This window comes from Pelobates fuscus, chromosome 3 (assembly GCF_036172605.1).
Source record: "Pelobates fuscus isolate aPelFus1 chromosome 3, aPelFus1.pri, whole genome shotgun sequence".
In the NCBI taxonomy this organism is placed as follows: Eukaryota; Metazoa; Chordata; class Amphibia; order Anura; family Pelobatidae; genus Pelobates; species Pelobates fuscus.
The window spans coordinates 400,806,623-400,950,801 of record NC_086319.1 but is presented as its reverse complement, the minus strand read 5'-3'; the positions used below and the strand labels follow the sequence as shown (position 1 = coordinate 400,950,801).

Genomic DNA, 144,179 nt, shown 5'->3' with positions numbered 1-144,179 from the left:
TGACACAGATTTCTTTTCTTTTACAAATAATTTTAAACATTCTCTCTTTTAGGCTATGTGGGTGGCCTACTCCCTTGCCCTCCCTGACTTTCCAGTTCACATATCCCTCAATATTTTTCTTGTAGGAGGCATTTAGATATCTGGACATATAGGTCAAAATATATCCCAGGGAGTACCAAACAGTGATATATACAAGAATATATCTGAGTCAGCTCCAGAAAGAAAATATTAAAACAGAGGGTAAATACCACCTGATGTATAAGCAGAAAACTGATCAGGTAGTTATACACATCTAAATAAAAACAAAAGAAAAAAAATACATATGGTGTTATAACATTAGCGCAAAATAGAAGGGGGAGGGGGGAAGTTACATAGTTACATAGCTGAAAAGAGACTTGCGCCCATCAAGTTCAGCTTTCCTCACATATGTTTTTGCTGTTGATCCAAAAGAATGCAAAAAAATCTAGTCTGAAGCGCTTCCAATTTTGCAACAAACTAAAAAATTCCTTCTTGACCCCAAAATGGCAGTCAGATATATCCTTGGATCAAGCAGCTATTACCCCACTAATTAGAAATTATATCCCTGTATGTTATGTTTTTGGAAGTATTTATCCAATTGCTGCTTAAACATCTGTATGGACTGTAAACCACCTCTTCAGGCAGAGAATTCCATATCCTTATTGCTCTTACTGTAAAAAAAAAAACCTTTCCTTTGGCTTAGATTAAATCTACTTTCTTCCAGACTAAATTTATAGCCCTGTTGATGAATAGATTTAACGAAAATGGTTTGTACTGGCCCTAAATATATTTGTATACTTTTATCATATCCCCTCTGAGGCGCCGTTTTTCCAAACTAAAGAGATTTAAACGTTTTAACCTTTCTTCGTAACTAAAGTGCTCCATTCCTTTTATCAATTTTGTAGCTTGTCTCTGCACTTTTTCTAGTGCCATGATATCCTTCTTTAGAACAGGTGCCCAAAATTGCACAGCATATTCAAGGTGTGACCAAAAAGAAAACGTAGATTCACCCCCTAGTGGATAGAACACACTCTTAGTGGGTAATAGTGGACAGTAAAAACAGTTACCCTTGAACTAAATGTACAGCAGATAAGGACTCCTCCGGGTCCTCAATATATATGGAAAAAACAATGGATCTACAATACAATAATAACAGGAACAAACATAGCGTAATACTGTAACTTATTTGAAAGAGTGGAAGTATATATGATAATTCACACTCACAAACCAAAATTGATTGTAGGCATATCTCATAGAATGATGAGTGTCTCAGGTTAAGTGGGTCATCATATGGTACATGGAAGGGAATAGAAAAACAAAATAGTGCAGAGTATCTTGGTAAAAAATTATACTTTAATGATAAGGCACACTTACAATGTTGCAGTGGCAAGTAGGCATATAAAATCAGCTGGTCTCAGGATCACAGGGTCTTGCAGGATCAACTTAAGCCAGTCGAAATGATAAAAACAAAAAAAATAAAACAGCCTAATATAGACAGTGAAAACTCTGACACTATAAGTTAGCCCTACGCGTTTCGTTCAAACGTCCTTGAACTTCCTCAGGGGCAAAAACGTCCTTCTGTGTGCAGATACAATCTTCCATATGATGCCGATTGCTCTTTTCAATCCGTCCGGTTTGGCGCGCTCGGGAAAACATCCAATCACTCGCTCGCTTCCGGGTTCGTCTGTCCATAGTACTTCCGGGTGCGAGCCGATGACGCAACCGGATATGCGTCTCACCTCTCTCTTCCGGATTTTCGTGCGTTCCACCTGATATGCGTTCCACCGCTCGGGCGGAAACATAGTCACAAATAGAGAGGTCATTTAATGTCTAAACCTGATAACAATAATTATTACTCATAGATATTCTCTAGGGGATAGAGCCCTTGCAATTATTACTAAACCTTTAGAGTATGTATATCTGACTAATGGCCATAATACATAGTAAAACACTCCACAGAATAAATCTCTCATAATTATTAATAGGAATACATAATGTAATCAACAGATATATATCCTTCAAGACTTATATAGCACATAATCAAGACTCATATTGATCATAAAATTAGAAAAGGTGCAAAAAAAGTACAAAAAAGTAGGTGTAAAAAATGTAAACAAGAAAAAAGAAGAATTATGGTGAGGTATCAATTTTCTTGTTTACATTTTTTACACCTACTTTTTTGTACTTTTTTTGCACCTTTTCTAATTTTATGATCAATATGAGTCTTGATTATGTGCTATATAAGTCTTGAAGGATATATATCTGTTGATTACATTATGTATTCCTATTAATAATTATGAGAGATTTATTCTGTGGAGTGTTTTACTATGTATTATGGCCATTAGTCAGATATACATACTCTAAAGGTTTAGTAATAATTGCAAGGGCTCTATCCCCTAGAGAATATCTATGAGTAATAATTATTGTTATCAGGTTTAGACATTAAATGACCTCTCTATTTGTGACTATGTTTCCGCCCGAGCGGTGGAACGCATATCAGGTGGAACGCACGAAAATCCGGAAGAGAGAGGTGAGACGCATATCCGGTTGCGTCATCGGCTCGCACCCGGAAGTACTATGGACAGACGAACCCGGAAGCGAGCGAGTGATTGGATGTTTTCCCGAGCGCGCCAAACCGGACGGATTGAAAAGAGCAATCGGCATCATATGGAAGATTGTATCTGCACACAGAAGGACGTTTTTGCCCCTGAGGAAGTTCAAGGACGTTTGAACGAAACGCGTAGGGCTAACTTATAGTGTACCATATGATGACCCACTTAACCTGAGACACTCATCATTCTATGAGATATGCCTACAATCAATTTTGGTTTGTGAGTGTGAATTATCATATATACTTCCACTCTTTCAAATAAGTTACAGTATTACGCTATGTTTGTTCCTGTTATTATTGTATTGTAGATCCATTGTTTTTTCCATATTCAAGGTGTGGTCTTACCGGTGATTTATAAAGAGGCAAAATTATATTTTCATCCCTAAAAATTATGTCCCTATTTATATATGACAAAACCTTACTGGCCTTAGCAACTGCAGATTGACATTGCATATTGCTGCCTAATTTGTTGTCTATAACAATTCCCAAATCCTTCTCGTGTGTGGTTATCCCTAGTTCACTACCATTTAGGGTGTAAGTTGCTTGTGCATTCTTGACCCCGAAGTGCATAACTTTGCATTTCTCTACATTAAATTTAATCTGCCATTTGATGCCCAGTCTCCCAATCTATCTAAATCCATCTGCAGCAAAGCAATATCCTGCTCCCATTTTATCACTTTACAAAGTTTTGTGTCATCTGCAAACACTGATACATAGCTTTCAATGCCTATTGCAAGATCATTTATAAATATGTTAAAAAGAAGCGGTCCCAAAACAGAACCCTGAGGGACACAATTTACCACTTTTGTCCAGCTTGAAAATGTACCATTAATGAAAACTCGTTGTACTCTATCCTTAAAGGACCACTCTAGGCACCCAGACCACTTCAGCTTAATGAAGTGGTCTGGGTGCCAGGTCCAGCTAGGGTTAACTAATTGTTTTATAAACATAGCAGTTTCAGAGAAACTGCTATGTTTATCAATTAGTTAAGCCTTCCCCTTTTTACTCTAGTGGCTGTCTCACTGACAGCCGCTAGAGGCGCTTGCGTGATTCTCACTGTGAAAATCACAGTGAGAGCACGCAAGCGTCCATAGGAAAGCATTATGAATGCTTTCCTATGTGACCGGCTGAATGCGCGCGCAGCTCTTGCCGCGCGTGCGCATTCAGCCGACGGGGAGGAGAAGAGGCGGATCGGAGGAGGAGAGCAGGAGGAGAGCTCTCCGCCCAGCGCTGGAAAAAGGTAAGATTTAACCCCTTTCCCCTTTCCCCTTTCCAGAGCCGGGCGGGAGGGGGTCCCTGAGGGTGGGGGCACCCTCAGGGCACTCTAGTGCCAGGAAAACGAGTATTCTTTCCTGGCACTAGAGTGGTCCTTTAAGCAAATGTTCTACCCAAAAACAAAAATATTCATCTAGACCAATTTTTTTTTTTAGTTTGAAGACTAACCTATTGTGAGGAACCGTAGTAAATGCCTTGGCAAAATCCAAGTAGATCACATTCACTGCAACACTGATCTATACTTCTACTTACTTCTTCATAAAATGCAATCAGGTTAGTTTGGCATGACCTATGTTTCATAAAACCATGCTGATTATTGCTAATAACAAAGTTCTTCCCAATAATTTCCTGCATATTATCCCTTAATAGCCCTTAACATATTTTCCCAGTCACAAATGTTAAGCTCACAGATCTATAATTTCCATGCAAGGATTTTGAGCCCTTTTTAAATATAGGAATGACATTTGCCTTCCTCCAATCCTCCGGTACAATACCTGAAACAAAAGAATCTTGAAAGATTAAATACAGAGGTTCGCTTTGTTACAAACTGCTATTTGTAACTGGCCCTTTAAATGGAAAATTGCCCTGCTTCCCTGGATTGTGGAGAAGCCTATTTGCCAGCCTCCTTCCTCATGACTATGGCCCCTGGAAGATTGTGCCCCTGAAAAAATTGTGCCCCTGATTAACTTTTATTGGGTGTGTATGGCCCTTTAAGAACCATCTGGGGGACATATTGTGACTTTGCTGAACAATGTCCCTTTAAGAAAATGTCCCCAGACCTGTAAAATAACTTGTCCCTGTCTTTCTCCCACTTGGTTCAGTAAATAGGGCTTACTGAACCAAGTACCACACAGGCGGACCACCCAGAAGTTAAAGTGTGCAGGCAATTTACCTCCCGGGCTGTGAGGTTACTGCCGGTCAATTGCACGTGGCGGCGGCCATCTTGGTTCATTCGAATGCGGTCAGCGGTGTATGCTAAAGATTCTGTGGAACTAAAATCGGCTACACATTCTGCCGAACACCGCTGACCCTTACCTTCTTCCATTCTGAACTTGCTGCTCCAGAGACTAAGTCCCGTTTGAAATGGGACTTGTCATTTTTCGGCATGAAATTGACCGACCGCACAGCCCAAATCTATGGAACTGTTTTGGGCAGGAAATTGTGCTTGCGGTCGGTCATAAAGGACTTTCAGCTAACTTTTGATCCACTGGAGGGATTTGCCTGATTTTTGGAAGTGTTTATGTTTGATGTATGTTGAGTCTGAATATGTAACTTTTATGGAAATTGAATGTATGGTTTTAAAGTTACAGTATGTGTGTGAAAACTGTATTTTTATTGTATGTAATAATTGGTTTAACTGTTTATCTGAGGGGAGGGGATGTGTGGGTTGCACCAGATGTGTGATTGGTGATTTTATGCCTCCCCCTGGGAGTGTCCTGTTTGCATGTAACCTCAATAAAAGCCAGGCTGGGTGTTCCAGCACCTCAGACCTCTTCTGACCCTCTAACTTGTAGCCTTGACTCATGTTTGTAGGGGACAGCTATAATCACTACAGGGATTGCTATGCTCTTCATACTCCCTTAGCTACTGAGCTCTTGTAAGAGCTCTTGTTCCTGATCCTGCTTCGCTCTACAGAAGGATGAGGTTCGCCTATTGGAACCTGGAGCCTGGTCGTAGGTCCAGGGCGCAGAGCAGACGGCGAGATACCAGCCCAGCAGCGGTGGTTCGTGGAGTCCGCAGTGCTTATGGTGGCTACGGTGCTGATGGTCCTTTGGTGAGCGCTAGGAGCATCCTTTTCTACGGTCCAACTTCCAGCCAGCCTGGAGGCAACCGTAACACACTTATTTCCCTACTTAGCTCCTTAAGTACTCATTGGTGAATGCCGTTAGGCCCGGAGCTTTATTTATATTAATTTTCTTTAACTGCTGTAGCACCTTGTCTCGAATCATCCAAACACAAGTTATCTGCAAGTTTTTGGCAGAAATCATTGGCCTATCTCTTGCCATGGGATCCTCATTAATATATATACTGAAGAAAAATAGTTATTTAAAATTTCTGCAGCTGTTCTTCCTCATTAATATTTACATTAGGTGGTTTACATATCCCAACCAGTAATTGATTTCCCTTTGTTTGCCCAAAGCAGATATCTACCCATAAAGCCTCCACATTTTCCTCGTCGCATTCCACATGCCTAGGATTTGACTTTAACTCATGGTTGACATGCAAACATACCCCGCCACCCTTCTTGTTTTTCCTATCCGTCCTAAATAACATGTACCCATTTAAGTAAACTGTCCTTTCATGTGTCTCATCCCACCATGTTTCTGTTGTGCCTATTGTATCATATTGTTTAGTGTATGCTATTGCCTCTACTTCCCCCATTTTCTTATATTGGCTCCTTGCATTAGTAAGCATACATTTAATATTATCATGAGTCATTTTTACTTTTTGAATTTTTTTTATCAATAAACCTCTGTTCTGACCTTGCCCCTCCCCCCATCTCCACCCCCTTATACTGAGCTAAAGCCCATATCCTTTCTATCCTATCTCAATTTTCTAGATTGCTTTGACCCTACTACTAGTTTAACATCTCCTCCAACCTTCTAGCCATCACAGCACAGCAGACCCTCTTTGGTGCAATCCATTACGCCAATTAGCACTCAGGGAGGAGAGGGGTTTCGCAGCCCAATCAGGAGAGAGGGCACAAACTCATGTGCACCAATCGGCACTTGAGGAAGAGAGGGATTTTGCCGCCCAATCAGAAGAAAGGGTGCGAAACCCGATTGCACCAAACTGCTGAGAGGTGCAATACCAATTTGCGCCAATCAGCGCTCAGGGAGGAGAAGGGGTTCGCCGCCCAATCAGGAGAATGGGTGCAAAACCCTGTTTGAATGGGCGCTTCTGCTCTGATTGTTTGCTGGCTCCTTGCAGTGACCAATCAGCGCTCCCTCGGGCCGACCAACCAGGAGAATGGTGCAAACCCAGTTTGAATGGGTGCTTCTTCTCCTATTGGTCGGCACAGACTTCCATGCGGCCACCCGGGCCCTGTGGCCGTGAGACCGACTCACAGCCCCAAGGATTCCCTGTTGGTGCGCGGCCCTCTCTCGGGTGGATATCCTTACGCTGGTATCCACCTGAGAGGGCGCTTTCCTGGGCAGCCATGGGTCTAGCCTTGTAGCTCCCAGGTAAGGGTGTAAGGAGTGATTAAAGCTCCGTTGGGAGTGGGTAGGATGACCCCCGAAAGACCACAAAAAATATTGAAATTATTAAAAATAACTGTGCAATACTGAGGTAGGTAAGTGTTCTGTTAAGTCTTGATTGTAAAAAATTAAAAAAATTGTAAGCCAGACCCGGATGGTTGTGGATTGTTTGAAGCTTCCCGAAAGGGATTGAAGACAGTAAGAGCAGGCCGGTTCTGGAGGCGAATGCCTGGTGGGCGTTCTGTGAGCCAAAGCGCCCCTCGCATGGTTGAAGCGTGCGGTTTGCAGTTTTTCACACCTCATTAGCGAGGTGAGAACATTCTAACTAAACATTCTAAATGGGTTATCAGGGTGGTTGTGCGCCGGAGGGCACCCATGTAGTTAAAAAGCAATTTGCAGGATTCAATGTGAAAATTACAGGGAGGGGGAAACTTAACAAGGGAAAACATACATTTCAGGATAGTACATCCACACATTGGAAGGGGCAAATTATAGTCAGGCAGCCTTCCTGCCACAGAGGTAACTATACGCAGAAGGAATATAGGATAAATAAGTTTATACAATACTCTTCTTCATATGTGATCTACATGCTACAATGAGATCACATATGAAGATTCAAAAGCCTTAAGAGCTGACCCATCACTAAATTGTTGTCTTTGCATGACTTTTATGACAGTTGGCATATCTTACATCTTAATGGGTTTTTCATGTTAGGATATGGCGTAGACCAAATTCTTGACTGCACAATAAGCAGTGTGTCATAGTCAGACCAGGCATCTGTGATTCTCACCCGTAAAGACAGTTGTGACTATCAAAACTGTGGCCCCTGGTGACTCAATAAGTCACTATTGCAAAATGATTTGTTCACACAACAATTAGAAATAGAGATAAAACACTACTTTGAAGCAAGCAACACTCCCACCATCTCCCCTTCTGCAAGTTTGGGTAGGGCATAAACCTGTTTAGAGAGAATTGTTGATAAAACAAGCATGTAGACTCAAATGCCAGTGTCATAAGCAGATTCTAAACTGGCAGAAACCACTATGTAGCCTAAATAAACAAAACCAAATATCATCCTTTTTGTCCTTGAGAGATCAAATTCTGAAAATGAATAAGAAAAAAAATTAACACAAAATTTAACCAAAGGTTGGTATCACGTAAAAAAACTCAAGGCTAACCAATAAACTCAAGGAAATAGAAAAAACAGAAGTGGCGTATACCGCGCCTAGTGATTTATATATATGCAGAAAAATACATACATGTATCCTTGAATATTCTGATAAATCATAACCTCAAAAGAGAATTAAGATAAAAAATCATAGTGCAATACAGTACATGTTATTTTAAAGACAGGTAGTTATATGGCTTTGTACAGTCCACTCACATTTAAATGAGCTATAACAGAGCTCTGCTGTGAAGCGCTTGGACGGTACAATCCCCGTCTCTGGATTTGTAGTGGTTGTCACAGATGTTTTCAAAGTGCAATTTGCTTGGTAGATATAAAAAAAAGAAAGATAGCAGCAATATGGTGAAGTAAGTACTAATATTGTATTAAGTGATGAATAGTATTGTACTTACACTTTCTAGAGCAAATTTGCTCTAGAAAGTGTAAGTACAATACTATTCATCACTTAATACAATATTAGTACTTACTTCACCATATTGCTGCTATCTTTCTTTTTTTTATATCTACCAAGCAAATTGCACTTTGAAAACATCTGTGACAACCACTACAAATCCAGAGACGGGGATTGTACCGTCCAAGCGCTTCACAGCAGAGCTCTGTTATAGCTCATTTAAATGTGAGTGGACTGTACAAAGCCATATAACTACCTGTCTTTAAAATAACATGTACTGTATTGCACTATGATTTTTTATCTTAATTCTCTTTTGAGGTTATGATTTATCAGAATATTCAAGGATACATGTATGTATTTTTCTGCATATATATAAATCACTAGGCGCGGTATACGCCACTTCTGTTTTTTCTATTACTCATTCACAAGGTTGGGGAATCCTTGTTTGGTATACTGCTGCCCGATTACTATAGTGAGCGCCTATTATTTCTTTCTACACTCAAGGAAATGAAGCAGGGAAATGGTTAGCGCACAGACTAAAGATCAACAAGCACAGTTTAAACTACCTTTCCTTTCCAACGTATTTCATCCCACTTAGGGACTTCCTCAGGAACAGTTCTGTGCTGTTAAACAAAATACAAAGTGCAATTGCAAGGGAAGTTATCTATTAAATTGTTAAATAAATTGCACTATTGTCACTCTGGCACTTTAAAACATAATGAAAGTCACTCTACATATATTTTCGTGTACAATTTGAAAAAAGACATCCAAACTCCACAACCGACCAACGAGAAAATTGCTAACTACCTAAACAAAGTAAATCTCCCTTAGTTAACCAGAGAACAAAAAACTCACAGTTAAAACTCCTGTAGCACTGAAAGAGGTGACACGTGTCACATCACATCACTTACCCAACACAAGGCACCTGGGCCAAACGTCTTTACTAACATATAATACAAAATATTTCACAATATTCTAGGCCCCCTGCTGAAACCAGGAAAGCCCCCTACACATTGCCAGGATTTTTGACACTCGTTATTAAATACTGACACCAACATTTTTGCTAAATTATATGCTAACCACCTTAATTCACTCTTACTTCATCTCATACATGGAGACCAGGTGAGATTTGTGCAAAGGAGACAAGTTTCAAACAATACAAAGAAAGTATTGAATTTTATACAAAGTTTAGAAAGGCAACATAAGGGAACCATTTTGATATCCTTAGATGCAGAGAAAGCGTTTGCCTCTATTGGGAATTATTGGAGGAGATCCTGTGCAAATACGATTTCCTGGACAAATTTCTGACTGTCACATGGGCTCTCTATAAAGAACCCTTGGCCCAAATTCGAAATCCAGGATTTGTCTCAATCCCTTCAAGATCACCAATGGCACGAGCCAGGGGGGCTCATTTCACCCTTTCTCAACATTCTGTCCTTGGTGCTATTGAACGTTTTAATACATTCAGACCAATCTGTGCATGGAAGCCAATAAGGAGATAAGGAATATAAAATGAATTTATTTGTGAATGATATTCTTCTCACACTTATGCAAATGCTTATGTCCCTCCCTAATCTGATAAATAAGGAGTCTAGTACACACTCATACTACAAATCCAATATGACCAAGCTCTAGGTGCTGGGGATAGGGGTAAAACATTGCAGCGTTACTACATCTCAAACAGGAATTAACTGTGATTGGAGGTCAGATTGAACAATTCGAAAGATTTGCTCCAGTGCAATTATGTAAAATTGATAAAATAATGTACAGCTTCTCTAAAACGGATGTGTCGCACTTCAGCAATCCAAATGATGTTACTCCATGAACTCCAATATCTTCTCCGTACATTGCAAATACACTTACTTAAATAATATCTCCACAATATACAACATGTATTCCTCAGACATATATGGCAAAATAAAAAGGCAGAGTCTCCACATATTTTTTACAACAACGATTGTAACGGGTAGGCTGGGATTTCTAAATCTACAAGCGTCTTTTATGGCTGCCAGTACAAGCTAGGTAGTGATGTTACAGTCATGTTCGGGACTTCCACAATGGATAGATATTGAGTCCTATTGGATACAGCCATGATGCATTGACCATATTATTGGTTTCCTCCACATCTAAGACCTCAAGTACCACAGTTTATTCCCTCTTCAAACCTAATGCTTAGAACATGGGACCAATCCATTATGGAAACACACCTCTGTCTCGCCAGCTACACCACTAGACTCCAACTCACTGCGAATAACGAATGTTGACCCCTTCTATCAATTGTACAATAAAAACAAACTACAAACATTTGCAGTTCTGCAGAGGCAGTTTACTTTACACCACACGCCATATTTTCTTACCTACAAATCAAATCACTTTTCTCCAAAACAACATTAAATGACATGTACAAAAATCTAGATGGGTTATTGTCTCGATTTGAAAAAATGTGTTTCTATAAAGGTGTATGTAAAAAGATACTTGCACTGTGTTATGAAGCATTGAATAGGAGTGCGTCCGTGCAAGGCCTAGGGTTCTTGGAGGTTTGGAACATATATTTAGAAAAAAATTATTGAACCAGAACAATGTACTAAAGCATTCACTGCTCACAAAGAACTATCCTCATGTGCATCTTATCTAGAACAGCAGTGCAAGATACTATATAGATGGTGTATACTGGAGGTGTACCGCAGAAATGGGAAAAATGTTCCATGTTTGGTGGACATGCTCTATTCTCCAACCATGATGGACTATTGTGACACAGATACTGACCTTATTATTGGGGATACCTTGCCACCATTATTAGGAAAACCTTATGGGCCTTTGCCTGAAATGCATCTCTTATTTTTGTAACCGCCTGACACCCCTAAGCAGCTTGCAGTTAAGTAGCAATGTTTTGGAAATCCACTAATACCTTGACCAGACACAAAATATTGCATCAGATTACTCTAAACTGGTCTTAACAATCTATGACAAATACCTAACTGAAGTTTAACAGAATCACCACAAAGCCACCACAAAGCCCAAATGTATTAGACTAATTATTTGAAAATAGGATGTTGAAGCAACCTGCCTTGATACCTTCAACCCTACAACCCCTTTGTTACCCACCTCTTTCTACCTGTTTCAAGCCCACAGTTTTTCTCACTTTTTCACATATGAATGACAAAGATATTTCTTTATTGGATAACAAATATGACAGAACATGAGATTGTTGAAATATTTTATTGAAATGCTACATGTTATATCATGGAATATAATTGATTGTACTACATTTATACCTGCCAAAAACATTAATAAAATGGTAAAAAAATAAATAAAAAAAATATATATATAAAAGCCATAGAGGTATAAGACAAATTTAAACACAGCTGCTTCCCAGAACATGTGTGAGATCTTTAAGAAGTTATCAAATGAGAAATGATGTTGGTGCACGTAAATAAAAAAAATCAATTTATGAATAAGATGTAAAAAACAATAATAAAAAATAAATAAGAATCAGTTACAAATAAAAACTACTAGGATAATAGACTTATAATACAGTAGTTATATAGGTTAGCAAACAGAGCACAATAAATGAAGGCAACTAAAATGTATACATAATTAGGATATTACCCTGGTAAATAACTGACTATGTAAATGTACTCACCACATTCTCGTCTCTGGATTACGCTGAATCTCTTCTAATCACCCACTTTATATACACTGACTGTACGTTTAATTATCTCTACCTCTGGGACAGTCAACTTGCATTAAGTGATTGATGGCTGCTTTGGGATTGTACATCTGGTTATTGTAATTCTCATGAATTGTTTCACAGGGTTATTCATTAAACCAAATGCCCGAAACCCAAATGTAATAGCAATTCTCATATTTACTAAAGTCAAATATGGTCGGAATTCGGTCAACTCAAGAGAAACTGCATTCCGTGCCTGGATTAAAGTGCTCTTATATCTGAATCCCATATAAAGTATAGAATTCGGACTATTTACAAAGTAATACAATTCAGAACCAATTCATCTGGCAGGATGCACTTCCACAACCTATCGTTAATTGGTTTCTTTTTAAGTGACTAATAACATAAAGTACTATTTGCCCTTTGGCAATGCGAGGGTTAATTATGTGTCGACTGGCTCGTCAATTGGCAAATGAAAAAAGTAAAATAAGAAAAGCCTTATGGGACTCCATAAGATTTTAAAAACTGCCCAATGTACCCACCTGCCATGCAGCAGATCGACTAAATGTTTAAAACTAGTGAGTGGGAAGCCACTGCTGCCTGTTAATAGAAATGTGATCGGGCCTGTTAAATAATGGGGAGGACGTAGTCACCCCCTGTGCATGAGGCTCTAAACATTTATAAATACATTATACTGTGGAGGGGGTGGCCTTCCAATAATGGCATTGTGACAAACTGCCATTTGCCACTGGGCATTGGAGAGGACTTATTGCTAGCCTCCTGCCCTGCGACTATGGCCCTGGAAGGTATTGCCCTTTGTATTTGGGCCCAATGGATGTTTGTATGCTGTTCCTGGCCCTTTAAATACTTGGGAGCAGTGTTCCAATTTTTAAAATGGCACTTCGAATGCAGTCGAAGTGCCGAAGCCGTCGAAGTGCCGAAACCGTCGAAGTGGCGAAGCCGTTGAAGTGGCCCCCATTACAGTCGAACACGTGGCGGCGGCCATTTTAATCCAGTCGAACGCGGTGAGCTGTACTTTCCCCTACTCTTCGACACTGCGGCTGGAGACTAAGTCCCGTTCGAAGATTCGAACACACGTTCAAACGGGACTTTGTCATTTCTGGGTGTAAAACAGACCTCTGGTGGACAATAGAACACCATGGAAACAACCCCGGTTTCACTTCGACACTTCGACAAAAGTCGAAGTGAGTTTGACGATTCGAACGGCGCCTTCAGACGGGACTTTGTAACTTTTCAGGGCAGAAATAGACCGACCGCACAGTTTGAATCTGTGGAACTGTTTTGGGCAGGGAAATGTGCTTGCGGTCGGTCATAAAGGACTTCCAGCTAACTCTTTAACCCCTGTATGGAATTAGCTGAATTTTGGATATGTTTGTAAGTAAAGTATGCTGATCATTAATATGTGTTTTTTATTAATACTGGATGTATAGTTTTAAGGTTATAAAAATGTATAAAAATGTATGTTTAAACTGTATGTTATAATTGGGTTACCTATCAGGCTAAGGGGAGGGAATTTGTGGGAGGTAACCATCGTGTGATTGGGTAATGTTTAATTGGATGTGGGCATCTCCCTTGCAGGGGAGAATTGCATAAAAGCAGAGTGTGTGTAATTAAACGAGAGTTCTTCTTGACCCTCAATACGTAGCCTTGTCTCGTTATTGGAGGGAACTGCTATATCACACTGGGGATTGCTATGCTCTGCATACTCCCTTGAGCTTTAATCACTTGTTCTTGTTCCTGTGACGCTATCCTTGGAGGAGAGGTCTTTCCCACACGGTCCTGAATGCTGGAGGTTCATTCAGGGTGGAAGGAAGACGGCGCGTCTCCAGTTAAGCTACGCCGGTTGTGGAGTCTGCGGTGGTTGTGGTGTCGTCTGCAGTGCGTGGAGTCCTCAGGAAGCGCTAGGAGCATCCATCAACGGAAGGTCATCCGTTACAGGCATGTTCACCCCCATTGTATAATTATTTAGTGCCCCCACCTGCCACCAATTAAAGGGGGCCAAACACTATGTCCTCCCTCTGAAATATTTTAAATATGGCCCCACCCGCTGGTGACATCCCTTCTTCTCCTGCTTCCACTTCCCAATGCTTCTGGGATCTAGGTACTCCCTCACTTGTCTCCCGTATAACAATTAAAATGGGGAGAACCCTGATGATTACTTAAGCACCTTGCGATAGGCAAAAAAAAAGGTGTGACAGGAAACTCTCTCAATCCTTTCAAACGTTAATGAATGTTTGAAGCATCTGCTTCTTCAGAGTTCCATTGAACTGTTCACACAGGCCGTTAGTCTGGGAGAGGCTTTATTCTGCAGAGCCTACAAAGTTGGTGTGTAACCTGAGCAGTGAACTGGGTACCCTGATCCGAGATAATCAAAGAAACTCTCCTTTAGAGCTACCAGCTACCATTTAAGCTTGTATATTGGTTAGCGCTACCGCCTCTGGGTACCAAGTGGTATAATCCACCATTGTGAGAATTTCCTTCTTGCCGAATGGACTGGGCTTGGCCAGAGGCATGTTCAGGGTCCTACAATATCAATTGTGACTCTGATAAAGGGTTCCTCTATGATGGGCATCGAATGTAGGTGGACTTTGGGGTGATCTCCTCTTTTCACTATTTTCTGGCAGTTAATGCAAGTCTAACTGTATTGTCTGATGTCCTTGGAGATACAGGCCAGAAGAAATCCAGTTTTGCAGATATCTAGGCCTAAGGGAATATTATGCCTAATCCTTAACATTTCTGCACTATAATTTTGGGGAACTGTCATCTGATCATCTGCGCTTCCCCTCTTAGTCCCTTTTTATTCTCCTAGTATGAGTACCTGACCCCATGTAAATGTCTCCCTGGGGGTTTAATCTTCCCTGATTGTTTTCTGCTTTGGCATGGTAGTTGGCCAGGGAACAGTCCTCCCTAACTTCCCTCTGGAATTCTGTCAGGGAGCCGGGTCATCCGTCAGGGTAGGGACAAGTTGGCCTTGGCAGAATGTGGGTTAGTTTTAGCATTGTGAGTTTGTAGCCTTGTCGTGACTGGATAGGATTCCTTAGTAGTTATAGTAGGGTGTGGAACTGCACTCTGTCCCTTTAAGTAGTATGTAGCTGGGTGCAACTCGGACAGTCTCAGTACCAGAGAACAAATGCTGAGTAAAAAAAATAGAAGAAAGGTCCAGGCACTCCAAGGTACAAACCAGGCAATTTTATTGAACCCATTCCATCACAACGTTTCAACCTACACGGTCTTTGACAAGCTTGTCAATGACCGATGACCCAGCTCCCCTGACAGAATTCCAGAGGGAAGTTAGGGAGGAATGTTCCCTGGCCAACAAATTGATAAATGGAATGGAGCACTTCAGTTATGAAGAAAGGTTAAAAAATTTAAATCTCTTTAGTTTGGAAAAACGGTGCCTCAGAGGGGATATGATAACATTATACAAATATATTCAGGGCCAGTACAAACCATTATCGAGAAATCTATTCATAAACAGAACTATACATAGGACACAAGGTCACACATTTAGGCTGGAAGAAAGGAGATTTCATCTAAGGCAAAGAAAAGGTTTTTTTTTACAGTGGAATTCTTTGCCTGAAGAGGTGGTTTTATCAGAGTCCATGCAGCTGTTTAAACTGCAATTGGATAAATACTTGCAAAAACACACAGGGATATAATTTCTAATTAGTGGGGTAATAGCTGCTTCATCCAAGGAGACATCTGACTGCTATTTTGGGGTCAAGAAGGATTTTTTTCCTAGTTTGTTGCAAAATTGGAAGCACTACAGACTGGGTTTTTTGCCTTCTTTTGGATCAACAGCAGAAACATATGTGAGGAAGGCTGAACTTGATAGCCGCAAGTCTCTTTTCAGCTATGTAACTATGTAACTATGTAACTAAATCTTATATTGTCATATACCGTACCTTGGTTGATTTTACATTACATGGCATGTAGAGTATGGAGCACAATTTTATATAATAGATCAAGATGGTCTCACATGTCTAAGTGCATAATATGATCTAAATAATCAATCACAGTAGATATTCTAGACACGGTGAATATTATGTGAGTATGGGTAATCATGCTAGGTAACTCGCTTTAGATGGCTATCAGCCAATATGGTTAAAACTTATGCTCGAAAAACAATGAATAAACAAAGAATAACCAGAGTATGCCACAGGGTTTAAACTGCAATGGAGTAAGAGAACTAAGATGAGTATGCGCCATGCCTGGAGACTCACAGCTTCACTCTTAAAAATAAACAGAGTTGCACTAAATCTGCAGACCGCTCACACTGCTGCTCAGCCGATGCCTGTAGATGGGTGATTACCAACACAGAGGTATGCCTGTCCATTGAGCAGTGGAGGAGCTCCCCACCTACTCCATAGAAGGGTGCGGTTCTGCGTTATTCCTCCATGTCTCCTGCTATCAGGAACAAGGCGTCTGGGCATGCTTGTTGCACGCTGTTGGCCCTGGCGAGTGAGAGCCCTCCGACGGCTGGTAGGTTGAGCATGACGCTGTGTTAGCTTCCTCTGCCATTTTCTCCGCTTCACTGTTCATGCTGCACTTGAAAGCAGTCGTAAAAACTCTGCCAGATCCCGGCCACCCTGCACCATGCTCTGGGCTGTCATGCTCGGACCCTCAGGTATAGTATTCACAGCAAGGTGGCTTATTCTATCCCAGAACCTGGTGCACAGGCATTCAAATGCCAGCAAAAGCAGATCCACTTGCGTGGGTACCATGAGGCATGCCTGTGTTGGGACACTCCACTCAATGTCAGCCATCTTATTGAGTAGTCAGTGTGAGCGGGCCAGGGAGCACACCAGTGGAGACCGGGATGACCCCTGCCGGTCCAAAGGGGAAGGAGGAGAGGGCCCAAATGAGACTGGAACCACATTTCGACTGAGGATCGGCCATGTCATCTGCTTTCAATCTGCCTCATAGGCCTCAAAACAGTCCAGCCTGATAAGCACATGCATCCACTTTCAAAACCTGAGCCAGGTACACAGCAGGTATTCTTTAAGTAGTTAGAGTTTTATCAGGTGAGATAGTGGGTAATGTTGCCAGTGAATCAGCTATATTGCAGGCTAAATCTGAGGAGTCTTAGCCATGTGCGACCTGCTCGGTTGGCTGTCATGCCCCGTCCCCCTGGAAATGCAACTTATAATTACTTTTCCAGTCTCAAAATGATTCAACCCCTGAACAGAATCACTCACAACAGCACAAATAAGCAAAACAGGTGTTGCCTTAAGCACACCTGAAGCAACTATTCAAGGACTTAATTAGTTAAATTAAATTAGACAAATAAAATAAGTAGGAATTTCAATCAATTGGAGTGACACCTCCCAAGAGAACAGAAATCGTGGTCTGTGTAATCTATCGAAAACACAGAATGAACGTAGTGTAATCAAATTTTACGTAAGGATTGACACGCAAAGTAATAAAGAAAACTCATAGGAGGATACATGATATCTGGCACACAGATGGAATATATGGGATGAGATAACTGCAAGAGGTGGTGGTCTTATTACACTTAAAAGAAGCAAAAAAGCCAAATAGTGCAGATGGAAATTACAACAGATGGAAATTAAAAACTCACAAAAGCATGTCTCCACTTCCAGTGGACCTGGATACAGTTGTGGTAGAAATCTAATAATTTTCTCAATTATTCTGTAGGCTTTAATTATTGTGGAAGTCCCTGTGGATGGGAACAAATTTGCCTTTTTGGATTTAAATTGTGAAGAACAGTGTGAAGGACTTACACTGAGCACTTTGATAAATACTTTTTTTGTCGAAGTGCTGTGCTGAGAGATCTTTTATTTTATTTGATTTTATATCAATTGTGTTAATAAATTCTTTATGGTTACATTTTCTACTACCTTCGTTTGTTCCCTCAAAGCAAGTGTGGGGAATTCAGCATCCAGAAGTGTGTGGGAATTCTACTGTCAGGATCGGGACAGGGATCCAACACGCAGGGTACAAAGAGTGGAAAGGTACGTATACCGGGCCTTAGAATGGCCGGACTAACGTACCGAGAGTGATAGAGAATAGTCAGAGACAAGCCGAGGTCGAGGGAACGAGAAGACAGATAAGCGAGAGACAAGCCGGGTCAAGGGATAACAGAGAAGCAGGGTAGTACAACAAGCCGAGTCAAAACCAAATAGAGCAAACTAGAATACCAGAGCACTGAGTGACTAGACAGGCTAGAACCACGACAGGGCAATGAGCTGAAGAGAGAAGCAAGCTTAAATACCCTGGCTCCGGATGGTAAGCACGCCTCTGACAAGTGCCGATTGGATATCGGACACTTGAGTGACAGATCGCTCGTGATAGCGTCATGACGTCACGTATTGAGCGTCCTGCTAGAAAAGGATGTGGATTCCTCGCGGCCGGTGTTTAAGTGGCTGGATGAACCGCGAGGAACGGAGGAAACAGCTCGCCTGGATGGATAAACCACCAAGTCTCTACCTCCCTTAGAGGTAGAGGCCTCAGGTACCCTGACAGTACCCCCCCTCTCAGATACGCCCACCGGGCGGAAGGAACCGGGGCGAGATGGGAAGCGGAGGTGAAATGCTCTGCGAAGGCGAGAAGCATGAACGTCCTCCTGAGGTACCCAACTCCTCTCCTCAGGACCATATCCCCTCCAGTTGACCAGATATTGCAATTTTCCCCTTGAAATTCTGGAATCAACGATGGAGCTTACCTCGTACTCCTCCCGACCCTCCACCTGAACAGGACGAGGCGAGGAGACCTTAGAGGAGAATTTGTTGCAAATAAGGGGTTTCAACAAGGAGACATGAAAAGAGTTAGGAATGCGTAAGGCAGGTGGCAGAGCAAGGCGATACGCAACCGGATTGATACGAGTGAGAACCCTGTAAGGGCCTATGTAGCGAGGAGCAAATTTCATAGATGGAACTTTTAGTCGAATATTCTTAGTACTTAACCATACCCTATCCCCAGGAACAAAAACAGGAGCCGCTCTTCTATGCTTGTCAGCGTGTTTCTTGAACAACGAGGAACTATGTAACAGAATTTGCCGAGTCTGATCCCATAATTTCTTCAGGTTGGCGACATGATCATCAACCGACGGTATCCCCTGAGAAGAGGAAACCGAAGGAAAAATCGAAGGATGAAAGCCATAGTTCATGAAGAAAGGGCTAGAGCGAGTTGAATCGCAAACAAGGTTATTGTGTGCGAACTCCGCCCAAGGAATCAGACCGACCCAATCGTCCTGGTGTTCGGAAACAAAGCAACGCAGATACTGTTCGATTTTTTGATTGGTACGTTCAGCAGCTCCGTTAGACTGAGGGTGATAGGCCGAGGAGAAGTTCAATTTGATGCCCATTTGAGAACAAAAGGATCTCCAGAAACGTGAGACAAATTGAGAGCCTCTATCAGAAACAATCTCTGAAGGAATCCCATGTAGGCGAAAAACCTCTTTTGCAAAAATCTCCGCCAATTCAGGAGAAGTCGGAAGTTTAGGTAATGGCACGAAATGGGCCATCTTAGTAAATCTATCCACCACCGTGAGAATAACAGTCTGTCTCTTGGAAGCAGGCAAATCAACGATAAAGTTTATGGATAAACAGTACCAAGGTTTCTCAGGAATGTCCAAGGGGTGTAACAGGCCACATGGAGATGCATGAGGTAGTTTAGTTTTGGCACAAGTTTCACAAGCTGCGACGAACTCCTCAATATCTTTTCGAAGTGAAGACCACCAGAAATCCTTGGATATCAAAGAGTATGTCTTGCGAATACCAGGATGACCAGCTACTTTACTTTCGTGAAAACATTGTAAGAGCTCCAGTTGAAGTTCAGGAGGAACAAAGTTTCTTCCCTCAGGAGTGTTTCCGGGAGCTAGATGTTGTGACTTCAAGATCTGGTCAAGTAGCGGAGAATGAATTTTGAGACTGGTATTAGCAATAATATTGCATTTGGGTACAATGGAGGACATAAGTGGTTCAACTGAAGCAGAGGGCTCATATTGGCGAGATAGCGCATCGGCTTTAGAATTCTTTGACCCAGGTCTGTAAGTCAGAACGTAATTGAAATGGGTAAGAAACAACGACCAACGAGCCTGCCTGGAGGACAACCGCTTAGCCTCTCCGATATAAGACAAATTTTTGTGGTCAGTTAGAATGGTAACAGGATGTAATGTACCTTCCAATAAATGTCTCCACTCTTTCAAAGCCTTGATAACCGCTAGTAATTCTCTGTCACCAATGTCATATCTGCTTTCAGTACCGGTCAATTTTTTAGAGAAAAATCCACATGGATGTAATGGTTTATCAACCCCCAACCTTTGAGATAGGACAGCACCTAAACCAGTCTCTGATGCGTCTACCTCAAGTAGAAAAGGCAGAGAAGTGTCGGGGTGAACTAAAATTGGAGCGGAAGCGAAAAGCTCCTTGAGAGTTTTGAACGCAAGGAGAGCTTCAGTAGTCCAATTCTTAGTATCAGCCCCCTGTTTGGTCATATTAGTGATAGGTGCGATAATGGAAGAATAGCCCTTAATAAAGCGCCTGTAATAATTAGAAAAACCAATAAATCTCTGTATGGCTTTAAGACCTGTGGGTAAAGGCCACTCTAGAATGGATTGGAGCTTATCCGGATCCATCTTAAATCCCTCCCCAGAGATCACATAGCCGAGAAAGGTTACCTGGGTTTGATCAAAGCTACATTTCTCCAACTTGCAGTACAAGCCATGCTGGAGAAGCTTGTGCAAAACCCTCCTGACTTGCTTGTGATGAGTCTCAATCTCACTAGAATGAATGAGTATATCATCTAGGTATACAATGACGCAATCTTGCTGAAATTCCCTAAGAACCTCATTTATCAGATCCTGGAATACAGCTGGCGCATTGCATAACCCAAAAGGCATAACAGTATATTCATAGTGACCATATCGAGTATTGAATGCCGTCATCCACTCATGTCCCTGCTGGATTCTCACCAAGTTATATGCCCCTCTGAGGTCTAACTTGGTGAAAATTGTAGAGCCCTTCAAACGATCGAAGAGTTCGGTGATCAAGGGAATCGGGTAGGCATTTTTAATGGTTATCTTATTCAAGCCTCGATAATCAATACAAGGTCTCAAAGAACCATCTTTCTTTTTAACAAAAAAAAATCCAGCCCCGGCAGGGGAGGAGGACCTCCTGATGAATCCCTTGTCTAAATTCTCGTGAATATACTCCTCTAGAACTGAGTTCTCTTTTATAGATAATGGGTATACATGACCTCTGGGAGGCATGGTACCAGGGAGTAGGTTAATTTTGCAATCAAAGGACCTGTGTGGGGGTAAGGTATCGGCTTTCTTTTTGTCAAATACTGCCTTTAAATCTAGATACTGAGGCGGAATTTGTGTCTCTGTAGGATTGTCAGAGGTATTCGATGTATTAGTTAATCCGAGAGGTAAGACCTTCCGCAAGCATTTTTCTTGACAATTCTCTCCCCACGAAACTATCTCCCCTGACTCCCAATTAATAATAGGGTTGTGTCTCCTCAACCAGGAGTACCCCAGGACTATGGGAATAGACGGAGAAGAAATGAGCATTAAGGATATATCCTCTTTATGCAGGATGCCAACAGTCAAGTTAATCGGTATGGTCTCATGGAAAATAACAGGCTCAAGTAACGGTCTACCATCGATGGCCTCGACAGCCAGTGGTGTCTCTTTTAACTGGGATGGGATAGCATGCTTGGCAACAAAACCCTGATCTATAAAGCTCTCAGCAGCTCCAGAATCGATTAGTGCCATAGTCTTTACTACTCCCTTCTCCCACCTCAAAGAAACGGGTAACAGAAGCCTGAACTCTTTGTAATTGTGAATAGAGGACAAAGTAGAAACACCCAAGGCCTGTCCTCTAGAGAAACTTAGGTGCGAGCGTTTCCCGAACGATTAGGACAATTTAGGCGTAAATGTCCTCTGACTCCACAATACATACATAAACCCTCCCTTCTTCTGTACTGTCTCTCTCTCTCTGTGAGATGAGTACTGCCTATCTGCATAGGTTCAAAAATACGTAAGTCCTCGAACTCAGAATTTTGAAAGGTAGGCGCTAGTTTAAAGGAGGGTCTACGGGTCCTATCTCGAGTGTTCTGCCTCTCTCTTATGCGTTCATCAATACGAGATATAAAAGAAATTAAATCCTCCAAATTCTCAGGGAGTTCTCTAGTAGCGACTTCGTCAAGAATTAAATCTGATAACCCATTCAGAAACACATCTATATAAGCCTGTTCGTTCCACTTAACTTCTGCCGCCAAGGACCTGAACTCTAGTGCATAGTCCACAAGTGTTTGATTGTCCTGTCTAAGGCGCAACAGTAATCTAGCTGCATTGACCTTTCTACCAGGAGGGTCAAAAGTTCTTCTAAACGCAGCTACAAAGGCATTATAATTATAGACTAGTGGATTATCATTCTCCCATAAAGGATTGGCCCATCTCAGAGCTTTCTCAATGAGTAAAGTAATAACAAATCCAATCTTCGCTCTATCTGTAGGATAAGAGCGGGGTTGTAATTCGAAATGGATGCTAATCTGGTTCAGAAAACCACGGCACTTCTCCGGTGACCCGCCATAACGTACTGGTGGGGTAATACGGGAAGAAGCACCTACAGTGGCTACCTCTAGACCTGAGACTGCAGGAGAAATAGAAGGAGTACGTGTCTCCTCAGGTGGGTTACTAGCACGAGACAAAAGTGCCTGTAGTGCTAGAGCCATCTGATCCATCCTATGCTCCATGGCGTCAAACCTGGGATCAGAAGAACCAAGCTGACTGTTTGTACCTGCAGGATCCATTGGCCCTGTCGTAATGTCAGGATCGGGACAGGGATCCAACACGCAGGGTACAAAGAGTGGAAAGGTACGTATACCGGGCCTTAGAATGGCCGGACTAACGTACCGAGAGTGATAGAGAATAGTCAGAGACAAGCCGAGGTCGAGGGAACGAGAAGACAGATAAGCGAGAGACAAGCCGGGTCAAGGGATAACAGAGAAGCAGGGTAGTACAACAAGCCGAGTCAAAACCAAATAGAGCAAACTAGAATACCAGAGCACTGAGTGACTAGACAGGCTAGAACCACGACAGGGCAATGAGCTGAAGAGAGAAGCAAGCTTAAATACCCTGGCTCCGGATGGTAAGCACGCCTCTGACAAGTGCCGATTGGATATCGGACACTTGAGTGACAGATCGCTCGTGATAGCGTCATGACGTCACGTATTGAGCGTCCTGCTAGAAAAGGATGTGGATTCCTCGCGGCCGGTGTTTAAGTGGCTGGATGAACCGCGAGGAACGGAGGAAACAGCTCGCCTGGATGGATAAACCACCAAGTCTCTACCTCCCTTAGAGGTAGAGGCCTCAGGTACCCTGACATCTACCTACTTAATTTCATCTGCACTTATCCAAAAGGTGCTGATAGTCTGAGCCTGCTGTAAAGTGGCACAGCAATATGTGAGTGGGACCAATTTGTATTAATTTGTTTTTATATCAATTAGACAGATTTCACTATGGTCTATCCTCTGTTTATATTTTAGGTTTTATACTGAATTGAAGGGAAAAATTGCCTGTGTGTGTATATTTTATATTTACACTGTTTTACCTTGTCACTGCAATTCCAAAGTTATCACCATATATAGATTGGTTATATATACTGTAAGGAAACCACGTCTAGCCAAACCTATTTCGGTAGTTTCCTCCCGAAGCGCCAGAGTCTATTGTAGATAGACCTCCGTTTGGTAGTCCCAAGGAACGAAATCCATACGAAATACAAATAGCTTCACAAGATAATTCCCTTAATAAAGCATACGAATTCCAAATAACAGTCAGAGTCCAGGATCAGGATACAAGTAGAACTAAGCTTTATTCACATACAGGGCTTTTTATGCAGGTCCCCATGCAAGGGGACATCCCACAGGGAGGAGTAACATTTATCCAATCCTGTACAGTAAAAATATAAAACACACCCAACATAAACATATAGTTCCCTCCCCTAGACCTGGAGATGATCAGGTCTGATACAGTAACAACCTAATTATCTCCAGGCTGAAAAATCACTGTTTTCCCCAATTTCTGGAACACCCCTTTATACATGGGGTATCCCCACAAATCCTATGTCCCCTGATAGCCCCGATCTGGGGGACCAACATATTCAAATTTCACCCAGATCGGTTCAGGGGTTCGCAAAAACCATGGAAGTCCTTTGTGACCGGTTCACCGTGGGTGGGCTGCCCAAAATAGTTCCATAGGTTCGTGGGGTTTTGCCGGTCACTTTAGAAAAAGGAGAAAAACGAATATAAATACTAACCCTATTCCCCTGGCTCTTAGCAGCGATTGTTCCCCTCATTCGTATACACAAATGTACCGAATAGCGCTCTTCTAGCTAGTCAGTACATATAGTTCCAGCGTTCGTACGTTTGGGACCGGTGTTCGGGAAGTCGAGTGGGCAGCCCTGTGTAGCCGAAAAGCCCATTCAGTATGGGAATCTCTCCCCATCTTCCGCAGATCTCTAATTTTTTTCCGGTATGCCTCCGGGGTTACAGCATATCTGGCCAACAAAATGTCTTTTATCTTTTCATAATCATGTATGTCCCCCTCAGGTACCGCTCGCAGCGCCTCAGCTGCTCTACCTGACAATTTACTGCTAATTACTGCAGCCCATTTTGTGGAGTCTAATCCCTCCAGTGCACATTGACGTTCAAAGTCTTGTAACTAACTGTCAATTTCCATCTCATTGTCATTAAAAGATTTAAATGCTGCATAATTTACCTTCTTTGGTAGGTCTACAGTACTTCCCGGGGAGTGTAGTAAATCTCCCTGTGGCAGTCTGTCCTGGTCCTCTCGCTCTTTTTGCGATTGCCTGGCTTGTGCCATGACCTGCAGAACCGCCTCTGTAGCTGGGTTGGGTCCCAATAGACTGATCATCCATGGGATGTCCTTTTGCATCACGGTTTCTTCCTCTTGATCCATCTCTGTATTACTGGTACTGTCGCTCTGTATTAATTCTGCAATTAACGTGGCCTTTGTCTTGTTACTTGCCACTCTGCCTCGAGCTTCCAGTAAATCCTTTAGTGTGGTTCTTTTAAGTAGCTGGTACTGCTGAGCCATTCATTCCCTTGCTAGGTTTGAAATGTCCGTTCGGGATTCGAATCCCTCCGCTTGCCACCAGTTGTAAGGAAACCACGTCTAGCCAAACCTCTTTCGGTAGTTTCCTCCCGAAGCGCCAGAGTCTATTGTAGATAGACTTCCGTTCGGTAGTCCCAAGGAACGAAATCCATACGAAATACAAATAGCTTCACAAGATAATTCCCTTAATAAAGCATACGAATTCCAAATAACAGTCAGAGTCCAGGATCAGGATACAAGTAGAACTAAGCTTTATTCATATACAGGGCTTTTTATGCAGGTCCCCATGCAAGAGGACATCCCACAGGGAGGAGTAACATTTATCCAATCCTGTACAGTAAAAATATAAAACACACCCAACATAAACATATAGTTCCCTCCCCTAGTCCTGGAGATAATCAGGTCTGATACAGTAACAACCTAATTATCTCCAGGCTGAAAAATCACTGTTTTCCCCAATTTCTGGAACACCCCTTTATACATGGGGTATCCCCACAAATCCTATGTCCCCTGATAGCCCCGATCTGGGGGACCAACATATTCAAATTTCACCCAGATCGGTTCAGGGGTTCGCAAAAACCATGGAAGTCCTTTGTGACCGGTTCACCGTGGGTGGGCTGCCCAAAATAGTTCCATAGGTTCGTGGGGTTTTGCCGGTCACTTTAGAAAAAGGAGAAAAACGAATACAAATACTAACCCTATTCCCCTGGCTCTTAGCAGCGATTGTTCCCCTCATTCGTATACACAAATGTATCGAATAGCGCTCTTCTTGCTAGTCGGTACATATAGTTCCAGCGTTCGTACGTTTGGGACCGGTGTTCGGGAAGTCGAGTGTCCGATTTTAGTTCCAGACATTCGACGACCAAGTCCCGCTGCCTTTGTTTGACTGAAACAAGATGGCCGCGGTTTTCTCTGCCACGTGGCGTTCGGCAGTACGAACGCTGGCCGCACACTTAGAGGGTGAAAGTGATGCCGGCTTTGAAGTTAAGTGAGCCAGGGGTGGTCTTTGTTCGGCAGTTCCATCTGCCGATTGAAAACATACAGAAATAGCAAGAAACAGGCAGAAATACCGAATAACAGAGTCATTTCTTCACATATACTTATTATACTTATAAGTGTGCTCTCACCAGGTTGTGAAAGACCATTGAGTGACTGCAAAAGACCTGCAGCAAGACTTGGTGGCAACAGACACCTCGGCTGATAGTTCTTGCATAATCCCAACCTCCAGCTGTTTGGACCCCGAACCCCAATCAACAAGGATATTGGCGGTGGGCAGTTTGTGGATAGCGCCCCCAGCCACCCTCACAGCGACTGTGCGTCCGGTGCGGGCTTGAGTCCTGATCGTGTGAGGTTGCACCACAGTCAAAGTAGCCCCTGAGTCTCTCAGCGCCCGGGCCCCCACGCCATCTACGGTAATCCATTGGCGGTGGTGGTCCCGGTTGTCACCCCCAGCTTGCACTGGGTTGACCTTGTGTAATACACTCCACTGTTCTTCTTGGTTAGGGACATAGGTTGTGCTTTCTTGTTGCACACAATGAGCGGCTGCCCTGGGTTGTTGTGGGGGTTGCCTTTCCCAGCTTCCCCGGTTTAAGCGAGGGCACTGATTCTTATAATGTCCAGGTTTCTTGCAATAATGGCACACTGCAGGGGGTCGGGATGTTATTGCTGGGCTCGTGAGGGGTTACTCATGGAGGGTCTAGGAGGGGTAGGGGTTGCTGGAGCCGTGTAGCTAGGCTTAAGAGGTGGCCTGCTCGCCCCTTGTTCCTTCCTCCTGTTATCCTGATATTCATCCGCTAACCTGGCGGCTTCCTCCACAGTTTTAGGTTTTCTATCTTTAACCCAGTCTTTTATGTCCTCTGCAGTGTGATTAAAAAATTGCTCCAATAACATTAGTTGCAAAGCATCCTCCAGGGTGGTTGCTTGGCAGCCCTTCATCCAATTACGGGCAGCCCTGTGTAGCCGAAAAGCCCATTCAGTATGGGAATCTCTCCCCATCTTCCGCAGATCTCTAAATTTTTTCCGGTATGCCTCCGGGGTTACAGCATATCTGGCCAACAAAATGTCTTTTATCTTTTCATAATCATGTATGTCCCCCTCAGGTACCGCTCGCAGCGCCTCAGCTGCTCTACCTGACAATTTACTGCTAATTACTGCAGCCCATTTTGTGGAGTCTAATCCCTCCAGTGCACATTGACGTTCAAAGTCTTGTAAGTAACTGTCAATTTCCATCTCATTGTCATTAAAAGATTTAAATGCTGCATAATTTACCTTATTTGGTAGGTCTACAGTACTTCCCGGGGAGTGTAGTAAATCTCCCTGTGGCAGTCTGTCCTGGTCCTCTCGCTCTTTTTGCGATTGCCTGGCTTGTGCCATGACCTGCAGAACCGCCTCTGTAGCTGGGTTGGGTCCCAATAGACTGATCATCCATGGGATGTCCTTTTGCATCACGGTTTCTTCCTCTTGATCCATCTCTCTGTTACTGGTACTGTCGCTCTGTATTAATTCTGCAATTAACGTGGCCTTTGTCTTGTTACTTGCCACTCTGCCTCGAGCTTCCAGTAAATCCTTTAGTGTGGTTCTTTTAAGTAGCTGGTACTGCTGAGCCATTCATTCCCTTGCTAGGTTTGAAATGTCCGTTCGGGATTCGAATCCCTCCGCTTGCCACCAGTTGTAAGGAAACCACGTCTAGCCAAACCTCTTTCGGTAGTTTCCTCCCGAAGCGCCAGAGTCTATTGTAGATAGACTTCCGTTCGGTAGTCCCAAGGAACGAAATCCATACGAAATACAAATAGCTTCACAAGATAATTCCCTTAATAAAGCATACGAATTCCAAATAACAGTCAGAGTCCAGGATCAGGATACAAGTAGAACTAAGCTTTATTCATATACAGGGCTTTTTATGCAGGTCCCCATGCAAGAGGACATCCCACAGGGAGGAGTAACATTTATCCAATCCTGTACAGTAAAAATATAAAACACACCCAACATAAACATATAGTTCCCTCCCCTAGTCCTGGAGATAATCAGGTCTGATACAGTAACAACCTAATTATCTCCAGGCTGAAAAATCACTGTTTTCCCCAATTTCTGGAACACCCCTTTATACATGGGGTATCCCCACAAATCCTATGTCCCCTGATAGCCCCGATCTGGGGGACCAACATATTCAAATTTCACCCAGATCGGTTCAGGGGTTCGCAAAAACCATGGAAGTCCTTTGTGACCGGTTCACCGTGGGTGGGCTGCCCAAAATAGTTCCATAGGTTCGTGGGGTTTTGCCGGTCACTTTAGAAAAAGGAGAAAAACGAATATAAATACTAACCCTATTCCCCTGGCTCTTAGCAGCGATTGTTCCCCTCATTTGTATACACAAATGTACCGAATAGCGCTCTTCTTGCTAGTCGGTACATATAGTTCCAGCGTTCGCACGTTTGGGACCGGTGTTCGGGAAGTCGAGTGTCCGATTTTAGTTCCAGACACTCGACAACCAAGTCCCGCTGCCTTTGTTTGACTGAAACAAGATGGCCGCGGTTTTCTCTGCCACGTGGCGTTTGGCAGTATGAATGCTGGCCGCACACTTAGAGGGTGAAAGTGATGCCAGCAAGAAACAGGCAGAAATACCGAATAACAGAGTAATTTCTTCATATATACTTATTATACTTATAAGTGTGCTCTCACCAGGTTGTGAAAGACCATTGAGTGACTGCAAAAGACCTGCAGCAAGACTTGGTGGCAACAGACACTGAGGTTTCCGTGAGCACAGTAAGGTGCTTACTAGACGCAGAAGATATCCATGCCAGAACTCCAAGATGTACACCACTACTGACCCAAAAGCACAAGAAAAGTAAGCTCCAAGTTGCTCAAAATTTTCTGCTCTGTGGAGAGATTAAACAAAACAGGAACATTTTGGCCCAATGGATCAGTGGTATGTCTGGAGGAAGAAGAACTAACCACATTCTGAAAAGAACACTCTGGCTACAGTTAAGCATGTTGGCTCAGTGATGCGCTGGGGCTGCTTTGCATCCTCTGGCACTGGAAATCTGCAGCATGTGGAAGGCCAGATGGATTCATTGAAGTGACAGGAAATCCTAGGAGAAAACTTCATGCCATCTGTGATGAAGCCAAAGCGTTGGCATCATTGGACCTTCCAACAAGACAATGATCTCAAGCATATCCTCAAATTCCACCAAGGCTTGGTTGCAGTAGAAGTCTTGGAAAATTGTACAGTGGCCATCACAGTCACCTGATTTGAGCCCCATAGAAAATCTCTGGTGGGATTTGAAGAAGGCAGTTGCAGAACGCAAACCCAAGAATATTACTGAACTGGAGGCCATTGCTCAAGAACAGTGGGCTTAGATTCCTCAGGAATGCTACCAAATGCTGGTGTCTGGCTATGCATCTCATTTGCAGAAGGTCATACAAGCCAAAGAGGTGCTAGCCTAAGGAAAAGTCATTATAAGTTGCATTTTCTGTTGAATTTGGCAAAATCACTTGAATTATTCATTGTGTTGAGCTATTTCAATAACTCTTGTTTGATTTGTTCATTGCAAACAGCTGAAAGTCTGTAAATATAACAATATTCAAATGGGGGTTGAATAATTTTGATTACAACTTTATAAACAACAGTAGAAGTACAATAATTAACCATATGTTAACATTGATAGTGTTTGACAGACTGTAAGTTCGCAGAACAATTACTTGAACCTGCGTTTATTATTAGTTAACGAATACAAGCTCAAATTATGCCTGTAACAGAGAAGATACAATACATGCTATAATATAAAAGGCCACCAGAGGGCCAAGAACTTCTGTTAATAGCCCAGCAAACAAAGTTTATTATATTCCCCTTATGATCAGCCAAATTTGAACAAATTAAAATGTAATGTGGTAATATACAGTTTTAAAGTGTTGTACTATGGACTTTACAGTGTGACTGAACAAATGTAATGGATAGTCCGAACAGGGCCGAACTTCTGCAATGCAGGTTTTTGAGACTTAACAATGAATACTTAAAAATGTATAGGTGGTAGAGTTCATACTTTGGCTGCACAGGGTCAAATGCATGCCCTTAATTTGCCAAACGATGGGCAACAGCATATTCATTGAGAGGCAATAGCATAACTAATGAGTTATAACCTATAAGGGGTTGAACGCTGAATTAGTCAAACAAGGCTAATTCAGCGTTCCCTGAAATGACTGAATAAGGCCGAAAGCTTATTCATAGTTTGTTGATAACTTTGTTCACGAAAAACATAGGAACTGCAAAATTGCACCGAATACGGCTTACAAAATTGTTTTAACTAAGTGCTCGCTTACTGGTGGCCCACCCGCGGGCTAGATCAGCCGACTCTTGAGAGTTCCGAAGGGAGTCAACTGGTCCTGGAAAACTTGGCTGAAGCTTCTGAAGGAATTAATTTTGTGAGAGAATCTCTTTCGGGCCGGAACTGGGAAGTAGTTCCCCTGCAACATCAATGCATTGAGGGCAGGTAACTACAGGCTTCTGTCTTTTTACATATAAGAATGCAAATATTTAGTGTATATTAGTATATTTTCTCAAAAATAAATATTTATTATTTTGCAATAATTATTATTATATTTTTTTTGTACTATTTACATGTTGGGAGACTTTCCTGAGAACCCAGTCATAGTTGAACAAAAATTGTAGTCCAGGCACTTAAGGATCAATTCAGCAGGTTTATTGGAACAAAGTGCAACATTTTGATCCCACAAGGTATCTTTCTCAAGTTGCACTTTATTCCAATAAGCCTGCTGAATTGATCCTTGAGTGCCTGGAGGGGTAGCCAACCCCAGGTCTGGTTTCACCAGGATTGTAATAAGAGGGCATTATTCCTTTTTTGTTTTTGTTTATACATTGATACTCCAGTCAAACAAACAAAAAACTTAGTCATACTTATATTAAACAAACAAGTACATTTATAACACGTTACACATACAGATACCTTGATATATTATGCATACAGATACATTGTATAGATACATATATTACTCACACACAGATACATCAATATGACATAACAGGCCTGTAACGGATCGCCTGGCACCCCGACTTGGTACCTCCGTTAATGGATGCTCCTAGTGCTTCCTGAGGACTCCAAGCACTCTGGCAGACACCATAATCACCGAATCCGAGAAACCTTTAAATTCTCCCAAGCATATGAATGCTGTAGACCATTGAATAGGAACCATATGAATAGGCTTGTACTCCTAGCAGTCAACTGGAACAGCATGCAATATATCCTTCCCCCCAATAATGAGACGACACATCACTTTGAGGGTAAAACAGGAACTCTGGACTGGCTCATCCAGCCTGGCTTTTATTACACTAATCCACATACAGGCCACACCCAGGGGGAGGCATAAAATAACCAATCACATACATGGTTCAGCCCACACATCCCCTCCCCTCAGATAACATTAAACCCAATTATCCGGTACACTTTTTCAGCCAAGTTCTGGATGTACCCCAAAACCCGGGGGTACACCTTTAAATCCAGCATCGCTGGATAGCCCTTATTCAGGGGGACAACATATCCAAAATTCAAGTAATTCGGATGAATGGTTCGTGAGATATGGGGTTCCAAAGATTTGACCGACCGCATGGGTAAAGTATCCGAAAACAGTTCCATGCATTTTGGCCCTGCGGTCGGTCACAAACAAGGGAATGAAAACAGGCGAATTGCCTGTGTTATAGAGCCTGGAGAGGGTTTGAATGAATTCCCTTGTTTATGGGGTTCTTTCTACCGAACGGCGGGTCATTCGGTAGTTTCCATACGAATTTCTGGAAGTATGGAGGTCTCAGCGGTGTTTGCCTAGTCAAGTGTCCGATTTTAGTTCCAGACACTCGACGGCAAAACACCGCTGTTCGGTAGTTTAAGATGGCCGCCGCCACGTGTTTGTTTCCCGAATGGCGGCCACCCAGAGGACAAAGAATACATTACACTGATTGCCAATTACCCGTTTGCAACATTGTTGCAAACTGTAATTGGAGGCACACTTATTCCTGGGTGGTCTGGTTGTTCGGTAGTTTCACTCAATATAATAAATGGAGTGATTCTACCGAACAATCAGATGAATGCTGCATACATATCCCAGGTTAAACTTAATACACATATAATATTACAGGCAGTACACTAGAATATGTATCACAGTCTTAAAGGGACAGTAGTCCCAAAAGTCCCAATATGTCCATAGATGCTGTTAAAAGGGCCAGTAGCAGCAATATACAGTACAATATGCCCCAAATAACCCAGGGGCCATAGTCAGCAGGTAGGAGGCTAGCAAACAGGCTTCTCCAGGGCCCAGTGGCGAGGTTGGTTTTGCCACATTTCTCCCCTTTTCCAAACAGACTAACAGGGTACCTGACCTCTTGCCGGTCAGGGCCCTTGTTAGTCCAGCAGCCCACCCACAAAACAGAAACAGCAGTACAGCCCACCCACAATAAATGGTTACTACACCTGAGTAAGAGAAAAACTTGTCCAGGTCCAGGTGCCTCACCATGGCTGTGTGGGGGACTGGTAGGCTGTTTTGGTGGGTTGCTGAGTGGGCAGAGCCCAGCGGTGCTCTGCCTTGGTGCCAGCACTACCCCGGGAGTAGTCTGGTTGGAGCCTTGCTGGAGACCGACTGCCTCCCCTTTAGCTGCGCAGCTCTGCTGCTGGAGACCGACTGTCTCCCCTTGAGTTACACAGCTCTGCTGCTGGAGACCGACTGTCTCCCCTTTAGTTACACAGCTCTGCTGCTGGAGACAGACTGTCTCCCCTTTGGCTAAACAGCCCTGTTGTGGGGGGGCAGGACCGACCGTCCCTACCCCCTGTGCTGGAAGTGCAGAGACCACGGTCCCATCTGCACAGGTGTGGGGCTTACAGTCTCCCCCTGGTACATTAAGCTGTCGCTGGGGAGAGGTGGTAACCAGCTCCTCTCCCATTAGAACACTCTGCCCATCGATGATCCGTCGCTGGGGAGAGGTGGTAACAATCTCCTCTCCCATGCCTACTTTCAGTCTTTGTGGAGGGAGACCGACTGTCTCTCCTCCCAATTCAGTGTCCTGCTGCTGGGGAATAGAGACTGGGCTCTCTATTCCCAAACAATCATGCTGCTGCTGGGGGGTAGGACCAACTACCTCTGCCCCCTGTAACTCCGCCTTCCGCTGGGGAGGGAGGACGCTGCTCTCCTCTCCCTGCACTTCACACTGCCTTCCCGGCATATCACTCTGCTGCTGGGGGGAAGGACCAACTACCTCTGCCCCCTGTAACTCAGCCTGCCGCTGGGGAATGGAGACTGGGCTCCCAATTCCCTGTGATTCACACTGCCGCTGGGGAATGGAGACTGGGCTCCCAATTCCCAACAAATCACACTGCCGCTGGGGAGGGAGGACGGCCCCTTCAGCTCCCTGTAACTTGGGCGCAGAGACCACGATCCCATCTGCGCTGGTGAGGGGTTTTCTGTCTCCCCTTGGTGGGTTAGGTTGTCGGTGGGGAGAGGGGGTATCAGGCGCCTCTCCCTGCACTGTAGACTGCCGCTGGGGATCAGGGCTGACCCTCTGTACTCCCTGTAGGCAGGGCGCAGAGACCACAGTCCCATCTGCGCTGGTGAGGGGCTTACTGTCTCCCCTTGGTGAGCTGTGCTGCCGCTGGGGAGAGGTAATAACAGGCTCCTCTCCCTGAACCGTAGACTGCCGCTGGGGATCTGGGCCAACTGCCCAGCATCCCTGTAGGGCCGGTAGAGAGATCTCGGTCCCATCTTCACCTGCCATCTGTGGGTCTCTCCAGGACCAGTCTATGAGGTCCCCAACTTCTGCAGCTGGTAGTGAAGCAGGGGGTACCTCAGCCACCTTTTCCCAGCTGTAGGCTAGCAGGTCTGGGTCTGCCACCCAGTTTTCCCGGTCTGCGTCCCTGCTCTGCGGCTGGCAGGAATTTAATAGTTCTACATAGTCCATCTCCAGCTCTCGTTCCATGGCAGCGAAACGGCGGAGGTCTTGTCCCAGTCCAATAGATCTCGGGCCCTGTATCATCTCACCTCGGTAATGAAAGATAGCCCAGTACCGTGACTCTGCTGGACTGCCGAAGTCGACATCCTCCACTAAGGCTTTCCACAACAGGCCAGGGCTCGTGTAGTTCTCCCCCTCTGGCTGGATGCCCTCTGCCCTCCACGTCTCTGGCTGGACAGTGCACCACCACAGTGCCCGGTATGAGGTGTCCAAGCTCAGTTCCCTTTCCACGAGGTACTCGAGTTGTCTTACCCGCTGCCCTCCAGGTTGGTCTCCCAGAAGCGGCATCCGCCAGGCCATTTGTTCCTCCAACCGGTATGCGACACCAGGAAGGCGCTGCTGCCGTTGATACTGGACTTCCTCCAGGGCATCGTACCATAATTCTATCCGGGCATTATCTCTCCATTCTAATTCACTCTCTTCCTCAGGTGTGTGTGTTGCCCAGGGGTCTATGAACCCCATTTTCCCAAATCTTTATGTAAACAGGGACGCTGTATGCACACCAGCGTCGCCCTCAATTGTAAATCCAAACGCACTGTGTCTCCGAGCTGCTTTACCTCGCACTAGGACGCCATCCCACCGCTTGCCACCAATGTAACGGATCGCCTGGCACCCCGACTTGGTACCTCCGTTAATGGATGCTCCTAGTGCTTCCTGAGGACTCCAAGCACTCTGGCAGACACCATAATCACCGAATCCGAGAAACCTTTAAATTCTCCCAAGCATATGAATGCTGTAGACCATTGAATAGGAACCATATGAATAGGCTTGTACTCCTAGCAGTCAACTGGAACAGCATGCAATATATCCTTCCCCCCAATAATGAGACGACACATCACTTTGAGGGTAAAACAGGAACTCTGGACTGGCTCATCCAGCCTGGCTTTTATTACACTAATCCACATACAGGCCACACCCAGGGGGAGGCATAAAATAACCAATCACATACATGGTTCAGCCCACACATCCCCTCCCCTCAGATAACATTAAACCCAATTATCCGGTACACTTTTTCAGCCAAGTTCTGGATGTACCCCAAAACCCGGGGGTACACCTTTAAATCCAGCATCGCTGGATAGCCCTTATTCAGGGGGACAACATATCCAAAATTCAAGTAATTCGGATGAATGGTTCGTGAGATATGGGGTTCCAAAGATTTGACCGACCGCATGGGTAAAGTATCCGAAAACAGTTCCATGCATTTTGGCCCTGCGGTCGGTCACAAACAAGGGAATGAAAACAGGCGAATTGCCTGTGTTATAGAGCCTGGAGAGGGTTTGAATGAATTCCCTTGTTTATGGGGTTCTTTCTACCGAACGGCGGGTCATTCGGTAGTTTCCATACGAATTTCTGGAAGTATGGAGGTCTCAGCGGTGTTTGCCTAGTCAAGTGTCCGATTTTAGTTCCAGACACTCGACGGCAAAACACCGCTGTTCGGTAGTTTAAGATGGCCGCCGCCACGTGTTTGTTTCCCGAATGGCGGCCACCCAGAGGACAAAGAATACATTACACTGATTGCCAATTACCCGTTTGCAACATTGTTGCAAACTGTAATTGGAGGCACACTTATTCCTGGGTGGTCTGGTTGTTCGGTAGTTTCACTCAATATAATAAATGGAGTGATTCTACCGAACAATCAGATGAATGCTGCATACATATCCCAGGTTAAACTTAATACACATATAATATTACAGGCAGTACACTAGAATATGTATCACAGTCTTAAAGGGACAGTAGTCCCAAAAGTCCCAATATGTCCATAGATGCTGTTAAAAGGGCCAGTAGCAGCAATATACAGTACAATATGCCCCAAATAACCCAGGGGCCATAGTCAGCAGGTAGGAGGCTAGCAAACAGGCTTCTCCAGGGCCCAGTGGCGAGGTTGGTTTTGCCACAAGGCCCATATACATTGATATATTACAATACACACAGATACATTATAATATATTACACACAAATATACATTGATATACTACACATACAGATATTACACATACACATAGGTGTATTAATAACATATTACACATAGAGATGAATTGGTATACTACACACATAGGTACATCGATATTACATAACACACAGATACATTGATATATTACACTAAAAGATACATTGGCATGGCATTACACACAAATACATAGATATATCACATAGACATATACATTGATAACAGACCCACACATCTTACTGTCTCTTAAAGGTTCTGGAAAACAAATCCTCTATGTGTTGTCTCCCTTCTCATCAAACTCTTAGCATTCGATGGGTGAATTTTAAATTAACCTTGGTGCTTGATTTCAATAGCTTTCAAAATTATTAGTTTTTTATGTGTATTGTTTACAGGAGCATTCTAAGCACAAAAACTACTACAGTTTTATGTAAGAGTCTTGGTGTCTAGATTCTGAACCTGCACTGTGACAGAGAAACATGTGACTGGCAATCGCACAGTCAATCGGTCAGTCAGACAGCCACTGAGGGCCCTATAGAACTGATGTGCATGCCCAGATACATTTAGATGGAAATCATCATATTCAAGAATTCGTAGAGCAGGCTCCAGTGACACTAGAACATCACTGGGTGAGAGCTGAGATTAACTTTATTATTTCACTTTGTAATTTGGACCCAGCAATCTAAAGACCAGAACACTCTAGTTTTAAAAATATATAGCATGTGTATTTATAATGTCAGAGTTCCTTTAAGAAATCTTAAATAAAACGGTCAACTTGGCATTGGAGTGTCCTTTTTAGAGTGCAAACTTGACGAGTTCTCACAGTTATGGTTTAGGAACTGGAACCTACAAACAAAGGGAGATGGTGTTAGGGTTAATGATTCAAACTGTGCAAGGCTGAATCGGAGGACACAGTGACCCCTTATGGCTATAAAGAGAAAGCATCTCATATTTCAAGTTCAGTGAATAATGATTTTCATATTTTTTTACCATTGAAAGAGACATCTTATGTCTTTCCCAGTAAAGTCTAATTAAGCATTTTATTTCAACATTGAAACTAACAGATATATCAGTATGCATTATGTGTAGTTTTTTATTTTTTATATCCGCTGCTTAGTATTAGACACATTAAACTTAGCATGTTCTCCTGGTACTGCAAGTAATTAGATAATTAGAGATCTTCCGAGGTTACTATGTCCCTAATTCTTCATGGCTGTAATCAGGCCATTATATGTAATGAAGCATTTTATTCCCATACGTCCTCTTAGCAATCACGTTAGGTATAAGATACAAAAGGTCATCGAGAGAGAGAGAGAGAAAACTAATCTGAGTGTGCTCTATATATTAGCAAGCATTTACAGGTGTTTTTATATGCATGTGTTCTGACAGACAGAGACGGTACAGAACCTTCTTGTATCACTATAAGGCTGATAGTGTCTACACCATTGAGATGTGACATTGGAAGATAGTGTGACAGTGACAGTCAGTGAAGACACTCTACATTGGGTCTTTAATAGACAGCCAGAGAAACAGACTCGGGATAATATCCCTGCATTCTGTGTTTGAGTCTCATAGTTACACATCATTCTTGTGGTCTCAGCTAAACAGGCAGGTTCCTTGTGAGGGTAAACGGTCAGTTTGTCATGGCCAAAGCTTAGAATATCAGGGTTAGCAGACAGATTCCCAAGATCCCATTATCTATAGAAATCTCTTTTATATCCTACTAGTCTATCATAGTTTTTGCTATTGCTTGAATACAGTTAAATCTGTCTCAGATCAGTTATAGATTACAAGCCTTTCATTGAGGACTAGTATTCAAACAACTTTGTTTCCAAATCTGGTGAGCAGCAGAAGGGAATCTTTGTTCTGAAAGGGTTTTTGTATCGAGTGAGTTTTAGAGTTTGCTAGTTTAGAAGTATCCAAGCATGCTCACAAAGGCTATCTTTACATCCTTTATGTATATCGATATGTGTTTATCCACCTTATATAAAAGGGTTTAAGGGCTATATACTGTGTGTTCTACTCTACCAAGCTGTGTTTAACACATCTGCGTGTAACACAATCAGAAATAATTAGTCCTGCAGTTGTGTTTATGACACATTGTTTGTAATAAAAAGCTGAAAAATCCTTACCATGACTAAGGACTCATCAGATATAACCATGCCTTTGCTCCTCTGCATGCTATTGGTGCTGCTATGTACCCTTGCTGCAAATGTTCCTACTGATGGTGAGTCAAACCCGGGCTGCCACCTCTCATCACCGCTTATCACTGGAAACCTGAGTCTTCCGGGGGATTTTGTTTTGGGAGGGATCTTTGTAATCAATATTGACAATATCGACAGTGGAATGGATTTCAGGAGCAGACCGGACCTCAAATGCACGTCGTAAGTTGAAGTATGATAATCACATTTGACATGTAGTGTGGCACAGAGTGGAAAAATCTGCTCGAAATATGTCATTCTCAATGCAAGGATCATCTGCACACTTATTTTACTGTTATTAAAAGGGAATTGTCAGGGTTTTTTGATATTGTAAAACCCAAAGAAAAAAGTAACTTGCACATTATCCCAAATCCCTATGAACATTTCAATGATTGAAGTTTTTTTGTATCACTGCAATAGCCATTTGAGTGTGAGCTCACCTGCCACGTCAAAGTAAACCTTGACTGCACTAACAGGGAAATATCTCTAATGAGACAGAGAGGGGGATTTTCCCAAACCCCAATACACCTTTTAACCCTGGATAGTCAATAGGTTTAACTACCAAAAATATTTAACATAGCAGAGTGTTCCCTGACTGTGACAGGATTGCACTTCATTGTAATGTCAATTGCTAAATATTTAATATACATGTAAAAGAAAATGAAAAATCACACGAGAAAAAGATGTTATAGGTTATTTTCAAAGCTTAAGCCCTGAAGGAAATTGTAAAAGTTCTGATTAAAACAAAACAAAAACTAGAGTCTGACTGTATATCTGTACAACCATAATTTACATCTTCCTGTATGCACAATAGGACTTTCAGTTCACATCAAATATGAACCATAATTTATTATGAATAAAATCTAAAAAAAAGTCTGAGGAATTCTGCATGGCATTTTAACTGTGAATGTCAAAATACTGTTAGCCTTTCCTGCAATAAAATACACATACACCCTGTTCCAAACTATTATGCAAATTCTATTTTAGTGTCACAAAGATTAAATATTTTGCTTTTCAGTTTAACTCATGGATGGCATTGTGTCTCAGGGCTCTTTTGATCACTGAAAACAATCTCAGACACCTGTGATAATTAGATTGCCAGGTGAGCCCAATTTAAGGAAAAACTACTAAAGGAAGGTGTTACACATTATTAAGCAGAGCTCCATTTTCATGCAATCTGGGGAAGAAAAAAGATCTCTCTGCTGCCGAAAAGAGTGAAATAGTTCAATGCCTTGGACGAGGTATGAAAACATTAGATATTTCACGAAAACGTAAGCGCGATCATCGCACTATTAAGAGATTTGTGACTGATTCAGAGCACAGACAGGTTCGTGCAGATAAAGGCACATTGAGGAAGATTTCTGCCAGATCCATGCATCGGAACAGGAGAGCAGCTGCTAAAATACCATTACATAGCAGCAAACAGATATTTGAAGCTGCTTGTGCCTCTCAAGATGTAGAGTTCTCCAGAGTCTTGCAACTGTGCATAAACCTTCTATTCGGCCACCACTAACCAATGCTCACAAGCAGAAACTGCTGCATTGGGCAGAAAAATACATGAAGACTAGTTTTCAAACAGTCCTGTTCACTGATGAGTGCCGTGCAACCCTGGATGGTCCAGATGGATGGAGTAGTGGATGGTTGGTGGATGGCCACCCTGTTCCAACAAGGCTGCGACGTCAGCAAGGCGGTGGTGGAGTCATGTCATGGGAAGAGAGCTGGTCGGCCCCTTTAGGGTCCCCAAAAGTGTAAAGATGACCTCTGCAAAGTATGTGGAGTTTCTGACTGACCACTTTCTTCTCTGCTACAGAAGGAAGAACTATGCTTTCCGTAATAAAATCATCTTCATGCATGACAATGCACCATCTCATACTGCAAAGAATAACTCTACATCAATGGCTTCTATGGGGATAAAAGGAGAGAAAGTCATGGTGTGGCCTCCATCCTCCCCTGACCTCAATCCTATTGAGAACTTTTGGAGCATCCTCAAGCAAAAGATCTATGAAGGTGGGAGGTCCTATGTTAAAATGTAACGTGACCTGTTAAAATGTTGTTATAAGTTTGATTGCAATAGCTTTTGATTTCAGTAAATATGCTACAAACACAACAAATGACAATTTTCAGTTCTTTAAAACCTATAAAGTGATTTGAAACTTACTGTGTGTAATAATTTGGAACAGTGCATTGTTTTTTATGTTTAAAAAAAAATACTGTTATCATTAGGAGGTTTGTTCAATAAAATTTGAATTGTACTCTTAATAGTTGATAACATGAGAATTATGCTGACTGTTATTTACATCAATTTATTAGGTAAATGAGAAAAATATCATTTATATAATAATTTGGAACAGGGTGTATGTGCGTTTAGTGATGTCTCGTGAGTACAACAGTACTCCCCATGTTCAGGTTTTATGGGGTTTTGGAAACTTACAGGGTCAAATATAGAGCTTTCCCCTTTTCTGTATTTATACAGATATTTGCCAGTTTGGTTATGCTGCCTTTAAAACCGTATGGCAGCCCAGGAATGAAAATTAACCCCATCATGGCTTACCATGTGCAAAAGTAGACAACCCAGCGTATACAAAATGGGGTATGTCCAGTATATATGTCTGTGTAATTTCATTCTATATGTAGAAAGGCCATTATGCCTGAATTTGTGGGAGGAGTAAGTCCCCTACTTAAACTCCCAGCACCTACTTACCTCTGCCGTTCAAGTTGATTGTCAGCTGTCTATCTCCATAGCAACCAGCACTTCCGGTCCGAGCTTCCCGCCAAACAGCTCCAGTCTCCAGAAATAGAGGTGTCCAGCTGAATCCTCCGTCCGTTCTGCAGCTCGGCCACCCGCCTTCTCCCCGGTCGCGGTATCTGGCTTCCGGTCACGAGACCGGCACGCTCACGTATGCTTGTGAGGGAAACACATTTGTCTTGTATTACTGCATAAAGTTGTCAAATTCAAGTTCTTGTATTTACAATCCAGGTATAGTATTTACTCACTTCAGTTTCAATCATGTCATGGCCTCAGGCAGCCTTCACTCTAAACTTGTCACAAACGGAATTTGTTAATTAATATATACTGTTATAACCACTTCTAATTTTAATAATTGTACGATGGCTTTAATCTATAGCTCCAACATTATTCTAGGCCTCCTCCGGTTTTCTCCGTAAAAAAACCCCACTAACGCTCATCCAAGTACCTGTACAACAAATCAAGGTATAGTATTCTACTCATTACGGGGCTTTTCAAACTAGACCTGACACGGTCTCTATTTATCACGATTATCACACGGTCCTACATCCTTGTTGTGTTAAATTCCCTACATCTTTTACTTAGGCCTACGTTCATAGGCAAGAACCTACTCAACCTACCTAACCTGGTACCCCGCTACATTACCAGGTATTTGCGTTCTTACTCGTTACTAGCACTTGCTACCCCTAAGGCCTCAATCAGCCTCCCTCTATAGCATAAACTTGTTGCAGTCTCAGACTAATCATTCAGATCCCTCACCTCAGGATCTCATGTTGCGCTCCTATGTCCACCCCTTACTACTAAGCATACGCCCCTACGTAACGCTCAAACACATCGACATCTGTCTTAACCCTTAGGCTTCTTCTACAATACCAACAGCGGCCAAGCAACTCTACTTAAAAACACTCGAAGGTTCATGTTACCGGTTATACCCACTATCAAGGTTAATATCCACTCATTACACCCATAATTGCCATTGAACCATAGAAGGTGAGTGAACTGCTTACAGGGTCTAGGCTCCGACCCTAGCTCACCCAAGTAAATTCCGGTCCCACAAGGCCATCTCCCACCTCAACATGGAGGTACGGCCCCACGCCCAAATCATAGTTAGATGCCTCGTTCGCCCTTCTACAGGGCTGCAGTCAGGGCCTCACTTTTCATGGCCACACGTTTGAATCTCTTAAACAGTAATTGAGAGGCCAACATCCCGTCACCACGTCTGTGGCAACAAACTTCCCTTGGCCAAATCATAGATAGAGCCTCTCACCGCCACTCGGCACTAGCAGGGCCTCACTTGTCACTAGTTCACAGTTAAGCTTTTTGCTTCGGCACTAGCCTTACAGTCCAGTTCACCTAAGGAACCCCCCCTCATACCTCCCTCTGTTCTCTCCTTCGCCCCTACTAAATCTAATTCACCAATTAGTTTCTAGAATGTCTCAAGAATCAGCCCCCATCGACGAGTTGCCTGCCGAAGAGATCCAGTTCACTCCCATCAGACCCCCTCTACTCCTACGTCCTTGAGAGCATCGACTATTCCTAAAATTATGGCTGAACTTAGGCTCAGGGGCATCCCCTTTCCAGCTACGGCTAGAAAGGCAGAACTTTATAGACTTTTGACCAATCAGGCCCCCGAGCCTAGGCCAGGCACTAGCTCTCAAGGACAGCCATCAGGCGCTTGCACGGCCACTGAGGACACCCTTGCAGCAATCCTGGCCAACCTGCAGACCTTGAACAACAGGTTATCTCAGGTGGAGAGTGCCATCGCCTCCCCAGGTAACCTCCCTGGCCTCTCAGCCCCCACCCCGGCAGTCTCTGCTACAACACCACACTCCCCTATACATCCCCCTCCTGCACCAGCCACAGTTACATCACCTTTTGTGTCACCAGCGCACTCTGTCCCAGACTCCATTAGGAAAGAAATCCTAGATGGGAATAATGTGTGTCTGGTGTCACTACTTACAGCCTCTCAAGATGTGCTGGAGAACCGGGCATATAAATACGGGGATATCTCAGTGGTGCTTAAAACCAGAGATCCCAGGCTTAATAAAAAATTATCAATACCGCAGTTTGTAATAGCCTTCGGGATATACCACAACGTCATTTGCTCGGTATATCCACACAGGATAGAGGAACTTCATAAAGTGGTGGATTTGGGCATCAAGTACGAGGGCTCATCTTTTTATGATTACCATAGCGAAAGGCGGCGACCCATCTGAAGCAGTTTAATATTAGAATTGACTGGTGTCAGATGGATACTGAACTATTCTGTCTCCACTTCGCTGGTCTGAGGCCCCCGTCTTGTACTGTATGTAATTCCACATCCCATACGGCTGATTTGTGCCCCTCTGAAGCTGATCCATCCACCTCCACTCCCACCCCTCAAACCACTTTCACCACTTACATTAAACAAGCGGGTGGTCACCCATAGACGGCCTCCCAGAAAAGAACAACAACTCTTTAATAAAATTACACTAGCGGCCAGAAGGGCTCTAGCCCAGGCGTGGCTGAAGCCCACATTACCCACAGATAATGACGTGATAGTAAAGGTCAAAGACACATATTTGATGGACAAACTCACAGCCCAAATTAGAAACACAGAGAAATCATTCCATAAAATATGGCAACCATGGGAAGACTATCTTGACGACTAAACCCACACAGGCAGGACAAAGAGAGAGGCTGCAGGAGGGGCCTTGATCCGCCGTACGCCCAACGAACAGCGTACCCCCTCCCTCCCCCCCGCCCCACAGCCTGGCCCCTCCCTCCCTCCCCCCGCTCCCCCCAGCTCCCTCCCTCCAACGAAAGGGAGACCGGAGGAAGACAGCAAACACTTCCCATAAAACCCCTAAGAACCACAAGCCAGACAATATGAAGAATCCACACAGACAGTAAACCAAAAAGTAACACTACACCACTAAACTGGCATCACGATTTGTAAGTAAAGCATTGTTACCACCTTAAGCACATGACCCGGCACTAGGGACTACCTACGATACTCCCCACGGCCACAAGAAGAACCTGACTGGGCACCGCAACCCGCGACCAAAAGAGAACCTGAGATAGGATGGCTCATGGGACGGGTCGACATTAGTCGCAACTGACAGACACAAAACTACACGACTGTAAAATCCACTACGACATGACTCCAACTAATACACAGCATTGACCATCACACATAGCCGACAGCACAAAAGTCCGAACTGCTTTACGCAGAAAAACGATTGTATGTAACCAATGTGACTCGGTTGGAAAGTGTCTCAAATTACGTATTGCACTCTCACAGTTTAATGTATTTTATTTTATTGTGTTGTATTGTTGTGTTCTTTTTACTTTATGAACGGGCAAGAAATGCCCTCCACAGTTAAAAACGACACAGAGCGGCAAAATACCAAGGTGATATAATCTGAAAAAACACCTATCAACTGTTACATACCACGCAAAACTTACTCGACCCCTGCGTGAGCCGCTGTATATCGCTATGCCGCATTCAGTGTCGATTCAAAAAGAGAAATTTAAAAAAAACAAGCGGGTGGTCAACAGGATAAACTAGGTAGACCCATTTCCTTCTTAGGCAAAGCGTAGGTGTGCAACAATTGTAATGCCGGGTCCTGCAGCTTCAGCGCCTGTAGGTTGTTGCACATCTGCATTATCTGCTTCAGGGCACACCCGAAGACCATGTGCCCAGCCAGGTTGTCCCCTAACAAATGACTAACCGTCATTAATGTCGACAACCTGTGTTTTTATTTGAAACCTCATCCGAGCAGGCATTTGGTGGAGTATTTGACCACGGGGTTTTCTCACGGGTCTCGTAGCCATCCCCTCAGTCACACTTGAATGTACCAACCTCTTGTCAGCCGGCAAAGACACAGTATCCACAGACACTCTCCTTTCCTCTGAAATCTCACACGGTTTCATGATCGGCCCCTTCACCTCCTCACCTTTTTCCTCCTAGCGCACTAATCCCATTGGTATAGCTTTGCACAAATATTCTAATAAAAAACGTCTAATTATCGATTTATCGGCACCGCATGCCTCTTTTGTTCTCAGCATTAACTCACTCATACCCACAGAAGAATTTTCATTACAGTACGTTAAAATTGTTGATGCAATACAATCCATCATTTCAACTGGTAGAAATGCTTGGCTAAGCAAAACGGACATAACAAACGCATTCAAATTACTACCCATGCACCCATCACTCTGGCATCTGCACGGTGTTAAATGGCGAGACAGATACTATTTTTCCACACGTCTCACTTTCAGGTCTAGAAGCAGCCCCAAATTGTTTGATATATTTGCAGAAACACTATGCTGACTGCTTCTAAACGTTTTCAGGTGTCACTCAGTCATTCACTATTTGGACGACTTCCTACTGATAGAACCAGGCGCACGTACACCTCAGCACTTTTTTCCCACACTCGGGGTACCCTTATCACCCTCCAAAAGCATTGGCCCCACTAATAAACTAACCTTCTTGGGGATCAAGCTGGACTCTGGTATCTTCCGAGCCAGCCTTCCCCCCGACAAATTGGTCAGCTTGAGATGGGAGATAGCCATGTTCCTGCGGAGTGATGCAGGCACCAGAAAGGAACTTCAGTCCCTATTGGGGTCCCTAAATTTTGCGATGCGCATCATTCCGCAGGGTAGGTCATTCGTATCCAGGCTTCTCTGTGTGCTTCACGGGGTACCAGACTCCTGCCCAATTTATTTGGACCAGCACACCAAGGCTGACCTACTCATGTGGGGGATGTTTTTGGCTGAGTGGAACGGTATCTCCATGTTTATCCCCCCTCTTTCCGACTCCTCACCCATCATTCACACAGACGCTGCAGCCAACACGGGTTTCGCAGCTGTCTTCGGTAATCACTGGTTCAGGGGTCACTGGCCTGCTGAGACGGATGCATTGCCAGGATCCAGGGAGACTTCAGCCCTATTTGAAATTTACCCCATAGTGGTGGCTGCACACACTTGGAGTCATCTCTGGTCAGGCAAGGCAGTAAAATGCTATTCCGACAACTCGGGAGCATGCAATATCATAAACAAGGGGCGCTCATCCTCCCTTACCATCATGCGGCTGATTCGCAAGCTGACCTGGCTGACAGCAACCGTCCAGTTCCACTTAGTCTGTTTTCACATCCCGGGTATCCACAACACGGCCACTGATGCTCTGTCTTGCTCTCAATTCCAGGTATTCTTCCAGGCACTCCCTATGGCCCACCGTCAGCCATCCAAGACACCGTGGTTTCACAAACTAATCCTGGATTGAACGCACTAATGCACCACGCTAGGTCTCTCACACACCAAGCACTATCACCTAACATAGCTGTCACCTACAGTAGGGCACTTACCATTTTAAATAAATTCACAGCATATTTCGGATTACGTGGTGATTTTTCTACTCAAACTATGGTGGCTTTTGCCTCCTTCTGCCACTTACATTTAAAACTTTCTCACAATACCATTAAACTATACCTCACGGGGGTTCAGCACCACAGTCTCACTAATTTCCCTAACAACACCCCCTTCTTGTCATCATACCCCATCTTAAAGGGTATCTCAAAGGTTTCTGTTCCACTTACCACCACCAGACTACCAATAGATGGGCCTATCTTTAGATTACTCAGCAATCTACTTGATGAATCCCCATTCGATCCCAACACAAACCTGGTGATCAAGTCTGCTATTTATCTAGCTTTTTACGGTTTCCTCAGACCCAGAGAATTCACCGTTGTTTGTCAAGGGGATATCACACACAGCCTTAAAACCTCACACCTCACTATGGTGGAAGATCACTATGTACTTACGCTCCCATCTACCAAAACTAATCACTCACTACACCCCACTATTATTTCCCTCTTTCCCACTGATAATGCTTGGTGTCCGGTTAAGGCACTAGACCACCTACGGTCAACTCATCACACGCACTTACCAGACTCTCCTCTCTTATTACTACAAGGGCACCCACTCACCACTGCTAAATTCACGACGCACGTCAGAACCTTACAGGCAAAACTGGGTTACAACCCGGCTTCATTCTCTGGTCACTCCTTTTGCATAGGAGCCGCTTCATCAGCCTCTAGTACAAACACCCCGGTCCACATCATCAAGAGACTGGGTCGATGAAAATCCTCCACGTAAATACCACGACCAGAAAGAGAGCTTCGCCAAGCCTTCAGGAATTTGGTTATGTACTAAATGCAATAAAGTGTGTTTCCCTTGAACTTCTCTTTTGCCCTCTTTTATTTACAGGCCCACTCATACGTTGGTTTTCATCACACCACAACCAACTTTCATCTCAGACACTATCCATTACATATTAAATTCTGAGCACAAGTAGAAAGGCCATTAGGACTGAATTTGTGGGATTAGTAAGGCCCCTAATTAAACTCCCAGCCCCTACTCCCCTCTGTCATTCAAGTTGATTGTCTCCACCCACCTTCACCCTTATAGCATTACAACTCTCCTTGGTGGGCCCTCTTTTATGTACAGGCCCACTCGTATGTTGGTTTTCGGCACACCACAACCAACTTTCACGAACGCTGGCTGGGGAGTGGCAGGGATCAGTTAAGTCCCCAGGATCCACTGAGAGAATGTTCTATGCCACCCACCGGCATTTAGGATGGTAGAGAGGGCCCGACATCCTTAAGGGATGTTAAAATATTACAGTTCAGAAAAATAGCAGTTCCTTTTTGATCTTGATAAAATGCTTTATAGATAAAAAAAAATTCAGATTAACTTTAGACTACAAAACAGGCAAACACAGACAGGGCAGTCACATCAAGCCCCATGAGCCACCAGATGGACACAGCAACAGGGCAATACAAAAGGCTCAATGAGAGTGAGAGTTGTAGATTGAAGTCTATGGAGTCCATGTGGTTGATGATCAAGGGCCAAGTTCTAAAGGAAAAAGTATGAGAACGTCTCAGGGTTTATTTGTTTTAAATCATGCTTTCAATTACTAGTCAGTATGAATAAATATAAAAACTCCTTCTAGCTGGTTCTTATAATCCTTCATATTTGTATCTTATCATATTTCTATTGCAATCTGCACTTTTTGTTATTTTTTTGTAAACAAATGTAAGTGGTGTGCAAGTCGGTTCTGGTATGCCGAAACCGACGTTTGAGTAGACCTGTAAAAGAGGGCAAAAGTTTAACAGTTTAACACTTAATATGTCTTGACAATACAAAATCAATACTTTAAGTGCCTGCCTCAATTTCCTTGCCAGTCAAGGGATATATCTGGTGTATGCACAGCAAGTAAAACAAGGGGACAAAACATTTTTTAGATATAAATGAATAAAAGGAAAGTAAAACAAGGATTATTTAGATTTAGTGATGTCGCGAACATAACATTTTCGGTTCGCGAACGCGAACTTCCGCAAATGTTCTCGAACGGGCGAACCGGGCAAACCGCCATAGACTTCAATGGGCAGGCGAATTTTAAAACCCACAGGGACTCTTTCTGGCCACAATAGTGATGGAAAAGTTGTTTCAAGGGGACTAACACCTGGACTGTGGCATGCCGGAGGGGGATCCATGGCAAAACTCCCATGGAAAATTACATAGTTGATGCAGAGTCTGGTTTTAATCCATGAAGGGCATAAATCACCTAACATTCCTAAATTGTTTGGAATAACGTGCTTTAAAACATCAGGTATGATGTTGTATCGATCAGGTAGTGTAAGGGTTGCGTCCGCTTCACAGTGACAGACCAAACTCCCCGTTTAACGCACCGCAAACAACCGCAAACAGTCCATTTGCACAACCGCAAACTCCCCATTTGCACAAGGTTGGATACCAAGCTAGCCATGTCCCGTTCCTTGTCCTCACTGATGTCATTGAAGGTCTCTCTTCCTCCACCCAGGAAGCGGGAGATGGAAAAAGATGCTTGGTCGGTCCTCCTACTTCAAATTTGGGGCACTGCGCGTGCAATCTAATGTGCCACCAGATAGGAGTGGTGTGTTAAGTAGTACTATTCTTATCAGTTTAATCCCTGTTACGTCCCATATCAGGGGACGTGTATATAAGGCATCAATTTTAGGAAGCGGGAGATGGAAAAACATGCTTGGTCGGTCCTCCTACTTCAAATGTGGGGCACTGCGCGTGCAATCTAATGTGCTACCATATAGGAGTGGTGTGTTAAGTAGTACTATTCCTATTAGTTTAATCCCTGTTACGTCCCCTATCAGGGGACGTGTATATAAGGCAACGATTTTAGGAAGCAGGAGTTGGAAAAAGATGCTTGGTCGGTCCTCCTACTTCAAATTTGGGGCACTGCGCTTGCAATCTAATGTGGCACCAGATTGGAGTGGTGTGTTAAGTAGTACTATTCCTATCAGCTTAATCCCTGTTACGTCCCCTATCAGGGGACGTGTATATAAGGCATCGATTTTAGGAAGTGGGAGATGGAAAAAGATGCTTGGTCGGTCCTCCTACTTCAAATTTGGGGCACTGCGCGTGCAATCTAATGTGCCACCAGTAAGGAGTGGTGTGTTAAGTAGTCCCCCTCATCAGGCCTTTTTTGGTCGAATGTATCTCCCACTGTCAGTCCCTTCGGGATCCATCCCTCATTCATCTTAATAAAGGTGAGGTAATCTAGACTTTTTTGACCTAGGCGACTTCTCTTCTCAGTGACAATACCTCCTGCTGCACTGAAGGTCCTTTCAGACAGGACACTTGAAGCGGGGCAGGCCAGAAGTTCTATCGCAAATTTGGATAGCTCAGGCCACAGGTCAAGCCTGCACACCCAGTAGTCAAGGGGTTCATCGCTCCTCAGAGTGTCGATATCTGCAGTTAAGGCGAGGTAGTCTGCTACCTGTCGGTCGAGTCGTTCTCTGAGGGTGGACCCCGAAGGGCTGTGGCGAATCGTAGGACTTAAAAAGCTCTGCATGTCCTCCATCAACAACACGTCTGTAAAGCGTCCTGTCCGTGCCAGCGTGGTCGTGGGAGGAGGTTTACTTTCACCTCTTCCCCTGTTAGATTCCCGTTGTGCTGTGACATCACCCTTATACGCTGTGTAAAGCAAACTTTTTAATTGATTTTGGAACTGCTGCATCCTTTCCGACTTGCCGTAATTCGGTAACATTTCAGGCACTTTCTGCTTATACCGGGGGTCTAGTAGCGTGGACACCCAGTACAGGTCGTTCTCCTTCAGCCTTTTTATACGAGGGTCCCTCAACAGGCACGACAGCATTAAAGACCCCATTTGCACAAGGTTGGATGCCGAGCTACTTATGTCCTGTTCCTCGTCCTCAGTGATCTCTCTGAAAGTATGTTCTTCTCCCCCAGCCATGTACAACACCACGGGTACCAGATAGGTGACAACGAGCACCCTGGGATGCCTGTTGTGGTTGGTCTTCCTCCTCCTCCTCAAAGCCACATTCCTCCTCTGACTCCTGTTCCTCACAATTCTCTTCCAACGTTGCCGCAGGTTCAGCAAGCGATGCTGATAAGGCTGTTTCTGGTGGTGATGGTGACCACAACTCTTCCTCTTCACGCTCATCTACGGCCTGACCCAGCACTCTTCGCTGGGCACACTCTAGGAAGAAAACAAATGGTATGATGTCACTGATGGTGCCTTCGGTGCAACTGACTAGGTTTGTCACCTCCTCAAAAGTACGCATGAGCCTACAGGCATTGCGCATGAGCGTCCAGTAACGTGGCAAAACAATTACCGGCTCCGCAGAGGCTGTCCTAGCACCCCGGTCATACAAACACTCGTTAACGGCTTTTTCTTGTTGGAGCAGGCGGTCGAACATTAGGAGTGTTAAATTCCAACGTGTCGGGCTGTCACAAATCAAGCGCCTCACTGGCATGTTGTTTCGCCGCTGGATATCGGAAAAGTGTGCCATGGCCATGTAGGAACGCCTGAAATGGCCAGCCACCTTCCTGGCCTGCTTAAGGTCGTCCTGTAAGCCTGAGTACTTAGGCAGAAAGCATTGTACGATCAGATTACACACATGTGCCATGCACGGCACATGTGTCAACTTGCCCAAATGCAATGCCGCCAACAAATTTCTTCCGTTGTCACAAACCACTTTGCCGATATCCAGTTGCTGCGGAGTCAGCCACTTTTCCACCTGTGCGTTCAGGGCGGACAGGAGTGCTTGTCCGGTGTGACTCTCTGCTTTCAAGCAAGTCAAACCCAAGACGGCGTGACACTGCTGTATCCGGGATGTGGAATAGTACCTCGGGAGCTGGGGGGGTGCCGTTGATGTGGAGCAAGACGCAGCAGCAGAAGAGGACTCAGCCGAGGAGGTTATGGAAGAGGATGGAGTAGGAGGAGTAGAGGAGGTGGCAGCAGGACTGCCTGCAAGTCGTGGCGGTGTCACCAACTCCTCTGCAGAGCCACGCATTCCATGCTTGTCAGTCGTTAGCAGGTTTACCCAATGCGCAGTGTAGGTGATATACTGCTTTGCAGTCCAGTTATCAGTGGTCAGATGGACCCTTGCCCCAACACTGTGTGCCAGACATGCCATTACTTCCTTTTGCACAATCGAGTACAGGTTGGGAATTGCCTTTTGTGAAAATAAATTTCTGCCGGGTACCTTCCACTGCGGTGTCCCAATAGCTACAAATTTTTGGAACGCCTCAGACTCCACCAGTTTGTATGGTAAAAGCTGGCAGGCTAATAGTTCGGACAAGCCAGCTGTCAGACGCTGGGCAAGGAGGTGACTTTGTGACATTGGCTTCTTACGCTCAAACACGTCCTTGACAGACACATGACTGTGGGCAGATGAGAAGGGAACTGCTCAAGGCGGGAGACGGAGGGGCGGATGGTTGAGAGGGGGCAAGGAGGACAGCAGTGGTTAACGTGGCTGAAGATGCTGGACCAGGAGGAGGATGGCGGCTTTGAGTGTGTTTTATGCTTGTACTCATGTGTTGATCCCATAGGTGTTTGTGATGTGCGATCATGTGCCTTTGCAAAGCAGTTGTACCTAGGTGGCTGTTGGACTTCCCACAACTCAGTTTCTTTTGGCACAGGTTGTCAGAGGCAGACACACAAAAAAAATGCCACACTGCTGAGCTCTGCAATGACGGCATTCTGGTGGTGGTGGCAACAGCATGTGTTGATTGGCGTGCTGTCTGGCTGACCCCGGGTGCCGATGCATGCTGTCTGACTTTGCTACTAGCTCCTTGCGACGACCTCCCCCTGCTTCCAACTCGTCTCCTCCTCCTCCTCTCTGTCTCCCCATCTGAACTTTCCCCCTGTTCTTCTTCTCTTCTAGCGGGCACCCACGTGACATCCACGGACGCATCGTCATCATCAACCGCTTCACTTGTATCTGACAACTCAGCAAAGGAAGCAGCAGCGGGTACAACATCATCATCGTCACACCGTACATGTGTAATGCTGCCTGACTGAGACATATCCCTGTTATCTACATCCTCTGGTAATAATGGTTGCGCATCACTCATTTCTTCCAACTGATGTAACTATGATGTGTAAATAACTCCTCTGACAGATCAAGTGAAGTGGCTGTGGTGCTAGTGTTGGTGGTGGCGGCAGGCGGGCGAGTGGTAACTTGAGAGGTGCCCGAAGCTAAGCTGGAGGAGGATGGTACGTCAAGGTTCCGAGCGGAAGCTGTAGAAGATTGGGTGTCCTGTGTTAGCCAGTCAACTATGTCCTCAGAACTTTTCAAGTTCAGGGTACGTGGCCTCTGAACACTGGGCATTATTCTAGGGCCAAAGGGAATCACAGCACCACGACCACGACGGCCCTGCGGGGTGGCCTGCCTCTGCCTGTCATTTTTTATTCCGATTAGTGGTACTATGCGTGCCAGCTATTGTGACAACAGATAAGAGTGGCACTGGTGTGACACTGTGCCCTGGCAGGCCCTGAAACGCACACTCGTGAAAGAAACTGACTGCTATTATATTACAGTCCAAAAAGTTTAGTTTTTTTTAAATGCAAGCTATTGGGACACCAGTAAGTGAGTGGTGGCACTGCGCAGGCCCCGAAATGCACACTAGTGAAGGAAACTGACTGCTATTATATTACAGTCCAAAAAGTTCAGTTTTTTTTAAATGCAAGCTATTGGGACACCAGATATGAGTGAGTGGTGGCACTGGGCAGGCCCTGAAACGCACACTCGTGAAGGAAACTGACTGCTATTATATTACAGTCCAAAAAGTTTAGTTTTTTTTAAATGCAAGCTATTGTGACACCAGATATGAGTGGTGGCACTGGGCGAGTGGGCACAGTATACGCTGTGAGCCTGACACACGCTGGCAGACAACTAACTGCTATTCAATCTATTACAGTCAACATTTTATTTATTTTTAAAATGTACACTACTGTTACACCAGATATGAGTTGCACTGGTGTTACACTGTGCCCTGGCAGGCCCCGAAACGCACACTCGTGAAGGAAACTGACTGCTATTTTATTACAGTCAAAAAAGATTAGTTTTTTTTTAAATGCAAGCTATTGGGACACCAGTGAGTGAGTGGTGGCACTGGGCAAGTGGGCACAGTATACGCTGTGAGCCTGACACACACGCTGGCAGACAACTAACTGCCATTCAATCTATTACAGTCAAAATAGTATATATATATATTTTTTAAATGTACACTACTGTTACACCAGATATGAGTTGCACTTGTGTGACACTGTGCCCTGGCAGGCCCTGAAAGGCACACTCGTGAAGGAAACTGACTGCTATTATATTACAGTCCAAAAAGTTTAGTTTTTTTTTAAATGCAAGCTATTGGGACACCAGATATGAGTGAGTGGTGGCACTGGGCAGGCCCTGAAATGCACACTCGTGAAGGAAACTGACTGCTATTATATTACAGTTAAAAAAGTTTAGTTTTTTTTAAATGCAAGATATTGGGACACCAGTGAGTGAGTGGTGGCACTGGGCAAGTGGGCACAGTATACGCTGTGAGCCTGACACACACGCTGGCAGTCAACTAACTGCTATTCAATCTATTACAGTCAAAATAGTATATATATATATTTTTTTTAAATGTACACTACTGTTACACCAGATATGAGTTGCACTTGTTTGACACTGTGCCCTGGCAGGCCCTGAAACGCACACTAGTGAAGGAAACTGACTGCTATTATATTACAGTCCAAAAAGGTTTTTTTGTTAAATGCAAGCTATTGTGACACCAGATATGAGTGGTGGCACTGGGCAAGTGGGCACAGTATACGCTGCGAACCTGACACAAACGCTGGCAGACAACTATCTGCTATTCAATCTATTACAGTCATTTTTTTTTTTTTTAATGGACACTACTGTAACACCAGATATGAGTTGCACTGGTGTGACACTGTGCCCTGGCAGACCCTGAAATGCACACTAGTGAAGGAAACGGACTGCTATTATATTACAGTCCAAAAAGTATTTTTTTTGTTAAATGTAAGCTATTGTGACACCAGTGAGTGAGTGGTGGCACTGGGCAAGTGGGCACAGCATATGCTGTGAGCCTGACACACAGGCTGGCTGGCAGACAGGCAACTGCAATTACATTACACAAAAAAAAGCAGACTGATGTTCTAGCCCTAAAAAGGGCTTTTTGGGGTGCTGTCCTTACAGCAGAGATCAGATGAGTCCTTCAAGACTGTAGTGGACACTGAATACACTAGCCTAGCTATCAATTTCCCTATCAAATCAGCAGCAGCTACACTGTCCCTACTCTCACTAAGAATGCAGCTTCACAATGAATGTAAAATGGATGCTGTCCAGGAGGTTGGAGGGTCTGGGAGGGAGGGTCTGCTGCTGAATGGCTGGAATGTGTCTGCTGACTGTGAGGTACAGGCCAAGGTCAAAGTTTACTCAATGATGACGAATAGGGGGGGACCGAACAGCGCATGTGTTCGCCATCTGTGGCGAACGCGAAGAAGCGATGTTCGCCGGGAACTATTCGCTGGCGAACAGTCGGGGACATCACTAGTTAGATTCAAAACAAAAGAAGGAAGCTATGTAGAAGAGGATAAAGGTCTAGCTGTCTGCTTCAATTAATATTTTTGTTCAGTATTTACAGATAAAAATTAAGGAAAGGGGCCTCAGTTAGGAAAAAGGACAAATTAGTAATTTGTTACATGTGAGTTTAGAGAGGAAGAGGTTCTATTTCAACTGTCAAAAGTAAATACAAATAAGTCAATGGGACCTGATGGAATACACCCAAAGTTATTAAAAAGAGCTTAGTGGTGTACTAGCAAAACCATTAACAGATTTATTTAACCAATCATTGCTAACATGAGTAGTCCCAAAAGATTGGAAGTTAGCGAATGTTGTGCCCATTCACAAGAAAGGTAGTAGGGAAGAATTGGGCAGTAAGCCTTACTTCAATAGTTGGGAAAGTAATGGAAATCGTGTTAAACGATAGAATTGTTGAACATCTAAAATCACATGGATTTCAAGATCAGAGACAACATAAGTTTACTTCAGGGACATCATGCCAAACTAATCTTATTGATTTTTTTGATTGGGTATCTAAACTAATAGATCAGGGTGGTGCAATAGACATTGCTTACCTAGATTTCAGTAAGGCTTTTGACATTGTTGCACATAGAAGGCGTATCAATAAACTGCAATCTTTAAGTTTGGATTCCAATATTGTTGAATGGGTACGGCAGTGGCTGAGTGACAGGTAACATTGGTTGTAGTCAATAGAGTTTATTCGAAGCATGGGCTTGTCACCAGTGAGGTACCTCAGGGATCTGTACTTGGACTCATTCTCTTTAATATTTTTATTAGTGATATTGCAGAAGGTCTTGACTGTAAGGTATGTATTTTTGCTGATGATACTAAGACATGTAACAGGGTTGATGTTCCAGGAGGGATAAGCCAAAAGGCAAATGATTTAGGTAAACTAGAAAAATGGTCAGAGTTGTGGCAACTGACATTTAATGTGGATAAGTGCAAGATAATGCATCTTGGACGTAAAAACCCAAGGGCAGAGTACAGAATATTTGATAGAGTCCTAACCTCAACATCTGAGGAAAGGGATTTAGGGGTGATTATTTCTGATTACTTAAAGGTAGGCAGACAATGTAATAGAGCAGCAGGAAATGCTAGCAGAATGCTTGGTTGTATAGGGAGAGGTATTAGCAGTAGAAAGGGGGAAGTGCTCATGCCACTGTACAGAACACTGGTGGTGAGACCTCACTTGGAGTATTGTACGCAGTACTGGAGACTGTTTCTCCAGAAGGATATTGATACTTTAGAGAGAATTCAGAGAATGGCTACTAAACTGGTTCATGGATTGCAGGATAAAACTTACCAGGAAAGGTTAAAGGAACTTAACATGTATAGCTTGGAGGAAAGACGAGACAGGGGGAAACATTTAAATACATAAAGGGAATCAACACAGTAAAGGAGGAGACTATATTTAAAAGAAGAAAAACTACCAAAACAAGAGGACATAATCTTAGATTAGAGGGGCAAAGGTTTAAAAATAATATCAGGAAGTATTACTTTACTGAGAGGGTAGTGGATGCATGGAATAGCCTTCCAGCTGAAGTGGTAGAGGTTAACACAGTAAAGGAGTTTAAGCATGCGTGGGATAGGCATAAGGCTATCCTAACTATAAGATAAGGCCAGGGACAAATGAAAGTATTTAGAAAATTGGGCAGACTAGATAGGCTGAATGGTTCTTATCTACCGTCACATTCTATGTTTCTATACAAATAATTCTACTGTGCCAGATATTAGATAATGTACCCTGGGAAATATAAAGGGTAGAAGAAGCAGCGAGTATTTTAGAATGTGACCAGAAAATGTTGTAGGGTTGTACCCGAGCAAGTTTAAGGTTGGGTGGCAAAAAGATGTGCATGCCACCATGGCATTGAAATCAGATTGACAAATTGATAAGCAGAAGTAAATGATAAATGGCCGGTGCCCCAGTATAGGAATTGTATACATTGGCAGGGTGTGCAGCGTGTGCCAGCAAGCTATCATGGCCATGGGTTAAGCTAATCCAGGATTAGATTCAGGAAAAGTGGGTTAGGTAGGGTTTACACAGCCGCGGGGTGTGCTTGTAAGAATACCTGAAATAGTAGTCTAGTCATGACATTGATCGCCATGTAGTGACCGCCTGGTGTATGTATATGGAAAAAGCAGAGTAGTTGCAATGCTGCCAGCCAAAACAACATCCTAATTAAACCTTATTAATGTTAGTAAGTGGAACCGATACATATGGAGCTAGAATGCTGCTGATTAACCAAATGATCGGTTCCATGTCATTGCGGATATAGGTGTTGCGGACCCAGTCATTCTTGGAAATGATACCAAACCAGTGCTGGTAGCAACGTCAGTTCAAATAATGGGGTAGCGAACATTGATGAAATGAACATGGTTATCCCATTATGGTGGGATAGGAAGGGTAGACACAAAAACGGGTCAGCTCAAGCAAGTATGTTGAGTGAAGTTGTCATGATAATGATGAGACATTTGAGTAACATGGCACTGATCATGGTAGGTTACCCACTGAGGGTCATATGAAGCATACGTTGTTGAAGGCCAAGTTAGGGCCTAAAATAAAATTAATGTCTCTCTTCTCTCATAGAGACTTAATACTTTCAGTGTATTTTTTTTCCATAAAAGGTTGTGCCTTTTTTAAAAAAAATAATAATAATTCTCCACTCTGTTGATAAATATGCATATTGTTTTCACACTGTTTAGCACACCCTCAACTTTCTTATGATGGTGAAGGACAAATAATGGCCCAACATAGCTATACCTAGATGCAAGGTGGCCAAATGAGGGCCTAATGAGAAGTTACAGATGCATAATGATACAATTGAAGTTTAATTAAAACCATTTGAGTAGACAGGTTGCAATTTAGTATGTTATTGGGGACACCCAAGTGGCAGACCTGGTTCGTGGCATGTCTTGATTTGAAGTTTAAAAATGACATATTTAGATGAGGGCCATAGATATGGCCGTATAACCATAGAACAGATATAATTATGACAAACATTATTTTAACCCCTTAAGGACACATGACGTGTGTGACATGTCATGATTCCCTTTTATTCCAGAAGTTTGGTCCTTAAGGGGTTAAAGTACACTTGAGCAGGCCTGTGCGGAGGTCAGAAAGGGCTTAAAACAATGTAAGTAGTGATGTACAGTGAAATACGATTATTAACAGGCAGTACCATAAATGCTAACTACATCTATAGGCCCAAGTTCGGGCCTGACACATTTAGACCGTCAGTTGCAACACCTAACCATATAATTACTAAACAATGTAGACCCAACAAGTGTGTGAATACTCAGAGGGCAAACATGTAGAATACATATAGCTAGGAGACTGGAACAGCCCTGGTGAACATAAGTAACAAATGCCGATCTGCTCAAAGCTGACATGTACAACCAAAGCTGTGTAGGCCGACAATAATAATCTGCAAATATGAAAAACTAAATATATGGCATACCATTAATTAAACATTAAAATGCATATGATAAAATTAATATGGCCGAATGAGGGCCAAATACAGTAAGCAGAATGCATGAACCTAATTGAAGTATCACTATGAGGTTATATATGATTAAAATAGGCCAAATTCATGTTAGTACTGAAAATCACCATATTCGAATAAGGGCAGAATATGGACTGAACTGCGAATGCCACCCCAGTCAGTAAAAGGCTGAACATGGGGTGAATACATGTTGAATGTCTGGGACAGTGTGGCCCAACGTGGTCTGAATGAACAAACTTACGGTTTTGTTATAATAAACGCGCAAACAGCAACAGAAAAAGCCGTGGCTGGGCCGGACGCGGCAGTGCCCCATGAGCTTCGAAGGAGTTGGCTTTTTTTTTTTTTAACTTGAGTGAGGTAAAATGAATACCTCACTCAAGGCCAAGACCAGCTTGTTTGGAGTTTAGGCAGTTTGTGTTGATGACGTTTGAACTGGAAGTAGATGGTTCTGTACTGAACTAGCCATTGTCAGCCTGAACCAGTCATTCTCAGCCCAGAGGATGGGGAGGCCTGTGATTTTATAGGCCGTGTAATACTTCACACAACTGCGGCTCAGCCGGCTATGTGTCCCAGAAGACATAGTGGATATGGTATTCCCATACACAACTAATCCCTATTTTAATGAATAACCATTGGACTCTACTGTATCTTAAATAGAAAACTATCTTTATGTTATTTTTTTCATCCAAAAGCATTTGATTAAAAGACATCCAATTTGAATAAAAAAACAAATATAATTTAAATAAAATAATCAGATTTTACATTTTTTTTTCTTTTTGTAAAACTCATCAGTTTTTAATCTACCTTGGAATTCTTGCTGTTCCACATTTCTTCCCATTCTTTAAACAACTCACAACATCCTGCTCTTAACAATACACCCTTATTATATTTGTTGTTACGGTATCAAATGGGCATCCTAGAGGTTCTATCCACAGATGATGTCCTCCTGACAATGTCCCTACAGCTCTCTTCACTATTGCCAGATAGAGTTTTTAAAGACTAGGCCGGCAATTTTAATTATGGGGCCCTAGACAAACGTCATTATAATTTCCCTCTAATTTCTGTGTATCTTTGGTAAATTGTTTCACCTGCATATTGGTATAGTGTAGATAATGGAACATATAAATGTAATATAATATAATGTAAAATCAATATATATATATATATATATATATATATATATATAGATATATATATATATCTATATATATATATATATATATATATATATATATATATATATATATATATATATATATATATATATCCTAAAATCTAAATTGTATTAATATATTTTTATTTTAAAATGCTGAGGTCTCTGAATTGGGAAGAGATACATGGTTTCTGGTTGTCATAGGGTGAGCAGAAGAGGTGAAGGGCCCAGGGTTGGGAGCTACATTTCCAACTGCTAGAAGCTGGAGGAGAGATAGTGACAGGAGATGTGAGTGGGTTTTGTATGCATGGGGTCTAGGATGAGGTTGATTGGGGCTAGGAGTGAGAGAGCAGAGAAATGAGTGCAGGGCATGAGATGAGTGAAGGGGGTATGTAGCAGAGAGGAGTTAATGTTGAGTTTGTTGGGGGGGTTGAGGGAAGTGGGTGTAAGGAGAGATTTTGATACTAAGGAGGAGGTTAAGAAGAGGAGGAGAGGACGGAGCATTGGTCAGATGAGAACGGTTGTTAGTGGTTAGGAAAGTACATAAATGTACTGTTAAGAGGCAGTGTGTACACCTACCATTTCTGCTTATCTCAATTTGTGTGTGACAGTCTATCTGTAGATACAATAGGGAGGAGAGAGAATGGAAGTATCAGAGATAGGATCAGGTAGGCTTGCAATAAAGCTGAGGGAAGGGGCTATGCACCTAAGCACAGATATTATGTAATGTTTTTTCAAGCACAACAAACATTTGGGTAGATATCAATAGAATAAGGGAGGGGAAAGAGTGGAAATAGTGGCATGCATGCATGTGAATAAAACAATTAAATACAGGGGTGGTAAAACTAAACTTCCGCATAACAGACAAGACATTAAAGTAAGACATTTATTCTGACAAGCAGCTATTGTATACAAAAAAAAATAAATACAACCAAACACAATCTTTTTTTTTACACCAAGAGCTTGTTTTTTTTTTGTATTTGTGCCAACTTATATTATACAATGTATAATGGCATATTACAGCGTATCCTGTACTACAGAATATATAATCTCTAATGTATCAATTAGGAAAGTTGGTTTATGGATAAATCTTCAGCTAGCCCCACGGAAGGACGTATTTGCAAATGAATATTCAGCAGGGGTAAACTGGTTATTTAAATACTTGTAATGTCTTCTATGATGTACCATCTTTACAGAAGGCCTGGTATTAAATATAACAGAAATATGCTGTAATCCATTTTATGCAATCTCTTTTGTGAAAACAGTTTATACATGTAGTCTTGACGTGGATCACTTCTTGAAATTGTCTTAAAACTATTTTGTTTTGGAATGAGAAAAGCATGCACGGGAGCACAGTGTTTGTCCAATCAAATGCTTCTCGTAGGTAAGCATTCGATCTATTAGAAGTGTTGTGTATTGGGGTTTATGCAGTCCACCTTCCAGTAGATGGCAGCATAGTGAAGTTATGCACTTGTTCTGTTGTGTTAGTCTCTCTTGTGTTATGTCATTATGTGTGTGTACTGAAGTAAAGAGAAGTTCTATTTTACTACAATGTCTGAGAGCCATTTTGTGAATATATAACATGCTAATACACTAAAAGAGGCATTTCATGACATTCAGCATCCTCATGGGCGTTGAACATAACATGACTGACCAAATTTGGTAATTGCAGCAGAAGTGCTTCTTATAATATTCCAGTGACTTTCAGTAAGACAGCAAACAGAGCCACGTTTAACCCTGGAAAGGAAACAGTTTTCGTTCTAAATGTGCTCCTCAAATCTTTGCTTCAAACTAGAATGGCTGCCATTTGCATGCCCACGGCCGTAAAATATAAATTCATTCAAGTTCCTCCCATAGGTTTTTAATTTAGCAAGAGAAAAATATCCATTGAAAGTAAACTCAAACATTTGTTTATCTGTTGCTTTGCATTTATTATATGAAGTCTGAGTACACATTTTTTATTAATTTATGTTTTACTGTAGCATATTGGATTGTTTTTATAATCTATGTTCTCTCCTATAAGGTTTGGATTTGACAGTTACCAGAGCTTGCAAGCCATGATATTTGCGGTGGAGGAAATTAATGCAAATCCAAACCTTCTTCCTAACATCACTTTAGGGATCAAACTTTTTGACACTTGTGGTGCCATGAGACGGGCAGTGGAAGGGACTCTTTGGATGTTATCAGGGGGGAGCAAGAGCATCCCCAATTACCAATGGAAAGAGAAGACCCATCTCGCTGGTATCATTGGTGACTCTGCATCAACACGTTCCATCTTAATGGCTCAAATATTGGGACTCTATAGATATCCACAGGTAGGAGAAAAACACTAGCACTAACAGGGTGATAAAATCATGAAATAACTTTTAAATGAGAACTGGATTAAAATTATTCTTTAAAAAGGTTTCAGTTCAGATTTGGTGCTGAGTAGGTCAATTTATGAACAAACTGAATTTTGTTCTAGAATCATTTTTTTGTACATACCAATGTAGACATATCACATCTCCACATCTTTAAAAATATGTAGATATCCTGATCAAGTATTTAAAAAAAAAAAAAAAATGAAAAGTAACGTGTATATTTTATAAACAATGTTTATATCTTACAGGTCAGTTATTTTGCTACTAGTCCAGTCCTGAGTAATAGGAATCAGTTCCCATCCTTCTTCCGGACAATACCTAGTGATGAGTTTCAGGCTCGAGGACTAGCTCAACTTGTCACATACTTTGGTTGGTCATGGATTGGACTCTTGGCCATCGACAATGACTATGGTCAACTCGGTATCCAGGTGATTAAACAGGAGTTGCTCATGTCTGGAGCATGTGTGGCCTTTCTTGAGAACATATTGAGCAAACATCCAAACAGAAATGCCCTACAGATTGTCAAGACCATTAGAGAGTCAACAGCTAATGTTATTGTAGTAATTTCATATGCTTTTGCCTTACTGCCAGTGTTGGAAGAGTTACTAAAGCAAAATGTGTCTGGTAAACTTTGGGTAGCGAGTGAAGCCTGGTCAACATCCAATCTTCTGTCCAATAAAAGATTTCAACAAATCTTGGCAGGCACTATTGGTTTTGCTGTGCACAGTGGGAAGATGCTGGGATTCACAGAGTATCTCACCAGCTTTAATCCTTTAAAATATCCAGACGATGACTTTGTCAAGTTTATTTGGGAACAAATATTTTTGTGTAAGTGGTTTGTGAACATTAATAATGGAACAACCCGATGTACAGGTGGAGAAAAACTGGAGAGCTCTTTAACTAAACCAGAGTTTAGATTATCATTTAATGTCTATACCTGTGTTTACACTTTTGCATGGGCATTGAAAAGTCTCCTTCAATGCAAACCTGGAGCTGGACCGTTCCATGATGGAGAATGTGCTAATATTTCATCTTTTCAACCTTGGCAAGTAAGACAATTTATCAAGAACCATTTCTAAATAATCAACCCTTAAGTTTAACAAGATTTTTACACAATTTTCTTTTACTTTTCCAGTTGCTCCATTATGTAAAAAATACAAACTTTCAGGCTGATGATAACACACGTATTTTCTTCAATGATAAAGGGGACCCACCAGCAATATACGATATTGTGAACTGGCAACTAGGGGCTACAGAAAATTTGGAACAGGTTGTAGTTGGAATGTATAATGCAAGTGCCCCACGTGGAACTACTTTGATATTAGACAGTACTTCAATAAAATGGAACACAGGGGATTTACAGGTAGAGTATGGCATGATAAAAAACAGATAGGTGAAAATACTGACACCATAAGTACCAGTAGAAGTAACAATATAGAATAAATAGGAAACAACCAAGCAAGGTTTGGATACACAAGGTATATAAGTATAGTCATAAAACACCCAAGAAGATGGCACACAATATATGCATAAAGGTAACAAAAAAGTCCCAGAATATTGCATAGACTGTGGAACTTTACGAGGAAAAAAAAAAGAAAAGAATTAGGAGATTTGAAAAAAATATACATTTAAAAAAAAAAATATTGATGTTATTGTTTCCAGTAATATTAAATCAATTGAAATGTTTAGTCAAAAATATTAAATGTAGGTCATAATTATATTTATCTTAGGTTCCATACTCCAAGTGCAGTCCAAGTTGTCCCTCTGGGTTTCAAAAGGTAACAATACCAGGAAAACCCTCCTGCTGTTATGACTGTGCTCACTGTCCTCAAGGGAAAATATCTAATCAGACAGGTACTGTAACTAGTTTATAATGTGTTATAACAAATTCATATGTCTTACAAAAATGTTTACATTCATGCTTCCTTTCAGATGCCGTTGAGTGTCAACAATGTTCCTGGGACATGTGCCCAAATCAAAAACAGGACAGATGTCTACCCCGCACTACTGAATTTCTGTCCTACAAAGACCCAATGGGTGTAAGCTTGGCAGCCATTGCTCTTTTCTCTTCTACCATCCCTGTCTACATTTTGATGGTCTTTTTCCGCCACAGAACTACTCCAATAGTTAGAGCCAATAACTGGTCTCTCAGTTGCCTTCTTTTAGTGTGCCTCTCTTTTTGCTTTCTTTGCGCCCTAGCTTTCATCGGCTATCCACAGCCTGAGATGTGCCTGCTGCGCCAGGTGACATTTGGCATGGTTTTTGCACTCTGCATTTCCTGTGTCCTGGCAAAGACTATTACTGTTGCAATAGCCTTTAAAGCAACCAGGCCAGGCTCAAGGTTAAGAAAATGGTCAGGGATCAACGTCTCGTATTCTGCTATGGGGATTTGTGTCTTTGTCCAGCTATGTATCTGTGTACTCTGGTTATCTCATTCCCCTCCTTTTCCAGAATATGACACTCAGACACTATCTAGAGTCATCATTGTTAGCTGTAATGAAGGCTCATCAGGTGTTTTTTTCTGGATCATGCTTGGATATCTTGGCCTTCTGGCTGCTATCAGTTTTATTTTTGCCTTCTTGGTGAGACACCTTCCAGACAGTTTCAATGAAGCCAAGTTCATCACATTTAGCATGCTGGCCTTCCTCAGTGTCTGGGTGTCCTTTGTTCCAGCTTATCTTAGCGCTCGTGGAAAGAACACAGTTGCCATGGAGATCTTTGCTATTCTTTGTTCCAGCTGGGCTGTGGTTATCTGTATTTTTGTGCCAAAATGTTTCATTATATTATTCCGACCCAACATGAACTCCAGAGAGCATCTCATGAAAAGAGACAAAGAGCATAAATAAATAAAAATAACTTTTTTTTTCAAATCTATAAAAAAAATGACTTATCTATATATTATGCTAGTCAACTAGTCATGATTATACGTAGAATGTCTCTAATTTTGGATTGCAAACACATCTAAGTCAAGTTGATATACGAGAGCACCCCTTAGTGTACATTAGTTACAAACTGGGAGATCAGCTATGCTGCGGTGGAGGAGTGCCTAACCTTGGTCTGGGCACTGAAAAAATTACAACACTACCTCTGTAGGCGCTCATTCACTCTGCTAACTTTTACACAAACCCCTGGAAAAAAATATGGGGACAATGCCTGATTACTGCAGTGGTGTATGGCCCACCAGCCATTTAATTTTTGGATCCATCACCACTCTAGAAAACAATACAGGAATGCTGATAGACTATACTAGCAAACAAAACTTGAGAAAAAAACCCTTTTATACCCTGACATACCCAGGCAGACCTGCCAGGGTCAGGATGTGTATGCTTTGCTATACATCAAGATGGGGGCACTGTGACAAAAAAAACGAAAACCATTTTTTACAAATTAAAGTACGTATTGTCCTTCCCTGGCCCCCAAATTCACTTAGCAGGTACAGGCTACCCAAGTGCCCACTATCAAGTCTTTTTTAGTATCCACTTAATCACAAACTCTGTCCAAAGTTAGTGTTCATATTTGTTTTTTGCATTTGTGACACAAACTACACTTTTACTGATCATATCATCATCATTTTATGTTTTACTGATCTAAAACACTCATATTTGTGTTTTGCATTTTTCATGAGTGCAACACCCCACATGTACAGGTTTTGGGGGTTTTGAAAGTTACAGGGTCAAATATAGGGATTGCCCATTGCAGTTCGCCAGATTGGTTTGATGGGCCTGTTGCCTTTGAGACGATATGGCAGCCCAGACATACGAATTACCATCATGGCATACCATTTGCAAAAGAAGACAACCGAGGGTATTCAAAATAGGGCATGTCCAGTCTTTTTTAGTGTAATGAATAAAAGATTAGTAAAGATTTCACAGATAAACTGCAAGTGGGTGCTCTGCTAAAGAGGCCTCCCTATAATGCCAAACAATTACAAGTATGTATATACAAGGATGGACAACAAAATAATAATCAATAATCAAACTACTGTATTATACAATCAAATCTTACAATACAACAAACAAATGAATATTACATCATAACAGTGATAGAAGCTATAGTGAACAAATATCACAAAATAGGAACTCAATGTAAGACTTACATAATGCCTTTAAAGCACTGGACACATGTACCACAAAAATCCCCAACGTTTTAGCACCTACAACTGTGCCTTTTTAAAGGTACGACCAAATGTACTTACCCTCCATCAAGGTTTAAATATCACCTCTCCAGCTGATTGCCATCACTGTAGATTACGAATGTTAGCAATATACAAATCCACTTAATTTAAAATGTGTATATATATATATATATATATATATATACATTGTAGTAGCTTGCACTCCAAGAAGACTTTTGTAGTGCCCAGTGCTGGTTGTGGCAAAGGTAGATATGGGTGTAGAAACAATCGCACTCCTGGGACTTGGTTGAAGTAGTAAAATTGTGCTTTTATTTATTCCATATAAAATATCAACGTTTCAGCTCCAACATGGAGCTTTCATCAGGACAGGTAACATGTAACAAATGTGCAGACAAGAGAATATATACCCCAGATCCCTCCAAAACAAACTGAACACTCAAATTAAATTAAATATGCACCACAGGAGTGTACTTACTGAATCAGTGTCCGGATGTAGCACATGTGCAGGAACTACACGCCCATAAGCAGGAACCAACAGCCCAAAATAAGTAAAATGTTATAAAATATACAATTTATTAAATTAATAGTAAAAAAACAAATAAAATGAATACTTAAAATGTCTCTATAGGGCATATGGTCTTCACTGGAGCTTTCCCAGAACGCGTTTCACCGTAGTTCCAACGGCTTCCTCAGCTGGGTCCAAAATGATCCTCCACTTCCCTGGAGTCCTGCTTATATACCTCTTCCTCGTGCTGCTCTAATTTTCACCTGTTCTTTCGCCGATTACTCAGTGGTAACAGCTGATTGTGAATGTGTTCCAAGCCTCCTTCTCATGTTTACTTCCGCATATGACGTAATGCTACACAGTCCCACGTGTCCTAATTGTCCAATGAGATATCACTATTCTCGTATAGTGTTAATATCTCGAGTTTTATATACTCATGGATCAAATTTGAACAGGACAGAAATGGAGAAGGGAAACAGTATCAATAAAAGGCAGTAGTAATAAATGAAATAGAATAAACTAAACGCCACCTTATGTGTTCACTAATAGATCACTTCTACACATTTCATTTAAGGGGCTTGTCGCCTAAATGCTTCTTTATATTAAATATTCTAAAATTTCTTAACCCGTTGCAATTCAATTATATATGTATATATTTTGTACTTCTACACATTTCATTCAAGGGGCTTGTCGCCTAAATGCTTCTTTATATTAAATATTCTAATCTAACATTTCTTAACCCTTTGCAATTCAATTATATATGTATATATTTTGTACTTCTACACATTTCATTTAAGGGGCTTGTCGCCTAAATGCTTCTTTATATTAAATATTCTAAAATTTCTTAACCCTTTGCAATTCAATTATATATGTATATATTTTGTACTTCTACACATTTCATTCAAGGGGCTTGTCGCCTAAATGCTTCTTTATATTAAATATTCTAATCTAACATTTCTTAACCCTTTGCAATTCAATTATATATGTATATATTTTGTACATTTTAACACATTTCTCCTTCCCTTAATGTGGGCACAAATGAAGTCATAAAATAGAAGGGTCTAAAAAAGGGGATTTAAAACAAAATAAAACAAGGTTAAAGTGCATAGTGGTTTCATATGTGTCAATGAAACTCTAGAGATTATCTTCAATTACCAGATAGTACAGAAAAAAGGGAACCGAGAGAAGAAAAAAATATAAATGGAGAAAAAGTAACAAGTATAGGACTAATTTCGAGATATATGTAATAAAAACTATGTAAAATAGAAGCATGGAAAAAACATAAGAATAGTATTAAGACTGATAAAAAAATGAAAAAGTTATTCTAAAAAATGGCACATTTCGAAATCGGAGTTTAAACCATACGGGATCAGAGTGTTCAATTCAAAAATCCATTTCATTTCTTCTTTACTAAGTTTTTGATTAAAATTACCTCTTCTCCAATCCCTATCCACCTTTTTTATACCCAGGAATATGGTATCTTTAGGGGACTGTTTATGATGATATTTATAATGGGTAGGTATACTATGGTTTTCAGATCCATTTAAGATATTTCTGCAGTGCTCCTCAATCCTAATGTGCAGAGGGCGAGTGGTTTTCCCCACATAATTGAGGCCACAGGGGCATTGAAGAACGTAAATAACATTATTCGTATGGCATGTTATCATTTCTCTTAGTTTGTATTCTTTTTCACTTTTAAAACAAGTTATTTTTCTTTTCTTGTTGCCTGTTCTCCTGCATGCCAAACAGCAACCACAACCATAAAACCTTTTTCTCCATTCAAAAATGTATCATTCCTTTTTTGTTCTTTAATATAGCTAGAGGTTAATGTGTTACGTAGGGTTCCCACTCCTCTATGAATGAAACGTGGTTTCTCAGGCAGAATCGTCTCCAAAGCCGGATCTTGACGTAAAATGGGCCAAAATTTCTTTATAATTGTGCGGATTTTGTAGTTTTCAGAACTATAATTGCAAATAAAGGGTACGTCCTCTGAATTAGGTTTATTTCTCTCTTTATATGTGAGGAGATTCTTACGTTCTATTTCTTTAACCCCTTAACGACCGCTGACGGTTCAGGACCGTCAGCGGTAAAACGTGCGTTTGGACCGCTGACGGTCCTGAACCGTCATAACGGTTTTGGGCTACTTACCTGATCGCCGTCGGTCCCACGGCGGCGATCAGCTCTCCTCCCGGTCCAGGGGGGTTGCCTGTCTGCCCGGGCAGTCCCCCCTCGGCAGATCAGGACCCCACGGCCATGTGATCACTCGATCACATGACCGCAATAGGTGTCCATGTGTCTGCCTGCAGGGGGACTGTCTGTGCTGACAGGCAGTCTCCCTGCATCTGTAAAATAATAAAATAAAGTGTAAAAAAAAAAATCTGTGTAAAAAAAATAATAATATGTGTATATATATGCTATATATACATGTATTATATCTATATATACCTATATATAATATATGTATATATATCATATATATAATGTCACACTAAGTGTATTTTTATATTTATATATACGTATATAATTATAAAAATACACTTATATTTAAATTACACACGAATATATACAATATATATAATAACTATATATATGGTATATATATATTATTATAAAATACAAATAATATGTTAATAAAAATAAATAACAAAAAATAAAAATAATTTTTAATAATTAAAAAAAAATTATATATATATATTCAGTTTTATTCTAACAGTATTTTGATATTGATATATATATATTTATATCAAAATACACTTAGAATGTAATGATATATATATCTATGTATAAATAAATAAATAAAAATAATACGAAATATACATATGTCCACATACATAATTACATAAATAATTTCATAAATATACACGTAGACGTCAAATATATAAATATGTATATATATTAAAATTCTACGTGCATATTTATGTAATATTTTTACCTAATTAAGTAATTTTAATGATTGCAATTTGAGGGACCTGCCTGCCAACCCAGGCCAAAAGTCCAGATAATTTAATTTGCTAGCACTGTGTTTAACCCTGTAACTTTCTATGACACCCTAAATCCTGTACATGGGGGTACTGTTTTACTCGGGAGACTTCGCTGAACACAAATATTAGTGTTTCAAAACAGTAAAACATATCACAGCGATGATATTGTCAGTGAAAGTGAAGTTTTTTGCATTTTTCACACACAAACAGCTCTTTCGCTGAGGATATTATTGCTGTGATATATTTTACTGTTCTGATACACTAATATTTGTGTTCAGCGAAGTCTCCTGAGTATAACAGTACCCCACATGTAGAGGTTTTATAGTGTTTGTGAAAGTTACAGGGTCAAATATAAGGCTTGATTTTACTTTTTTTTTTTTTATTGAAATTTGTCAGATTGGTTAGGTTGCCTTTGAGAGCGTATGGTAGCCAAGGAATGAGAATTAGCCCCATGATGGCATACCATTTGCAAAAGAAGACAACCCAAGGTATTGCAAATGGGGTATGTTCAGCTTTTTTTAGTAGCCACTTAGTCACAAACACCGGCCAAAGTTAGCGTTTTTTGCATTTTTAACACACAAACAAATATAAATGCTAACTTTGGCCAGTGTTTGTGACTAGGTGGCTACTAAAAAAAACTGGACATACCCCATTTTGAATACCCTGGGTTGTCTACTTTAAAAAATATGTACATGTTAGGTGTGTTTCAGGGATTTATGACAGATAACGGTGTAACAATGTCACTATTGATACATTTAAAATATATATATATTGAAACAGCAATTTCCTACTTGTATTTATAGGCCTATAACTTGCAAAAAAAAGCAATAAAGCATGTAAACACTGGGTGTTTTTAAACTCGGGACAAAATTTTGAATCTATTTAGCAGTTTTTTTCATTAGCTTTTGTAGATAAGTAAAAGATTTTTCAAGTAAAAGTCCAAAAACATGTTTTTTTTTTTATTTTTCACCATATTTTATTATTTTTTTTAAATACAATATATGACATAATATATATACTGGTATGTAAAGAAAGCCCTTCTTGTCGTGAAAAAAACAGTATATAACTTGTATGGGAACCGTAAATGAGAGAGCGGAAAATTACAGCTAAACACAAACACCACAAAAGTGTTAAAACTGCTCTGGTCCTTAACGTACAAACATCGCAAAAACAGGCCGGTCCTGAAGGGGTTAACTCTTAGTCTTGTTTCTTTCAATCTTTCTTCTTCGTAACCTTTTTCTAGAAAATCCCTCTTAATTTTATTTGATTGGCTTTCATAATTCTTCAAATCCGTGCAGTTCCTCCTAATACGTAAAAATTGTCCCTTTTGGTGCGTTTTCCAGCCAAGGGCTAAAATGACAACTTTCTCTATTAATAAAACTGTTAGCATCTACTGCTTTAAAATTTTTTTTTGTTTTTATCTTGCCATCTTCTATAAAAATATTTAAATCTAAAAACTAAATTTCTTGATTACTCCAAGTACTCGTTAATTTTATACCCCAATTATTGGAATTTAAAAAACTTAAAAAAATTCTTGTAAGTATTCTACCCCCCCTTTCCAGATAAAAAAGATATCATCAATGTAACCAATATTTTTATGTCCTACTTGGAACTTTTGCATGTTTATGAGGGACATGGCTGGGGGGAGAGCTTGGTTTCCTATGGCCGTTACATTGATGATATCTTTTTTATCTGGAAAGGGGGGGTAGAATCCATACAAGAATTTTTAAGTTCCAATAATTGGGGTATAAAATTAACGAGTACATGGAGTAATCAAGAAATTTTGTTTTTAGATTTAAATATTTTTATAGAAGATGGCAAGATAAAAACAAAAAAAAATTTTGTGGGGAGTGGGGTAAAATTACACAAAAAGGTAAGGATAGTATTACACTAGTGACAGTTGCAGAAGAGGAATCAGTTTGGAGCTATTAGCAGTTTAATTGATACGCTTTTATGAAGAAGTGGGCTTTTAACGATTTTTTTAAGGAGTGGAGACTGGGTGAGCATCTAACGGAGAAGGGAAGCGAGTTTCACAGGAACGGTGCAGCCCTCGAGAAATCTTGAAGGCGAGCATCAGAGGTGGGAGTACGGACAGAAGATAGACTTAAGTCTTCAGCAGATCGTAAGGGCCTGGACAGGACATACTTGTGTATAAGGAAGGATAGATAGGTGGGAGCAGCATTATGTAGAGATTTGAAAGCAAGAACCAGAATTTTAAATTGAGCTCTATATTTTATAGGAAGCCAATGTAGGGACTGACAGAAGGGTGAGGCATAGGAGGTGCGGGCGGACAGGAAGATGAGCCTCGCTGCCGCATTCATTATGGACTGTAACTGCGCAAGTTGGGAGCACATAAGACCACTGAGAAGCGGATTACAGTAGTCAAGGCGAAAGGACAGCGGAATGGACCAACACCTTAGTCGCATCTGGCGTTAAGTAGGGGCGCATGCGCGCAATGTTTTTGAGATGGAAATGACAGGATTTGGCGATAGATTGAATATGAGGCTTGAAGGAGAAGTCGGTGTCAAAGAGAACACCTAGGCAGTGAGCCTGTGTGGTGGAGCTGATGGTAGCACCGTTGACTTGGAGGGAGACAGACACAAGAGTAACAACACTTGAGGGAGGAAAGACCAGAATTTCAGTTTTGGTCAAGTTTAGCTTAAGGAAGTGGGCAGCCATCCAGTAAGAAACAGCAGAGAGGCAGTCAGAGACACTAGTCAAGAGGGACGGGGAGAGATCAGGAGAGGACAGGTAGATTTGCGTGTCATCTGCATAGAAATGATATTGGAAGCCAAAGGAGCTAATGAGTTTACCAAGGGAGGCAGTATAGATGGAGAACAGTAGGGTACCAAGGACTGAACCTTGGGGGACACCAACAGAGAGGAGTTGGGGAGAAGAAGCAGAGCCAGAGAAAGAAACACTGAAAGAGCGCTGGGAGAGGTAGGAGGAGCACCAGGAGAGAGCAATATCTTGCAGACCAATATTGCGGAGGATGAGAAGAAGCTGTTGATGATCAACAGTGTCAAAAGCCGCAGACAGGTCAAGGAGAATTAGGATAGAGTAGTGACCACGACAGGGGCGGACTGACCACTAGGGAACTTCGGACAGAGACCGAGGGCCCATGGCAGTCAGGGGCCCGGGTGCAGTAAAAGTTATGGACCAAATGGTCAGCAGGTCACCCCAGTGTATTGTATTTTTTTTAAACTTATTTATGAAATGCAGCCTGTCACAGTATATGTGGATGGAGGCGGGGATAGGATTTTACATCATATCCCCGCCTCTCAAAACAAAGAGTCCCGGCCATGCTGAAAGGAGCCCGAACAGAAGGGAGGACAGGCAGTTTAAGGTAAGAAAAGGGAGTTTAGAAGAAACAAATGGGGAAATTGTAAAAATTACTGTGTACTAACGCTTTAGGTCCAAATGCTGCCAGCTCCATACTCTGCCCAGCTCCTGGTGGCTTGCTCTCTCACTGCAGTCACAGTGCAAGCTGCTCAGAGCTCCCGGAAGGCTGGCTGTGCTCCTCCTGTGAAACCAGAGAATCAAGACTGCAACAGGTAAGTAGAACTATTTTATTACAGGATAAATGGTGAGAGGACTTATTAGGAGGGTTAGCTAGGACTTTGGGACATCAGGACACTTCAAAAGGCAATGTTAACAATTTTAGGGCCAGAGGATTAGGCATCCCCTAGCCCCTGGTATATAAATAAGTGAACCCCTTCTGGATTTAATTACTTGGCAACTATAATATAAATAATTAACTCCTTCTGGGCCAGAAATGTATGGGTTAACCCTATATAGGAACAATATCTGATAGGCTAGTGGTTTGGGCCTTGTTTTTGTTTTGTTTATTGAATGTGTGTATGTCTATATGTGTAAGCGTGTGTACTTAGGCAACATATTGTATATGTGTATAGGTCTGGGTATATGTGGTGTGTGCATCTCTGAGTATGTGTAACAGTTTGCATGTATATGTGTAATTGTGTATTAATTGTGAGTGCATGACTGCATATGTGTATTAGTGTGTGTCTATGCATTTGTATTAATTCCTCATGGAAAACTGGCTTTAAAAAAATGAAATGCTTACATTTTATTGATAGCTAGTAATAAAAATAACATTTTAATTTTGTAAAAAGTCCTTAGACTGCTATCCTTTTGTATAAATGTATTTGTTTCTCTATTATTTGTTTCTTTATTTGTTCATATATATTTTATTTTTTTATTTTTTATTTTTTTACGGTGGCGTTGGGGTTATTCATTGGGCGAGCTTAATGTAAAATGTATTTTGGGGGGCTAGATCCACCTAGCAAAGCCTCTGGGGATCAGATAGACAAAAGTGCTTTGTAAGAGAATGATAGAGAATGGGAAGATAAGTTACACTATGAAATTTGGTTAAATACACCCCTGTATAGACATACTTCTTAAATACAACAATACATGCACACAGTAACATCCAGTGAAGTACAATTGTACGCACATACAAATACAGACACATGCATGTCTCACAAAAACATTCTTGCACTCACTAACACAGTCCATACAAATATTCAATAACACTGCATCTGCACACATTATTATTACACACAAATATTCTTTTGAATTCACACATCCCTAAATACATCGATGCTCTACACAAAATACAAAATCGCTACTGTATTCCTACAATGCACACAAATACATCTGGTCTATAAAGATATACAGTTTTTGTTTCACGCACACTTCCGCTACATGAATATAAACAGTGGCACTACTCACACAAACACAACGTTGGATTCACAAAACACAAAAATGAATTCTTTAGTGCACACACCCATGTATATTTCTACATGTACATATTGGATTATAGAGGGGGCCCAGGGCGGGTCTAGCAGAGAGTTGGACTCGAGGAAGTCTGTCAATCTTGCATACACAATTCTTGGAAGGATCTTGGATGCAAAAGGCAGTAGCGAGATAGGACGATAGTTGGATGGGGAGTTAGGGTCAAGATTGGGCTTCTTTAGAATTGGGGTTACAGTTAAATGTTTGAAGGGCGATGGAAATATACCAGAGGAGATAAATCCATGTCCTCATTAAGGCCCTTGGGTAGCAGCTTCTGCAACTCATATTTCCAAAATAGCTTTCTCTGTTGCAACCAAAGTTCACATGAACCACCCCGTGGAGGATCATGCATTCGTTCTGTAAAGAAACCATGAAGATTACCACAAAGGGCCATATAATCATCCTAGTTGTCTCCTCTAAACTTAGCATGCATCCTCCCGCTATTCTACAGGACTGGGCGCTTGAAGACCAGCTTTCTGGGGGTACTTAATGTTTTTACACTGTATTTTAGGGTTATTTGTGACAACCGCCTCTGTGCTGGGAGTTTTCTAAATTAAGCAATATAGGTCTCAATTTTCTCTCATACACAGAGGCACATGTTCGTGGTTACTGGAGATCCAATGTTTAGGTGATAAACCACCACCTGTAGAACACTAAAGTGTCAAGTGCAACGCTTAATGCAATCACATGCAAATATAAAAACGCTCACCCCTATATATAAACTTGGAGAAAGGATTGTTCACATGTATAAAAAGAAAAAGAGAAAATACAATAGTGCAATATTGCTGTGATAAGGTGAAAAAAATAAAAAAAATATGAGAATAAAGCTTGCTTACAATGTTTTTATCCTTTTTAACGTCATGGCTCTGAAAGTAAGCATTTCTGTGCCTTTGTTGCGGCAGCACAACCTCTTCTATGGACCAATAGAATACTGGCTCCACGTTTGTGCACTGTTTTCCAATTACAGAGTAGCAAGTCCCCTTTTTCCAGACCCAAGATGCAAAATATCAGGACCAAAGACTCTTAAGTGTAAGGACGAAAATAACTATTTAAATAATAAAAAACAAATATATATATATATATATAAAATAAAAATAAAAATAAAATCATATAAAAATGTATGTGAGATGTCATGTGGCTTACAAAACACGATTCACTCAATTTCTGGTCTTTTTATTAATTTTTTCCTCTAACAATAATTATTATTTATTAAAAATAAATAATGGGGGGCGGAGCCTGACTACACAAGGGAGCAGTCGCCATATTCCATAGCTCCGGCAAAATAGTCTAGAATCCCGCAAATATCGCGCACATCGCACCCCAAAGACACACGAAAGCGCCAGATAAGAACGGAGGGCACCGTACGGAATACGCCAATGCCGTTCTTTCACACCGCGACACGAAAAACCCGCAGCCGCGGCCCTAAGGCCTAACACGCGGGAAGCAGCGCACTCGAGCTGGAGTGGACCCCGGAGGTGTGGGGCAGTCTCTATACGCTTGATCCGACCCAGAAAGCACCCTCTGCAGAAGAAATGGGGAGGAAGCTGCAGAAACAACCGCCATCAACCCCACAAGCTCACCGGGACATTAGCCAGTTACTGCGAACACCAATGCCGGCCCCAGCCCAGACTCACCAGGCGGAGGAAATAGACACTCGCCGCCACCAAGCCCCAGCAGAAAAGGGGACTTATACCCCAAACAGGGCGGAAGAAGGGGCTCCGGCAACAAAGGGGGGCATCCAGGATATGCTGACTACCCTCCAACGGAACCTCCGCCAAATGTGGGAAGCCGACTTGGCAGCACTCCAAACAGAGGTACAAACGCTGACAGCCCGCACCCACACGACTGAGACAGATGTCCTAGGCCTGAAACAAGACCTGAACACATTACGTGACCAGGTACAACAGATGCAAGCTAATCAGCTCAACATAGTAAACCAAGTCAGCATACTAGATGATAGGGGCAGAAGAAAGAACATTAAACTCAGGGGGATCTCAGAGGCAGTACCTTTGGAGGAACTACCACACTATATCAGAAGACTGGCATCAACCCTTCTCCCAACTCGACAAACAAAACTATTTTCCTTCGATGGGGTCTATAGGATTACCAAATCCCCGCAAGCCCCTACCGCAGCACCATGCGACGTCATCCTACGGTGCCTACGGACAAAATGGTCCAACTAGCTGCCCTTAAGGGGAAGACGCCGTACAAATTTGAAGGCAGCAACATCTCCTCTTTTCAGGACTTAAGCAGATCTACTCTAATATGGCGCAAGGAAATGCAGCCCATCACTAGACTTCTCCAAAAAGCAGGACTATCATACCGGTGGTCCACCCCCAGATCGCTGCTAGTCACGCAGGAAGGGAAAACATACAAGGCAACTGACCCTGCGAACGGCCCTGCCTTCATAACAGCCCTGGACCTCACTCTGCAAGGGTTTCCCATCCCAGGCACACCCAACACCCGCAAGAGTGACTCAGAGGACTCCCCCTCTCCCACGCGCAGAGGAGGATGAGAGCCGGAAACCTGATCTCGTCCAAAAGAACGGACTTGAAGTTTATAATATTGTTGCTCCTGATTTCCTTTCTGCTCCTTTTATTTTTATTTATATGTTGAGATCTTCCTTTCACTGTACACACGGCTCTCGCAATATTTCTCATCACACAGAATCTATGCTCTGAGATGCCAACCGCACGCTCATTCCTAGTCACCAATAGCATGGCGACAGCCCTGCACTCCCCCCCCCCCCAATGCCCTGGGGTTAAAGGGCACAATCAACACAAAGTGCTACACCCCACACCTAGACCTCAACACATAGGGAACACATAACCAAGGTGCACGGACACAATGGGCGTACCCCTATAAACCTACAGAATAGATAACCACGCTTCGAACCACAACCCGTCCCCAGATAGACGACACCTACCAGCTAGGTCAAAGACCACCCTACACTGGCTCAAAACACTCAGGAACCAGACAGACTATAGTACCACATAGTGACTAGACATCGGTGCTAGTGCACCACCAGCCCCGCCTGACACACTTCCACATGCCTGAACCCCCACCTGTAACCCAGCTGCCCTATGACTAAATACACCCGACTCTATCGGGGAACACTAGGCACCTTCTACCATACGGGGTAGACAGGCAGATGACACAATGTCTTAGGTACACGCAACAAACAACGCCAGGTGGCGAGCCAGACGGCTCACAAACGCCCAAACCACAATAGATAACACCCAGTGGATGAGCCACCCCAGTGCACCTCACAGCCTAGCTCACACACATACTAAAGTAAGCCAATCGTTATAACTTAACAGTCCATCATACTAAAAATGTGCATGCTATGTTTTAGCCAATTCAATGTATTGACATGTTTAGCATACAGGTTCACTCATTGCTGTTGTGGCAAGTGAAGAAATGTCTGTGCCAATACTATGGCACTGAAAAATAAAGAATACAAAAAAATAAAAAAATAAAAATAATAATATTTTTAATTAATATGAATTGTTTTAGTATGATTATTAATAATAATCCACCTCCTTTTTTTTCTATTGTCCATTTCTCCTGACGTCCCGCCACTTATATATTTTTTTTATAGGTCCACAGTTGTGTTATTTCATACAATTAATATTTTTTTATGTCCAGATCATTTTATATACACTTAATAATATAATCTGCATTGCCCCTTTTAATGCATAACTCTTTCAATTAGACATTTTAGTCCCTTATGGTTACCCTTACTTTTTTAACCTTATTTTTGTTTATTACAGTAGTTCTTTGAATTATCCCGTTGTGCTCAAAAATTTGCATACCCTTATAGAATTGGTAATATATAAACCATTTTTAAAGAAAACATGAATGAGCAGGCAAAACACATTTATTTTATTTATTATGGGATTCATATGCAACTGTAGGTTATAACAGAATGGAAAAATTAAATTACCCTAGTTCAAAAGTCTGTATACCCTTAGTTCTCAATAATGTGTATTGCCCCCTAATTCACCCCAGTGTGGCTTGATGATATTTAGGTCAGGATTAGAGTTGAGCGGACACCTGGATGTTCGGGTTCGACGGGTTCGTCCGAACTTTGAAAAAAGTCCGGGTTCTGGATTGAACTTGACCCCGAATTTGACCACGAACTTGAACCCCATTGAAGTCAATGGGGACTCAAACTTTTGTGCACTAAAATGCCTCTAAAAAAAGTCCTGGAAAGGGCTAGAGGGCTGCAAAAGGAAGTAAAATGGGGGTAAGAGTAGGACAAGTGCCCTGCAAACAAATGTGGATAGGGAAATCACTTTAAATAACATAAAATACATACAAATTCAAAATGCAGCTGAGCCATAAAATAGCACTAGGTGGAATCTTTGATTTTAGCTTTGGAAGAACATAAATCAAAATCTAAAGCATGGCTGTCAGGAGGATCAACATAATTATCAATTTGAGAGAGGGTTGGAGTGCAAGGTATTCTCTTTCATTGTTCAAACTGAGCTCAACTCCTGATGCATGGAGAAAAGGCCTTCACAAGCCTCTGCTATTGTGTACATAGTTTATACTAAGTGACTCATAGGTTGAGGAGGCGGTGACCATGGTGGTGTAGGTGGAAGCAGCGGTGGAGGAGGTAGCCAACACTGTTTTTTATATATATATATATATAGATTTTTTTTAATTGGGGTAGCCCCCAAAATATTGGGACATATAAAAAAAAGAAACATTGGAGGCCTGCGGTGCATTTCTTGCAGTCCAATAACGCCATCAGGTTTGTAAAACTGTCCGTCTCCACCAGATGGAATGACAGCATTTCAAAGGCAACAAATTTTGAAATGCTGGCATTCAGGGCCAGGGATTGCGGGTGGCTAGGTGGGTACTTCCTCTTTAACTTCAGTGTTTGGGAGATGGACAGCTGAACACTTCCATGGGACAGCGTGGAGATGCTGGACAATTGTGTACCTAGCCTATGCTGGTGCAGGAACTCACCCTCCGAGCCACTTGTGAATGACTGGCCTGAGAACCATGGAAATGACCCCTCTTCCTCCTCCTCTTCCTCCTGTGCCACATCCTCTTCCATCATCGCCCGAAGCATTTTTTCAAGGAGACATTGAAGCAAGGCTGAGAACGGCGTCATCGGCACTGGCCATGTTGGTGGAGTACTCGAAACAGCGCAACATGGGACACAGGTCTCGCATGGAGGCCCACTCATTGCAGGTGAAGTGGTGCTGTTCCGCAGAGCGACTGACCCATGCGCGCTGCAACTGAAACGCCACTATCGCCTGCTGCCGCTCGCACAGTCTCTCCAGCATGTGCAAGGTGGAGTTCCACCTTGTGGGCACGTTGCATATGAGGTGGTGAGCGGGAAGGCCGACGTTACCCTGCAGCGCAGACAGGCGAGCAGCAGCAGAGTGAGAACGCCGAAAGCACGCACAGACGGCAAGCACTTTCTGCAGCAGCTGTGATATATATGGGTAGTTTTTCAGGAATTTCTGCACTACCAAATTCAGCACATGCGCCAGGCAAGGGATGTGCGTCAAACCGGCTAGGCCCAGAGCTGCTCTGAGATTTTGCACACCACCAGGCCGGGCTTTAGGCTCAGTTGCAACAACCACTCATCGTCTGTTGTTCCATGCCTGTCCACAGCTCCTGCGCGGTGTGGGGTTTTCCCCTCAAACATATGAGTTTTAAAACAGCCTGCTGTCGATTCCCCCTGGCTGTGCTGAAGTTGGTGGTGAAGGTGTTACGCTGACCGGATGAGGAGGTGGTAGAGGAGGAGGAAGCGGAGTAGGAGGAGGAGGCAACAGGAGGCAAAGCTGTGTACCCAAATAAAGATTGTCAAACGTTGGATCCTGGAACTGTGTTCCATCCGGTTACTGGGGAAATGGATCTGATCTATTCTAATCAAAGGGGATAACCATCGGGTACCCAAATCCCGCTTCAATTGTTGGCAAGCGGTGGGATCCCATGTCCCTGCCAACAGACCCATGGACTACAGTGCTCTAAAGCGACCTACACTGCAGGACTTGTGTGGAGCCAGAGGAATAACGCCTGGTGGGCGTAACAAGGCCAAATTGACTGCTGTGCTCATGGAGGACGACCAGGCACACAGTGAGGCAACGAACCCCAGCCAGGGGCCGGGGATGAGGAGGAAGTGCGCAAAGAGGTGGAACGGCGCCTGACATATTACCAAGAGCCACCCTCAGAGGAGATTGTCAGCAGGACCTTTTTCGAGGTGCAAGCCTATGTCCCTGCCAATAGACAGAGGGTGACCTACATGAACCCAGATGAAGGAAGAAGGGAGCAGAGGGCGCTGGGAAGCACAACCACCCTGGCTCACAAGCTACCATACAATGCCTTCAAAGAGTTCAAGGAAGCAGAAGAAGGCATTGATGACTTTTTACAAGCCAGTGCCTACTCCAAGACGTGGACCCCAGCGACTGGGTCACCATCCTGGCCAGCAAACTAGTGGAGAAGGCAGCGGATATTTACCAGACTGTACCAGAAGAGCAGATCAGAGACTATCCCTTTGTTACACAAATCCTTCTGGCCTGCTATGCGGTCACCCCCGAGCAATACCGCCGAAAGTATAGGGAGACCCGGAAAGTGGAGAAGGACTCCCAAGCGGAGTGGGCATGCCGCATCTCAAGGGCCTCCAAGAACTGGCTCAACTCCCATCAAGCCAAGTTCCCGGAGGAGATCACCCTGCTCGTCATGCTAGAGCACTTTTTCAATGGGCTCCCCAACGACACGGCTGTTGAGAGACCGCCAGCCCCAGACCCAAGAAGTATGGGTATGAGCTGCTGAAGCTATCTCACGATATCCCCTTGGCAGGGCATTTGGGCAGAAGCCGGACCGCGTTTCGGCTCACCCACAGCTTCTTCTGGCCAGGCATCTCTCAGGATCTGAGGCAGTACTGCCAGATGTCTGCCAGAGAGTGGGGAAGAGAAGGGACCAGCACAGGGCCCCCCCTCCATCAGCTACCTATTAGTGGAGATCTTTTAGTTGCGCAGGCACCTTGGGCCAATCGCACGTTTCCGTGACGGTGACAACGCATACGGTGTCTGCCCTATCAACTCTTCATGGACTTTCTGTGCCTACCATGGTGACCACGGGTAACAGGGTGATTCCGGAGAGGGAGCCTGAGAAATGGCTACCACATCCCAGGAAGTCAGCAGGCGTGCAAATTACCCACTCCCGACGCGGGGAGGTAGTGACAACAAATAACAATACAGGACTCTTTAGAGGCCCTGTAATTGTAAGGAGTCCACTTGAAATCCTTTAACTAGGATCAATTGGAGGGTAAGTCTGGTGCAGAGTGACTGACCCATGCGTGCTGCAGCTGACACTCCACTATCGCCTGCTGCTGCTCGCACAGTCTCTCCAGCATGTGCAAGGTGGAGTTCCACCTTGTGGGCACATCGCATATGAGGTGGTGAGCGGGAAGGCCAAAGTTACGCTGCAGTGCAGACAGGCGAGCAGCAGCAGAGTGAGAACGCTGAAAGTGCGAATAGCCGCTACAGTGAATGTCACATCCTGTTCCAAGTTGCGGATCAGTCTGGTGATGGCTTCTGGTATCCAGTGGTCTTTTTACTGAAGCTGCATCAGGGTCCTGGTATGTGGCCGCACAATTGCTGGTGCTCAACACCAGGGGTCATGCGGTTACCCTGCACCAGACCCTGCTAATCCATTCCACACTGGGACTCCTAACTTCAACATCAGGCATACTGGGTCCCGGTCGTCCGACCGCCGCCCAGACAGTGTCTGGGTCCCGGTCACCGGACTGCTGCCCTCAATGTGAAACTTCGAATGGCTTGTTAAATCTGGTACGAACCCGAACTTTGCAGTTCGGGTTCTCTCAACTCTATTATGGATCCTTTGATCGCTCCATCTGTTACTCGGATAACTGTGGTAATTCTCGAGCTAATACATGTCGATGAGCACTAGGGGACGGCTGCTCCGCTTTTGCACCCTGCTCCCTCTTATCCTGTGCTGGTGCCTCTGTGCCTCCACATCATCTTACACCCACTCCTCAACCCTGCCCTCCTTACCAGTCTGCACACTGCAGAAAGCCACAGTAGTTGGCACCTGTGTTTTTCCAGCATGTAAACTCTGCAAAGGACATATGGGAATTGTTTTAGAATTGTATCCAGGCAACAGTTTTCCCTATAAACTGACCTCTCAGTTTGACTTGTAGGGTATTGCCCCCGAATTACAATATTGTTATATTGGTATTTGACGGTTCTATTTGACTCTCAGATATGAAGTGCAGGCCGCAAATGTACTATTTAACACACCAAAAAATTTTGAATTGGTCACACTGAGCTGTAACCACAGTATCTGACGGTTCTATTTAACTCTCAGATATGAAGTGCACACCCCAAATTTATTTACTTTTTATCACCCTAAAAATTTGAATGGGTCAAACTGCGCTGTAAGCACAGTGTTTGACGGTTCTATTTGACTCTCAGATATGAAGTGCACCGCAGGCCGCAAATGTACTATTTAGCACCCAAAACAATTAGAATTTTTCAAAGAGCGCTGTAAGCACAGTATTTGATGGTTCTATTTGACTCTCAGATATGAAGTGCACCGCAGGACGCAAATGTCCTATTTAGCATTAGCACCCAAAACAATTTGAATTTTTCAAAGTGCGCTGTAAGCACAGTATTTGACGGTTCTATTTGACTCTCAGATATGAAGTGTACCGCAGGCCGCAAATGTACTATTTAGCACCCAAAACTATTAGAATTTTTCAAAGTGCGCTGTAAGCACAGCATTTGATGGTTCTATTTGACTCTCCGATATGAAGTGCACCGCAGGATGCAAATGTACTATTTAGCATTAGCACCCAAAACAATTCGAATTTTTCAAAGTGCGCTGTAAGCACAGTATTTGACGGTTCTATTTGACTCTCAGATATGAAGTGCACCGCAGAACGCAAATGTACTATTTAGCATTAGCACCCAAAAAAATTAGAATTTTTCAAAGTGCGCTGTAAGCACATTGTTTGACGGTTCTATTTGACTCTCAGATATGAAGTGCACCGCAGGACGCAAATGTACTATTTAGCACAAAAAAGTGTGATTTTAACAGTAGTATTAAGGGTTTTATTAGACTGCAAAAAATGCAGTACGCAAATGTACTATTTAGCACCCCAAAAATTGCAGTATTTAAAAATGCCTAGATGTTGCCCACTGAGCTACCAGAACAGGATTAAAGTTATGTGCCTGGCACACATGCAGTTGCAAGTGCACTGCACTCTCTGTTGCATTGGGCTTAGGACAGGGTACAAAAATGTAGTGTAGCACCCACTAAAATAATTGCTCTAGTTTAAATAATCGCTGTAGTTTGAATAATAGCTGTAGTTTGCAGATTCAACACCAGAATTCTTTCCTAAGCTGTCCCTCACAGCTGCAGCATCCTGTCCCTACACTAATAAGAGCTCATGTGACATGCGGCGTTACGTGACTCCAGCTTATATATAGAGGCTGGGTCACATACTGCACTGGCCAATCACATATTATTAGTAGGCATGGCTGTGATGGTTTCTAAGGGCAAACAAGTCAAACGCTTGTTGATTGGCTGCCCTGCAGCCTTTCAAAACGTGTCATTAAAATCGCCGAACACTGAACTCCAACCCGAACATACACCGAAATGTCCGTGTTCGGTTCCGGGGTCCAAAAACTGTAATGTTCGGTACGAACCCGAACTTTGCGGTTCGGGTTCGCTCAACTCTAGTCAGGAGCCTGTGATGACCACGCCAGAACCTTCACCTTTTTCTGCTGTAACCACTGGAGGATCAGCTTGACCTTGTGCTTAGGGTCATTGTCATGCTGGAAAGTCCAAGAGCCTTTGTGCAGAAGAATGCAGATTATCTGCCAGTATTTTCTGATAACATGCTGCATTCATCTTGTATCAATTTTCACAAGATTCCCAGTGCCTCACCTCCCCCCCCCCCAAAAAAAAGGAAAATATCAGTGAGCCACCACCATGCTTCACAGTGTCAATGGTATACTTTTCATTATAGGTCTTCTTGCACCCTCTCCAAACATACCACTTATGGTTGTGACCATAAAGCTCTATTTTCGTCTCGTTACTCCAAATGACAGTGTGCCAAAAGCTGTGAGGCATGTCAACGTGTTGTCAGGCATACTGTAATTAGGCGTTCTTTTGGCATTGTTGCAGTAAAGGCTTCTTTCTGACAACTCAACCATGCAGCTCATTTTTGTTCAAGTACCGTTGTATTGTGCTCCTTGAAACAACCACACCATATTTTTCCTGAGGTTATCTGTGGGTTTTTCTTTGTATCCCGAACATTTCTTCTGGCAGTTGTGGCTGAAATCTTTCTTGTTCTACCTGACCATGGCTTGGTATTAAGCGATACCCTGATTTTCTACTTCTTAATAACTGATTGAACAGTACTGACTGGCATTTTCAAAGATTTGGATATATTTTTTTATCCTTTTCATTCTTTATAAAGTTCCAGTACCTTGTTACGCAGGTCTTTTGACAGTTCTTTTCTGCTCTCTATGGCTCAGTATCTAGCCTGCTCAGTGCATCCACGTGAGAGCTAATAAACTCATTGACTAAGTATACACAGACACTAATTTCAATTTAAAAAGCCACAGGTATAGGGAAAATAACCTTTAATTGCAATTTTAACCTGTGTGTGTGTCAGGGTACCTGAGGTCTCTACCTCCGAAAGAGGTAGAAACTTAGTAGTTTATCCTTCCGGCAGGGCTGCTTCCTCCATCCCTCGCGGCTCTCCTAGTCACTCACACGCCGGCCGCGAGGGATCCGTCCCCTTTTATAACGTCACGCACAGTGCTCGACGTCATGACGTCAGTCCGGACCGACCTGTCACTCAATTGACTGGAAGCCAGTCAGGACTCGTCGGAGGCGGGTCTAATCACTGATCCAGGGTATTTAACTCTGTTTCTCCCATTCACTCATTGCCCTGTCGTGGTTCTAGTCAGCCTAGTCACACAGTGCTCTTGTATCCTCTTGTCTTTTGGTTCTGACCCGGCTTTGTTATTACTTACCTGTCTTTCTGTTATCCTTGACCCGGCTTGTCTCTCGCTTATCTGTCTTCTCGTTTCCTCGACCTCGGCTTGTCCCTGACCATTCTATACGTAGTTTTACGTTAAGTCCGGCCATTCTAAGGTCCAGTATACGTATCTGCTACTCTTTGTACCCTGCGTGTTGGATCCCTGACCCGATCCTGACATTACGACAGGGCCATGGATCCTGCAGGTACAAATTGTCAGCTTGGTTCTCCTGATCCTAGGTTTGACGCCATGGAGCATAGGATGGATCAGATGGCACTAGCACTACAGGCGTTACTATCACGTCCTATTAATCCACCTGAGGAGATGCGTAATACTTCTGTTCCTCCCGTGGGTTCAGGGCTAGAGGTAGCTACTGTAGGTGCTTCTTCCCGAGTTACCCCACCTGTACGTTATGCTGGTTCTCCTGAGAGGTGTCGTGGCTTTTTGAACCAGATCAGTATTCATTTCGAGCTACAGCCCCGTTCCTACCCTACTGATAGGGCAAAAGTGGGATTTATTATCACCTTACTCATTGAGAAGGCTCTGAGATGGGCTAATCCGTTGTGGGAGAATGATAATCCATTAGTCTATAACTATAATGCCTTTGTAGCTGCTTTTAAAATAACTTTTGACCCCCCTGGCAGGAAGGTCAATGCAGCTAGATTACTGTTGCGCCTTAGACAAGACAACCGAACACTTGTGGATTACGCACTAGAGTTCAGGTCTTTGGCGGCAGAGGTGAAGTGGAATGAACAGGCCTATATAGACGTATTTTTAAATGGATTATCCGATGTAATACTTGACGAGGTAGCGACAAGAGAGCTTCCCGAGAACTTGGAGGACTTAATTTCCTTTATCTCTCGCATTGACGAACGTCTAAGGGAGAGGCAGAACACTCGAGATAGAACCGGTAGATCTTCCTTTAGACTAGCTCCATCATTTCAAAGTCCTGAAACCAAAACTCCACAGTTTCCAGAACCTATGCAGTTAGGCCTTACTCGCCTGTCAGAGGAGGAGAGACAGTACAGGAGAAGGGACTGTGTATGTATTGTGGAGTCAGAGGTCACTTACGTTTGAACTGTCCCAGTCGTCCGGGAAACGCTCGCACCTAAGTTTCTCTAGAGGACAGACCTTGGGTGTTTCGATTTTGTCCTCTACTCATAACTACAAAGAACATAGACTCCTATTACCCGTCTCTTTAACTTGGGAGAGGGGAACCTTAGAGACTATGGCATTGATAGACTCCGGAGCCGCTGAGAGCTTTATCGATCAAGTTTTTCTCACCAAACACGCTATCCCATCCCACTTAAGGAAGACACCCTTGGCTGTTGAAGCCATTGATGGTAGACCTTTAGTTGAGCCTGTGATTTTCCGGGAGACCACACCTCTTAACTTAACTACTGGTATTCTACACAAGGAGGAGATATCTCTACTACTCATTTCATCTCCTTCTGTTCCCATAGTCCTGGGATACTCCTGGCTTAAGAGACATAACCCCGTTATAGATTGGAAATCAGGGGAAATAGTTTTGTGGGGTCAGGGTTGTCAAGAGAGTTGTTTAAAGAAAGTGTCACCTCTCTGTAGTGTTAACACACTTAATAACTCTACCGACTCTACTAAATTACAGATACCGTCCTTGTATCTAGATTTAAAGGCGGTATTTGACAAGGGAAAGGCTGATACCTTACCACCACATAGGCCTTTTGATTGCAAAATTAATTTACTTCCTGGTACTATGCCTCCCAGGGGTCATGTATACCCTTTGTCTACGAATGAGAACTTAGTCTTAGAGGAGTATATTCGTGAAAACCTAGACAAAGGGTTCATTAGGAGATCCTCCTCTCCTGCTGGGGCTGGATTTTTTTTTGTTAAAAAGAAGGATGGTTCTTTAAGACCCTGCATTGACTACCGAGGCCTGAACAAGATAACCATTAGAAATGCCTATCCGATGCCCTTGATCACCGAGCTTTTTGATCGATTAAAGGGTTCTAAGATTTTCACTAAGTTAGACCTTAGAGGTGCTTATAACTTGGTGAGAATTCAGCAGGGACACGAGTGGATGACTGCGTTCAATACTCGATATGGGCACTATGAGTATACTGTAATGCCTTTTGGTCTCTGTAATGCCCCGGCGGTATTTCAGGATCTAATTAATGAAGTTCTTAGGGAGTTTCAACATGACTGTGTTATTGTATACCTCGATGATATACTTATACATTCCAGGGAGATTGAGACTCACCACGGACAGGTCAGAAGGGTTTTACACAAACTTCTTCAGCATGGCTTGTACTGCAAACTAGAGAAATGCAGCTTTGACCAATCCCAAACTACCTTTCTTGGTTACGTGATTTCTGGAGAGGGGTTTGAAATGGATCCGGAGAAGCTCCAATCCATTTTAGATTGGCCTTTACCTAAGGGTCTCAAGGCTATTCAGAGATTTATTGGTTTCTCTAATTACTACAGACGTTTCATTAAGGGATACTCCTCTATCATTGCTCCCATCACCAATATGACCAGACAAGGGGCTGATACTAAGAATTGGTCTACTGAAGCACTTCTGGCTTTTAAGACTCTCAAGGAGCTGTTTGCTTCCGCACCAATTTTAGTTCACCCTGATACTACTCTGCCTTTCCTACTCGAAGTTGACGCTTCTGAGACAGGTATAGGTGCCATTCTGTCCCAAAGGTTGGGTGTGGATAAACCATTATATCCATGTGGGTACTTTTCCAAAAAATTATCAGGTACTGAGAGCAGATATGACATTGGTGACAGGGAACTCCTAGCGGTCATCATGGCCTTAAAGGAGTGGAGACATTTATTGGAGGGGACTTTGCATCCTGTTACTATTTTGACAGACCATAAAAACTTATCCTATATTGGGGAGGCTAAACGATTATCATCGAGACAGGCTCGTTGGTCTATATTCCTCACTCACTTCAACTACATACTCCCATATAGGCCTGGTTCTAAGAATTCTAAAGCTGATGCCTTGTCTCGCCAATATGAACTTTCTGCCATATCTGAGCCGGTTTTGTCCTCTATAGTACCCAAGTGTAACATTATCGCTAACACAACTCTCAAAATCCATTCTCCGCTTCTTGATCAGATCAGGAGCTTGCAGCATCTGGCACCTAAACTGACTCCTGCGTCTAGACACTTCGTTCCTCCTGAACTCCAACTGGAGCTCTTACAGTGTCTTCACGAGAGTAAGGTGGCTGGCCATCCGGGCGTCCGCAAAACTTATTCCTTGATCTCTAAGGATTTCTGGTGGCCTTCGTTACGGAGGGATATTAAGGATTTTATCGGAGCCTGTGAGGTCTGTACTAAGACTAAACTACCACATTCGCTTCCGTGTGGCCTTCTACATCCTCTGGAAGTTCCAGAGAAACCTTGGTCCTGTGTGGCGATGGACTTTATTGTGGATTTGCCTGTTTCGAAAAGGCACACTGTTATCCTCACGGTGGTTGATAGGTTTACCAAGATGGCACATTTCGTACCTTTACCTAAACTTCCGACTTCTCCTGAATTGGCGGAGATATTTGCTAAAGAAATTTTTCGCCTGCATGGGATACCTTCTGAAATTACTTCTAGGATCCAGGAGAGTGCGGTATTCATATTGGTAAATATATTGTGCTTAGTATTAGACATATTCAACTTCGCATATTCTCCTGATACCGCCGGTAATTAGATCATTGGAGGTCTTCTGAGATTATGATGTGTTCCCTAATTCTTCATGGTTATCAGAAGACCATTATATGTAATTAAATGTTTCATTCCCATATGTCCTCTCAGCAATCAAGTTAGATATAAAATATAAGAGGTCATGGAAAGAGAGAGAAAGAGAGAGAGAGTAAATAACACATCTGAGTGTGTGATGAGGCTGCTCTATATATTAGCAAGCATTTACCTGTGGTTTTATATTTATGAGAAAGATGTTGCAGAACCTTCTTGTATCACTATAAGGCTGATAGTGTCTACACCATTCACATGTGACGTTGGAAGACAGTGTGACAGTGACAGTCTGTGAAGACACTCTACATTGGGTCTTAAATAGACAGCAGAGAAACAGACTCAGGATAATATCCCTGCATTCTGTGTTTGAGTCTCATAGTTACACATCATTCTTGTGGTCTCAGCTAAACAGGCAGGTTCCTTGTGATGGTAAATGGTCAGTTTGTTATGGTCAAAGTTTAGAATATTAGGTTGAGCGGACAGATTCCCAAGATCCCATTACCAAGTGATTATCCATCTTATATAAAGGGTTTAAGGACTACATACTATGTGTTCTACTCTTTTATATCCTACTAGTCTGTCATAGTTTTTGCTAATGCTTGAATACAGTTAAATCTGTCTCGAATCAGTTATAGATTACAAGCCTTTAGTTGAGGACTAGTATTCAAACAACTTTGTTTCCAAATCTGGTGAGTAGCAGCAGGGAATCTTTGTGATGGGTTCTGAAAGGGTTATTGTATCGAGTGAATTATACAGTTTGCTAGTTTAGAAATGTCCCAGCATGCTCACAAACGCCATCTTTCTATTCTCTATCTATAGCTATATGTGTCTATCCACCTTGTATAAAAGGTTTGAGGACTATATACTGTGTGTTCTATTGTACCAAGCAGTGTTTAACACATCTGTTTGTGGAAAACAGGTTACAGAAGTCCAAAAACTTTATGCGTGTAACACAATCAGAGATAATTAATCCCGCAGTTGTGTTTGTAATAAAAAGCTGAATGTCCATGACTAAGGACTCATCAGATATAACCATGCCTTTGCTCCTCTGCATGCTATTGGTGCTGCTATGTACCCCTGCTGCAACTGTTCCTACTGATGGTCGGTCAAACCCGGGCTGCTACCTCTCTCCACCGCTTATCACTGGAAACCTGAGTCTTCCGGGGGATTTTGTTTTGGGAGGGACCTTTTTAATCCATGTTGACAGCATCTACAGTGGAATGGATTTCAGGAACAGACCGGACTTCAAATGCAAATTGTAAGTTGAAATATGATAATCTCATTTGACATGTAGTTTGGCACAGAGTGGAAAAATCTTCCCCAAATATATGTCATTCTCACTCCAAGAATCATCTGCACTTATTTTACTGTTATTAAAAGGGAATTGTCAGGATTTTTTGATATTGTAAAAACCAAATCCCTATGAACATTTAAATTACTGGAATTTTCCTTAGCATCACTCCAGTGGCTATTTAAAGTGTAAGCTCACCTGCCACGTCACGGCAAAACCTCTTAGATGAGTCCTACACTAACAGGTAAATAATTCTAATGAGACAGAGAGGGGGATTTTTCCAAACACCTATACACTGTTCAACCCTAGATAGTCAATAGGTTTAACTACCCAAAATATTTAACATATTGTGTAAGGTCTTAAAAATGAAATGTAGGATCCATTCTGCTCTGTTTAGCTGTATCCTGGAACTTAATGCAAAGTGTGCCATGACTGTGACAGGATTGCACTTTATTGTAATGTCAATTGCTAAATATTTAATATACATGTAAAAGTAAAGAAAAAAATCACACAAGAAACATTTTTATTAGTTATTTTCAAAGCTTAACCCCTTAAGGATGGAGACAATTGTACAAGTTCTGATTAAAACAAAATTAGAACAAAAACTAGAATTTGACTATATGTCTGTACAACCATAATTTTATCACATCTAAGGAGGCTTCATATTTGCATAACTCTCTTTACTGAAACTCCCAGCAGCACAGATCATAAGAGAACAACCAATCAAAAAAACACTTCAATGTTATACAAAAGGACCTGTCACACACACCACTTCCTCTTTCTTTGTTTCAGCCATGCACAGGTCAGAGTATTTTGTCCTTGTGACTGTTTACTGTTACTTGTCTGATTTATTCTGTATTCTGTGTAATGATTCATAGGTACCGTATATACTCGAGTATACGTCGACCAGAATATAAGTCGAGGCCCTTAATTTTACCCCCAAAAACTAAGACTCGAGTATAAGACTAGGGTGGGAAATGCAGCAGCTACTGGTAAATTTCTAAATCAAATTAGATCCCCACAAAATTATATTAATTGAATGTGTATTTACAGTGTGTGTATATAATGAATGCTGTGTGTGTGTGTATAATGCAGAGTGTGTGTGTGTATGAATGCAGTGTGTGTGTATATGAATGCAGTGTGTGTATATAATGCAGTGTGTGTATATAATGCAGAGTGTGTTTGTGTATGTGATGCAGACTGTGTAACCTCGGTGTACCCTTGGGCATTTTTATTATTTTTTTTTTAATATAATTTTAATATTAAATTGTATTTTTTACTTTTTTAATATTACTAATTTTTTATTTTATTATATTATTTACATTTGTATTTTTTTTTTTTGTCCCCCCTCCCTGGCCAGGGAGGGGGGCTATATTATTCCCTGGTGGTCCAGTGGATGGGCTGTGCAAGAGGTGGGCTGGGAGCAAGCTGTTACTTTTACAGCAGCTCCGGTCAGCTCCCTTCTCCTCCGTGCCGGTCAGCTCCACAGTAAGTCTCGCGGTCTGCATGCCGCACGGAGCGTTGCCACGGTAACAAGCAACCATTGACAGAGGTACCCGGTTGGGGTGCAATGCGGTCCATTACAGCCTCCGACCTGCTACCACCATCCGCGGTGTTGGCACAAACACAGTGTTACGATTGCCTCCAGTCTAGCAGGAGCTTGGATCACTTGGATGTCCTGGTTCCCGAAGTTGGAGAGTGGAACGCTGCTTCAATCGGTAGAAACCTGTAAGTGTAGAATATCCCACCAGCTATAATAAAGCTGGGATTCCCAGTTCCCTACAACACGAGTCGAGGCCGCGAGTTGAGGGTAAAACGAACTGGCTTTAATGGCACACAGGCATGGCACGGTATCATTCAAAATAGTACCCGCCCAGCTTGTATAACAGTTATACAATCTAGTTATCTCCAAGCGCCCAAAATACCATGCTTTATATTTTCATAGAAAACAGCATAAAAATATATAACTTCAACATTTTGATGAGAATACAGCTCTACAGCTCGTTCGACTATTCATTCGGTAGCTCAGATCTGAGCACATCAGGTATACGAATTGCACTCAGATCCAACGAACTGAAATTCGTGGGATTCGTGAAATTCGTGGGTTTCTGTCATACAAAGTCTCATTCGTTGCTTTTATCCCGAACTTGTGATGGCGGCCATGTTTTAAGGTCGGTCAATGGACAGCAGGACCTCGACCTAAAACTCATGGAGCGAGTGTCGGCTACATATTTGCACGAACCCCCGCTCTCAGTATGGTTGTCCCAGCCATTGGGGAAATGAACGGAGACCGCCTGGAAGGGGGTACTTAACCTGCGGTTAACCACAAAATCAACATTCTAATTGAGGCCACACGCCAGGATGTAGGTGGTCCTCGTTTGTGAGTCTTTCGGAAGTTTTCACTTCGGGGAAATGTACACGAACGTGGATGCCCTGCGACGGTCCATTAGGCTGTGGTTAACCGCAGACCGCAGCTCCTTTGGTGGTTAATTAGAGGCACGCTCCGCTCGTAGGGTGGTTGGTTGTTCGGTACTTTCAAAGGTGACCGGGGTTAAGTAGCGGCACACGCCAAGGGCTGGGTGGTCCGTCGTTCGTATACACGAATGCGTAGATATAACCGTTCGTGGAATGGGTTCGTACGGTAAAATTGCTCCAGCAGCCCTATCTGCTTACAGTCCTCCCAGTAGTGCACCTTACTCGCGGTCCACCATCCCTCAAGGGCATGTGTCAACCTCCAGACACACTCTGGGTAGGAGTCGGCTGGATCTCCCAGAACTTTATCCTGTAGGACTCTTGGGTGACAGAGTACCTGTCCAGCACAGCTCGCTTCACGACCTAGTAGTCTCCCCATTTCTCTCTTGGAATCGCTCTGCAGGCCTCCAGGGCTCATCCTGTCAGTCTCCCATCCAGCACCTGCACCCAGTCATCTGGCAGCAAGCAATTGAGCTCACATTGCCACTCAAAGTCCTACAGGAACCCATCTATATCATCCTTCTTATCATCAAACATAAAAAGCTGTGCACTGATACTTTGAGATGAGGACCCTTTGTCTGGCTTAATGGGGAGACCATGGCTGCAGTCACATTCACCTGGTGATCACGATACTCACGGGCTAGGTCCTCTACTGCGATTGCTAGCAGCTCCCTCTGGCTTGCTTGGCCGCCTGTGGCATCCCTGGAGTCCTGCATTCTCTGGGCCAGTCTGATTGTTCGGGTTGACATTGCAGGAGCGATGCTGGAAGTCTCTGGTTGTGGTTCAGAAACTCCATTTTACTGCTCAGCCATGTTGCGTCTCTGAGCTCTGGTCTCCAGTCAATTTTAGCCTCTTCATATCACTGTACTGCAAGTTATCCCACTGCTACCACCAGTTTGTGACGATACAGACTAATATTGTCTGTGGGTACCTCCACTAACTTGCACAGCTGATCACTATACTAAGTGTTATGACCTGGGCTTGGAGTCCCTTTCTCCACCGGCATTAACATTAAAGCAGATCTTGGATATTTACACCAAGGAAAGAGACAGCCAGCTTCTTTCTTGGTACAAACAGCAACAACCAGGCAGATATTTCAGCATGGGGGGAGGCTCTGCATCTTGTGTCATGTTACACATTAAAATCTCTTTTTGTCACAATACCATTGTAAATTTGGGGAGGCGTTGAGAGTCTCCAATAGCCCGAAGGGGATAGAGCCCCTAAGTCTCCATCATTTCAGTGAGGTACCGATAGTGGGGGCTCACCCCAAACAATAAGTCTTAGTTTGGTACCGCTAGCAGGGTTATACCCTTAATAAAATCCCTTCTTGTTGGCACTGAGGCCAGGGTACAGGCATCAGAGGGAGGGTATATCGGGGCTCACCCCAATAGTATTGCAGGGGGCTAACCCTTGTGCGCAGCTGTATCAGACAGACTTCACTAACAGGCACAATATTAGTCCATACAAGGTACCAATATAATACAAAGCAGTTAACAGTTTAACCCTCTGAGACTATGTGGCAGACACTTAAATCAGGTACTTATTGGTAGTGCTGCACAATATACAAGCCAATGGTCATGTGCAGCATATAGCATGAGACAGCCCAGTGAAGTAAGCACCTGAAATTGCAGTGGTCCTGACACTTGCAGGATGATCTGTGAGAGCGGACCTGACAGAAATCTGTCAGGTAGGTGTAATTCTGGTGAGAAAATGCAGCCTGTAACGAAATCCAAGATGGGTGTGAATCTCGGTATCTATCAAGATTCAAGATTGCACTCGAGGACCCACCGGGTCCAACTCCCGCGGGTCCAAGCAGTGTGGAGAGATTGCACCAGGCAATAAACCCCCACAGACAGAGGGCAGGTAGCCACAAGGAATTAAATAAAAGCTGTAAATTCTAACAGCAGGACTGAGTACTCGGACCTGTATCCTGCTGGAGAAGCAAAGAAAGAGGAAGTGTGTGGGCGGACCTAGACTTACATACTCTGTGTTTCTTCATTCTGATTGGTTAATACTTTATATTGAGATTTGCTGCTGGAGTAAAAGTAAAGAAAGTTAATGCAAAATAGGAAGCCTCCTGTTATGTGATAAAATTACAATTATATCTACAGATGATACTCGAAAAATTAGAATATCGTGCAAAAGTTCATTTATTTCAGTAATGCAACGGAAAAGGGAAAACTAATATATGAGATAGACGCATTTTTTCCCAGGATTGTCTGAGACAACACCAACCATATAGTCAGACGCAGCGTCTACCACCGGTTTTGTAGCAATTAATGGGAACGAATGGCTTTGGGGTAGTTGGCCTGTAGAAGTCCAGGATCTGAAAGGCTTTCCCACTACCTCATCTCTTTTTGAGATCAATCCCATTGTGGCGGCTGCTGTGGTATGGGGTCATTTATGGTCAGGGTCGGCGGTGCGATGTTACTCAGACAACCAAGCCACGTACCATATCATCAACAAGGGCCACTCATCATCTTTAATGATCATGAGATTTCTAAGGAAACTCACTTGGTTGGCCGCATGTCACAGTTTCTTTTTAGTTTGCTTTCATGTACCTGGTGTTTGTAACATCGCTGCTGACAATTTGTCTCGATTTAAATTCCAGGCATTAAATCAAGCGCTGCCAACAGCCGCTCAAGCAGACACAGCCACTCAATCATTCCAGCACCTAAACATGGATTAGACATACTCATGCAACATAGCAGGGAACTTTCCCAATTAGCACTTTCGTCCAATACTCGTAGGTGAGGTGAGGTGAGGTGATCTTGCTGTGCTCGGAGAGATGAAACCCTTGTGTTTGCCAAATTGCCTTACTGATTAGCCACTGAGGAAGTGACTCTGATTCGTCACGAAACGTGTAAGGCAATTTTTGCATGCCGCCGTATACTGATACCACTGCAGCTACCGAGTACCGTGGAACGCAGAGCGGATACTAAGTGGAACGCACGCGAGGAGGGTTTCATCTCTCCGAGCACAGCAAGATCACCTCACCGGCGGTGGATAGGATCTTCCACAGTAGTTCTACAACATTTCCCGCACTTGCAGACCTCCAGGACTCATTTGCTGCTTTATCACATTCCATGTTCGTGAGTGATTTGTATTTTTAACTTTGACCAATAAATTTGAAGCTTTTTATTTGAAAAGCACTGCTACCTCTTTTCTTTAACTTAGATCTATAGATTCAGATTAACTTAGATCTTAGATTCAATGTCTCTTTAAGTCACGAGTGTTCTCAATATAGAACATGTGATGATACACCACAATTTTATTCTTATATATTGGCTATCTTTTTTTCAAATTTTCAAATTTTTACTCTTTAACTTTTTTATTTTTCTCATTTTTAATACTTTCCTCTGTTTTTGCAACCTTTTTTATTTTTTCTACACAATATTTTTTTTTTTTTGTAGCATTTTTCATATCCATAACCTGGTCGCAACAGGTTATCTCCTAGAACTTTTGCCTCTTGTCTATGCAGTAGGGGATCCACATCAAAGTGGGTCCAAAGGGTGCACTTTTGTACTACACACGTAGTACATCATCACAGCGACGATGTTTTAATGGGATACTGGTGAACTCAACACATTTCCATATATTGCAATTTTTTTTTTTATATTTTTATCTTTATTCATGCATAGATATATTTTAGACATGTTTTTATATTTTTTTTGCATTATACATTTTTTTTGTAGTGTCTACTTTTCTCCTACCTCACATGATCTAATACGTAGACTTGAGTCCTTTTCGCTCTTTTTCTGGATCAACCCTCGAGCCTTAATAATAGAGTATGGATTTATTATGCTACATATCGGATTTATTGTTTACAAATGCAGTAGTGGGTAAATAAGTATCTGCAATGTTCATTTGTTGTCAAAATCTCTCCTTACACCCACTTCCTTCAACGCCCCAACAAACTCAACATTAACTCCTCTCCGCTACAAACCCCTTTCTCTCATCTCGTGACCTGCACTCATTTCTCTGCTCTCTCACTCCTAGCCCCAATTTATCTCATCGTAGACCCCATGCATATAAAACCCACACACACCTCCTGTCACTATCTCTCTTCCAGCTTCTAGCATAAATTTTATTTCTAAATGTGTACTTTAAGTATTTGCTTCCAACTAGAATGGCTGCCATTTGCATGTCCCTAAAATATAAATTAATTCAAGGTTCTCCCATAGGTTTTTAATTTAGCAAGAAAAAGATATCCATTGAAAGTAAACTCAATCATTTGTTTATATGTTGCTTTGCATTTATTACATTATCACAAGTCTGAGTACACATTTTCAGTAATTTTATGTTTTACTGTAGCATATTGGATTATTTTTATAATCTATGTTCTCTCCTATAAGGTTTGGATTTGACAGTTACCAGAGCTTACAAGCCATGATATTTGCAGTGGAGGAAATTAATGCAAATCCAAACCTTCTTCCTAACATCACTTTAGGGATCAAACTTTTTGACACTTGTGGTGCCATGAGACGGGCAGTGGAAGGGACTCTTTGGATGTTATCAGGGGGGAGCAAGAGCATCCCCAATTACCAATGGAAAGAGAAGACACATCTCGCTGGTATCATTGGTGACTCTGGATCGACACGTTCCATCTTAATGGCTCAAATATTGGGACTCTATAGATATCCACAGGTAGGAGAATAACACTAGCAATTATAGGGATGATAAAACGAGGAACGAGAACTTTTGAATCAGAACTGGATTAAAATTTAAATGGATTAAAAAAATGTATCAGTTCAGATTTGGTCCTGATTAGGTTAATTTATGAACAAACCAAATGTTTGTAATTGATTTGTTCTACGATTAGCAGGATTTTTTTTGGGACGAATAGCTTCAATTGAATAAATAAATAAATAAATAGCTTAAAATACATTTTTGCACATATCTAGTTTCTATTTATTTATTTTTTTTGTACCAATGTAGGCAGATCATATCTCATTTTAAAATGGAAAGCAAAGTGTATATTTTATAACTAATGATTGTATCTTACAGGTCAGTTATTTTTCTACTAGCCCCATCCTGAGTAATAGGAATCAGTTCCCATCCTTCTTCCGGACAATACCTAGTGATGAGTTTCAGTCTCGAGGACTAGCTCAGCTTGTTACACACTTTGGTTGGTCATGGATTGGACTCTTGGCCATTGATAATGATTATGGTCAGTTTGGTATCCAGGTGATTAAACAGGAGTTGCTCAACTCTGGAGCATGTGTGGCCTTTGTTGAGAACATCTTGAGCAACCATCCAAACAGAAATGCCCCACAGATTGTCAAGACCATACAAGAGTCAACAGCTAGTGTTATTGTTGTGGTTTCATCTGCCTTTGATTTCATGTCAGTGCTGGAAGAGTTACTAAAGCAAAATGTGTCTGGCAAACATTGGGTAGCCAGTGAATCCTGGTCAACATCCAATCTTCTGTCCAATAAAAGATTTCAACAAATCTTGGCAGGCACTATTGGTTTTGCTGTGCACAGTGGGAAGATGCTGGGATTCAGAGAGTATCTCATCAGCTTTCATCCTTCAAAATATCCAGATGATGACTTTGCCAAGTTTATTTGGGAACAAATGTTTTTGTGTAAGTGGTTTGTGAAAGTGGATAATGGAACAACTCAAAAATGTACAGGTGGAGAAAAACTAGAGAGCTCTCAAACTATAGCAGATTTTAGGCTACCATTTAATGTCTATACCTGTGTTTACACCTTTGCATGGGCCTTGAAAAGTCTCCTTCAATGCAAACCTGGAGCTGGACCATTCCATGATGGACAATGTGCCAATATCTCATCTTTTCAACCTTGGCAAGTAAGACAATTTACCAAGAACTGTTTCTAAATAATCAGCCCTTAAGTTTGACAAGATTTTTACACAATTTATTTTTTTACTTTTCCAGTTACTCCATTATGTCAAAAATATAAACTTTCAGACTGATGATAAAACACATATTTTCTTCAATGATAAAGGGGACCCACCAGCAATATACGATATTGTGAACTGGCAACTGGGGGCTACAGGAAATTTGGAACAGGTTGTAGTTGGAATTTATAATTCAAGCGCCCCACGTGGAACTACTTTGATATTATACAGTACTTCAATAAAATGGAACACAGGGGATTTACAGGTAGTGTATGGCATGATTTATAACGGATAGGTGAAAATACTGACACCATAAGTAACAATGCAAGTAACAATATAGAATAAACAGGAAACAACCAAGCAAGGTTTGGATACACAAGGTCTATAAAGATAGTTATAAAACACATAAAATCAATACATGGCACACCAGACAATATATAGGGCACAGTAGTAATATATGGATAAAGGTAACAAAGCCAGAATATTGCATATTCCATAGAGCTTCGAGATACACAAAAGAAAATAATTAGGGAATTAAAAAAATAAAGAGAATCATGTAAACAAAAGAGAGAACTGAATTAATGAGCTCAAGAAATAATAGTAGAAACCATTAATAAGAAGGAATACATATAAATGGGAGCCTAATATAATGTCCTGGCCTGTTATCAAGCATTTCAGATTATTAGGAGCTCACCATGTCTTGTTTTCTCTGTATGGCTGCTGTCTTTGTTATATTCTTTGACATGTTGTTCAGCCTGATTTTTCCATTTTATTTTCTTTATTTCTCAAAAAGTGCGATTCTCATGACTTGCCATATAAAATGCTTGCAAATTTATCTTAAATAATTATGTGAGTATGTCAAATTAACCCTGATTGTTAACTATGCACACTAAAAATGAAAAATGGTAAAAAAAAAAAATAAAAAAAATTGAGCCTAATGTGAAGTGCAGTGGAGAAGGTACATGCCCAAGAAGAGCCGAATGGGATTTTTAATCATAAAAGGTGTGACAGATCCATCTGTATAGACTTATGTTGCTGGTTCGTCTGGTTGCCTTCATTTCGTTGGATTTCCTGTCCGTATTTCCCTGTTCGTGTGATACTGAACTACCGAATGAAACTGCCGAACAAACGGCCATCCAGGAGAGGAGCGTGCTGCTGGTTAACCTCTTGGCCCCAATTAGAACGTTGTGGTTAACCGCAGACGCCTCTCCATTCCATTCGTACGGGTGGTCGTCGTTCGTATGACGACCACGAGGCGGTGGCCATTTTGGGACACGAGAAGAATCAGCGGTGTTCGGTGCAAATCCTGTGGAACTAAAAACGGACACTTTATCTACTGAACACCGCTGGAAGTCGCCGCCCGCCTTCTATTTCGTCGAGGCGTACGAACACAGGTCAGTTCAGGAGTTTTATAGCATTCGTATGGACTTTACCCAGATAGCCGTCCCATGGAGTCATTCGTATAACGAAGGACTTATGAAACACTTTGACTCCATGGCGATTGGACTAGGTACATCGGATCTGAGCGCTATTCGGTAGAAATATGCACTCAGATCCAGGCTATCTGGGGATACGTTGCACGAACCCTTTTTATTCTGTATTTTTGCAAATATGTATTTTACTGTATTTTTGTCATTGTATTTTAAAATGGCGATTGTCTCTATCCTGGGAGATAATTGGGTTTCTTCCCAATTATCTCCGGGATAAAGAAGAAGGATTTATGGATAAGATGGGAAGGGCTTATGTTGAAGCCACTGCGATTGGCTACTGTCTAATATATTGTACAGTCTTCCACAAGGTCCCCTAGGGGAGTGTCCACCTTGTGGAGACCCGCATAAATACCGGGCAGGTAGCCCCCATTAAACACATTCCTGTTTGACCTTCAAGACGGAGTGTGGTCTTGTTTGTGAAGGGATTTATTATTGGGACAGTACTTTTCGTTATTTCTAGCTGTGGAAGGAATTCGACTGAATTGCTGATCGGGAGTTGACGCATTCGTGTGCTCCGTTCAGTTTGACGATCGGCTGGATTAAAACTGCATTTCTGGAGAAAAGGGATTATCTGCTAAACGGCGGCTTCATCTACCTGGCGGTGAGTGTCGTAACAAAAGGATACAGCTGTGAGGAGCTTAATGTGTAGTCCATGGATAAAGGATTCAGCTGAGAGGAACATATGTGAGCCTAGTGAGAAGCACAATGCAGTATAACTACTGGAAGATGGAGAGCTGAAGTATACAGTGTTGCTAACCAGTGGTTGCTGCAAGGCTTCACCCTTATTGCTGTTCAGACATATATAACTAGGAGTAAATCATGTCATAAAAGGGGGTGGGAGTTGAGCTGATCGACAGAAGGCTGGGTTTGATCTGGGTTGTTAGTGAGTTTATTAAAAGGAAGGACCTAATTTCCTGGGTTTATAGCCATGATTTATTCTTATTGGCAATACTTACAAACATGCAAAAACAGCAGCATTTTACTCTTAGAAGCTGTTGGTTTAGACAGGACTTACACGCAGAATTCTGCAAAAAAAAAAATTAAAAACGGATTAATTAGGCAAAAAACTAGAAAATACATAAACGTTGTACATGGTGCAAGGGTAAATTTTTCATGTTGTCTGTTGTTGTGAAGAAGTGAAGACATGCTACAAATTTTACAAATCTTCTGAGATTCTGTTTATGGTTTATATATATGAACAGACTTCTAAATATACCACATTCAAAAGAAAATGGCATTATGTGGTACTCTAATAACAAATAATCCTCAATTTAATATTCCTGGATAAACTTTTCAAATGATTTAATGTTTTTGGACAAATTATGGTTATGGATAAAAAAGGTTTAATATTTAGATTTTTTTTAATATTGATATATTTTCTTATATGATATGTTTTTTAATATATTAATATTAAAATATATATATAAAAATGTATCCAGTCATGGGGGCGGGGCCTGGCAGCCATGCTGACCGGTCGCATGCTGCAGAGGCTCCGGCTGAGCAGGGCTTTATCAGCAAAACATATAATCTCACTACGAATAATTAAGCTGTAAAAGATACCCAAAGGTACAAGAAGCTGTTGGTGACACTGCGGACTCCGAGATCGGGAGTTTTGGGGGCCCTACGGGTGGTACAAGACTTTGGAGAATGCGGCCTACATGAGAGAGGAGCGGGGCAGACGGCCGCTGCCCTGCTCGTACGCCTGGCAACCACCCAGCGACTGTGTGATGCCCCTCACAGGCCCCGTTTCCCCCCCCCATGGGCCGGCGGGGGTTATCCCGGCCCCCACTGGAAGAAGCCGATACCGAGCAGGCCTCGATGCAGGGCTGCGCAGCCAACAGACCTAAGCGCCCAACCAACAAGATGGCGGCTGACCGCGCTACCAGCGCTCACGTGGCGTACTGAAACACACAGCCCCAACTTTCAAACCCTGGACTAACGCTGTAACTCACACTGCCAAGCAGCAGATCTGCCTCGGCTGACCGGCCCTTGTCTATAGCACCTCAGCCTGGTCCAATCAACCGCCCAACGGGGACCTAGAGCACCCTGGTGACCATCTCCGCACCACTGCCTGACTACATTTACCGACCATCCCTGGCAGCGGAGCCGGAGACACAGGCAATGTGCGCTCACAGACCACGGGACTGGCAACCTTTTAACTTTTCACAGGGCATGCAGGTCGGACACGAAGAGAAGCAGGAATGAGGCAACAAGATCCGGTAGGGACTGTCAACATGCTATCCGCGGCACAGCCGTGAGGTCTGCGCGGCCTGCCTTGAGAGACTCCAGTGGCACATCCCAACTACAGTTCATCCAAATGCATTGTTTCCTTTACTAACAACATGGAACTCTAACGTAATATCCACTGTTTGATCATTGCATTTTACTTTATTTCTGTTACTTAGCCATGCTCTTTATTTACGTTTTGTCTAACACTCTCATAATAGCCTTCCAACAACTGTATGAGGCATTAACACAAGCATCAGCTAAGCTCTCAGATTGCCTGTCACCTGCTATTTTACTGACAACAAGCCCTGGCACTATCCGTGCTTATCTCACCTGTTGTATACTCGAGCCACATAGGCACATACTAAATCTAAGCACACGCATAAACCATACATATCTGAGCTTCACATATCATGTGCTTGTCATGTAGCAAAACATACAAGATATGCATGACTGACCTAAGCCCAAACTACTTCAATCACAAAATGCGCGACTGCCTTAAACGTATATTAACCTCAATACAAAAATGTGCCGACTAAACGAAATGAAACTCAGTGCAGGACGATTTGTTAACTTGTGCACAATAAAAATAAAGATTTTTAAAAAAAATGTATCCAGTAATATTATCTAAAAGCATTGAATGAAGGTCATAAATATATTTATCTTAGGTTCCATACTCCAAGTGCAGTCCAAGTTGTCTCTCTGGGTTTCAACAGGTGACAATACCAGGAAAACCCTCCTGCTGTTATGAGTGTGCTCACTGTCCTCAAGGGAAAATATCTAATCAGACAGGTACTGTAACTAGTTTATAATGTGTTATAACAAATCCATATGTCTTACAAAAGATTTTTACATTCATGCTTCCTTTCAGATGCCGTTGAGTGTCAACAATGTTCCTGGGACATGTGCCCAAATCAAAAACAGGACAGATGTCTACCCCGCACTCTTGAATTTCTGTCCTACAAAGACCCAATGGGTGTAAGCTTGGCAGCCATTGCTCTTTTCTCTTCTACCATCCCTGTCTACATTTTGATGGTCTTTTTCCGCCACAGAACTACTCCAATAGTTAGAGCCAATAACTGGTCTCTCAGTTGCCTTCTTTTAGTGTGCCTCTCTTTTTGCTTTCTTTGCTCCCTAGCTTTCATCGGCTATCCACAGCCTGAGATGTGCCTGCTGCGCCAGGTGACATTTGGCATGGTTTTTGCACTCTGCATTTCCTGTGTCCTGGCAAAGACTATTACTGTTGCAATAGCCTTTAAAGCAACCAGGCCAGGCTCAAGGTTAAGAAAATGGTCAGGGATCAACGTCTCGTATTCTGCTATGGGGATTTGTGTCTTTGTCCAGCTATGTATCTGTGTACTCTGGTTATCTCATTCCCCTCCTTTTCCAGAATATGACACTCAGACACTATCTAGAGTCATCATTGTTAGCTGTAATGAAGGCTCATCAGGTGTTTTTTTCTGGATCATGCTTGGATATCTTGGCCTTCTGGCTGCTATCAGTTTTATTTGTGCCTTCTTGGTGAGACACCTTCCAGACAGTTTCAATGAAGCCAAGTTCATCACATTTAGCATGCTGGCCTTCCTCAGTGTCTGGGTGTCCTTTGTTCCAGCTTATCTTAGCGCTCGTGGAAAGAACACAGTTGCCATGGAGATCTTTGCCATTCTTTGTTCCAGCTGGGCTGTGGTTATCTGTATTTTTGTGCCAAAATGTTTCATTATATTATTCCGACCCAACATGAACTCCAGAGAGCATCTCATGAAAAGAGACAAAGAGCAGAAGTAAAATAAAAATAACATATTAAAAACATATGTAACAAAATAACTTATTTATAAATTATATATAGTCATGTTTATAAGTAGAATTTGCTAAGTTGCAGAATAAATACTATAATTGTAATTAACTTGTTTAAATTGTATTTGTTAAAAAAAAACAAAAAACCTTAGGCTTCAATATATTACTGAAAAAGACACACAAAATAGCTAATTGAGTCTGTTACTTTGGTGATTGCTAGTCTGGAGCATGTCATGTCATTCAATTAATAGATGTTTGGGACAACTCGCTCAAGAACACGTGCAGAGTTATTTCCACCATTTATATTTGCTGGGTAAGCTAGACAAAGTATAGTACACAAGAGGAAATTTAAAGAAAAAATAAAGGAAGAATTAATGTGTTGCCATAAAAATAAGGTGAAGAACCTAGTGAACCAATAAATCCAAATTATCAAGAAAATGAAAAGCACGAATATTACGGTGTAATACAATGTGAATATTTTGTAAAGTTAAAACAGACAAAATAAAATACAATTAGACAAATTAATATAATGCAAAAAGAAAAAAAATGTTTCAAATGAAAACATTGCAGAAGTTTAATTACAAATATATTACAACACTCAATATACAGTTAATTCAAGCTGCTTGCTGAGTCACCAGAATTAGCTATATAAATCTGTCAACTGAGAATGGTACAAGTGATAATGAGTGTTCTAGAATCCTACCACTCCTTTGACATTTTCTAAAAGTAGAAACATTTCATGTTCTATTGGCAGTTGTAGGATTGAATGTGGGGGGAAACGATGAGAGACCATCAACACCAAGACACTATTAAACAGGGTTACATTGCACTGCTCTACAGTAATAATCTGAAATTCATGCCGCAAATGGATTATCACGCACAAACTCTAGAGTACACTGACATTACGTCAGATGTCAGTGGTCAGTTGCTATGGTACCATTGCGTTTATTTTAGAATTACTTTTGTAAAGTTGTAGATTGTGGGCTGTCCTGCAAGTAAATGGGCATGGGAATAACTATTAAAGTTAAATTCCAGTGTACGGAATTATAAAATATAACGAGTACAATGTATCAGATAATGAGAATAGAAAGAGAGACATACAACTGAGAAACATTCGCAGCAAAAGAAAAAAAGAAACATGTATTTAGAAAGTATGAAGAAATATTAGATGAACAGAATAATGAGTGCAAAGACCTTAATAACTGAAATACCATCAACGCTAGATCCTGTATATACAAACATGTCAAGGCAGTAGGCAATCTTACCAATACATATTATCTATTGACATATCTGTTAGATACGTAATTGCGTTGAGAGGGGATTCAAGCAATAGGTCCAAAGTAACAGAAGCAAGTTTTTTGTCCATACAAATTATAAATTTTTTTTATAAAAAATTATAAAAAAAAGAACGTTTGGTCGAACACAAAGAATACACAAACGGGCCAATTAGTGTACTGCACATTACATTCATATTATGTATATTTTGTAAATGCACTGCCATCTGGTTCCCTGATTAAGTTAAAAGAGGTAACCAACAGAGGGTAAAAAGGAGGCACAGTAAAAATAAATAAATAAATCAATATGTTTTATTTTATTTATTTATTTCAATTCTTTAGTCATGGACATAAAATCATGTCAAACATTCGATACGTCTTGTACATTATCCAAGCAGATTAAAATATGCTGTAATGCTGGGCCACATCCCCCCTCAACTTGATGGGCGGCGTGGTGCAGTGGTGGTTGCTTTAAAATGGGGGGTGGAGAGATAGGTCGGGCTGCATCCACCGCCCTACTCACCCTGCCTCCCCCCCCCCTTTTTTTTCCTCTCTCTCCTCCTTCTCCCAACTTTCTCTCCTGCGCTCTTTCATTCCCCATCTCTGTTATCCTTCTCTTCCCCCTTCCCCCCCCCTCTCTCACTCTCGCCAGTGCTAACCAACACACTTTGTCCCCTCAATCCCTCAACGCCATATTCTTCATCAACACAGATGGATTGAATGCACTGCGCATTCTCATAGACCCCTGGATTATTTCCATTTTTATTTTATTTTGTTTTTCTATTTCCCCCTACAGTCCACAGCCAATGAGTAAGCAATTTAACAGAATATATAGTAACCAACACAACCTGCATCAACCTGCATGCTCATAAGGATCCATACGCTAACTCGTTCTAAACTATGTGACATATGTTTACATTTATGTCTCCATCCTCCTTTATGTATTCTGTAACATTTACACCATGACTATTATCTCTATTTTTATGAGTTTGCATCAATAAACACTTTCATTGAATGAAAATATCATGCTGTAATAATACAAGTCAAGAGTAATATGAAGATAATCCGTCCAGTGATACCACCGTCCATAACATGTCACAATTTATGGTGAAAATGATCTTGCTTTACATATATACATATAGAAGCTAGGAAGTTATAATGCTACATCTGTTGGTGCTGCAGGTAGTGTATCTTGTGGTTGGATAGGAAATGTGTACCTTTCCAAGAGATTCCATGAATCAATAACAGAACAGTATGGAACCAATGGAAATCGTTATCTAGTCATTACCTCATTCCTATCTGAAGAAGTGGAAGAAAGTAGTAAAGAAAGAAGAAGGGCATGGAGAATAGAGTATAGAAGAAAGAAGAGAGGTGAATAGTAAATGTAGATCTCCGAGGAGTCCTTAGTGCGTGGGTGGTTAGGAGAGGGAAGCCCTCTGTGGGTCCCTGTGGTCCCTGCTCTCTCAGATTATGACCCCAGTTCAGAGTCCTTTTATGTTATTGTGCCCCCTTTTTTTTTTTTATTTATTAAGTACAACAGGAGCTGTCCCCTGTCTAGTCTGCTAAATTGCAGTTCATCCAGGATGTTTTCAAATTTCTTCATGGATTCCCTGACCCTAGCGGTCAGATTGTCCATAAGGATAAATCATTATTAATATACTACTAGAGATTTTTTTTACTGCTCCTACTTTTTTCCCCACGTTGGCCACTTCTCATTAAATCTGTGAATATAGTTAACATTCAGTGACTGTCTCCTAAACCTCAATCACAGAAGGTACTATGAATCATGAATCAAATTGCAGTTAGTTTCAAATTGAATGCACAAATCTACTAAATATATTATTATTATTATTATTAATATTATTTACAAAGCGCCAATAAGTTCCGTAGCGCTGTACAATGGGTGGACTAACAGACACATATATATTTGTAACCAGACAAGTTTGACGCACAGGAACAGAGGGGTTAAGGGCCCTGCTCAATGAGCTTACATGCTAGAGGTAGTGGGGTATAGCGACACAGTAACAGAGGGATTGATGCCCTGCTCAGTGAGCTTACATGTTAGAGGGAGTGGGGTATAGTGACACAGTAACAGAGGGATTGATGCCCTGCTCAGTGAGCTTACATGTTAGAGGGAGTGGGGTATAGTGACACAGTAACAGAGGGATTGAGGGCCCTGCTCAGTGAGTTTACATGTTAGAGGGAGTGGGGTATAGAGGCACATTAACAGAGGGATTGAGGGCCCTGCTCAGTGAGTTTACATGCTAGAGGGAGTGGGGTATAGTGACACAGTAACAGAGGGATTGAGGGCCCTGCTCAATGAGGTTACATGCTAGAGGGAGTGGGGTATAGTGACACAGTAACAGAGGGATTGAGGGCCTGCTCAGTGAGTTTACATGTTAGAGGGAGAGGGGTATAGTGACACAGTAACAGAGGGATTGAGGGCCCTGCTCAGTGAGTTTACATGTTAGAGGGAGTGGGGTATAGTGACACAGTGTGCTTAAATGCTAGAGGGAGTGGGGTATAGTGACACAGTAACAGAGGGATTGAGGGCCCTGCTCAGTGAGTTTACATGTTAGAGGGAGTGGGGTATAGAGGCACATTAACAGAGGGATTGAGGGCACTGCTCAGTGAGTTTACATGCTAGAGGGAGTGGGGTATAGTGACAGTAACAGAGGGATTGAGGGCCCTGCTCAGTGAGTTTACATGTTAGAGGGAGTGGGGTATGGTGACACAGTAACAGAGGGATTGAGGGCCCACTCAGTGAGTTTATATGTTAGAAGGAGTGGGGTATAGTGACACAGTAACAGAGGGATTGAGGGTCCTGCTCAGTGAGCTTACATGCTAGAGAGAGTGGGGTATAGTGACACAGTAACAGAGGGATTGAGGGCCCTGCTCAGTGAGTTTACATGTTAGAGGGAGTGGGGTATAGTGACACAGTAACAGAGGGATTGAGGGCCCTGCTCAGTAAGCTTACATGTTAGAGGGAGTCAGGTATAGTGACACAGTAACAGAGGGATTGAGGGCCCTGCTCAGTGAGCTTACATGCTAGAGGGAGTGGGGTATAGTGACACAGTAACAGAGGGATTGAGGGCCCTGCTCAGTGAGCCTACATGCTAGAGGGAGTGGGGTATAGTGACACAGTAACAGAGGGATTGAGGGCCCTGCTCAGTGAGCCTACATGCTAGAGGGAGTGGGGTATAGTGACACAATAACAGAGGGATTTAGGGCCCTGCTCAGTGAGTTTACATGCTAGTGGGAGTGGGTAATAGTGACACAGTAACAGAGGGATTGAGGGCCCTGCTCAGTGAGTTTACATGCTAGAGGGAGTGGGGTATAGTGACACATTAACAGAGGGATTGAGGGCCCTGCTCAATGAGTTTACATGCTAGAGGGAGTGGGGTATAGTGACACAGTAACAGAGGGATTGAGGGCCCTGCTCAATGAGGTTACATGCTAGAGGGAGTGGGGTATAGTGACACAGTAACAGAGGGATTGAGGGCCTGCTCAGTGAGTTTACATATTAGAGGGAGTGGGGTATAGTGACACAGTAACAGAGGGATTGAGGGCCTGAGGAAAGCTCCATGTGGGGGCTGAAACGTTGACTTTTATATGGATTAAATAAAAGTTACATTTTATTTGAAAGCTATCACAAAGACCTTGGAGTGATGTCATTTCTACTATATCTCCACTGTTTCAGCCCCCACATGGGGGTGCTGTGTCTTGAGCCTGCAAAGTGTTTTTTATTATTATTGCCATTTATATAGCGCCAACAGATTCCGTAAGGGCTTTACAATATTATGAGAGGGGGGGATGTAACTATAAATAGGACAATTACAAGAAAACTTACAGGAACAATAGGTTGAAGAGGACCCTGCTCAAACGAGCTTACAGACTATAGGAGGTGGGGTATAAGACACGTTAGGACAGGAAATATCAAATAGGGTGGGAGTGAAGCAGAGCTGGAGGAGAGAGTAAAGTACTGTCCTATAGGAGAGAGAGACAGGTATGTAAGGTAGAGATTACTCTGGCAGGCCATAAGCTTTCCTGAAGAGATGGGTTTTAAGGCCCTCAGACATCAGAGGTGTTTAAGATAAGATATAAGTGACATATACTTTGTGGTATATTTTTTTTCATGTGAATGTTTATATTTTAATCCTAATAACAAATGTCTACACATTTTAAACCTTGGTAGGTAACATTTGTTTCCTTGTCTTTATATGTTGAGTTATACTGCATGTGTTTTAAATCAGAGAATACAGAGACGTACAAATGTATCATGTAGCCATTGCCATCGACTTGAATCCATATTAAGGGTTTTGCAGGTGTGTTGCAGGGATGCTATTTTTGTATTTAGTAGTCCATGCCCATTGTTGGGCCTGGTAGTCCATGCTCATCGTTGGGCATGCTCTGGGTTTCACACTTTTGGGGGAAGGGGCAGCAGATGCAGAGCCTTTAGGTCAGTCCTCTCCACTCTCTGAACAACACAGAGAGGCAACCAAAATCTTCTTTAGAATTTTAGATAATGGAGGTTGCATGTATCTTCTTGCTAACCTGTCCAGAGCTGCTGTTTTTATAATACTCCAATATCAAGGCCAAGAATATTGCTTTGGAGAAACACTTACAAACTATATTTTGTAAAAAAAAAAACATATATTTTCCAAACTTATGGTGGCCATTTATATTATTAATTAACTAACATGTCCATTTTGATTGAATGATGGAGAATCAAAGCACATAAAAAGATCACAGTACTTCAGCGGAAAAACAGACGCGAAACGCGTCCAAGGTATATTTAGTTTTGTGGTGTTTCCCCCCTTTTCTGTTTGTGTTTGGACTTCATTCATCCTTGCACATATATTTGTCCTGTTTTTTTTTTTTTCTATGTGTATAATTTGTTTTATAAAAAAACAAGCTGTAAGAAAAGGTTCCTGTTGATTTTCCTTCAAGCTTCTGTGAGTGCGGCTATATGTATATATATATTTTTTGCTTGGAATATTAATGGAACTATGTTCACCAGCACCAATACAACCAGAAGAAAAAGTAGTTTTTGAAATTTTATTTAAATTCATATGCACATCATTTTTTTTTAAAGTTCATTTCACCACGGAAGCAGCATTTTTTCTTTCCTTCTTACTCTCCTTAATCAAAGTTTACTGAGTGATGCCTACATTTAATTTTTGGGGCTGTAGACCCCACAATTAGTAGGAAGACCCTTGCAATAATCTTCTACAACAAAAATATAGAAGACGTATAAACCTATATTCCTGTAAGCATCATGTCAAAGAGGCAAAGCCACCTTAAGATCAGTTTTAATCTGCAAATTAAGTATCTGTGTGTTTATGGCAGTGTAAAAAATATTTTAATATGCAGAGTTTAGTCACTGATTTGCGATCTGTGCTTTGTAGAGTGCTATTCTTCGGTTTTAACGTCCTTTAAGTCTATCTGAGCATTTTTTTTAGTTTTATAGCAAGATATTGCTGCAAAAGAACATAACACACACCTACAGCCCTTTAGCTCGCTGAAATGTTTGATGTGTGAAGAGTGTGTCTTCCTTTTTATTTTATTTTTTAAAAGTGTAGATTTCAGCAAAAAATGGCACTTTTATAAATTAACCTTACTACACCCTCTGGCCGTCAATCACATAACTGGCCTTGTTACTTCCTGGTCTGGTTAGCTCAGTGAAACTAAACTCAAGAGGCAGCAATTGCTCAGAGCGTCTGCTTGGCAAAGACTTCTCATTGAGCTGCATTGGGAAGTCTGTGATTGGACAGCCACAGAAAGTCTGGGTTTGAGAAAAAGGGGAGGGCTTGCAAAGGCTGCAGAAAAGAAATGTGTTACTTTTCTAAGCTGCTTTGTTTATACCTCAAACCGAAAAACTGCATAATAAATGCATGAATGTATTTATTGGGGGTGTATGTATTCAACCGTGATTACATTTTTTGGGGTGGGGCTGGACTGTCCCTTTAAGACACATTTAAACTAGAACATAGATGAACCAACATTTTGTGTAATTTTATTCTTCTACTGCTTGTTACTAGGAGACGTAACAGATGAGATGTGTGCTTGTTTGCTTAATTAGAGAATTGAAGATACTCTGTGGTTCCTTCGGTGTTTGTTAATTCTTGACTAGTTAAGTAAGACCATAATCTGTAACTAATGTTCCAATTCCCACTGGCAGTCTCACCAAACAAGTAAGGTATAAAATATGGGATGGCACTGACAGACGAAACAGACTGCTTTGTAGATGTGAGAAAAGAGACTGGTATATGTGTCTGACACTGAGATATTTACAAATTACAGTGTGTTTATCTGCATGTGAGAACAAGACTGAAAGAGGCCAGTATTTAGATATATGACTGATACTACATGACAGTGACAATCTGAGATAACAATCTAAGTTGGATATAGAACAGACATAATTGGAGACATATCCAGGAATATACTTTTAATTCAGTGTTATGGTCTCTGGTCGATGGGCAGGTTCTCCGACTGAATTGACAGATTTTGTCGATGAATGCCATGTTCTCAGTGTGAATGAGCTGGTTCTCAGGACCACATTGTGTGTGGTTCCTTCATACGTCGTTCTGACTTGATGATGACAAATCTGGTGTTCTTAAGAGTAAATACACAAGTCAGTTATATATATATATATATATATATATATATGTTTGCTGAGCATTTTTATGAAGACTAGAATTAGAATCTCTCAGTTTCTGCGTTTGGTGAGTAGCTACATGGAATCTTTGTGACTATGTCGTAAAAAGGTTACTTTATCAAGTGAGTCTCAAGGTCACAATCTTTAGAATGTTTCCAGGATGCTCAGAGAGAACCTCTCTGCCATGTTTATATGCGTGATAGATTACAGATTTTAGTGGATTGTAATCTATTCTGTGCCTAGAATATTTTAGTTAATGTTTTACTATTTGTGGGAGACAGATTAAAGAAACCTTGCACCTTTGCGTGTGTAAAACCAGCATTGAGAATTACTCCCCCCTTATATTTAACATAAAAAGTGAACTGGCTGTGTGTGTAAGACAGAGAAATCTTACCATGATTAAGGGACCATTGAACATAACCATCTCTCTCCTGCTCTCCTTACTGTGGGCCCTGCCATGTATCTTTGCGGGCACTATATCTACAGATGTGTGGCCGAACCCGGGCTGCCACCTGTCACCACCTCTTATCACTGGAAATCTGAGCCGCCCGGGCGATATTGTTATTGGAGGAATGTTTCTAATTCACGTGGACAGACTCTACAGTAAATTGGATTTCAAGAACAGACCGGACCTCAAATGCCAGACGTAAGTCAAAATCTCATGAACACATTAACATGTAATATGGTACAGGATAGAAATATCTTTCCAAATGTTGTCGCCCTCATCCTTAAATATGATCTGTATTTTACTGGCAGTAAACAGCTATATCTAATGACCTATATATGAAACTTTGGTGAGCTAACAACTAGGGGCTCAAGTTAATAGTGTTGGATAAGCTTTCCAAATGATTTAATATTTTTGGATATACTTTTAAAATAATTTATCATTATGAAAAATATGTTAATTTTGTAATTTAAAAAAAAATAGTTTTTGATACATTTATATATATTTTTCATGTATGATATATTTTGATATTTTAATATTTTAAATACTCATAATAAAACATTTTTTCAAAAACACTAAAGATTAAAATTGATTTAAGATTTTTTTTGTGAGTTTCACACTTTGATGATGCTTTGTTTGTGATTATTCCACGTGTTGAATCTGAATCATTATGATACTTTGTGTTTGTGTATCTGTGACATCTAGCATGTTTGTGAATTTTCTCAACCTGTGTGTATTTTGTTTATTTAAAATATTTTATATTACACATTGGACATACCCGCAGAAAGGATAAAACACGTTCTTATCACATAAATATTCTTTCATTTCCAAACTATTGGTCTGGTTTAGGTTTTTTTTCCCCTTACATTCTCAGAAATGTGCTGAGTATTACGTTAATTAAAGCATTCATAACATGAGCTGTCTAGCTTGAAAAAAGACAAAAGTCTACAAAGTTCAACTGTGAAGTCCATTCCTTTATGCTGTTTATCCAAAAGAAGGCAAAAAAGATGAAGCCATCTCCAATTATGCCACAGACAGGTGGGGTAGATCATCGTGACTCCATAATGGCAATTAGATTTCTCCTTGGATCAACAACTTGTTCACATACGTATCAATTATATCCTTAAATATGCTATTTATGCAAAAAGCGTCCAAGCAGTTTTAAAATGTATCTATATAATCTGATAAGACAATCGCCTTAGGCAGGGAATTCCACATTTGTATTGTTCTTACTGCAAAGAACACTTTCCTCTGCTTTAAGTAAACATTTCTTTCTCCAGCCTCAGTGGGTGCCCTCTTGTTTGTTGAATATTCATCCTAATGAACAGGTTAGCACATAGCGGTTTGTACTGATAGAGACATAGAATGTGAGGGCAGATAAGAACCATTCGGCCCATCTAGTCTGCCCAGTTTTCTAAATACTTTCACTAGTCCCTGGCATTATCTTATAGTTAGGACAGCCTTATGCCTATCCCACGCATGCTTAAACTCCTTTACTGTGTTAACCTCTACCACTTCAGCTGGAAGGCTATTCCATGCATCCACTACCCTCTCAGTAAAGTAATACTTCCTGATATTATTTTTAAACCTTTGTCCCTCTAATTTAAGACTGATGCTGCATACATTTGTATAGTGCTATCATATCCCGCCTGAGGCGCCTTTTTTATATTTGGATCACTTGAAAAAAAAACCCTCTTTTTATACACAAAAGTACCTTACTGGCTTTTGCAAAGGCAGACTGGCATTGCGTGCTATTGCATAGTTTGTGATCTATAATTATTCCATGTCCTATTCATTGAATGTTATCTCTAACTCTGCCATATTTAATGTATAAGTGGCTTGTGGGTTCCTTATTCCAAAATGCATGATTTTACATTCGTCTGTATTGAATCTCATCTGCCACTTGCCTGCCCAGTCCCCTAAATGATCCAAATCCCTCTGTAGTGCAGTTATATCATGCTCAGACGGTATTATCCTACCTGGTTTTGTGCCATCTGCAACCATAGACAAATCACTCACTTCAAGATCATTTATAAATAGATAAAAAGAGAAGTGGACCCAGGACAGAACCCTGGGGCACTTAACTTTGCCTCTTTGAATCTATTGTCCAATGTGAAGATGTTCCCTTTGTAACTACTCTTTTTAAAAAGAATAACACAATGTTTCGTCTGAACCAACTTGTTTCAGTTTTATTAGTAACCTTTTGTGGGGCACTGTATGAAATGCCTTAGCAAAATCCAATTAGATCACATCTACTATATCAGTCTGATCAATATTGTCTACTCATTTTTTTTGTGGAATGCAATTAAGTTAGTTTTGCAATTAAGTTAGTATGCATGGTAACATTGTTGGTAACATATTTGCATCTGTTTTTATTTTATTTATTGTTTTACTCTCTGAAAATGTAATATGAAACAATGTGTTATAAATGAGTTAACCATTCGTTCGCAAAATTCTGTGAAAATACACCAATTCTTCCCATATTCAAATATACTCCAGGATGTAGCAGTGATAAAATGCACTGAGAGTAATTATTTTACTTATTTTAATGACTGACTTGGAGCAAATTGGTGTTTGCTACACAAATTAGCATAGAAATGGCCCCAATACCACTCTATCTATAACATTTAGATATTTATAAAACAATTCATTACAACCATGGCCCGCAAACTGGCACAGTTCAAAGCACATTCAGAGAAAACTGCAGAAACCCACAATGTGTGCTCACTAGCTGGGAAAGTAGAAAGCAAGCATGTAATTAAAATGGGAACATCACACGTTATTTTATTAAGCAGTTATCCAGAGCCCTTTACATTTTGTGCAAAGAACAATTATACAGATAGGGGATATTAGACATATTGATACAGACAGAGAAGAGACGCCTTCTTGTGGGACTTAACCTCTGACAAGGTACTATGCAAGAAGGCCAGTGAGCTTGCAATCTACAGATCTATTTTATCCAGAAGGGACCAGGCATTATGGTCCATACTAGTATCTTGCACTGGAGGTGGTGGGGTGAGAATTAATAATATTGCAAGTTGACTGCCCCCTTGCGCCATAAGTCATTCTATAAATATATATGTTTAAGCATGGTGGTCTTGAGGAAGTCTGTAATTAAAGGGACACTCTACTGATCCCCTCTCAAATTAATAAATAAAAAAACACTTTAGTAGATAAACCCCAACTAAAATCATGGACACAGGACACGTTCAAAGGTCTTGTAGAGTTCATGCCTTAATGCATCAGAGATGTTTTGGCAGCTTGAGTATCCCCATAATATTAGGAAGGAGGCTTTATCAATATATCTCTGTGTATCCCCATATGCCTCCACTGGAGATATTGAACATAAAGGTATACCGGCAATCACAGTCTTCATATGCTTCTTACAATAAAAATATTAACTTTTTAGTTCCACTAAGGAACTTTCTTCAGGACAGTTAAAAAAAAAAACATTGCATAAGTTAAATATGCTATTTATAGACAAGATACAGGAATTACCATCCAGTGTCCAATCAGCAGCACATTAATTTACTTCTAGAGTCAAATAACATACATTCCCTATCTTTGATATGCCTGTTTGCTTAATTACTAGTGATGTGATTTGCTAAAGTGACACTCTCTCTCCCATTGTACTGACCAGCATCAAATATAGTACTATTTCTAAACCTAACCCTACCCCTAACTTTGTCTGTAATCTAAACACTACACACTTGCAATTCGTTTAGTTCTGAATGTAAATGAGGATGAATTTTGGCAATTCAGACAATCAGATACTTCCGAATGTGCGAATTACCGAATTGCTAAAGTGCCAAATTTCCGAAGTGCCAAAACATTTTGCCGAAGAGCCAAATTGGTGAATTACAGAATTGCCGAATTGCCTAAGTGAAGAATTTTGGAAGTGCTGAAGTGCTTCGGATTTCTGAAAAGTGGCAAAACAAGAGAGGGAGGAAAAATTATGTGAATGATGACAGGAATCTAACCAACGACAGCGCAGGAATCATGTCCCCCTCAAGGAGGGATCCCCCCTAAATCGTGACATATCCCCCAAGAAAATGCCCTGTCAGTCTCCGTTTGAGCCCACTAAACTGTTGTCCCATGGTTCCCAAATTTTTTGAAACTTTGCTATTTTTCCTCTTACTCTCGCTGTCAAGTCGTCCATGATTCTACATTCTCTGATCCTAGATTTTACCCCTGAGAATTCTGGGGCCTCTGGTGAGAGCCATGCGGTCGCTATAGCGCGGCGTGCGCTCAGAGTTATCTTATGTACTAATTTCTGTTCTCTCCTAGTCCATCCATCCAGAGATCTATTTAACAGGTATATCCATGGGTCCATGCCCAGGGGCCTGTTGAACGTCTGTCTCAAAAGATCCTTCACGGACCTCCAGAAGCTACTTATCTTCGGGCAGTCCCACCACATGTGAATATATGTGCCTTGGGATCCACAACCCCGCCAACAGTCGTCAGTATCCAATTTGTGCATTCGATACAATTTAACTGGCGTGGTATACCACCGAAGCATAGTTTTCCATGCTTGCTCCTGAAGAGTGACACATATTGAAACATTGGAATTTGCCTCCCATATCTCCTGCCACTCAACTCCCTCCAAGACTTCCCTGAGGTCCGTTTCCCATTGATCTGTATAATTCAAACTTCCCCATTCTCCATTTTCCGCACTAAGATGAGCATATAAAAGCGTGATCATACCTTTGGGGGCTGCCCCATCCAAGCAAAGCCTCTCATAGAAGGTCAGCTTTCCCAAGGCTGCTGTTTTAATGTGAGGTCTTCTAGCAAAATCGCGAATCTGAACATATAAAAAAAAAATATGTGGGAGTTAAGTGGGAGCCTTGTTGGAGTTCTGCAAATTGAATGACTAGTGATGTCCCGAACGGTTCGCTGGCGAATAGTTCCTGGCGAACATAGCTTGTTCGAGTTCGCCACGGATGGCGAACATATGCAATTTTCGGTCCGCCCCCTATTCGTCATCATTGAGTAAACTTTGACCCTGTACCTCACAGTCAGCAGACACATTCCAGCCAATCAGCAGCAGACCCTCCCTCCCAGATCCTCCCACCTCCTAGACAGCATACAATTTAGATTAATTCTGAAGCTGCATTCTTTTTTTTTGTATTATTATGTTTTTTTTGTATTATTTTTTTTTGTGTTTGTGTTTATTATACATTATCCTCCACAGCCAGTAACCTGTGTTTATTATACATTATCCCCCATAGCCAGTAACCTGTGTTTATTATACATTATCCCCCCATAGCCAGTAACCTGTGTTTATTATACATTATCCTCCCATAGCCAGTAACCTGTGTTTATTATACATTATCCTCCCATAGCCAGTAACCTGTGTTTATCATACATTATCCTCCCATAGCCAGTAACCTGTGTTTATTATACATTATCCTCCCATAGCCAGTAACCTGTGTTTATTATACATTATCCCCCCATAGCCAGTAACCTGTGTTTATTATACATTATCCTCCCATAGCCAGTAGCCTGTGTTTATTATACATTATCCTCCCCATAGCCAGTAACCTGTGTTTATTATACATTATCCTCCCATAGCCAGTAACCTGTGTTTATTATACATTATCCTCCCATAGCCAGTAACCTGTGTTTATTATACATTATCCTCCCATAGCCAGTAACCTGTGTTTATTATACATTATCCCCCCATAGCCAGTAACCTGTGCTTATTATAAATTATCTCCCCCATAGCCAGTAACATGTGTTTACTATACATTATCCACCCATAGCCAGTAACCTGTGTTTATTATACATTACCCCCCCATAGCCAGTAACCTGTGTTTATTATACATTATCCCTCCCATAGCCAGTAACCTTTGTTTATTATACATTATCCCTCCCATAGCCAGTAACCTGTGCTTATTATACATTATCCTCCCATAGCCAGTAACCTGTTTATTATACATTATCCCTCCCATAGCCAGTAACCTTTATTTATTATACATTATCCCCCCATAGCCAGTAACCTGTGTTTATTATACATTATCCCCCATAGTCATTTATCGTTGGACCTAGGCAGCATGATGTCTTAGGCCGGCCCAGAGAGTGAGTGAGTGAATAATATAATATATATGTTCAGAAACATATTAGTAATATATGTAAATCGGGTTCATGCAAAGAGGGTGAAAAGGTATTAAAGAAAAACACACTTATTGCATCAAATTTACAAAGCCAAACTTTTAAAAGCTTTCCTCATTTCTTTCTCGGGATGAGGAATATATCAGTTGTAGACTGAGGATTTCCATCTGCCCAATCTTTTAATTATATGCACTGGAGTGTCAGTGTTGAAGGAGACCGAAGCTGCCCTTATTCTAAATGAAAGACCCGAGACATGGATACAACCCAATCTTAGGAGTAGTGTTCTGGTGTAACAGTAGTGTACATTTAAAAAAAATAAAAATACAGGGGGCTTGTTGTCACCTTTTGGGGACCCTTGGTGTTGTACGTTGCTGGGTGGAGGAAGAGACCTTCAATGACATCAGTGAGGACAAGGAACGGGACATGGCTAGCTTGGTATCCAACCTTGTGCAAATGGGGAGTTTGCGATTGTGCAAATGGACTGTTTGCGGTTGTTTGCGCTGCGTTAAACAGGGAGTTTGGTCTGTCACTGTGAAGCGGGCGTAACCCTTACACTACCTGATCGATACAACATCATACCTGATGTTTTAAAGAACGTCATTCCAAACAATTTAGGAATGTTAGGTGATTTATGCCCTTTATGGATTAAAACTAGACTCTGCATCAACTATGTGATTTTCCATGGGAGTTTTGCCATGGATCCCCCTCCGGCATGCCACAGTCCAGGTGTTAGTCCCCTTGAAACAACTTTTCCATCACTATTGTGGCCAGAAAGTCCCTGTGAGTTTTAAAATTCGCCTGCCTATTGAAGTCTATGGCGGTTCGCTTGGGTTCGCCCGTTCTCGAACATTTGCGGAAGTTCGCGTTCGCCGTTCGCGCACGGAAAATTTTATGTTTGCCATTGGAGTACGGACCTATCTATATTATGAAATTCTCTGGGGGCCATGCTAGGGAGAAACTCTCTGTTTCCAAGGATTGGAGTCAAAGGGGAGGGGGACGCTGCTAGCCCATATTTGGTATTACATGTCTCCCAAATTCGGATAGAGTTGAGTATAGCTGGACATGTTATCCTTATCGCAGGTCTATGTTCCTTGGGAACCCACATCATAAACTGGGGGACATCCACCCCCACCATCATAGACTCAATGTCCACCCACCTTCTCTCTTCCGTCGGGGAGTGCCACATGGCCACCTGCGTCAATTGAGCCGTGAGATACTATAAATATAGATTTGGGAGGCCCAACCCTCCCCTGTCTTTGTGTCTATACAGTACCTGTCTGGAGGTCCCCTGGATACATCGCCACTGTCGGAAGGTCCGGGGGCGGCTGGATCCCAAGGCCCTGGAACAGACGCTTCGGATCTCCACCTGGTGTTAGAACATGCGCTCGACCGTCTCGAAACACCATTAATTTGAAGGGGAAGCCCCAGGCATATTTTAGGCCTGCTCCTCGCAGCGCCCCAGTTATGGGCCGCCAATCCCTCCTCCGCTGCAATGTCGAAGGGGCCAAATCTTGGTAAAGGGAGATCACAGCTCCATCATGCCGAATTGGTCCCTCCCAACCCCTCTTCATCAGAGCCTCCTTTGTTCTGAAATGGAGGAAGTTGACAATCACGTCCCTCGGGGTGTTAGCATCGGCACGCTGTGTTCGCATTGCCCTTTGCACTCTCTCCATGCACCATTGCTCCTCCAGAATCTGCGGAAGGAGAGGCTTAAAGATGGAAAGCAAGAGCCCCTGCAAGTCTTCTTCGGACCCTTCAGGTAAGCCCCTCAGGCGGAGGTTGTTCCTTCGAGACCAGTTAGCCAAATCTTCCAAGGCCAGATCTGTGTCTACAACATGAGTCGTTAGGCGGTTCACCCTGTGGACTACCTCATTATGAGCCTGCATGGTAGCTTCAATGCGGTCCTCAAGTTTTGCGGTACGCTCACCCAAGGCGCTAATGTCGGCTTGCAACACAGCTGTTGATTCAGCTATTTCCCCAGCTAGGAAAGCCTTAACTTCTGCGAGTTTGGCAAGCACCACGTCTTGATCAGCAGAGGAGGCCCCTTTGTCAGCTCCAGGCGATGCGTGTGGGGATCCCCCGTCGCCATCTTGGCTCCCGGCCCGACCATGCCGCTGCGCCGTAAGGAGGTCAAGAACCGAGCCTCCAGACTCCGTGTTCATCTTGGGTTGCTTTTTGGGGAGTCTCTTCTCCATGGTAAGGAGTTTGTTGGGGGTACTTATTAGGCAGAAAAAGGCCGCTTTTGTATGCTTAAGGCGCCTATAGGACTGAGCTCTAGTGAGACACGTCTGATTCAGGACACGTCTTAAATCTGATTCAGACCTAATCAGAAAGGATTTCTAAACTGCAAACTCTACATTATTGTTAGCATTCATAAAGAGCCAAAATATTCCACAGGCCATTACGATTATAGAAAGTGGATATTTAGAGGTGAAAAAGGCTCTTAAAGTTATGTGCATTTACAGTGACAAAAAACAAACACAAAACAACAAACTTACAAAAAAATATAAAAATGGTAACGTTTCCGCAGGAAGATATAGTTAGATAAAAGTAGCAAGACGTTATCTGCAAACAGGTCATGATCATGACAGTGTTTTCATTTGTATTGTCATGTAATATGTTTTGATTTGGAGATGCAAGCACCATCCATGGAAACCCACCTTGCTCTTCGGTTTGTATATGCATGCTCCTTTGCCTATAAGCAAGAATAGTTGTTTATCTGTGTTTGTGACATGAAACATATGTACTTGTAAAAACACATTTTGTATAACTTATATTTATAATTCTATAAGGTTTGGATTTGACTATTACCAGAGCTTTCAAGCCATGATATTTGCTGTGGAGAAAATCAATGCAAACCCAGATCTTCTTCCCAACATCACTTTGGGCTTTAAGATTTTTGACACTTGTGCCGCCATGAGACGGGCAGTAGAAGGGACATTCTGGATTTTATCAGGAGGAAGTAAAAGCATTCCCAGTTACCAATGGCAAGAGAAAACACATCTTGCTGGTATCATTGGTGACTCTGGATCAGTACGTTCTATTCTAATGGCTCAGATATTGGGAATTTACAGATATCCACAGGTAGGAGAACAATAAAATCAACCTTTCTAGAAACACAAAACTGAGGAAGTCTCCTCATGCTTATTTATTGTCAGAGAAATGTGTTTTAGATATCCCTTCATATATTGTTTTTTGGCACAAAGAATATTTCAAAATATGTAAATCCTCAAAATGTATTTTTAAGCAAATGTGTTAGAATTTCAAGCAATGTGTACATCATATGTTTGTTACTTGTTTATTGCAGATTAGTTATTTTTCTACTAGCCCCATCATGAGTAATAGGAATCAGTTCCCATCCTTCTTCCGTACAATACCTAGTGATGAGTTTCAGTCTCGAGGTCTAGCTCAGCTTGTCACATACTTTGGTTGGTCATGGGTTGGACTCTTGGCAATTGATAATGACTACGGTCTGCTTGGTATCCAAGTGATTAAAGAAGAGTTACTCAGGTCTGGAGCATGTGTGGCCTTTGTTGAGAACATCTTGACCAACCTTCCAAACAGAAATGCTCCACATATTGTAAAAACCATCAGAGAGTCAACAGCTCATGTTATTGTAGTGTTTTCACTTCCCCATGACTTCATCCCAGTGCTGGAAGAGTTACTAATGCAAAATGTGTCTGGCAAAATCTGGGTAGCCAGTGAATCATGGTCGACATCTGCTCTTCTGTCCAGTAAAAGGTTCCAAGAAATCTTGGTAGGTACTATTGGCTTTGCCATCCACAGTGGGTGGATGCTGGGATTTACTGAGTATCTTAACAGCTTTCATCCTTCAAAATATCCAGATGATGACTTTGCCATTGCCATATGGGAGCATATATTCTCTTGTGATTGGTTTGAGAATCGGAATAATAGGACAACTCAAGAATGTACAGGTGGAGAAAAACTGGAGAGTTACATAACAAAACCAGACTTCAGACTTTCATTTAATGTCTATACCTGTGTTTATATCTTTGCATGGGCCTTGCAAAGTTTGCTTCAATGCAAATCTGGGTCTGGACCATTCCATGAAGGAGAATGTGCTGATATCTCATCCTTTCGACCTTGGCAAGTAAGTCAAACAAATCAGCAAGAACTGTTACTATGTAATACAGTTGTAATTAAAAGTATTCAACCCCCAATGAAAAGCAGGTTTATTGTAAAAATGTACAGAATTTCGGCTCTTTGCAATGATACATACCTTAACACAAAAAACGATTCAAGTGGTTTCCCCAAATTCAACTGAAAATGCAATTTATAATGACTTCTCCGGTCTCAAAATCATTCAATCCCTTGATGGCAAGCATCTTTAGTATTTAGTAGAGCTCCCTTTTGCTGTTATGACCTGCTGCAAGTGAGATGCATAGCCAGACACAAGCTTTTACTTCTGGCAGCGTTCCTGAGGAATCTTAGCCCATTGCTCATGAGCAATGTCTTCCTGTTCAGTAATATTCTAGGTTTTGCGTGATGCAACTGCCTTCTTCAAATCCCACCAGAGGTTTTCCCAATGTTGAGCGATTTCGATTGCTTTTCTTTGATTTGTTCATTGCAGCTGAAACTCTGTAAAGTTGGATAATTAATACTTCTGATTAATACTTCTGATTACAACTTTATGCCTGTTTCATATAGTAACTATAGTTTCCTTTTGGTTTTCCAGTTACTCCATTATGTTAAAAATACTAATTTTCAGGCTGATGATAAAACACGGATATTCTTCAATCATAACGGGGACCCTCCAGCCATTTATGATATTGTAAACTGGCAGCTAAGGACATCGGGAGAATTGGAACAGGTTATTATTGGAATTTATAACTCAAGTGCCCCGCATGGAAATATGCTAATATTAGAAAGCACTTCAATTAAATGGAATACAGGGGATACACAGGTATTGTATTACATTTTCTATGGTGGAAAGTGTAAACTCTAGTACTGTAATACAAGTAACAATATAGCTGTTAGGGAACTACAATTATGTTTCTGCATCAATCCGGCTATGATCTCACTTCCCCCAGGTGACATATAGCCTCTGAATTTTCAGTTTCAGGAAGCATGGAGTGTCGCTGGGTGGGGCTCCACTGATTGGCTGAGAGCACTCAGCTGACTTGATGCTGCCTAGGGAGGAGCTAATATCAGCACTAAAGGCAACTTTGAGATTAAATTGTTCAAAAATAGTTTGACCAACTGAGGTAAGAATGCCTCTGGGGACCTGCTTGCACCATAACCACTTAATTTAGATTAAGTTGTTTTGGTGCCTGGAGTGTCCCTTTAAGTGTCCCCTTAAGGGTCCCTTTAATGCAATGAGTATTTGATTTATTGAAAACACATTTATTTTTATATTTAATTTCTTTAGGAACTCTTATGATTTTACTTACCTGCTCGCAAGTGCCACCATGCTCAGAGGTTAGTGGATGTTACCCTATTGAAACACCACTGTATGGTCCCACTTTTCGCATTACCCTGTAACATGTGATGTAGTGGTCATGGTGCCCTGGTATCCCAGCATTGTAAATAGTCAAACTATCTTACTATATATATATATATATATATATATATATATATATATGTTAAAAGGCCTGAACTTGTGGAGGCCTGAATTTGTGGGAGGAGTAAGTCCCCTACTTAAACTCCCAGCCCCTACTCACCTCTGCCGTTCAGCTGATTGTTTGGTCCCCATAGCAACTAGCACTTCCGGTTCCCGCCAGAATTTTTCTCGTGTTTCCAGCAGACAGACGTTCAGAACAAGCCCTCCGTCCGTTCGTAGCCTCCAAGCCGTTTCCCGGTCGAGGTACCCGGCTTCCGGTCTCAACACCGGCACGTACTCGTGAGTTAGGCGAAGGAAATAGCGTTCCGCTATTTTCCCGCCGTTCGGGCCTAAAAACGTGGGGGTAGGCTCCCTTTAAACTTAATCACACTATTACATGCTCGTTTAAACTAATCAACGCTCGCACCGGTACTTTTTCTCATCGTTTACATATCGTTTACATATCGTTTACATATCGTTTACATATTCATACGTTATTTACGACTTAGCTTATGATTCCATGTACACAATAAAATTACTCTTTACATGCGGTCACCCAGGACCACCTTATGTCATTTATGTTAAGTACAAACACGACGCTCCTACACACATGCGATTAGATCTTATTTAAATAGGCTACTGTATGCATTTAGGTCTATTTTAAATAAATCTACATCAGGTTACTATTTAATACCTACTCGTCTGTTTAGTGTTATATATTTTACTCATTTTAAATACCAGCCTTTTCGATTTTCTATCAATGTTAGACAACAATATTCATTTTACTAACCTTAATACTCCCACTACTATTATAAAATATACGGCTCGCTACACATCTCCTAAATTTTCTGTAAAACGACACATATACTAATAAATGCTTTGTCTAAACAGTAAATACACCCGGAACATTAAACACATGTACTAAAGCATTTCTCATATAATCACGCCGCCACATATTTTTGACTTTACAGAATACTTCGGTTTCTCACTTTCTGAGCTAAAGTTGAAAGTTTCAAGGCCTTTTTCTTTACAGGAACAGGTACGGTATTTTATCACTCTTCGTCTTCACGGTCTAAGTAAAATTCATTTAAATATATAAAAATAAAAATACAAAATTCATTACATACCATCGCACCTGTTGTTAACTATGTATATTTTGTTCAGTCAATCCTTAAGCTCCTGAATTTAACCTAGGCTTCCACCGGTCTACACTGGTAACCTACTACGTCCATACGAAATTTCTGTACGTCCTACCAAGGTATAGTCCTCTAATTTCTACTTACAAATCTTCATACAAGACCTCACGTAGTCTCATCATCTCCTTTCTGCTTTTTCAGAAGCTTACGCCCACGATACGTTAATCTCGTTACTTTATTTTTTCTATCCAGACATACGGTCATACGGCCTCCAGGCTCTGGAACATACACCAAATCCTGACCCGGTACTCAGCCATACCTTCAGGTACTTACGCCCTTCCCAAATACGTCCATTTTCCAACCCTAGGCCTCATTCAGCCTTCTCTAAAAATAGCAAAAATCATCCCAATCAAACTCCATAAACATTCCAGATCCCTCTACGCAGGATCACGCATGCCGCCCCTATCAAAAAGAAAACAAATCATACGCCACCACGATACGTATAAATACATCAACATCTTTCTTAAATTCCCAGGATTCTTCAACGAAGACAACTAGACGACAAGACTCACTACACTTAATCTGCCTAAAAGGTTCCAGAAACCATTTGCGTCCAGTTAAGGTTGGTATCCACACACCACTCCAGGCCACGCATTATACCCTTAGTATACAATCGAACTGGCTACAGGGTCTAGGCCTTACGCCTTAAGCTCACCCTATTAGTCCTAATCCTATCCTGCGAGGCCATCCATCCCCGCCCCACCTCAACACGGAGGTACGGCCCCACGCCCAAATCATAGTTAGAAGCCTCGCATGCCCTACTATAGGGCTCTAGTCAGGGCCTCACCCGTCACGGCCACACGTTTTGATCTTTCTTTACTGTCACCGAGAGGCCAACACCCCGCCACCACGTCTGTGGCAATCACGTCATAAGCCAAATCATAGGTAGAGCCTCTCACCGCCACTTGGCATTAGCAGGGCCTCACCTACCAAAACATTCAACAGTTAAACTCTTCGCTTCGGCATCTAGCATTACAGTCCAGTTCTTCCATTTACCTCACCCCCCACACACCCCAAACTTCCGTACTCCCTCACTAATGTATCTTCGCATAATCATTTCCTTTTTAGAATGTCCCAAGAACCCATGCCAACCGAAGAACTGACTGAAGATATACCATTCACGCCAACCAGACCCGAGTCTCCAAGCGATTCTCTCACCCTTTCAACCCCCACGTCCTTGAGAGCATGGACTATTCCCAAAATTACGGCCGAACTTAGGCTCAGGGGAATCCCCTTCCCGGCCACAGCCAGAAAGGCTGAACTTTATAGGCTACTGACCCGCCAAGCCCCCGAGCCTAGGCCAGGCACTAGCTCTCAAGGACTACCACCAAGCTACAGCACGTCCAACCAGGATACCCTGGCAGAGATCTTGGCCAATCTTCAGGCCCTCAATAACAGACTATCCAAGGTGGAGAGCGCCATCTCCTCCCCAGGTACTACTGCGGTAGTCCCAGCTCCTATCACGATAGTCCCAGCCCCTATCACGATAATCCCAGCTCCTATCACGGCTGTACCCATCATACCTACATGCCCTCCCATACGCCCCCCCCTAGCACCAGGCACAGCCATTACACTATTTGAGTCACCAGCACACTCCGTCCCTGACTCTATCAAGAAAGATATCTTAGACGGGAAGGACGTGTGTCTGGTGTCTCTGCTCATAGCCTCCCAGGATGTTCTTGAGAACAAGGCCTTCAACTATGGCGACATTTCTGTGGTACTCAAGACGAGGGATCCCAGGCTTAATAAAAAATTGTCAATCCCACAGTTTGTGATAGCCTTCGGGATATATAGAGATGTTATTTGCACAGTGTACCCCCACAGGAGAGAGGAGTTAGACCTTTATCTGCACAAGGTGGTGGATCTAGGCATCAAGTACGGGGGCTCTTCGTTCTATGACTACCACAAGTCAGTGTCAGCGAAGGCGGCGACCCATCTAAAACAGTTCAATATCAAAATGAACTGGGGTCAGATGGACACTGAATTGTTCTGTCGCCACTTCGCTGGACTCAGGCCCCCGGCTTGTGCCATATGCAACTCGACATCCCACATGGCGGACTTATGTCCAGTCGAAGCAGATCCCACCACCTCCACACCCACCTCTCACTCTTTCACACCTCACTCTACTTTCACCCCCTACAGCAAGTCATCAGGTGGTCTTCGGGATAAGCTAGGTAGGCCCATCTCCTTTCTAGGGAAGGCGCAGGTGTGCAATAACTTTAACACAGGCTCCTGCAGTTTCAGCGCCTGTAGATTATTGCACATCTGCTCCATATGTTTCAGGGCACATACTAAGACCATGTGTCCAGCCAGGTTGTCACCAAACAAATGACTAACCGACATAAACATCGACAACCTGTTTTTTTATCTAAGGTCTCACCCTAGCAGGCATCTGGTAGATTATCTCACCACAGGGTTCACTAAAGGGTTTCTCACGGGTATAGTTGCCATTCCCCCAGGTACATTAGAATGCCCTAATCTACAGTCTGCACGTTTAGACCCAGTCTCCACAGACTCCCTCATTGCCTCAGAAATCACCAACGGGTTTATGATAGGCCCCTTCACCTCTTCACCATTTTCCTCCTGGCGCACTAACCCCATTGGCATCGCTACTCACAAATATTCTAATAAAAAACGTTTAATTATTGATTTATCGGCACCGCACTCCTCTTTTGTTCCTAGCATAAACGCACTCATTCCAGCAGACGAATTTTCACTTCAATACTTAACCATCGACGACGCCATACTTTCCATAATTTCATCTGGTAACCGACCCTGGCTTAGCAAAACGGACATTACTAACGCTTTTAAATTACTACCCATGCACCCCTCACTCTGGCACTTACACGGTATTAAATGGCGTGATCTATACTACTTCTCTACACGACTCACTTTCGGTTCTCGTAGCAGCCCCAAACTGTTCGACATTTTCGCAGAGTCGTTGTGCTGGCTGCTCCTGAACATCACCAGGTGTCACTCCGTTATCCACTACCTCGACGACTTTTTACTTATAGAGCCAGGGTCTCCATCACCCACATCAATCAAAAGCACTACTGCACTATTTGCCACACTTGGAGTCCCTTTGTCCCCAGCCAAAACTATAGGCCCCACAACCAAATTGACCTTTCTGGGGATAGAACTGGACTCAATTAACCTCAAAGCTAGCCTCCCTCACGACAAACTGGCACGTTTGAGAGGGGTAATAGACTTGTTCCTGCGGAATGATGTTTGCACTAGGAAGGAACTTCAGTCCCTTCTCGGATCCCTGAACTTTGCCATGCGCATCATTCCGCAGGGAAGATCTTTCATATCCAGACTTCTTTGCCTGATGCTTGGAGTTCCGGACTCTGGCACAGTTTCTTTGGACCCCCACGCCAAGGCTGACTTAGCTATGTGGGGGAAGTTTTTGAAAGACTGGAATGGAATCTCCATGTTTATTCCCCCTCTCTCCACCTCTTCACCCATCATCCACACAGACGCAGCAGCCAATATCGGTTTTGCAGCCATTTTCGGGAACCACTGGTTCAGGGGCCATTGGCCCACTGAGACGGATGCCTTGCCAGGATTCAGAGAGACCTCAGCTTTATTTGAAATCTATCCCATCATGGCGGCCGCACACACCTGGGGTCATCTCTGGTCTGGCAAGGCAGTCAAATGCTACTCTGATAACTCGGCAGCTTGCGAAATCGTGAACAAAGGGCGATCATCTTCCCTAACCATCATGCGGCTGATTCGCAAGCTGACCTGGTTGGCAGCATCCGGCCAGTTTCACTTAGTTTGTTTTCACATCCCGGGGATTCACAACACGGCCGCTGACGCTCTTTCTCGTTCTCAATTTCAGGCATTTTCTCAGGCACTCCCAACGGCTCACCTACAACCATCCAGGACACCACGGTTCCACGAGCTAATCCTGGATTAAGCACACTCTTGAACCACGCTAGAGCACTCACTCACCAAGCATTATCACCAAACACGGCTATCACTTACAATAGGGCACTTAATATATTTAATAAATTCACTGCAGAGTTCGGTCTACAAGGTGACTTCTCTATTCAAACCATGGTGGCTTTTGCCTCCTTTTGCCACCTACACCTAAAACTATCCCACAACACCATTAAACTCTATCGCACGGGGGTCCAGCACCACAGCCTCACCCTTTTCCCTAACAACACGCCTTTCCTTTCTTCATATCCCATCAAAAAGGTTTTGAAAGGTATAACTAAGGTTTCACCTCCACTCTCTACCATTAGATTACCTATAGATGGGCCTATCTTCAGGTCACTTAGCAATCTCCTTGACACAGCCCCATTCGACATCGGCACTAATACGGTGATTAAATCTGCTATATATCTCGCTTTCTACGGTTTTCTCAGACCTAGAGAGTTCACCGTAATTTGCCAAGGAGATATAAAGCTAAGTCTTAAAATATCACACCTCACTAAGATAGAGGATCACTACCAACTTTCGATCCCTACAACTAAAACCAACCAATCACTACATCCTACTATAATTTCTCTCTTCCCTACTGATAATGCCTGGTGTCCGGTAAAAGTATTAGATCACTTACGGTCATCTCTGCACGATCACCCTCAGGACTCTCCGCTCTTAACACTACAAGCTTTTAGGAACTTGGTTTTGTAAAAAAATGCAATAAAGTGTGTATTTCTCAAATTTATCTTTTGCCCTCTTTTATTTACAGGCCCACTCGTACGTTGGTTTTTCGGCACACCACAACCAACTTTGCTCACAGTTACTATTCATTACGTATTTAAATTCCGAGCACAAGTTAAAAGGCCTGAACTTGTGGAGGCCTGAATTTGTGGGAGGAGTAAGTCCCCTACTTAAACTCCCAGCCCCTACTCACCTCTGCCGTTCAGCTGATTGTTCCCACCCACCTACACCCTGTTATAATTACATTCTCCTTGGTGGGCCCTCTTTTATTTACAGGCCCACTCGTACGTTGGTTTTTCGGCACACCACAACCAACTTTGCTCACAGTTACTATTCATTACGTATTTAAATTCCGAGCACAAATATATATATATATATATTGTATTGCTTGGACTTCTTACATGCGGTCTGCCAGGCACTGCTCCACAACTCCTCTTTTATTTATTTTCCTGAGGGTGGGACATAGAATTAGTTTTCACTTGTGACAGACATCCCGGTACTATCTAGTACTTGTACACGGTTCCTAACCATGACCTCTCCCTAAAAGGACTATAATCACCAACTCTTGCCTACCAGATAGTGCTAACCGGCTCATTGCCCTTTCCAGCTGCCCAAGAGACATCAGAGACCAGGGAGGTACCCACAAACATCCTGGAACTCCTGATCCAGCATTACGATCCAGTAAAACTTCCTAAAGGTCACTCTTGGCCCCAGGGTCTCCAAACAGGGCACTATTTGGAGGGATGATAAAGGAGGTTGTGACGAAATGCCTTTTGTCACTGGACTGTTAGGTGACAAGCTGCCCTTTGCCCCCGGCTGTTGGAGGAGCCTGATTGCCAGCCTCCTTCCTCATGACTATGGCCCTGGGGTGTATTGCCATTTAAAAATACTATTTGGGGCTTATTGGCTTCTAAAGACTGTTTCTGCCCATTTGAATCCATGGGAAGGTGTGTTTCTTCCCCTCCCCCGTTTCCTGTCTATTGTTCTCCAGCAGGGAGTTGTCCAAGGTACACTGCCAAACCAGTTGGAACTGACTGCTTTTGTCCCTCCTTGGTTTCTTAACAGCCCTTGTTATGCTTTACCCCATGGCAAATTTACTCTGTTCATGGGATCTGAGCACTGTTCACCTAGATTAGGCGCTCAGATCCGAGCTATCTGGGGATAGGTTAAATGGGAGGGTTCTGTGTAATATAATAAGAATTATGTATTTTTATGTACTTTTACATATTTTTGCTGTTAGTGTAAAATGTAGATATTTTCTGTACCTGGAGATAATTGAGTTTACTGCAGTGCCTTAAGCCAATTATCTCCAGGATGGAGAGGATGGATTTCATTGTGTATGTGGGAGTGTTATGATGTTAATTAGTGTTCCCATTGGTTTGTGTCCCTTTTGTCACAGTTTACCACCAGGTCCAGGGGGTGTGCCTCTGGCCTGAAAACTTGTATATAAGGAGTAGTAAGCGCTCATTGGAGTCAGATCATCTTGTACCTTCATGAAGTTTCGGCTCATGTTTGGGGGATTGGAGAACTACACTCTGGGGATTGCTATAATCACTATACTCCCCAGGGTATAATCACTAAGCTCTGCTAAGAGCTTGTTCCTGTTCCTGCTCTCTGGAATTCAGAGAGGTTGACCAGAGTGAGTGGAGACGGCGAGACCCAACCAAGCTGCGGCGGTTCGTGGGGTCTGCAGTGGTTATGGTGTCGGACAGAGTGCTTGGAGTCCTCGGAAAGCACGAGGAGCATCCGTCAGCTGAAGGTACCCGGTTGGGGTGCCAGCGGTTCCATTACAGAGGTGGTAAGGTGTTGAACAATACCAAAGACTTCAGGGAGCTCCAAGTACCAATGGACTGCACAGTCGTTAAAGGTGACCATGACCTCCCACTCAGCGCCATGGAACGGTGCGCCGGATTGGAGATGCTCATGGTCTGCTCAAAACTTAATATTCAGACTATGTGGGCTAGGCATCTCCAATCCAACCCCTTTTTGGACAATATGGGCACTCGCTGATGGCATTGATTTAGGAGTATATGCACGGGAACTGTTATTCCTTCCAAGGTGCCTGGCTGCTAATAAAATATTTGGTCAGGTACAGACACTTAGGTGCCAGGTATTGTGCACTGCATATTGTTCTTCTGGCGACCCCCTGTTGAGAGCAAGGTATAAAATAGTGACATTCTGACAATAAAGCAGACTTGTTTCACTCTAAAAGGAAACCTTGGTAGTGACATTCAAGATGGAGATAGGCTGTCACATCACTTAAAAGAATACTTTGCGTCTCTGAAGCATTTCAGCATTTTCTCTTTTTCTTAGATTTTGGAACTTTTATTAAATGTCTTGGTTGCAACCTCCTCGCTGTCAACCAGACAGCCAGAAGGGTGCTCTTCTCGTCCCCTTTCACAAAGCAGAAGGCTTATCATAAACTATGACATATAAATGGGAAGATTATTATTACTTGTTGCTTTTAAAATATATTTATTTATATTTATCTTAGATGCCATACTCCAAGTGCAGTCTAAGTTGTCCATTGGGATTTCAAAAGGTGACAATATCAGGGAAGCCAACCTGTTGTTATGAGTGTGCTCACTGTCCTCAAGGGGAAATCTCTAACCAAACAGGTACTGTAACTAGTTTGTAATGTGTTATAAAAAATCCATATGTCTTACATAAAATTACAATGTTTACATTGATGCTTTCTTTCAGATGCTGTTGAGTGCCATCAGTGCTCATGGGACATGTGGCCGAATCAAGAACAGGATACATGCCTACTGCGAGGTATAGAGTTTCTTTCCTACAAAGACCTAGTGGGTGTCAGCTTAGCAGCCATTGCCTTCTTCTCATCTACAGTCCCAGTTTGCATTCTAGTAATTTTTTTCTACCACAGGACTACTCCAATAGTTAGAGCCAACAACTGGTCCCTCAGTTGCCTTCTTCTAGTTTCCCTCTCCTTTTGTTTTCTATGTTCCTTGGCTTTCATCGGCTACCCACAACCTGAGATGTGCCTACTGCGCCAGGTATTTTTTGGGATGGTTTTCACACTCTGCATTTCCTGTGTCCTAGCAAAGACCATTACTGTTGTAATTGCCTTCAAAGCAACCAAGCCTGGCTCAAGGTTACAAAAATGTTCAGGGATCAAGGTCTCATATTGTGCTATGGGAATTTGTGTCCTTATCCAGCTATGTATCTGTGTACTATGGTTATCGTGTTCCCCTCCTTTTCCAGAATATGACACTCAGACACTATCTAGAGTCATCATTGTTACCTGTAACGAAGGCTTATCAGGTGTTTTTTTCTGGATCATGCTTGGATATCTTGGCCTTCTGGCTGCTATCAGTTTTATTTTTGCTTTCTTGGCAAGACACCTTCCAGACAGTTTCAATGAAGCCAAGTTAATCACATTTAGCATGCTGGCCTTTCTCAGTGTCTGGGTGTCCTTTGTTCCAGCTTATTTTAGCGCTCGTGGAAAAAACATGGTTGCCATGGAGATCTTTGCCATCCTTTGCTCCAGCTGGGCTGTGGTCATCTGTATCTTTGTGCCAAAATGTTTCATTATATTGTTCCGACCCAACATGAACTCCAGAGAGCATCTCATGAAAAGAGACAAAGTGCAAAAATAAAATACAAATAGCTTTAAAAGTCTATTACAAAATAACTCATCTATATTTTATAATAGTCATCAACCCATGATTACAATTAGAATTTGCCATGTAACAGAATAAATACAATTGTTTTAATAGCATTATTAAACTTTTATTTGTAAAAAAACAAAAAAAAATTGGCTTCAATTTATTACTGAAAAAGTATACAGATTAACTATGTGTTTATCAAAGTGTTGCTAGTTTGGAACATGTTACACCAATTAAATAAGAAGCGGTCAGGTCCACTGACTCATAAACACCCAAGCATCATTATTGCCATTTAAAAAAAAAAAAAAAATCCTTAAAACAAATGACGTTTCTATATATTATAATAGCTACCTAGCCATAATTAGAAGTAGAGTTTGCCACGTGATAGAATAAATATTATAATTTCAATAAAATTGTTAAACGTTTATTTGTAAAAAAAAAAATAAACAATGAAACAAATTTAGGATTCCACAAAGTGCTGAAAAAGGATACAGGTTAGCTAAACAAAGTTAAGCCTGTTGCCATGGTGAACAGTATTTTGGAGCATGTCCCGCCATTAAACTAAGAGATGTTCGGGTTAACTGGCTCAAGGATACATACGAGGGTTATTACTGCCATTTGCATTTGTTGGGTAATCAAAAAGTATATATATATATTTGTGATTGGGATAAAAAGGCCAAGGCATTCAATAAGGATTGAGTTATACCAGTTGTAGTAAGTCGGTTGTGGTGTGCCGAAAGCAACAAGAGGGGTAGGACTGAAAAAGAGGGCCCACATATCGAAAGAGTATAACAAGGGAGAGGTGAGTGGGTTCCAAACTTAGGCAGGACGTCAGGAGGGAGCTGTGAGGAGGGAGTATATATAGGTCAGATACAACTACAGGCATCCTGCCTTAATATTTGATTCTAAGCTGTTGAAGCTTAACAGTTTAATGAGCACCAAAAGGAGTATGTAGAAAATCACCTTGTCATTATTATAAGTAGAATGTGTTTATTAACAGAATACATATTATCATTGTGATTACATTTGTAACTTTGTTTGTGTATGTAACACCTGGTGACAAGCTGTAGTTACACATTCTTCTGACGCTGATAAAGCTGTTAAATCGGGACACCGTGTTATGACACAATGCCTCCACTCAATGCAACTTCTATTTATAGGAAATCCACCACCCGGAGTAGCTGAGTACCCTCCACTTAATAATAACTCAGAGACATGAGATGCAAAAACATAAGGAAATGCAGACTGTATTCCGACTAAAGAAATAAATCATATAATAGTAGATATAACCGTGCAGTTCCATGCGAACAATACAATCACAATAATAATAATAATAATTATACAATACTGTTAGATTCTGCAGATATCTCTACTTCTCTCGAAAAGAAAGAGTAGGCTGTCATAGTGCCATCTGGAGCTGTGGCTCCACCGCGGGCTATGGACGGGCCAGCCCTGAATCTGGTTAACCCAGGCCTGGAAGTTTCAAATCTGGGCCTAAATTTAAAAATATCCAAACTATTTGCCCACTGTCAGTGATGTTAACTGGTCAAACCTTATTGGTGACTGGCCAGGGCTTGCTTCCCAGCCACCATTTTAAAGTTTTCAAAATATTTATTAAAAAGCCAGTAAAGATCAAAAAGATCCCAATATCACTATAAGGGATTTTATAAATCTCCATATGCTCCCACCTCCCACCTGCCTTGATAAAAAATAATGGTGAGTCATCCTAATGTACCCCCCACCTCCACTTGTAATAGGGGGATAATGGCAGAGAAGGATTAAGATCTCATGGGGCCATAGGCAAGGGTCACCTTATGGTTAATCCTACTCTGGGTGGCACATCCTAAATATATTACGAGAGGTACCTAGTATCCCTCCCAAAACCCACTTATGGATGGTGTGTGAAGGCTATTATAATAAAAAGGGGGTGTAATAATTATATCCGGGGGGGGGGGGGACCTAGCTCCACAATAATACAAAAGCTCGGGTGGACACTGCATTGTCCACCCTCCTGAATTTTGTGGTCTCACCCCTCAAGTGGCTAGAGCAGACCAGTTTCCATAGCACACCCCCCCCCTCCCTATTGTGGAGACCTTTGTAGGGACATTATATATTCAGAGTGTCCACCCACTGACAATGGGTATAGGTTGGGGTTAGGACATTATGTCCCCTGGTATAAATTTAGTTGCCCCCACAAACCGGCGCGTGGGGGGAGGGTGGGCGTTAGAATGTCAACCCCAATTCTTTTTTTATTTAATTGCACCCATCCACCGGTCATGGGTGGGTAGGGAAGTGTCCACTTCCGATTATTTAATTTACAGGTCTCATCCCGAGCTTTGCAAATCTTCCAAATCCTGTATTTTGAATAGAGTTTGGATGCAAAAGCACTGATTTCAAAATCTGCAGGTTTGATCAGGCTTTCTGTATTTGGCTTTAGTAAATATGAGAATTGCCATTGCATTGGTTGGAATTTGTCAATTTTCATGAGATTTTGACGAAATCTGGTGTTTAGTGAATAACCCTGTATAGTCTCTTGTTAATAAGTTAACTGGGCCAAAATAGCTGCACTAAAATAACAGCTGACTTGGAGAATGTTTCAGTTTCAACTATTGTACCCTAAAATTTGAAATTCGGGGTTATTCACTAAAGTTCAAATATGTGGCAAAGCCATTAAAGGGAAACTCCAGTGCCAAGAAAACAATCCGTTTTCCTGGCACTGCAGGTCCCCTCTCCCTCCCACCCCCCAATCCCCGGTTGCTGAAGGGGTGAAAACCCCTTCAGTAACTTACCTGAGGCAGCGACGATGTCCCTGCCACTCCTCCTCCGCGTCGCTCCTCCTTCTGACTGCGTCGGCTGGTGGGTGAGACTGATCCCGCCCACCGGCCGGGGAGACCTAATGTGCATGCGCGGCAATGCCGCGCATGCACATTAGCGCTCCCCATAGGAAAGCATTGAAAATTAATTTCAATGCTTTCCTATGGGTAAATGAGCGACGCTGGAGGTCCTCACGCTGGAGGTCCAGCGACCCTCTAGCACAGGTTTCCTGTGCTAGGAACCAGGAAGTGCCCTCTAGTAGACAGCCACTAGAGGTGGAGTTTACCCTGCAATGTAATTATTGCAGTTTAAAAAAAACTGCAATAATTACACTTGCAGGGTTAGGAGTAGTGGGAGTTGGCACCCAGACCACTCCAATGGGCAGAAGTGGTCTGGGTGCCTGGAGTATCCCTTTAAGACTTTAAAATCCAGGCATTATTCAGGTTTTTATAAGGGACACTACAGATCCCTAAAACCCTTTAGTTTGCTGAAATGCTTTATGTGTGAAGAATGGGTCCTCTTTTTTCATTTTACAAAAAGTGCAGATTTCAATAGAAATTGGTATGTTTGTAAATTAAACTTTTTACACTGTAATCGTTCCTGTTACTTCCTGGTTTGGTTAGCTCAGTGGCCCAAAACTCAAGAGGCAGCAACTGGCCAAATCATCTGCCTTGCAAAGACTTCTCATTGAGCTGCATTGGGAAGTCTGTGATTGGACAGCCACAGAAAGTCTGGGTTAGAAGGAGAGGACTTGCAAAGGCTGCAGACAAGAGATCGGCAGGTTTTGGCAGCTGTTTCGATATACACTAATGTATGCATGTTTTCATTTGGGGTATATATACAGAGCAGTGATTTTTTTTTAAAACTTTTTTTTTGTATTTCGACAGCGTAGTGTCCCTTTAACAATGTATAGATTTTGCTGTTCAGTCCCATATGAACCTGGATTTGGTCCTGATTTTACCCAGACCGAATGCTGCTGAATGGCTGGAATCTGGACCAAATGAATTAAATCAGATTTTAAGAAAATCAGAACTATTCATCTATTCGTACGTTGGAGGTGAGCAGACTTACACAAGTTACCCGTGTTACTTATTAAGATTTTGGGCACCCAAAACCAGGTGGGATTGAAAACCAAGACCAAACCCACTATAAAGGCTAACTTTGTGAATTGGTCACATGAAAGTCCTAAATTATTACTAAAACAGTAAATGTTATGTTAGCAGCGTAGTCATGGGGTGCAAATATGTGGCACGTGTGTACCTTTGTAGAGAATTATTATTAAGAAATGTTCAGGATCAACCATATTGTTAATTATCATACAATCACATCTTTCTTCAATGACTGTGTGTGATGGCTTGTCCCTGAGTCCCTTATAGCTTTCACTGGGGGGAAATGGCAAAGGAGGCAATAATTAACATCTTAACACTAATTACTCTGTAGCAGCAAGGGGATTTATTTATCTACAAAAATAAAGAACTCATTTTGGCTCTGCGCACAGGTGGCACGGACACTCAGAAGGGAAAATATGAAGTATGTACGGTTCTACTATTTGAGATTCATCCATGTGTGTATGTGTGCGTGTGTGAATGCGTATATCGTGGAGAAATAGATATTATCACATGAAACAACCGAAAAACCCCAGACACAGAATCTATACCCCAGTAATGTAAACTTTAAACGTCCCCATTAGAACACAAGATATGTCAGTTTTTAATTAATTTCCATATTACATGCGAGTCTCCTTCTCTGCACTCATTTGCAACTTAAAAGGATGCTCCAAGCACAACAATCACATATGCTCTCTGTATAGGTTATGGTGCAGAAAACTTGTGCAGGCTAACAGTTAAAGGGACACTATAGTCACCAGAACAACTACAGCTTAATGCCGGGGTCCTGGTGCGTATAGCCTGTCCCTGCAAGTTTTTTAATGTAAACACTGTCTTTTCAGAGAAAAGGCAGTGTTTACATTGCTGATTAATAAAACTTCAAGCTGCAGTCAGTCAGATAGCCACTAGAGGTGCTTTCTATCTCAGTGCTGCACAGTGTGAATCACTGACATTCATTGTCTCCACACTCTGCATGGAGAGGCTGAACGTTCCCCAAAGAGCTGTATTGATTCATGAGGAGATGCTGATTGGTGCAGCTCTGCGTTTTGCCGTGCTTGCTTTACAATGGGATTGATGACCTCAGCCAGGGAGGCAGGACCAGGCAAAGTCATCCGTGGCGACACTGGTGCAGTGTGGGAGAAAAGGTACGTTTCATTTAAAACCTTTTCAAAATGATCTGAGGGGGGCTGAGAGCTAATTAATTAATTAAAGGACCACTCTAGGCACCCAGACCACTTCAGCTTAATGAGGTGGTCTGGGTGCCAGGTCCTTCGAGGGTTAACCCAATACACTGGGGCACCCTCAGGGCACTCTAGTGCCAGGAAAACGAGTATGCTTTCCTGGCACTAGAGTGGTCCTTTAATACATGTTTGTAACACTGACACTGTAGAGTTTATTTGATCATCTTTTCTGACAATGGTGGGATAACTGGCAGTAAAATAGACTGTGAAACTTGGATTATGATCAGCATTTAGACAGAAACCATTATTGATTGGTCATCATCAATGCTAGATTTTAATATACCCAATACACTGTTTTCCATCATACACTGACGGGATGTAATACGACTGACACAAGCTGTATGCAGAGTACATGTATGGGTTGATCCTTATTCACCGAAAAAAAATGTGTGTACAAAAAAGAAGCAAAATAAAATTGGGTAATAAAACCGAATAACCATTGCATCTTCCAGTATTTGTCCACATACTAACTATATATTAGGGATTTAGATTCGGTGTAGAATGTGGTTTCCATAGAGATATACAAAGTTACTAGATAACAAAAGGACACATGGATACATGGAGTCAATCTCCAAGGGAGTTTTGCATACATAGATAGATAGACAGGATTATTCACCAACGTGAGAATTTAATGTGAATTCAAAGTCAAGGTCACAATAGCCGAACTGGCTATGCCTCCAGTTAAGTTATTCTAAATTTGAAATTTTCTTTAAATCCACTTTGAATTCTCCTCTTTAGTAAATAACCCTGTCGGTCTTTTCCACAAAGGTTTTCGGTCTGGATATCATCAGTGAAAGAGTCATTTTTGTGAGAAAAAAAAATATATGACCACTAACTTTGGCCAGGATTTTGTAAGTGGCTACTAGAAAAGACTGGACATGCCCAATTTTGAATACCCTGGGTTGTCAATTTTGAAAAATATTCATTTCTGGGATGCGATACTGTCTCAAAGGCAACATAGGCTCAGCAAGCCAAACTGGTAAATTTCAATGTGTAAAAACTGAAATCGTCAAGCTCCTTATTTGACCCTGTAGTTTTCCAAAACCCCACACAACCTGTACATGGGGGGCATTGTTGTGCTTGTAGGACATCACAGCATAGAAATATGTGTAAGAGTATTCTGACATTCACAGTTAAAACACAACGCAGAACTTGAAAAATAACAATTTCTTAGTTTCTTACACTTTTTGTTAGATTTTATTAATAATAGACTATACTTTATATATATACATTTTTTATGTGAGATGAAAGTCCTGTTTCTCCTGAACAAAATGATACACAATAAGAGTGGGTGCACTTACTATTAAAAAGGTAAATTATGGTTGAACAGATATTTAACTCAAATTCCAGGTTTTGTTTCGGTTTGGTCAGAATTTGTTAAATTGCCTAAGTCCGTAAGGGGTTAATTCTCTTTCTCGTTGAGCCCATGTGTGCCAGTCTATCCCCAAGTCCCTTACAGCCATCAGTGGGGGAAATAGTAAGGGAGATTAAATAATTAACTGCTTAGCACTAGTTACCCTGTTTATGAGAGCGGTGGGATTTATTTCTGTATAAAGATTGAAGCTATACATACAGGTGACAAAGACGGACAGAGAAGGGGATATGAAGTATGAATGATTTTTCTATTTAACATTAATACAGGAATAAAGGTATTATTACAGGTTCTGCACAGAATCTAATCCCTTTCATCTCATTCAATGCAGAATGTAATGGGATAGGAGGCAGATCAACGTTCACTCATTTCATTATTACAAAGGAACTTCACCCTTTGCACACATTTACTGCTTTAAAAACAAGCTGGAGTAGGCCCCATGAATGTCTATCTCAGCCTTGTTTGATCTCCACAGGGCTAGAGGAGGTTCAGAGCAGAGTTATGTTATCACATTTCATCAAATTAACATACTATATGTGTACTAGGAATGAAAATGAAATGATAATGCAGTTTATTAGATGAGACAGATACAAACACAAATAGTCACAATCACAATAAACAAATCCATCACATCTCTGTAAACATATCTGTGAACAAAATTTTTCAATAATTAACGGTCCATCTGGGGATCTCTTGTTGTTGCTGCACTGCCAACCCTTACTCACTCAGATCTTAACCAAACCAAACACCAACATTCAGATACATGTTTTATGGCTGTGGATCTTGCTTACTTGGGGCTATTTCAGGTTAGTAAGTAGACCTGCTATGTAAATTTCAGGCAATTTTTGTGCACGTTAGTATATTTTTTCTTATCAATCCTCTGGAAGTCCACTGGTGGTCCAAGACCTCACTCTCCACAGGTGGTCCTACGCCACACTCTGAGGCCTGATGCCTCATTATCTAACTTCAGTGAATCACAGAAATGTACTGAACTTTCTGTAGAGTTAAATAATAGTCATAAAAGTCTTCCTTTTATTGCCCTAATCTGACTGTTATTTTATTTTTATTTTTTTACTTTTTGTGCTTATGAGAATTTTGTTGATTTCTGGTAAAAAGCCACATTTTCCATCTTGTATTGATTAATTATATTAAGACTAGATCAGACTTTCTCTGAAGGGAATTGTCACCAATCTTCATCCCAAGCTATGTCTAGAGAAAGAATAGATCATTGGTCATTGCACCTCTCAGAATGCCTCTACATTGAAAATGTATTACTTATAAATCAGGGTTAATCTGTGAAGAGTAAATATCTCATGCAGTAAAATCTTCAGAACACTAGTTATCAGGTTTTTGTATACCCTTCCCCTCACCCTGCTTCAGAATTCACCCCTAATCAATCATACTTGTTGCGGTCACCGGCCCGCCGAGCCTCACGGCCGTGCCCGACCGGCACGACCGTACCGACTACACGAGCTTACCTGCTCGTCGGCGAGCCGGGAACCGCGCACTCACTTCTTCCGGGCATCACGCCCGAATCCAATATGGCGCCGACCACGTGGTCGCGTCTATGGATAGCCCCGCCCCCGAGAGTTATACCAACGTGTGCGTGACGTCACGACGTCAACGCACACGCACGTTTTGGGGTCAGAGGTCGCCCTCTGACCAATCATAGCCTAGAGAGGGGTATTTAAACCCCTAGCTTTTCCCAGAACTTTGCCCTGTCGTGGTTTCAGTTTCCTGGTTTCCCGAGAGTGCTATTTCCGTGTTTCTGATTTCCTGGTATCCTGATCCTTGGCGTTTCCCTGATTATTCTGATCTCTGGTTTCCCTGACTTGGCTTGTTTTATCGGTATTGAGTATTTTCTGGCTTCCTTGACCTCGGCTTTCCCTTTGACCATTCTCTGTCTCTAGCGTATTAGTCCGGCCATTCTAAGGTCCGGTTTACGCTCTATCCTGTTATTTTCCTTTTCTTACTTATGTATATATTTACATAGTTTCTGCGTGCTGGACCACATAGTTAGCCGTGACATTACGACAGGGCCATGGATCCTGCAGAACTATGCAAACATATGATCGCCTGTGAAAATAGGGTGGAGGATATGGACCACAGGTTAGACCAATTTGCCCAGGCATTTCAGACCTTGCTCCAGAGGACTGCCTATTTAGAGGTCCCTCCTGTACCACCTGTGGTTCCGCCACCTGTAGGGGTTCCCGTACCACATAAACCACCGTCCATAACCCTGTCACCTCCCCCTCGTTATGGAGGTGATTCTAAAGAATTCAGAGGTTTTTTAAACCAAATTGAATACCACTTTGAGGCCTCCCCAGGTTCATTCCCAACAAATAGATCAAAAATAGGCTATCTGATGAACCAATTAACTGGAAAAGCCTTAACCTGGGCTAACCCCTTATGGGAAAGTGGTGACGCAGTAGCCCGTGATTACAGTGCCTTTCTCACAGCTTTTAAGGCTACGTTTGAACCTAAAGGCAGGGAGAAGAACGCTGCCAAAGCCCTTATGAGAATAAAGCAAGGCAGTCGTTCTGTAGCCGATTATGCCATAGAGTTCAGGACATTGGCGTCTGAGGTTGATTGGACCAATAGCGGTCTGGTGGCTGCTTTCTCTGAAGGTCTAGCGGAGAGTATACAAGATGAGACCGCAGCTAGAGACCTTCCGGTTAATCTTAATGAGTTTATTGCCTACATGATAGACATTGATAACCGGCTCAGAGAGAGAGAGAAAAACAAGCAACGTAACCGACGTTCTAATTTGTCCATAGCTCCTTGTTTCTCTAACCCAGTGGTGAGTAGCCAAGCGCCTCTTCCAGAACCTGAACCCATGCAATTGGGTAGCGCTAAACTCACTGAGGCAGAGAGACAACACAGACGTAACGAGGGGCTATGTATGTATTGTGGCAAGAAGGGACATCAAAGATGGTCATGCCCGGTTCGGCCGGAAAACTTGCACACCTAAGGCACGTACGGGGACCGACCTTAGGTGTGATGTATATGTCCCCTAAATTGACTAAGAACCGTTTCCTTGTCAAAGTTACCTTGTCTTTTAAAAAGACTACTATCCAGTGTGAGGCTATGATTGACTCTGGGGCAGCGGAGAATTTCCTAGACAAAGAGTTCTCTGCTAAACATATCCTGCCCTTAAGACAAAAAGAGAAACCTATAGCAGTCGAGGCCATTGGCCTCTTTCCCAGCCTTTCATCACACACGAAACTCTGCCAATCACTGTCTCAGTGGGTATTCTCCACTCTGAAGAAATGACCTTTCAAATCATATCTTCCCCTACATGTCCGATAATACTCGGTTTCCCTTGGCTCCTGAAACACAATCCACGTTTGGATTGGATTGAAGGAGAGATTGTGAGTTGGGGTGAGAGATGCAAAGGTGTGTGCTTGAAGCAAATCCCACAACCTATTGGCACCATTAATGTT

The 144,179-nt window shown here is 42.2% G+C and overlaps 3 protein-coding genes across 3 annotated transcripts; all 3 read left to right on the top strand.

The window, feature by feature from the left end:
- The first annotated feature begins 38,748 nt into the window (after window positions 1–38,748).
- On the top strand, window positions 38,749–65,166 carry LOC134601925 (extracellular calcium-sensing receptor-like). The gene is made up of 6 exons (XM_063446431.1): window positions 38,749–38,807; window positions 61,984–62,275; window positions 62,569–63,369; window positions 63,456–63,683; window positions 64,051–64,174; window positions 64,253–65,166. Exons 1-6 carry the CDS (start codon window positions 38,770–38,772, stop codon window positions 65,164–65,166), a joined length of 2,397 nt encoding a protein of 798 aa, XP_063302501.1. The 5' UTR covers window positions 38,749–38,769.
- A 15,565-nt stretch (window positions 65,167–80,731) lies between these two features.
- Window positions 80,732–104,653, top strand: LOC134601924 (extracellular calcium-sensing receptor-like). Its single transcript, XM_063446430.1, has 7 exons — window positions 80,732–80,855; window positions 81,169–81,331; window positions 97,646–97,937; window positions 98,298–99,101; window positions 99,190–99,324; window positions 103,537–103,660; window positions 103,740–104,653. The coding sequence occupies exons 1-7, from the start codon at window positions 80,732–80,734 to the stop codon at window positions 104,651–104,653; spliced, it is 2,556 nt and encodes an 851-aa protein (XP_063302500.1).
- An 8,523-nt stretch (window positions 104,654–113,176) lies between these two features.
- Window positions 113,177–134,201, top strand: LOC134601522 (extracellular calcium-sensing receptor-like). Its single transcript, XM_063446032.1, has 6 exons — window positions 113,177–113,240; window positions 121,943–122,234; window positions 122,458–123,261; window positions 123,847–124,074; window positions 133,072–133,195; window positions 133,281–134,201. The coding sequence occupies exons 2-6, from the start codon at window positions 121,977–121,979 to the stop codon at window positions 134,192–134,194; spliced, it is 2,328 nt and encodes a 775-aa protein (XP_063302102.1). The 5' UTR covers window positions 113,177–113,240; window positions 121,943–121,976; the 3' UTR covers window positions 134,195–134,201.
- The last annotated feature ends 9,978 nt before the right edge of the window (window positions 134,202–144,179 follow it).

Excerpts from the sequence above, each read along its gene's own strand:
- LOC134601925 (XM_063446431.1), top strand. The coding sequence starts at position 38,770 with ATGGATTTCAGGAGCAGACCGGACCTCAAATGCACGTC. Across the intron at positions 63,370-63,455 it reads CATCTTTTCAACCTTGGCAA|TTGCTCCATTATGTAAAAAA; the intron begins GTAAGACAATTT and ends TTACTTTTCCAG. Across the intron at positions 63,684-64,050 it reads GGAACACAGGGGATTTACAG|GTTCCATACTCCAAGTGCAG; the intron begins GTAGAGTATGGC and ends TATTTATCTTAG.
- LOC134601924 (XM_063446430.1), top strand. The coding sequence starts at position 80,732 with ATGGACTACAGTGCTCTAAAGCGACCTACACTGCAGGACTTGTGTGGA. Across the intron at positions 99,102-99,189 it reads CATCTTTTCAACCTTGGCAA|TTACTCCATTATGTCAAAAA; the intron begins GTAAGACAATTT and ends TTACTTTTCCAG. Across the intron at positions 103,661-103,739 it reads GAAAATATCTAATCAGACAG|ATGCCGTTGAGTGTCAACAA; the intron begins GTACTGTAACTA and ends GCTTCCTTTCAG.
- LOC134601522 (XM_063446032.1), top strand. The coding sequence starts at position 121,977 with ATGATATTTGCTGTGGAGAAAATCAATGCAAACCCAGATCTTCTTCCC. Across the intron at positions 122,235-122,457 it reads GAATTTACAGATATCCACAG|ATTAGTTATTTTTCTACTAG; the intron begins GTAGGAGAACAA and ends TGTTTATTGCAG. Across the intron at positions 123,262-123,846 it reads CATCCTTTCGACCTTGGCAA|TTACTCCATTATGTTAAAAA; the intron begins GTAAGTCAAACA and ends TTGGTTTTCCAG.